Consider the following 143,020-nt stretch of genomic DNA (forward strand, 5'->3'; position numbering starts at 1 on the left):
ATGACCGTAATGAGGTAATCTCATCATCTCATCTCATTATCTCTAGCCGCTTTATCCTGTTCTAGAGGGTCGCAGGCAAGCTGGAGCCTATCCCAGCTGACTACGGGCGAAAGGCGGGGTACACCCTGATTTGGTGGAAAAGGGGTATAGAGACAACCATTCACACCTACGGTCAATTTAGAGTCACCAGTTAACCTAACCTGCATGTCTTTGGACTGTGGGGGAAACCGGAGCACCCGGAGGAAACCCACGCGGACACGGGGAGAACATGCAAACTCCACACAGAAAGGCCCTCGCCGGCCATGGGGCTCGAACCCAGAACCTTCTTGCTGTGAGGCGACAGCGCTAACCACTACACCACCGTGCCACCCCGTAATGAGGTAATGAATATGAGCAATTGGACAATGACGTCATATGCTGACTTTTGAACGTGCATTATCTACTTTCCCCTGAAAATAATTGACAAGTGCTGTGCAGGACAGCGGGATTTCAGAGTACACGGAAGTGTTGGCATATGACGGTGAAGTTCTTGAGTCTTGATAAATATAATAATTAAAAAAAAAAGTAATAAAGAGGGCACTTGATCGGGATTTTTGCTTTTAGTTTAGGAGTGCTTCGCGTGTGTGTGTGAGAGAGAGAGAGAAAGAGAGGAAGGAGGGGGGCAGCTGATGTTGGTGACGCAGGAAAAACACCCAACACAGTAGACAAAAAAGCGAGAAGCTGATCGCAGACAGTTTATGTAGGCTGAGCGCCTCGCACACAACATACACAGCTGAATGACACAATCGTGCTTTAGCAACGCGTAATTGATCACGTTTTGGGCCAGTTGGAAGAAGGTCCGATTTGATTTTTGGTAAGTGGTAACAAGGACTTTTGGCTTTCTGTGGAGCTAGTTAGGGTTAGCTTAGCGGCTAGTTAAATGGGCAAAGCCTGCTAAGTGTGTAGCTGCTAACAGGCTGTTGTAGCTCAGTGCCGAATTCCTGTCATTGTGGACTTAAACGCTCTCGTTTGTCACCACGTATATTGTTAACCTATTGCTGTTGAGCTAAATAAGTCACACCGCACCGGCTTATCTGTCCCCGAAGGTTAGTCGGTTATTGCCTAACTAGTTGCTTGAGGTGAAATAACTTTATTAATAGTAGCACAAAGAGGGTCGTTGCTGAGCTAACGACTAGCCTACATGGCTAATCAACACAAACAAGTGGTTTTAACCAAGGCGAGGCCTGTTCGTGACAAGACTTGTGTTAGTAAGCCGGTGACCCGTTTTTGCAAGTCGTTAAGTCGTGTTTTGTTTGTGAAAAACTTCCTGAGCCTGATTTTAAAAACAACAACTTCCCTGCCAGGCCTAATAATCTAACTCCCAGTGAGCTGCTAGCTGCTGAGTGTGGTGTTCTAAAAGCCGACTAGCATGCTAAGCAGGCTGTGATTGCACTTTATGTAATTTAAACATATGCTCGTGTTAATCGGTGCAGCTTCTTCTTTGACTATAAAAGGACGTATTTAAGAATAAGAGGACGCTATAATGATGCAGGTCAATATTTCTTTGCAAAGTTGATCTGTGTCTGGACAGCGGACGAGCTAAAAGCTGAATGTTCTTCGGTATTAGCAACATGGCTAGCGTTCACGATGAGGAAACTAGGCCGTGGCTTCAGGCCTGAGCGCTTCTTGTTTGTCATAGTTATCTCTGTGTACCATCAGATGTTCTACAGTGTTCATTGAGGGGGGAAAAAGCTGGGTAGTTTATTGAGAACTGAAATCGTCTGATTGAGCTGGAAATGCGAATATTTTCAGACACTCGGATGGCTAACTTGGTCGATGAGCCAGTCATCTTGGCTCCCGAGCCTGCAGAAGAGAAGTCAATCAATTTGTTCCCTGTTGCAAAGTTGTTCCCTGGAATAGTGTTACACAATATATTTTTGTCTAATAGATGTGGTGTTGTTTTTAAATATATAAATGACTGTCCTGAAGAGTCCTTGGGTAATGTTGTTTTCTACATAGCTGGTTTGCTAACCTGAAATGACAGCAAAGTGAAGTGCACACTGAACCATTTATCTCGTTTATTATGGAAACAACATGCACGGTGTGCGCAGTTACTTTTATTAAAGCACTGAAACTGAGAGTGTGAGAGAATTGGCATGTTTGTGTACAATGAGCTTAGCCATCATGGCTGGTTAAATGAAGGGATGTGAAATGTTTGGGTGTGGGGTGGTTGCTGCTGTTTATTTTGATCATAATCACAGGTAATGGTTTTTAGGGGGAGAAACACATTATAGAAAGAATCAACATTTCACCTCTGGCCTGTGTGTTTCTGTTAACCTTTTGTGAATGCTGTGTGGTGTGGCATTAGGCCGCTTGTGTAGTTGCGCTGTAGCAGGTGCATGTAGTTTGTTGCGCTTGCTGGTTTGGGTTTCTACACGAGAGACAGTGTGCAGTGTTGTTGATTAATTTTTGCACCCATGGTTGTCGTATTTCACCTGACGTTGTTCACATTGACCAGCAGTTGGTAAGGAATAAACCTTGATGGCTTATGTTGTAGGTGATGTGGTGTGGTGTGGTACAGTATAGCCCTGCATGAAGAGACGGACCGTTAGCACCCCAAATCTGATTATTTTCTAAAGCTGGGCATACACTGTGCGATTTTTGGCCCGATTTTCACTCGCGCGACTATTTTGGAGATCGGGCCGAGTTTTGGCTCAATCGTGCGTCTCGGATCGCGTAGTATACAGTACATGGGGTAACGACAAGCGATTAACACCTCACGACCTCCTCCCGATCGATCGGATGAAAATCAAACCTGTTTGAAATCCTGAGCATCGGATCGTATAGTGTGAGAACAGGAATCGTAAGCTGCGTGCTGTTTACCCTTGCGATTCACTCATACAGTGTGAGCAGCAGCCGAATACCACGATTGAAAAAATCACACAGTGTATGCCCAGCTTAATAAGAGCATGTCCTGAAGTGTTTTTATTTTGTGTAAACCAGAGCAGTTTTCCTTATAATTTTCAATTTTATTAATGCTAGGGTAGGTAACGTTTTATTTTAGAAGCTTTTTTTTTTTAGATTTCTTGAATTTTTCTTCACATCCTGACAGCAATGAATAAATCAAATGCTCCGACAATAAAAAGAAAGTGGGGGGAGACTTGTCTGTCGTCTGTGGCAGGCGCAGAGCTGTAAAAATCCCATCCAGTCATTTCATTCGGTCTGACGATGATAATGCCCAATGCTACAACAACTATAAAATTTGGTATTTGTGTATATTGAAATTAATGCATATCTCACATTCATTTGGCCTATAAAGTCATCTGTATGGGTGGTTTTACGGTGACAGATACATTATAGGTTAAGGAATGTGTTTATGGCCAAATTAGAAAAACGATCCTTTTTTTTTTTTTGGACACAATCTCTACCAATCTTGGAATGAACTTTTGCTGGAATGAACCTGTTTTATGGTGACACGCCTCAAATATTATGGACTGGTATGCATCGTGTTTGACCGGTCACAAAAGCATAGAGTTGTGGACAGGAAACTGTATATACTATTTCTTTTATTCATTTTTTTATTTTAATGCTTATGTCTTTAAGTCCCTTTGTCAGAAGACCTATTTAGTATGTCTCATTTGGACGGTTATAATACAAGTCTAATCTGTTGTCCTTTGGAACAGAGGATACGTTATTAGATTTTTTTTTTTTTTTTTGGTAGAGCCATTTATCATTTGTATATTGCATTTATGCCATAAGTAGACCCGTGTCTGAACAGGTCCCTGGACATGTTCTCTTTCACCAAACTTGTATAATGCCTGGGAACTAATTAAAACTTTATCAATAATACGCTTCAATTTCTGAGACCACTTATTAGTGCGGCTAATCTTCACCTTATTAACCAGTAAAACTGCTGTCCAAGGTAAAATGTAATTAACACTTGTCTGTGTGTTCCTGTGTCCATTAGAAAATATTGGACACAGGAAACTTAACATCTATCTTGTTCAACTCAACTGAGAAGCTTTTCGCACGGGGAATGTTCTCACAGGGCATGAAAGGCAGCTGTTGTGGGGTATTTTTTGTGCTGTTTCACAGTCAGTTGCTGTTCCGGTGCAGTGTATCATTTGAATGTTCCATTGGTTACAGATATTCTACTCGTTTAAATATATCCCTCTGTTAATGTGTTTTGATTTCCTTATTTTGTTAATTGTAAAGTTTTGGCAGGACTATTTCTTGCTCTGGTTTATCTCCTATACCTTTTTATATATAGAAGTAAATAGTAGACTCCTGGCTTTATTTCTGTCAGATCATGAGAAGGACAATACTGTGACAATAATGAAACCTCATTGTTTTTAATAGCTTAGTTATGTTTTTGCTAACAGAGAGCGAGGTAGTTGGTCTTTATATTTGATAAAAATCATTTGTAAATTCGAGGTCATGCCACGTTATACCCCATCCACGCTGTGTGACTTGATTTCCCTTTTTTTTTTTTTTGTTCAGGTTATGCAATGGTCTCTGCATCAGTGCTAGCACTTTCAGCTGTGTGCCACTTCTCTACCAGTCCAGAGGAGGCAGTGATTTCGTCCCGTGCGCCAGTGACCTAAGCAGACAAGATTGCAAAGATCTGCCCCGTGTCGAGTATGACTGCCACGACCCGTGGCTCCCCCATGGGGGGGAACGAAAGTCAGGAGCAGGGCCAAGCTCCGGACGGTCAGTCTCAACCCCCACTCCCCCAAAACCAGGTCAGTGTCACACTTCCTGCTACTCTTCTCCATGTGCTTCTCTTAGGACCTTTCTCACCCTGACAGCTGTTGTAGCTTGTTTGTATGATAGATGTTTTCGGACTTTTCTAACTTAAGTTTTTCTAATTTTATTCGTTCTCATAAGTGTTTTATGATGTAGCCTCTTGGTTGCTGTTAAAGCATGCTAGCATGGTAAATATCTGTGGAAAACAAAGCTGCATTTCTGAATGTATAATACTGTTATAGTAACTTTGAAATGAAATGCTCATTATACAACAGTTAGTGGTGGCACGGTGGTGTAGTGGTTAGCGCTGTCGCCTCACAGCAAGAAGGTCCGGGTTCGAGCCCCGTGGCCGACGAGGGCCTTTCTGTGCGGAGTTTGCATGTTCTCCGCGTGGGTTTCCTCCGGGTGCTCCGGTTTCCCCCACAGTCCAAAGACATGCAGGTTAGGTTAACTGGTGACTCTAAATTGACCGTAGGTGTGAATGTGAGTGTGAATGGGTGTCTGTGTCTATGTGTCAGCCCTGTGATGACCTGGCGACTTGTCCAGGGTGTACCCCGCCTTTCGCCCGTAGTCAGCTGGGATAGGCTCCAGCTTGCCTGCGACCCTGTAGAACAGGATAAAGCGGCTAGAGATAATGAGATGAGAGACAACAGTTAGTTCTGGTCGACTAATTTGATTTGTTGAGCAGGGTTCCAAGAAGGCTGATTATTTCACATATTGGCACTGGGATAGTTCACTGTGTGCATCACCACTCACCTGTGTCCTGCACAGAAAATTCCACTTCCTGTATTGAAATGGTTTCTAGAGTAGTGTTAAGGGCAATTCTCACTAAAGATTTGTGACCAGATGAGCTGCAACTACTTGAAACCAGCAACTTCTTGTATTTGTTATGACCAAGCATTCTAAAATTGGGTGGCTCACACTGCTGAGGCTGCTTGCAACAGCATTGGTGTTTCTAAACAACACCTTTGTTGTACTCTATTTGTTAGCTTTATTTATTACTAGCCTACTTCAAGATGGATACAGACATAGCAGTAGCTAATTTACTAACAGTAGTAGCCTCTATTATAAACGGAGACGTATAACACGGAAGAACCCCTGCATGTAGACTCGTGTGGATATTACATCAGTAGAAATTACACACAAAAGAAAGTATGTTATTGTACCTTTCAGGGTACACCGGCTTGTCGCTGCGGCAGCACCCTCTAAGGTACTTACTTATTTGTACCCTTTTATATACTGCTTGGGAGCATGTATGTACCTTTTTGCTCCTAAAAAGGTACACATGGCTACCTTGAGGTCCAGTAATGAGCCCTAGGGGGTACATCAGTGTAGGTTGTACCTTGGGGACGGAAATGGACTTCTACTGTACCCCTGTTTCTGATAGTGTAGAAGCGTATGCTATGCTTTCCAGGGAGTTGGAGGATGGTGACAAGTAGCCTTTCTGAATTTTACGTGACTGGCACAATTTCGCCAGTTAACAGCTCATGCTTCCCCCTTAATTGACCGCAAAAATACTAATTACAGAGACAGTGCATCATAGGATATGCTGTATATACTAGATCATGCTACCAGGATAGTACTCTACTCACCCTCAATCAAACAATAAAGACCTGATTTTTCCATGGAGGGCAGGAGGAGGGGGAAAATTTGCCTACCTAAAATGCACTGTGGCCAGGATGATCCTACGGGGTAAGTGGACGTCATGGATTTATAGTGCAATTATACATCCAAGGTGGCTAAGGTATCAGAGACTGAGAGCTATCATTAGCTTGCAGCGCCAGTGGCAACGTGTCACAATAGCTGTGAGGTCTACAATGTTGTAAAATCTTGCAACTGCGGTTTGACATACTGAACCTTTTGTAACTGCTTGTAACTATTAATTCAGACTGCAGAAACAAGTTGCAGTGGTATTCCTTATGACGTTATCTTTGGTGTGAATCGGCCTTTAGCGACATACCAGACATCACACATGATGGTTTTCAGGAATATAACTTTTTGACCTAACCTATGAAAGCTCATCAGATGTAGATGAAAAGGAAGAAGGGGCACCAATTTTCCCAGAAGTACCTATAATGGAAATGTACACGTCGATGCGAGTTAGGTGGTGTTTACATTAGACCGTATCAGCGGATCATCAGATTAACGTTTTTAAAACGATTCGCTTGCACACAGCAATGCCAATACACGATTCGCTTGCACACAGCAACGCCAATACACGGATACGCTCGGCTCCGCAGGCATCCTGCGCTCCAAATCACTCCGCCCTGAACAGCGAGTGCCCTCTGGAGGGTGCGCACTCCGGCCCTGCGCAGCTCACAGAGCGCGCGAGTGAAGCGCACGAGCAGTGATTCGGGACAAATAGCAGGAAGTGAAAGTCCGCGCCGTTTTTCAGCAGTCGCGTGGCATGACCAACGCCAGCGAATCAGGAAGGTGGATGTCACAGTGACGTTGTCCAATGACGACGTCAGCTAGAGCTCAGCACAGCGTATCCTCGTTCCTCAATGTTTACACAGCACCGGATCAGATACGTAATGGATTGAATACGTGGGCCCTGGCGGATTCAAGTTGTTCCGCCTGTGGAGTCGTTTCCCGGCGTTTTAATGTGAACGGGCAGTGCATCCGCGACAAAAACGAGACGGATACGGTCTAATGTAAACACCACCTTAGCCAGCCAACGTGCCATAAACTGAAATGTGGCTTCTTCAGGATCTGTTTCCACTAGCGGAGCAAAAAAAAAAACCAGATCATTTAGCCATAGTGTGTCAAATGTCACTTACTCCTCTATTAATTTCTTGTTTTATAGAACTGTTGTATAAAAGCAATACCACACTCGAGGTCATGCCGTCACCTGCGGCCTCGTCATGCCTACGACCGACTGACAGCTGTGCTGATATTCATTACAACAGCACTCCCTCTCGTGTGATATTGCTGAATCCAACAGAGGTGTCAAGTAACGAAGTACAAATGCTTCGTTACTTTACTTAAGTAGAAATTTTGGTACTTTCTACTTTACTGGAGTAATAATTTTTCAACCTACTTTTTATCTCTACTCGTTACATTTTTCAAGCATTTACTTTTAGTTCGTTGCGTTTATAATAGTCTCGTTACTTGCATTTCATTCAGCTTGACACTTGCGACACTTTAAAAGGAAAAAAAAATCAAATCCAGATCATTCGCATCACACACAAAATAAAACAGAAACAACCCAATCAAGATAATTCGCGCCATTAAATTTGATTGTGGTTGGATGAGGAATATAATCAAAATGTCATTACGACACCCTATTGGTCTGTCTAAACTGCCACTCAGGGCGCTCCAAACACACAGCAATCAGAGCTCTGACTTCGACACCGTTAGTAAATTGCGGGCTCTCGTTCGTTTGTCAGGAGTGGAATCCCCCCCCCCCCCCCACACACACACACACACACAAACCATATGCGGCATTCTCTTTTCTGAGTCAGGTTAAGTTTACAAATGCAGTTATGGTATCTTGGTGGGTGTTAGTGAGTAAAGTGACAGGTCTTAGCTTAGTAAACTTTATATTAGCTTGTAGTGTGTCGGCATTCCAGCGGCCGCCCTTTCTCTCCTCGCCTGTGTTCAGCCTCGCATTGCTGGAACACAAACATTCTGTTGACTTCGCTGGGTGAGCCAGTAACTAGTAGGGATGAGAAAGTGTTTTTCTTGCATTTTAACTGGAACCTGCTGCCTCTACTGCACGTCCCATATGAAAAAGAAAAAAACTGCAATTTATTGATAACTAACTTCTGAGGTATGAAGTTTTACACCATTACAACACTTACAGACAAGTCATTATTACTTGTGCTCCATGAAACACATTTTAATGGGTCAGGAGAATGGACTGTATGTGGACTTCTAGGCTGCGCCTTTGTCCTTAATAGCATTTTTTTCCGCTTTCATTACTTTTACTTTTGTACTTTAAAGTAGTTTAGAAATCAGTATACTTTTACTTGAGTAAAAAGCTTCAGTTGATACTTTTACTTCATGAAAAGTATTTCTAAACCATAGTATCTATTAGGGCTGTAACGATACACCCAACTCACGATTCGATTCGTATCGCGATTTTTGACCCACGATTCGATACGCCCACGATTTTTTTTAAAATGTTTTTTTTAAAGTAGTAAATTTGACTTATTAACATTTACTTACTTACATTAACTATTTAATAACAAATAATTCAGACCACTGCAGAGAATGAGTAATATGTATGCAAAAATGAGCAAATGCATATCCAAAGATTGTTTTATTTCTCAAAATAATACTGTTGAGCCGGAAGCTCTGTTTTTTTCGGTTCTGAAAAAGTCATTTTTCCAAATCGTGTAAATCCGTTAAGATTTTTTTTTGGGGGGGGTGGCTCTCTCACTGTCTCACTCTCATAGGGCCAATGATTTTCTGTGATCGCGGAAAACAGATGGAAATTACGGAATTTTTATGGTGAAACATTGCTCGCGTGTCAAAATGTAACTGCCGCAGAAGGCTTCCGCCCAAGCAGACATGCCTTCAGTGTTGCCAGATATTGCTAACGTTTTCCACCCCAAAATATGTTCAAAACCAGCCAAAAAGCACCTAAACCCTCCCAATCTGGCAACACTGCATGCCTTTCCGGTCAAGTGATTGTGATTGGCTTGTGGCACACCTAGCCAGCCAATGAGCTGCTTGTTTACAGATTCGCTCCCCGCATCGCAACCAGAATGGCGACCGCTTAAAAGAAATGAATGCTCTGCCAGTGGCGAGTGTGGACGCTGCGTGACTCGCAGAAGATTGTCGCAGGTCGGCGAAAAAACGACTTACTAATAGATATTTTAAAAAAAAAAGTAATTTAAGTAAGTTTAAAATGTAATTTAAATAAAAAGTAAAGTATTCATAAATTGAAGTTTGGAAGCGCCTCTGTTTTTGGGCTGAGGAGAAGTTTGAAAGGGTGTACCGCGATTCTGCCTTCTTGTATCGTGATACGGATCATGGCTCTGCGTATCGCGATTTCGATGCGCATATTGTTACAGCCCTAGTATCTATACTTCTACTTGAGTAATAAATGGTAATACTTTTGACACCTCTGGAATCCAAGTGAGGAGGATCATTGCTGGGACTGTTCTCAGGATTTCATTAGAACTCTGTAATGAACTTGTACAGGGCTATACCTCGACAGCTTTGTGCACGGAGAGTATAATTGCCTGTATGAAATAATCTCATGGCTGAGAACTTTTAGATTTGGCAGCAGATTGACCAACATGTGTTTGCAGTCAGTAATGGGGGAAACTTTTGATTCTGTAAATATATATATTTTTAGTGGTGTTACGAAAAGATGGCTTCAACTTCAAGGTTAATTATCCCCCACTATGTAGTGCGCAGGGAGCTATAGGAATAGAGTCCGTCCGTTTCAATCTGGACAAGTTTCCTCAGAAATTACATAAGCTACGTCAATGAAACTTTGCGTGCTCGTATTACTATTCATGATTTAAGCTGAGTTCGAAAATCATTTATTTTCAGAGTTATGGCCCTTGATTTTCGTTATTGGACTTTGTCCAAGTGGACTCAATCTGGGCAAGTTTTCTCCAAAACTACTTAATGTGCCATTCCACCATTGGATGTATTCTTTGGCATAAAATACAATATATTTTATGATAACATGACTAGACAGAGAAATCTTTTAGCTTCAAAATGATATATCAAACATAATTTTTTGACAACAAGTATATTAATTTTGCGACCAAAGTCACCTACCCTTTTAATTTCCGCGCGGTAGTGAAACGTGATGTCATCGGCAGGTTCCCCTTCTTGTGTACCACGTCACGTGTGACGTGGCACAGATTATCAGCAATGGCGGATAGAACGCGATTTCCACTTGTCGATTGCTGTGCCGATATTCACCATCGACCGTCTCCTTTGGGCATCACTTGCTATTTTCCTTCGCTTCTTTTCCGAAGCTGACAATCGCGTTCTATCCGCCATTGCTGATAATCTGTGCCACGTCACACGTGACGTGGTACACAAGAAGGGGAACCTGCCGATGACGTCACGTTTCACTACCGCGCGGAAATTAAAAGGGTAGGTGACTTTGGTCACAAAATTAATATACTTGTCGTTGTCAAAAAATTATGGTTGATATATCATTTTGAAGCTAAAAGATTTCTCTGTCTAGTCATGTTGTCATAAAATGTATTGTATTTTATGCCAAAAAAATACATCCAATGGTGGAATGGCACTTTAAGCTACGTCAATGAAACCTTGTGTGCTCATGCTACTGAAAAAAATTGGGTAGCGTTTTACGAAGGTGTCGTAAGTGCTAGGACATCACAAGTCAACATTAAAGCAATGGTCTTATTAGGGCGCAAGTGTTGAGGTCTTCCTAAGATGCTCATGGTAGGAGATGATGACCATGTTGACTTGTTTTAATTTCATTTTCCAATAGGGATCTGATGACTGTAACAACTGATTAGCAGAGCTGCACTGATCAGTCATTTTCTAGATATAGATTTATTGTCTGTGTTATTTGGAAGCATGTTTGACTCTCGCACACTGCCTGCTGATGAGTCTTCTCTCAATACACTCTACTAGTAATATTTATTTCAGAGCTATGATGGCAGGTAATGCTGTGATTCTTCAGGCAGTGATTTATTTGAATGGCTGAAAAGATTTTATTTCTCATTTTGTTGTCTTGAAATAAGACCGATATTAGAGTTAATGTAGATGTCAACCAAATGGCCTGATCACTGGGCTGAAATCCATGTTTTTTTTTTTTTTTCTGAAATGATCTCATTTCTTCAGGCTTTAATCTGAATGAAGATATTGTAGTGTGCTGTTTGCTTGCCCAGTTGATTAAACTGATGGCAGTCGAAAATCATAATTGGCTTATCATCAAAGCACAGCAGTCTAAAGAGCTGGGGCATAGTACAGCTGCTTGTGTTTATACCTTGTGCACGCTGAAATAGCCCAGTCAAAGAACTGCGTGCTCGCAGTGAAAAGCCAGTTGGTGTGAGTTGCGTAGAGCTCAGATGTGAGAAGCAAACTGCATATGTAGGTCAGCCAAATCAGAAGGAACCTTTTCCAACACTCCCCCACATTTCCCAAGTTCTGTAGCTTCTATTTAACTCGGGTCGACACATTGAGAGAGTACTCCGTCACAGAGGAGCCCCCGTCTTCTCGTGCTCCCTGGCTCTCACTCTGTTTTGACCTTTCTATTTTTGAACATGTTTGAATAAGAGAACATGGTGGTGTGCCGAGTATTCTACCCTAATGCTGATAATTGACTTTTTTTTTTTAATGATTTAAAAAAAAAACATTTAAGGATGGTCATGTTATAGATCTTTTCTATTTTTTAAGCAGTTTTACTGTTAATGAGGTTATGTCGTGTGTGTGTGCACCTGGGACTTGCAGAATTGCAAATTCAAATAAGAATCTTCTCTGAGATCTGTGAGAATCGTCTCCGTATGTTCCCTATAGCAAAGCATGAGGAGTTGTATTTTCTTGACTTGGACTTGCATGGGTTGTTTAGCTGGTAACACGGACCTTTACAGACAGTTATGGTCTACGTTAACTGAATTAAAATGCATTTTAGTATGTCAGATGTTGTTGTTGTCGTCCCTTCCTGAAGAGCTTCCCCTTGGGAATTGTCTGTTTATTTGAATAAACTGCTTGTATTTATATGATTTTTGTCCCAGACATCCACTCCCACGTCGTCCAACGAGAACTCTCCAGTAAGTCCTCCAGATGAGCAGGTCCAGGGAGACTGTACAGGCCAGCTGGAGGAGGAGGAGGAGCCAGCTTTCCCTCACACAGACCTGGCCAAACTGGATGACATGATCAACAGGTACGTACAGTGCAGATTTGAACCCTGCTCAGTGTGATGCTCTATTCAGGATCACAATGCACTAATACAATTGTTTTTTGTGCTTGCAGACCCCGCTGGGTTGTTCCAGTTTTGCCAAAGGGTGAATTAGAAGTTCTTCTTGAAGCTGCTATAGATCTTTGCAAAAAAGGTAAAGCAATCTGCCTTGTATGTACATTACAGATGTTGTCTAGCACCATACCGTACATAATAAAACAGACCGTTTCCTATAAATAACTTGCAAAATGTGTCCCTGTGATATGTCATGAGCGTCTGCCATGATGGTGGATAAACAAAGCAACTAGGACGGCAGCCGCTGAAAGCGTGTCTGTAAACAGCGCTGAATTTTCTCGGTATTACTACAATTTGAACGATCGAGCAAAGAGAAGATAGATGTGTGGTTTTGATCGATATTATTTCAAAAAGTCAGACTTTTCTGAAGATAAGATGCTTCTACTGACCAAGTACGAATACAGGTCATTTCGTCCAAAGCCTTTTTCATACGCACTATCAATTATTTTATATTTCAGGTGTTTGTTCGAAAAAAGGAGGAATTCTCAATGGAACTTGACCGAAGCAGCTTCGACACTAAAAAGTGTACTAAGGGGGGTAACCACGTAGGCCCGTGCCACTTGTTGACCCTGGGATGAGTTAATTCCCTTGTCATTGCAGGCTGCTCACTTGCATGTCTGTTTCCAGCTAGATCATATTAAACCTTCAGGTGCGGCACAGCGCTCTCACAGGGCTTTCGTTCGCGAACACCGGAATACCTGAAATATAAACTAATTGATAGTGTGTATGAAAGGTTTTGGACAAAATGTCCTGATTATCTCATCTCCTCTTCGTACTAAGCCTCCAAGTTTCCTCGCCCTCTTCTCAAATCACGGACGGAATTCTAAAAAATCGGAATGTGCCACGGTCACGAGTACTGTTGTGACCACAACTATATACAGCACAAAGATATGGCCTAGCTAAAAGAACACTTAAAGCAGTGGAAAAACAAAGAGTTGCGCATGTGTGACTGTTTTGTATGGAATGTCGCTTGACCTTAGCCTGGCAAGCCAGGCTAAATGTGAATATTTAGTCTGGCCTCGATCCGTAGACATTTCCGACGGGTGTAGGAGGAACAAACCGCTGTCTTTCAAACTGTCTCTGTGCGTATTGGCCAACGCTCTGACCAATCAGCGCAACAGTGACTGTGACGTAGTCAGAGCGACAGAAAGCAGTGGGGGAGGCCTTGAAATAATTTTTCAAAATGCGTATTAATTAATAAACAGGTTCTAGATATTAAGAAGTTTGGAGATAATGACCACAAGTTTGGAGTCTGTACCACATACTTAACATACACTCTTATTTTTTTTCAAGGGTTTTTCAAGGGTTTGCTTAAACTGTTTTTGAGAGTTTTTATTTAGTGGTGTTTGGTGAAATAATTTCCCTTAAATTTAAAATAACGGGAAAATAAGAAACAATCAAAAAGTAATGTTTCAAAGCTGTTTATTACTTCTTCGTACTGCACAAACTAGCCCCATCCTTTTGGCTACGAGCGGAGCCAGCTGGTAGATCAGACTTTTGCCATAGCCGGTCGGCAAAACAGCGAAAACGTCCTTCTTGAAAAGGAGTGAGCAGAGAGCCTCTTCCTGCTCATGTTTCAACGAAAACTCCAAGTCTAATTCTTCTAAAACTGATTCCAAAGCGGAGTCAAACGTGCGCTGCTCACTAGCGGTAGCCATCTTTCCTGCTGCGCTTTCTCCAGCGTCGCGCAACTTTGTCGTTACTCCTGCAAAAGCCTGCCCAAAGAATCCAAACAAAAACCTTGCGTTGTGATTGGCGGGCACGATTTGATGCCTGGGGTATTTTTGTTTATATGGTGCGAGGCTAGACCCATTCGCTAGGCAAAAATATTTTTGGCCGCTAGGCGGGTGGGTCTAGTTTACTAGGCTAGCTTGACCCCACATTTATATATCCACCAACATGGCCGACATCCGGGTTTCTAATTTGCGTTGACATCACTTGCAAGTCAAGGATGGTCAGATTTTGTGGATCAACTGGATGCGATCAGCTTATTTAGTGTTAAATGTACAGATTCTGGTACTTATTACAACATCTGAGTATTTTTATTAAGCAAGGAATAAAACATGGCATGGGGTTAAAGTGCATATCCTGGACCAATTTTTTTTTTTTTAATATGAAAGTATGTTCCTTTACACACTCCTCCAGAAGGGTAATTTTGCACAAAGCCATCTGTCTACAGCAGAAAAAAATAAAATAAAATGTGTCTGGAAAAATCCCAAGGGAGTCTGGAGCCAGATTCGTGATGTTACCTGCGGAAGCGCCAGCAGGCTGCGAGAGCTTGTACAGTTTCAGTGCACAGCCTGTGTAGACCAAGTTTAGCAGCTAGCAATTTTGCATTGAAATATGGAATTGTCACCTGAGCGCAATGTTACTTCACCTTTGGGTGAAGAATATAATGAGATGTCAGAATTGTTTCTTACCCTGGCAACAGTCAACTAGTGAATTGCCGATTTTCTTGGTCTTTTTCTTGGCTCGGCTTTGGTCCTCGGCTTCTGGGTGCCTCGCACGAAGCGCTCCCATTTCTCTCTCATTGTCCGGTCTTTTGGAAAACGATGAGTACTAATCCCATCAAGTTTGGTGTTGCTACACCCTCCTACGATACATCTGTTAACCATTTTAATAATTACGTGATAACGTTGAAGAAATTTGCAGAAAACCACCAGGTCGTTTTCTCATAAACAAACCAGCGCTGACGTAGGATTCAGAAGGAGGCGTCCCGCACGCGACGTCACGAAAATCAATGTTTCCCGGGAAATCCAAAATGCCAAGTTTTTTCAGCGGTGGACCAATTCGCCTCAAATGGCTTGATTTCAACTGAATTTTTCTGGTATTGTGCAAGGTAAAAAAAAAAATAGCAGAGAATGCAGAATGTGACAGATATTTGACCAAAGTTTAATATAAAATAGGAGAATTACATTGATCTTGCTCCTGAATTTACCCGTGATATGCACTTTAAGGGCGGCACGGTGGTGTAGTGGTTAGCGCTGTCGCCTCACAGCAAGAAGGTCCTGGGTTGGAGCCCCGGGGCCGGCGAGGGCCTTTCTGTGCGGAGTTTACATGTTCTCCCCGTGTCCGCGTGGGTTTCCTCCGGGTGCTCCGGTTTCCCCCACAGTCCAAAGACATGCAGGTTAGGTTAACTGGTGACTCTAAATTGAGCGTAGGTGTGAATGTGAGTGTGAATGGTTGTCTGTGTCTATGTGTCAGCCCTGTGATGACCTGGCGACTTGTCCAGGGTGTACCCCGCCTTTCGCCCGTAGTCAGCTGGGATAGGCTCCAGCTTGCCTGTGACCCTGTAGAACAGGATAAAGCGGCTACAGATAATGAGATATGCACTTTAAAGGAAAATAATCTGTGATGGGGTTACTACAGTGAAGTGAATTAATTTAACATAACAGCACAGTCCCGGGGGGGTCGGTTGGTAAAAATGAACACATGCTTTTGAATCCCTTTATTGTGGAACATCTGCATGACGAGAGAGAGAGAGAGGGTTATTACACAGTCACATGAACATATGAAGTTTATATTCAAGTGGTGAACATATCATCTCGCATTGAAAAATAAACTTCATATCTTCATGCCACAGTGTAATGTTCTTTGTTATATGGACCCAGCAACAAAAAAAGCAAGTTAATCAAAAGAATTTTAATTTTGAACCGGTTTTCTATCTGCATGGCTCGTGCCGAGTCACTCCCCGGGTTTTCCTGCTGACGTCATTGGAGTGAAATATTGGAAATGGTTATACATACAGGACACTTTTTTTTTTCCCCTCCAATGGAATAAAAACATGTTCTATTCCCTTCTAGTGGGTTTCATTCACTTGGTTCGATAACAGGCAATATTGTTAGCATATCACTTATCCTGCGTGTATTGTCAGTACGTCACTGTTACTACGTGTGTTATGTGATCAGTGGAGAATAAGCGTTCAATATGGTTTACAATATTGCATCTGACGTGTGATGTCTTGTTGCCTTGACAAGGCAACATGACCTCACACGTCAGAGCTGATGCGGATATTCAGTGGGAGAATTTTCTGCTGCGCGTGCGCTGAATCATTTCTTTGTTCGCCAACAGCACTTGCAGTAAACTGTCACAGTGAATTGAAAATGCCGTAAGATGCATGTTACACGTAAAACTTCTGCACTCGCGAGCGACTGTGATGATTTGTAAACAAACATGGCTGCCAGGTTTGTTCCATCAAATGTGTATGTATAATATTATTGGCTGGCTTTTTTTTCGTGGCATATTAGCTGTATTCCATTCAGCTAGCATGGCGGCATGGTGGTTAGCACTGTCTCCTCACAGCGAGAAGGTTCTGGGTTCAAGATCAGGGGCCGGCATGGGCCTTTCTGTGTGGAATTTGCATGTTCTCCCTGTGTCTGTGTGGGTTTCCTCCAAGTGCTCCAGTTTCCCCCACAGTTCAAAAACGTGTGTTATTTACCATCTGGGAAGTCCGTATCATGAAATACCGTGACCGAGGTCTTGAAAGTACTGAGCGAGGCCCTCTGGGCTGAGGTCAGTATTCAAGGCCGAGGTCACGGTATTTCACCATACGGACCGACCTTAAGCTGGTAAATAATATATTTATTTTTTCTTTACCAAATTCTAGCAGAAAACGAGAGCGCCCGAAAGGGAAAGCCGAGCCGAGCCGCCATTTTGAATCCTCATTCACGGCTGTAATGCAAATGGCTTCCTCCTCAGTATACAAGTGCACTTCCATGGCAGAAAAAAACCCTACATTTTGCTGCCTATGTAGTCCCCTATTTATACAAAATTGAGTCATTCAGGATTCAACCATGTTTTTGCTCGGCATTAGCAACAGTTACAGGTTTTATCTTTCTCCTGAAATGTTTTCTTTTATTTCTTCTTCCTCAGGGTAGTAAAACTCGCTTTTGCTGTGAACACTGTCATTATCGCTATCAATGATGTAAAATTAATGCTATTATGCTGAGAAATGCTTGCAAAAATTAAGATTTTTGATAATCTTATAAATAAATCTTAAAAAAAGATAAATGCTGACAAAAAATGCTACTATGTTTGTTGTTGCTGTGAATGAGCAAGTTGCCAGAGGTCCTACGATACGGACTGGGGTCCTACGATACGGACCCGCTGGCCAGTCAATCAGCGCGCAGGATTTGATGGAAACTGGATTGCGAAAAAAATAAATGTGGTTAACATGGGGCAGCTTTGACCTGAAGTGCCCTTGAGCAAGGCACATAACACCCAACTGCTCCCCGGGCGCTTTTCTATAGCTGCCCACTGCTCTGGGTGTGTGTGCGCACTCATTGCTCATTTGTTTGTGTGTTCTCCGCTTCAGATGGGTTAAATGCAGAGGTTAATGGGCGGCACGGTGGTGTAGTGGTTAGCACGGTCGCCTCACAGGAAGAAGGTTCGGGGTTCCAACCCAGCGGCCGGCGAGGGCCTTTCTGTGTGGAGTTTGCATGTTCTCCCTGTGTCTGCGTGGGTTTCCTCCGGGTGCTCCGGTTTCCCCCACAATCCAAAGACATGCAGTTAGGTTGACGTGGGGTGGCCTTGGACTGAGGTGCCCTTGAGCGAGGCACCTAATTCCCAACTGCTCCCCGGGTGCTCTGGTGTGGCTGCTCACTGCTGAGGGCCTCTGCATGCTCTTGCGACAAGGCTTTCGCAGATAGCTTTTCGCAGACAGTTGTAATTTATCGCTGAGCGGGGAGTATAGGTGTGTGCGATGTTATTCACCACCACAACGCAAGGGGGCGTGAAATCGCGAGGAGTAGTTGGTGGGTGTGGTTAGTGAAGTGTTTATCCTCCGGTTACTTATAATTATGCTTATAATGACTAGAACTGGAGTCGTATAGATGTACGTACTTCCTCACTTCCTCGATCAACCGCTCTTCGTGCTGCTCCATCTTCGCTCGTGTTTTTAAAAATGGCTGTCGTGAAAACAAAACAAACCGGGAAAGTAAGGAAGCGGAAGTGCGTGTACAGCGGATGTAGAGTGAACCAATCAGAGCCCTCTTGTCTGCAACGCTGTCTGCGGTGGTCACAATTTTTGGGAGGTGCGCGCAGGGTGCGTGCAGAGCTTCTGCGAAGGGGGGGAGGCGTCGCAGACGCTATCTGCGACGCCATCTGTGAGGACTGGGTTGTCAGCATAAATTGGCCTTGGGTGTGCGCACGTGTTCACTGCTTCAGATGGGTTAAATGCTGCGGATGAATTTCACTGTGCTTGAAGTGTGCATGTGACCAATAAGCTTCTGTATTGAAGCTATCATGCTCGTTTAATGGAATATATCTGATATACTGCTCAATGCTGGCCAATATTATTTAAATGTCACCCAGATCTGCAATGTATTTTGTATGGAAAAATATAAGCAGTGTATTTCCCAGTAAAACACTTGTCTGTGTAATGTGTATTATACACGTGTGTTAGTTTCCTCACTGGCCTCTCTCTCATTAATGTGGCGAACTCTAAAGCGTGATGTGTTCAGAAAGCACAAGATTCTCTGTCCTGATGCCTCTTTGTTGGAAAATTTATTGACCATTAGAGTGCTGACATCTGAGACTCATTCCATAAATGTTAAAGTAGTACCTTCTTACAGAAAGATTCACAAGATCAATGATTATCCAGTTTTGTTTGTTAAATAACTTTTTTTTTTTTTTTTTAAAGCCTTGGGTTAGGTAGCGCTTTGGTCATGCAATTCTTTGTGAATGAGTTATTACAAAAGAAAAGATCATTTATTAGACATGAGCACATTAATACCTACCTGTGCACTTTTTTTTTAAGTGCCGTGCTGTTCTCTCATCTCATTATCTCTAGCCGCTTTATCCTTCTACAGGGTCGCAGGCGAGCTGGAGCCTATCCCAGCTGACTACGGGTGAAAGGCGGGGTACACCCTGGACAAGTCGCCAGGTCATCACAGGGCTGACACATAGACAACCATTCACACTCACATTCACACCTACGGTCAATTTAGAGTCACCAGTTAACCTAACCTGCATGTCTTTGGACTGTGGGGGAAACCGGAGCACCCGGAGGAAACCCACGCAGACACGGGGAGAACATGCAAACTCCACACAGAAAGGCCCTCGCCGGCCCCGGGGCTCGAACCCGGACCTTCTTGCTGTGAGGCGACACCGCTAACCACTACACCGCCGTGCCGCCTGCCGTGCTGTTATAGAAAACAAATCGACACCACCTTCTGACCAGGAAGGCGTGAGAATTAAACAGTGCTGTGGTAAAAATAAGCAATATGGTTTAAAGGATTACCCAAAGAAAATCCAGATCCAGAAAAATGCATAATGGTCACTCCTGATTGGACTGAATCTCTGAGTAGATGATGCAGTGAGTAAACAAAATATTACAACCAGAGAATAAGATTTTTCTTTGTATTATTGGAAAAAAAAAGATTTGCACTGACCGGAGAGTAATAATAACTAATAAGAGAAATTACTCTTGCAGGCTTTTAGTACCGGTTGTACTCTACATGTGTTGCGCATTAAGAGATTACACTAAAAGTATTGCTCGTCATGGGGCTGTAAATGGACAACCTTCTGTCAACGTATGACTACATCGTCTCCTCAGAAATTGTTGTGGAATATTGAGGTCACTCATATTTGTCCTGTGCGTTTCTTTAGTTCATCTCAAGAATCTCCTCCTTTTTTGCTTTCTCTATAAAGGGCTTATTAAGCTTTGTGTGTATTGTTCGTCAACCTTAATTGTTCAGCATTCAGGCACATGCATTGCGGCATCTGAAAATGTCCGTCCTTTAATTGGTTTTTCTTTGATTTTCTGTCCCAAGGACTTGATGTCAAGAGCGAAGCCTGCCAGAGATTTTTCCGTGATGGTTTGACAATATCTTTCACCAAAATACTGACTGATGAGGCTGTCAGTGGATGGAAGTTTGAAATCCATGTGAGTTCTGTGACCCTGAATTTCAAGACCATCGTTACTTCTTCTATACCATAAGCTATTCTAGCTAATAGTTTGTGTTCCTCTGAGCCAATAAACAGTCAACAATGCTTCAAAACAGCATAGTTTTCTTTTGGATTGCATTTTTCATTAGTCAACAAAGCTAGTCAATGTTATTTTCAGTGCTATAGTCCTTTTTTTTTTTTTTTTGCCTGTTTTCATTAAACCACCACAGTAGTGATCAAAGGCTTCCTTTCACTAAACTCGGGGAAGATGCCAGCAGTAGGAGACCGCTCTGACTCATACCCTTCTTAAGAGGCAGTTGCTTCTTTTAGCTGTACACAATTGTCCAAAATAAGAGAGAGAGCTTTATCACAATACTGTGGCGTCAGTCCATCTTTCACTGTATATCTCTGACTTTTCATCTCTTTTTTTTTTTTTTCCCCCCCTCTTCTCTGCAGAGGTGCATAATCAACAACACCCATCGTCTGATGGAACTGTGTGTAACCAAGCTCTCTCAGGACTGGTTTCCTCTTCTGGAACTCTTGGCCATGGCCACCAACCCCCACTGCAAGTTTCATATTTACAATGGTACCCGACCCTCAGAGACGGTGCCTGCTGGGGTGCAGCTGGCTGAAGATGAGCTCTTTGCTCGCCCGCCTGACCCTCGCTCTCCCAAGGTGAGGGTTTGTCTTTTTTTTTAAAGTCCTCAGTATTTTTTTATTTCTTTTTAACTGAGTGAATTCACCAAGACTTGCATTGCATGTACTTCCTGTGTCTTTCTGCAGGGCTGGTTGGTGGATTTAATAAACAAATTTGGCACATTAAACGGGTTTCAAATTCTGCATGATCGATTCATGAGTGGTCAAGCTCTGAACGTTCAGATCATCGCTGCACTCATAAAGTAAGGGAACTCTAAGGACTTCGACTCATTTCTGTAAATGTGAAGTGTTTGAATTCTCATGGTTTACCATTGGTTTTGTTTGTGTGGCTTCTTTGCAGGCCTTTTGGGCAGTGCTATGAGTTTCTCACTTTGCACACGGTGAAGAAGTACTTCCTTCCCATTATAGAAATGGTTCCCCAGTTTCTAGAAAACCTCACTGATGATGAGCTGAAAAAGGAAGCAAAGAATGAAGCCAAAAATGATGCTCTGTCTATGATAATCAAGTCATTGAAGAACCTGGCTTCACGAGTACCAGGGCAAGAGGAAACGGTGAAGAACATGGAGATTTTTAGGCTAAAAATGATTCTTAGGTAAGGGCTTCAGGTGTTTTTAGTACAACAGTTTCCATATTTTAGTAGACCATGTACGTAGTTTTTAGAAATAACACACTCGCCACTTCTGTCACAGATTATTGCAAATTTCCTCTTTTAATGGCAAAATGAATGCACTAAATGAAGTAAATAAGGTCATCTCAAGCGTCTCGTACTACACACATCGTCATGGCAACCCAGAAGAGGCAGAGTGGCTCACGGCAGAGCGCATGGCTGTAAGTTGTGCTCGTCTTCCTGTTAGACGGCTTGTAATTCTTACCAGTTGGCTAAATTTTATATGTGGTGTGTTTATTTTGCATTGCTGTGGTCTGCCGTTTGATACCTGACAAATATACCATGTTCTTTATGTAAGAACTATAAGATGACTGTAAGCTTTTTGTCCTTTGTCAGGAGTGGATTCAGCAAAACAACATTTTGTCCATTGTACTGCGGGATAGCCTTCATCAACCCCAGTATGTGGAGAAACTAGAGAAAATCCTGCGCTTTGTCATTAAGGAGAAAGCTCTTACACTTCAGGACCTGGACAACATTTGGGCTGCCCAGGTATTAAGTTAGCTTGATAAACTGTTAGTTGGAATTGTTAACTGGTCTCTTATATTCAGTTAATTTGCTTTTTCTTTGAAAGAAATAAACTTTTTTTTTTTGTATTCTGATTTATAGGCTGGGAAGCATGAGGCTATCGTCAAGAATGTTCATGATCTTCTTGCAAAATTGGCATGGGATTTTTCACCTGAACAACTAGACCATCTTTTCGACTGTTTTAAGGTTAGCTTTTGGTCTGATGATACCCTGGTAAACTAGAAAAGTACAATCAAAAGTTAGTCATCTGGTATAGTATATTCTCATGAAAGTGAAGTCAAAAAATCCAAAAGGATACATAATCTAGGCCTGTCGCGATATTCGATATACCAACTTATCGTATGGTAAATGAAAAATGAACTCGGCAATTTTTTTACCACGATTTTGGCATTTACGCACTGTACGTCTACATGAGGAAGTCGCCAGAGTATTAGCTTGACCCATTGTCTGAATTAAACACCACGCTGTTTTCTGTCGTCTTGCGCGGCTCTTTGTCAGATAGGGCTTCCCAGCATGCAACAGTTACTCAGCCAGGGTATCCACTGAATGGGGGGAAAAGACATGTTGCTCCATTGTACAGACCATAGGGATAGAATTGGGTATGGATGGTATGGACCATAGACATATTGAGGTATTTCACCTGACGTCACAGGGTCACGTGACGCCCCGGTGTCCGCCATTTTGAAGGTCAAGCTAGCTAATGTCAACAACATAGTAGCTGGTATGTTACTGTAGCAATGTTTACGTTCAGTCATTTGGATGACTGTTAAAACCTTTCAGTCTCAAGTTTTTCCTTTACTGTATTTACTAGTTTACTGTAATTATGATCCGGCAGCTATTTACACCGGATCCAGTGTAAATAGCTGCCGGAGCGCGCTCCGGCTTGCTCCCCCTCAAATTAAGCAGCGCGCTCCGGCTTGCTCCCGGAGTGCTCCGGCCGAGGTTCCGGAGCGCGCTCCGGCTTGCTCCCCCTCAAATTAAGCAGCGCGCTCCGGCTTGCTCCCCCTCAAATTAAGCAGCGCGCTCCGGCTTGCTCCCGGAGTGCGCTGCTTAATTTGAGGGGGAGCAAGCCGGAGCGTGCTCCGGCAGCTATTTACACTGGATCCGGTGTAAATAGCTGCCGGATCATAATTAAGCATGTTTTGCTTCCAGTTATGAGGGAGAGGAACATACACCCTCCCGACAGTCAATGCGTTAAGGCCAATTTATGCTGACAACCCAGTCCTCGCAGATAGCGTCGCAGACAGTGTCTGCGTAGCCCCCCCACCTTCGCAGACGCTCTGCGCGCACCTCCCAAAAATTTTGACCACCGCAGAAGCCTCGCAGACAGCGTCGCAGACAAGAGGGCTCTGATTGGTCCACTCTGCATCCGCTGTACATGCAGTTCCGCTTCCCTACTTTCCCGGTTTGGTTTGTTTTCATGACCGCCATTTTTAAAAACACGAGCGAAGATGGAGCAGCACGAAGAGCGGTTGATCGAGGAAGTGAGGAAGTACGTACATCTATACGACTCCAGTTCTAGTCATTATAAGTAACTGAAGGATAAACACTCCACTAACCACACCCACCAACTACTCCTCGCGACTTCGCGCCCCCTTGCGTTGTGGCGGTGAATAACATCGCGCACGCCTATTACTCCCCGCTCAACGATAAATTACAACTGTCTGCGAAAAGCTATCTGTGAAAGCCTTGTCGCAAGAGCATGCAGAGGCCTTTAGTCGCTTGTAAAGCACATTTGCAAATTGGTACAATGAGTTAATCACCACATGCAAGATTTGCAATTATTCAGATGAATTTTTTATTATTATTGTTGTTCATGAATTACTACAGTTCTGAACTTTTTGAAATTTCCAAAGTCTGGACTTTGGAGAGATTATGGATACTCTTTTGGTGGAACACAACGGAGCAAAATATTGTGACCCTCTAATGTTGACCTGAAGCTGGCACCACTGGGGGTTGGCATTGGGTTTTTGTCCCCACCAATGTTAATACCAAACCTACGCCCTTACCTACATGTTATCTCGTTCTAATTGTTACTTTTATCCAAATGACAGCTGGCAATATGTTGTTACTTTGCACTTTTTGTTTATCTAGGTACTAATCTTTGAGAAACTGGATTGGCAGAATGTTGCCTGTGGAAGAAAAGAATTGTCTTTTTATTACCCTGTGGCAAGTTAATATTTAAGTGCAATTTTTAAGAGCCATAGATTGTTTTATTTATTGTTTTTGTTGTTTTTTTTCCCCCCTCTTTAGGTTATTTATATATTTATGTTCCACTGTTGAATTGAATAAATTGATTTAATTAAAAAGTTTACTGTTCTTTGAAAGGGTGTATTTGCATGATCATTGTTATTTTACTCGTGGCATAAAATTGTCTTGAAAAGATGTCGATAATATCGTTTATCGCAATAATTTGAGACAATACATCGTCCAACAAAATTTATCGTGACAGGCCTAACATAATCTAGAATAAAACTAATTAGATTATGTATAAATGTGACCTGACGTAAAGGGGAAAAATAATTATGCGTTGCATATAATTTAGACTGCACGTTTTGCATCTGATTCCAATACCCTCTGAATGGTTTACAGGAAAGCTGGACAAATGCAAGTAAAAAGCAGCGAGAGAAGTTGCTGGAACTAATTCGTAGGTTGGCAGAAGATGATAAAGATGGTGTAATGGCACACAAAGTGCTCAATCTGCTGTGGAACCTGGCCCATAGTGATGATGTTCCTGTGGATATCATGGATCAGGCCCTGAGTGCTCATATCAAGATTCTGGACTACAGCTGTTCCCAGGTACGAGCATGCACAGAACTTCAGAAGGAATTAGATGGGGTAATAGACTCTCTCTGTTTTTAATGGGCTTGATTGCTGCATTTGACTTGCCTTGGAAGTTGGAGCTCAGAATTGTGTCATTTTTGTGACCTCTGTACATTTGAGCTACAAGGGGGTCATGGGTGTCTGTGTTCAACTGTTTTGTGTGGGCGTTTTTTAAAGCAACAAGCAATCCAGCATAAGTGATGTATATTTACTCCTCAAAACAGTGAACTGTAGAGTCAGTGTTCTTGATTTAAGAAGTTTATATCTGAATATATGCAAAAACTTGCATTTACTGCATAACTAATTTTAAAGGTAAGAAGTGCTGCCTTGTTTACTGTTGTTGCTGTGAGCAGCGACGTGGGTTTGTCATCGCTTGCTGAGATTCTGTGTTTTGAGTTCTGAATTAGCCAACGGTTACTTTCGGCCTAACAAAGTAAGGCTGCACAAAAAATAAATCTTGTTTTAAGTTGTCTCGGTACAACTCAATTTGTCAGTTCTCTGCCATTTACATCCAGACAGCCATTGCGTAAAACAGAACATCACTATTTCCCCTAATTTGTGCTGACTAATGACCACAGGCACTGTATATGACCTCGTCCCTGACTGTCGACACGCTGTGTATAGACTGAGTCCTGAAAGGAGTTTGGATATTTAGGCTACATCTACACAACGGCAACGAGATGATTTTTTTATTTTTTTTTTAAAGCGGGTAAAAAAAAAATATCGCGTCCACATGGGCAACAGATCAGTGAAATATCAGGTACATATGGCAACGCTTGCTGAAAACGATGCAATACACATGCCACACCTCTACGTGCGCTGTAAGACGGTCCCATCGGAGACACCAGAACAATAGAAGAAGTAGGACGCATGCGCATAAACCCTTTCTTCTACCCGGCGTGAATGAGTGAATGCTGCTTGTTCTAGTCATGTGGTTGTGATGTCATCGTAAACAAATCCGTTCTACTCATCCAGACGACTTCGCAACGGCGCCGTTGCCAGATTTTTCCACTCTGGAAACCGTTCTCAAAAAATATCGTTTTGGGGCACCCAAAACGCCGGTGCCGTGTGGACGCCAGGCCGAAACGATGATAAATTTTATCGGATTCGGGGGCGTCGTGGCTCAGGTGGATAAGGCGCCATACCATGAATCCGGGGACCCGGGTTTGATTCCGACCTGAGGTCATTTCCCGATCCCTCCCCGTCTCTCTCTCCTGCTCATTTCCTGTCTCTACACTGTCCTATCCAATAAAGGTGAAAAAAGCCCAAAAAATATCTTTAAAAAAAAAAAAATTTTATCGGATTCACCTGAATCCGTTGCCGTGTGGACAGGGCCTTAGCCTATGACCGCTTGAAAACGGGTTACTGTCGACTTTTGATATTTAACGTTTTGTTTAGCGTTTTTGGCCAGTTTTACCTTGAATCAGTAAAGCATTGTTGATATAAGCCGCATTTTGTTTGGTATTTCTGATTTGACTTTAGTTTGATCAAGCTGTTTCAGTTCAGTTAATTGCTGACTGACACTAAAGCCCAACACATTTGGCAAAATGTGTTCTAGCATCTCATTTTGGATGGGATTTATTTTTTTTAGGACAGGGATACCCAGAAGATCCAGTGGATAGATCGCTTCATTGAAGAGTTGCGATCAAATGATAAATGGGTAATCCCTGCACTGAAGCAAATTCGAGAGATCTGCAGTTTGTTCGGAGAGGCTCCGCAAAACCTCAGGTAAAATGCACACCGCGATCATTGTCATTAGGAATGATCACATCTGTCCCTGTTATGGTTTCAGTGAAAACTGATGACTTTTTTTTTTTTAAATTCTCTCAGTAATGGTATATACACAAAATGGTCACATTTAACACATGTATATCCAGTTACTATAATTTTAGCAAACGCATCGTACACATGCTGTTGTTTTGCAGAAAGAAAATGCCTATTAACTTAACAAGCTTAGCTAGGTAAGTATAAAATTAATTTAGGATATAACAATTAGTTTTAAACTTTGGATTACTTGCTCAGATTCAGCATAAATCTGTGGGCCTATTTTCAGAGTCAGATTGAATAAGCCTATTTTCTAATGAGAAACACTGAACATGAAACTTATTTAGTTTGTCTGTGAGAACTGGCCCTTAAAACTACAACAGCTTTTGAAAATCATCTTTATTCTTCTATTCTCCTCTTTCTCAGCCTAATCTAATTATCAAATTGCTGGCCACAGCATTGTGTAGCATTTTGAATTTGGAGATGAACTATGTTTACTCACAATTCAAGTGCGCTCTCTCTCTCTCTCTCTCTCTCTCTCTCTCTCTCATATATATATCTGATAAGATTCCCGATTTTAAACTTTCCTCTAAAAATTGGTAAACACAACTAAAGAACAGCTGACTGCATTGGGTTTTATGCATCTCTTGTGGGTTTGTTTGTATTTTTTTTTTCCCCCCTCCCTTCCCTCTCCTCAATTGCAGTCAAACACAGAGGAGCCCACATGTTTTTTATCGCCATGACCTTATTAACCAACTCCAGCACAATCATGCACTGGTCACTCTGGTAGCTGAGAATCTGTCTGCATACATGGAGAATATGAGGCAGTTCTCCAAAGGTGGGTTATTTAAAACAAGTTACAAAGTTCCATCGTTCTCATGTGTGTTGGATAGGTGCGATTGTGCTGTTTTGTGATTTCAGCAGAGCACACAGACTTTGACCCTCAAACGGTCAGGCCTGGAAGTCGATACAGTCATGTGCAAGAGGTGCAGGAGCGTCTGAACTTTCTGAGGTATGAAAATGTTTGTTTGAATGGTGCAAGTGTGCAGTTAAAGGTCTATTGAGTGATGTATTATAATTTGCTATACTAACTATATCCTGACCGCTGTCAATAAAATAGATACTCTGAGGGGAGGAGTCCAGGCTCAAAAAAAAAAAAAAAACCTCGCACGTATTGAATGTTTTAAACTAAAGCCCAGACGTCCTTTCTTGCGTGTCAATCAGTACGCAGAAAATGCAACCGTCTGAGAAGATTAGATGTAGGCTGAAGCATCAACTCGGGGGAATATAACTGAAGCTTGGAGTGTATAATAAAAGATCCAACTTTGCTAGTGAATAAAAGAATGAAGAGACCACACAAACATGGAGCAACTCCAGCACAGATTTCATGAAAAAATATATCGACATGAAAGGGCAATGGCGTTTGAATTTAAACAAACGTCTTAATGTGTTGTACAAAAGGTTGTCTGTTCATAGATTCATGTCAAGGACCATGGCAGTTACTGTAGAGTGGGTGTTTGATTCACATACAGTGGCATGCAAAAGTTTGGGCACCCTTGCTGAAAATGTCTGTTACTGTGAATAGTTAAGTGAGTAGAAGATGAACCGATCACCAAAAGGCATAAAGGTAAAGACGAGACATTTCTTTTCAGCGTTTTCTGCAAGATTTGTGTATTATTTTTTTGTTTTTGTACAATTGGAGAGTGAAAAAAGAAAAGGAACACCATGCAAAAGTTTGAGCACCCCAATACATTTGAGTTCTCAGGTAACTTTTTACCAAGGTTCCAGACCTTAATTAGTTTATTGAGCTGTGGCTTGTTCAAATTCTTCGTTAGGAAAGGCCAGATGATGCAGATTTCAAAGCTGTACAAATTCTCGGACTCCTCACATTTGTCCCTAAAATCAACAGCCATGGGCTCCTCTAAGCAACTCCCTCGCATTCTGAATAATAAAATAATCGATGCTCACAAAGCAGGAGAAGGCTACAAGAACGTAGCAAAGTGTTTTCAGGTAGCTGTTTCTTCAGATTGTAATGTTATTAAGAAATGGCAGTTAACAGAAACAGTGGAGATCAAGGTGAGGTCTGGAAGATGAAGAAGACTTTCTGAAAGAACTGCTCGTTGGATTGCTAGAAAGGCAAATAAAAACCCCTGTTTGACTGCAAAAGACCTTCAGAAAGATTTAGCAGACCCTGGAGTGGTGGTGCACTGTTCTACTATGCAGCAACACCTGAACAAATATGACCTTCATGGGAGAGTCATCAGAAGAAAACCTTTTTTTGTGTCCTAGCCACAAAATTCAGTGTCTGAAGTTTGCAAATGAACATCTAAGCATGCCTGATGCATTTTGGAAACAAGTCCTGTGGATTGATGAAATCAAAATAGAACTTTTTGGCCACAATGTGCAAAGGTATGTTTGGAGAGAAAGGGTGCCAAATTCCAGGAAAAGAACATGTCTCCAACTCTGAAGCATGGGTGTGGATCGATCATGCTTTGGGGTTGTGTTGCAGCCAGTGGCACAGGGCACATTTCATTGGTCAAGAGAAGCATGGATTTGAATAAATACCAGCAAACTCTGGAAGCAAACATCACACCATCTGTAAAAAAGTTGAAGTTAAAAAGAGGATGGGTCCTACAATAAGACGATGATCCAAAATACACCTCAAAATCTACAATGGAATACCTCAAGAGGCACAAGCTGAAGGTTTTGCCCTGGCCCTCACAGTCCCCTGACCTAAACATCATTGAAAATCTGTGGATAGATCTCAAAAGAGCAGTGCATGCAAGACAGTCCAAGAAACTTGTAGAACTGGAAGCCTTTTGCAAGGACGAATGTGTGAAAATCTCCCAGGTAAGAACTGAAAGATTATTAGCTGGCTACAAAAAGTGTTTACAAGCTGTGATACTTGCCAAAGGGGGTGTTACTGGGTACTAACCATGCAGGGTGCCCAAACTTTTGCTTCAGGTCCTTTTCATTTTTTGGTATTTTACACCTGTAAATGATGGAAATAAAAATGTAATATTGCGGAAAATATTAAAGAAATGTCATCTTTACCCTTTTGGTGATCAGTTCATCTTCTGCTCACTTAACTATTCACAGTAACAGGCATTTTCAGCAAGGGTGGCCAAACTGTTGCATGCCACTGTACTGAAAATGCCTTTGTGTTCATCTCACCACAGTCTGACTAGAGATAAATAGCAGAAGTCATGGCTAATAAAACACCTACAAAGGCAACTAACAGATTTGCATTAAAACAAGATCCCTAAGGCCCTGTCTGATTTTTAAACTTTTTATTTGGTTGTTTTAATGATTTGGTTCCATATACGCTATATGGCCAAAAGTTTGTGGATTTTAGATTTCCCTTCACTGGAACTAAGGGTCCCAAACCTGTTCCAGCATGACAAAAAGCAAGGTTCATGAAGACGTGGTTGGAGTGGAAGAACTCAAGTGACCTGCGCAGAGCCCTAACCTCAACCCCACTGAAGAACTCTGGTGCCCCTTTTCCACCAAAGCGGGGCCAGTGCTTAGTTTGGAACCGGGTTTTCTGTTTCCACTGACAAAGAACTGGCTCTGGGGCCAGAAAAACCGGTTCCAGACTAGCACCAGCTCTTTGCTGGGCCAGAGGAAAGAACCGCTTATGTCAGTGGGGGGGCCACTGACCAACAATAGCAAGACCGCAAAAGGTCACCATTTTTAAGCGACGAGAAGCAGCAGCTGTACAAACGCGAAGTCATCCATTATTGTTGTTGCTGCTTCTTCTCTGTGTTGTTGCTTCGATGTTCGTGCCGAGGTTTATGCAAACGCAGCGACGTAACGACGTAATGACGTGGCTCCCCTTAGCACCCCGAGCTATGGAAAAGCAAACTGGTTCTCAGCTGGCTTGCAAGTTGAACGAGTTGTGAACCAGCACCAGCCCCGAACCAGCCCTGGAACTGATTTGGTGGAAAAGGGGTATAGAATGAATTGCATCCCAGGTCACTTAGCCTGCCATCAGTGCCTGATCTCACTAATGCTCTTGTCGTTGAATGAGAACAAATCACCACAGCTACACTCCAACATCTAGTGGAAATCTTTCACAGGAAAAATGGAAGTTTTTACAACAAGAAGGGAGGACTAAATCTGGAATGGGATGTTCAAAAAGCAGATGTAGGTGTGATGGTCGGGTGTCCACAAACTTTTGGCCATATAGTTTACTTGATTATCCTGAATGTGGCTCACGGAACCCACAATACAGTCTTCTGGTATTGTGTACAACTATATATAATCTCTTTCCAAAAATGGAGCTTCATTTACTTTCTCACCCTGAGTACTATAGCAATGACTACCAGATTATTATAAACAACCTCATCAATGTATAGTTTGGGTTGTTGGTGAAACCTGCATAGCATTTCAGTCTGTCGCACCTCTGCCTTTGCCTGGATACCAGCTCCAGGGTCCTCAGTTGAGAGCCATCCTTCATTACGGTTTCTTCCCTTTATTCCCAGTATGTGTCAGGATGATGGAGTAGTGGTCAGGGGCATCTCCCTTCTGCCCCGTGCAGCTGGATTTCAATCCTTAGATGATTTGTATGAAATGGTTTTAGTTCGACAGTAAGTTTACCATGTGCAAAGCTCCTTTCTACTTGTCAGATTTAAGAGCAGAGTTGCTGGGTACCTCTTCAATGGCCTTTTAATTAGCCCAGCCTGCTTACTGACATCAGTAATAGTTGCTGACTTTTTTGAAGTCCAGCTCAACCCCTGAATCAGAAGGAAATTAAGCTGTGACTTTGACCAGAATATACATTTCCATGTTCTGCCAAGTATGAACTCAATTGAGCATCTTTCCATGGTTGACCTTCCTGTGCTTGCTTTAGGTGTGCAAATGGTTTTTGACCTTTTGGAATGAAAAATTGGGCGTGAAAAATAAGCTGCTGATGTTTCTCTTTAAAAAAATGGTTGGCTCAATTAAGAGGAAAAGGATGGACAGGTGTTCCTTAAAGTGCATATTCTGGACCTGCTTTGTGTGTTGTGTGTGTGTTTTTTTTAGTTTTTTTATTTAAATGAATGTCCCTTTATACACTCATCCAGAAGGGTAATTTTGCACAAGGCCATCTGTCTACAGCAGAAAAAAATAAAATAAAACGCATCTGGAAAAATCCCAAGGGAGTCTGGAGCCAGATTCGTGACGTTACCTGCGGAAGCGCCAGCAGGCTGCGCGAGCTTTGCACGGTTTCAGTGCACAGCCTGTGTAGACCAAGCGCTCCCATTTCTCTCTCATTGTCCGGTCTTTTGGGAAACGATGAGTATTAATCCCATCAAGATTGGTGTTGCTACACCCTCCTACGATACATCTGTTAACCATTTTAATAATTACGCGATAATGAAGAAATTTGCAGAAAACCACCAGGTCGTTTTCTCATAAACAAACCAGCGCTGACGTAGGATTCAGAGGGAGGCGTCCGTCAGATGACGTCACGAAAATCAATGTTTGCTGGGAAATCCAAACACCAAGTTTTTTCAGAGGCGGACCAATTCGCCTCAAATGGCTTGATTTCAACTGAATTTTTCTGGTATTGCACAAGGTAAAAAAAAAATTGCAGAGAATGCAGAATGTGACAGATATTAAACTTTGGTCAAATATAAAATAGGAGAATTACATTGATCTTGCTCCTGAATTTACCCTTGATATGCACTTTTTAATGTGATTCAAGAGCTACACAGGTTATATCTGAATGTTCTATGAGATCAATTTGTTTTTGCTTTGAGCTGCTGGGGAGTTTTTCGGTCAGTGTTTTTCTGACACCATTTTGCTTTTGAGTGTGCATAAATATCGTTTGTGGTTTGGATTTTTGGTCTGCAGCGCAATGGTGGTGCATTGGTTGAGACTTTCGGTTACTGTTCAGAAGGTCAGGGGTCCAAACCCCAGCACCACCGAGCTGCCATGGTTAGGTGTTGAGCAAGACCCTTAAACCTCTCTGTTCCAAAAGCACTGTATCATGGCTGACCCTGCACTCTGACCCCAGCTTCTTAAGAAGCGGGATATGCGAGTAAAAGAATTTCGCTGTACTGTAATTTGTGCGATTTTAAATAAAAAGGCTCCTACTACTTTTACTCCCAGGTTCTTGCTGAAGGACGGGCAGCTGTGGCTCTGTGCCCCTCAGGCCAAACAGATCTGGAAGTGCCTGGCAGAGAATGCGGTGTTCCTATGTGATCGTGAAGCCTGCTTTAAATGGTACTCCAAACTGATGGGGGACGAGCCGGACCTTGACCCCGACATCAACAAGGACTTTTTTGAGAACAATGTACTCCAGCTGGATCCTTCTCTGCTTACTGAGAATGGCATGAAATGCTTTGAGCGCTTCTTTAAAGCGGTGAACTGCAGAGAGGGCAAGCTGGTGGCCAAGCGCCGGGTGTATATGATGGATGACCTGGAACTGATCGGACTGGATTACCTGTGGAGGGTATGCATTTCAACCACAGCATTTTGTACTTTAATGTATCACAACTGAGTGGTCCAGGAAGAGCTTCGGATGAGGTGGTTGCTGAGGTGTTTTCTAGCTTACAGTAGGAGTGACTTGCTCAATTCTTTGTCTGCATGATTCATTTGTTCTCAATTTTTTCAAAGTATGTTTGTCGTCATTCTTCAGTGACGTATTTCAAAATAATACAGGTCTTCTTTAGGAATAAAATCAAAATTCCCACTGACAAAGAAGATCCACCGAGTATCGGCCGCTGCAAATAATTACACTAAAGACGACGTGTTACCGTGGCAACAGAATTTCTATAGCCTTAATGTAAAACATGGATTTTGGGCTGGCTGTGACCTAGTTACTTTCACATAATGGAGGAACAAAATGTGATGCTTATAGGAAGCTCCTTTTGTTTCTGGATTTAAGCAGAATGTAGCATAGTGTGAAATCATCACATTTCTCATAGCAGTATAGAAACGAGGCCGGTTCATCGGGGCCGGTACTTTTTAACAGCAACGTTTAAATTTTGGCTTCATTCGCTTTTCTAATATATGCACATCTATTGGGTCTTTGAGGAGAAATTAAGTGCTGCTTTTTAGAGAATTTTTACAAAAGTATCAGTTTCCCACTGACCTGCCGTTAGCTTTGTGAATATTTGTTGGCAAATTATTCTACTTTTTACACCAAGCAGATGTGCCAGTCTTGAGGTTGATACTGGCCTTAATTTGAATCCTTATCAAGTCTGATTTTTCCAGAGTGATCAGATGTAATGTTTTATACCATGTATAGACATACCACCAATGGACACCATACAGATGTGAGCTACATGTCTTAAAGGAACAGTCCACCGTACTTCCATAATGAAATGTGCTCTTATCTGAATTGAGACGAGCTGCTCCGTACCTCTCCGAGCTTTGCGCGACCTCCCAGTCAGTCAGACACGCTGTCACTCCTGTTAGCAATGTAGCTAGGCTCAGCATGGCCAACGGTATTTTTTGGGGCTGTAGTTAGATGCGACCAAACTCTTCCGCGTTTTTCCTGTTTACATAGGTTTATATGACCAGTGATATGAAACAAGTTCAGTTACACAAATTGAAACGTAGCGATTTTCTATGCTATGGAAAGTCCGCACTATAATGACAGGCGTACCAACACCTTCTGCGCGCTTCGGCAGCGCGTTGATATCTGAGCTCCGTATCAATGCGCTGCCGAAGCGCGCAGAAGGTGTTAGTACGCCTGTCATTATAGTGCGGACTTTCCATAGCATAGAAAATCGCTACGTTTCAATTTGTGTAACTGAACTTGTTTCATGTCACTGGTCATATAAACCTATGTAAACAGGAAAAACACGGAAGAGTTTGGTCGCATCTAACTACAGCCCCAAAAAATACCATTGGCCATGCTGAGCCTAGCTACATTGCTAACAGGAGTAACAGCGCGTCTGACTGCGTCTGACTGACTGGGAGGTCGCGCAAAGCTCGGATAGGTACGGAGCAGCTCGTCTCAATTCAGATAAGAGCATATTTCATTATGGAAATACGGCGGACTGTTCCTTTAAAGCCCTCTGCTGTTACAGCTGTGACATTTCCTAAGATTGGCCCAAGTTGGCTTGCTTACTGTGGCTGTATCGTGTTTGATACCTAGAGCTTTGATATCCATGTATTTTAAATTTCACAGAACAGCATGTAAACGCTCTTGATCTGTGGGTTCCCCCCTTAGGTTGTGATCCAAGGAAGTGATGACATTGCTAACCGAGCAATTGATTTGCTTAAAGAGATTTATACAAACCTTGGACCAAAATTACAAGCCAATCAGGTGAGACGTCTTTTCAGTGACGGTGTTTTATGTAGTTTTGTGACACTATACAGGCATGTCTGCTACTGTTTTTGGACATGTATAATTTTAAATGAAGATTTTTGAAAAGCTAAAAGCTCACCATTTTTGTATCGGTGTTGCGGTGCATTGTTTTGCAGGTGGAGATCCATGAAGATTTTATTCAGTCTTGCTTTGACCGGCTCAAAGCCTCTTATGACACGCTGTGTGTGCTGGATGGAGATAAGGACAGCATTAACTGTGCCAGGCAGGAGGCCATCCGCATGGTGCGCGTTCTCACTGTGCTCAGGGAGTACATTACAGAATGTGACAGTGACTACCACGAGGAGAGGACCATCTTGCCAATGTCCAGGTCTATTACTCACGCGATAATCGAAGGCCTTTGGTTTTCAGTGCTAAACTCCAGTATCTTAATGAATTGTAGCTTGCCTTTCATACTTGTTTTCTGTTTTGCAGAGCATTTCGTGGGAAGCACATAACCCTCATTGTGCGGTTTCCAAACCAAGGTCGGCAGGTGGATGATCTGGACATCTGGTCCCACACCAACGACACCATCGGTTCTGTGAGACGCTGCATTCTCAATCGAATAAAGGCTAACAGCGCACACACAAAGATCGAGCTCTTCATTGGCGGGGACATTATTGATCCTGCTGATGACAGGAAATTGATTGGGCAACTCAATCTCAAAGACAAAACGGTAAGGGTTTTCCACCTGTCTCTCCCTAAACACCCCCCGGGAGCGTGCTCTTTCTGCTTCATTGCATTTAAAGCAAGACCGCACCAAGCTAAAGATGATTTTACCATAGCGTGTTCGTTTTCTCTATGCTTCTCAGCTTATCACAGCCAAGCTTACCCAAGTCAGTGCCAATATGCCTTCAAGCCCAGACAGCTCCTCTGATTCTTCCACTGGATCCCCTGGGAACCATGGCAACCACTATAGCGATGGACCAAACCCTGAAGTTGAGAGCTGTCTTCCTGGAGTGGTGAGGACCATGACTTTTTTTTTTTTTTCCCCAGGGCTTTTCCTGCCCCCTTTATTAATCTCGAGCGATTTCCGGAAATATTGTTGCCCAGACACTTTAGCAAAACCTGCTACAAATATTTTTATGCCTCCGCCACCGTAAGGTGCAGGAGGCATTATGTTTTCGGGTTGTGCGTCCGTCCCGAAACCTTGTGAACGCGATATCTCAAAGGCTAATGAAAGGAATTTCACCAAACTTTCACCATTTGTGTGCTTTGGGACAAACATGAACTGATTAGATTTTGAGATCAAAAGGTCTAAGGTCAAGGTCACTGTGAGGTCAAATGTCTGTCCGAAAACCTTGTGAACACAATGTCTCCAAGGCAGATACAAGTAATTTCACCAGGTCACGATTACTGTGAGGTCAAATGTCCATCCCCAAATCACAACTTAATAAGGCGTGTAGTCTACCGGGCGGAGGCATCCCCATCGACGCCGTTGGCGTCGAGTTCAATCTAGTTGTCGTGTTGTATTGCCATTAATTACCATGCACACTGTTTTTGTTTTTTTGTAGATAATGTCCCTGCACTTGCGCTATATCTCTTTCTTGTGGCAAGTTGCTGACCTGGGCTGTAATCTCAACATGCCTCTTTTGCGAGATGGAGCTCGTGTTCTTATGAAGCTCATGCCTCCAGGTGCTTCAACTAGTCTCTCCTAACTGTGCTTTTGATTGCTACTAACAGTTGTTGGATTGCTCAATTTATGTTCTTTTTCAGATAACACTACAGTGGAAAACCTGCGAGCCATTTGCCTGGATCATGCCAAACTCGGAGAAAGCAGCCTTAGCCCTACCCTCGATTCTCGCTTCTTTGGTCCACCACCTTCACAAGTCCTTTACTTGATTGAGGTTTGTCTACTGTACTTGTTCTCTCAGAACTCCTACACCTTTAGTACATATTTAAATTAACCTGTCCGTCTGTGTTGGGACAATAATAATAATAAACTTTATTTGCCAGGTATGTGAACGCACACGAGGAATTTGACTCCGGTTTCACTTGGCTCTCTTAGTACAAACAGATAAAAAGCGTAGACAAAATCAAAAAGCTATGTACATGTAGAAGGGTAAATATATGTATAGACAGCATAGTGCAAGGATGAATTAGTAAATATAAATATACAGTGTGCACAGAATGACGGTATGAGTGTGCAGATATTTCACAGCTGATGTTACTGATATTTGAGTCCGGTTTGAGCTGTTCATCACGGAGACAGCCTGAGGGGGGGGGGGGGGGGAAACTGTTCTTGTGTCTGGTTGTTTTTGCGTACGGTGTTCTGTAGCGTCTCCCAGAGGGGAGAAGGTTAAACAGTTTGTGACCAGGGTGTGATGGGTCTGCAGAGATGTTACCTGCCTGTTTCCTGACTCTGGACAGGTACAGGTCTTGGATGGAGGGCAGGCTGACACCAATAATTTTCTCTGCAGACCTTATTGTCTGTTGCAGTCTGTTCTTGTCCTGTTTGGTGACCAATCCAAGCCAAACAGTGATGGAAGAGCAGAGAACAGACTGAATGATGGCAGAGTAGAATTGTGTCAGCAGCTCCTTAGGCCCTCATCTCATCTCATTATCTCTAGCCGCTTTATCCTTCTACAGGGTCGCAGGCAAGCTGGAGCCTATCCCAGCTGACTACGGGCGAAAGGCGGGGTACACCCTGGACAAGTCGCCAGGTCATCACAGGGCTGACACATAGACACAGACAACCATTCACACTCACATTCACACCTACGGTCAATTTAGAGTCACCAGTTAACCTAACCTGCATGTCTTTGGACTGTGGGGGAAACCGGAGCACCCGGAGGAAATCCACGCAGACACAGGGAGAACATGCAAACTCCACACAGAAAGGCCCTCGCCGGCCACGGGGCTCGAACCCGGACCTTCTTGCTGTGAGGCGACAGCGCTAACCACTACACCACCGTGCCGCCCTCCTTAGGCCCTGTTTACATTATTTCGAATCAGCGGATCATCAGATTAACGTTTTTAAAACGATTCGCGTACGCACACAAGATTTCTGTCCCCGCAACAAAACCGTTCCCCGTGCACACAGCAATGCCAATACACGGATACGCTAATCACATGACTAATTAGACGGCACGTCACATGATCCCAGTGCATATCGGGCATGCGCAAGTCACTCACCACTTGCAAGTGGAAGGGTGTCGTTGTAAAAAATGAAGTATGCCAGTCTGTTATCGGCGGTACTGGTACTACAATGACGCCTTTTTTACACCGTGTATGGTCTTCGTGTTTATGCTAGAAGGATCTAACAGTGTTCGGTACACTCTTCACCTCGCAGAACGGCCGTTTTTTGCGATTACAACAAGACTATTTAGTGCTACGGTAACCAACACACCTCCTGTATTGCTCATTCACTTAATGACTTCTTCAACACACTTCCTGTATTGCTCATTCACATGACCAACGTGACATGACCAACGCCAGCGAATCAGGAAGGTGGATGTCACGGTGACATTGTCCAATGACGACGTCAGCTAGAGCTCAGCACTGCGTATCCTCGTTCCTCAATGTTTACACAGCACCGGATCAGATACGTACTGGGTTGAATACGTGGGCCCTGGCGGATTCAAACTGTTCCGCCTGTGGAGTCGTTTTCCGGCGTTTTAATGTGCACGGACAGTGCATCTGCAACGAAAACGATACGGATACGGTCTAATGTAAACACCACCTTAGACAGGTTGAGCTTCCTGAGCTGGCGCAGAAAGTACAACCTCTGCTGGGCCTTTTTGATGATGGTGACCGTGTTGGTCTCCCACTTCAGGTCCCGGGAGATTGTGGAACCCAGAAACTTGAAGGTTTCAACAGCGGTCACAATGTTGATGGTGATGGGCGGCGGGGGGGCTCTTCCTAAAATGTTAGAATGCAATACTTCAGGACCGTTTCACATGACATGTCTACATTCACTGTGTAATTCTCTCTGCTTTCAGGTGGTTTATGCCTTACTGATGCCAGCTAGTGGCACACTGGGAGAGGATGCTAGTGACTTCCAGTACAATTTCTTGAGAAGTGGCGGCCTACCTTTGGTCTTGAGCATGCTGACCCGAAATAATTTCCTTCCAAATGCTGACATGGAGACGCGTCGAGGAGCCTATCTCAATGCGCTAAAAATAGCCAAGCTCCTGCTTACAGCGGTGGGCTTTGGTCATGTGAAGGCTGTGGCTGAAGCCTGCCAACCAGTGGCAGAGGGGAACATCCCAGTGTCGCCTGTAAGTTTCTCTCTTGCAGCTTGATACAGTTTCCTTGAGAATAGGTGATAGAGGTGGTATTAGAAAAGATATAGCAATTTTTTTTCTTTTAAATAATTACTTCTAAATATAAGATGAGGAGAATGTGTAGAAAAACATTACTGCTAGGTCTGTCAGTGTAGTGCACTTGTCAGCAAATGTGACCTTTAACTACAGTTTGCTTAAAGGCTAAACTTGCCCCCTGTTAAACACTTTCCATTACATTTAAACTATACTGGCTCTCTCTGCCTACAGCTCAGGAAATGTCAAGAGTATATGGTGTCTTGAGAGTTTGGGTGTTTGGATTACAAGTCTAAGCTGACCCTTTATAATGATTTGGCTCTCTACTTTGTTTCTGAGTGAATTTAGTCTGAAATAGGATGCTCTTGTAAGGAATAATCATGGAATTGCAGTTCCCAGACAGTCACTTTTTAAATTGTGATCTTTGTGATTTTTTTTTTTTTTTAATCTGAGTCTGAATCGGACTTTCAAATTTATTTTTATTTTTTTAAAACCATATTTAGAATAATCTTTGGTGTGGGTTTTTGTTTGTTAACCCAACAATGTGGCCTCTCTGGCTGTCCACAGATAAACCAGGCCACTCATGATCAGGCACTGGTGCTTCAGAGTGCCCTGCAAAATATCCCAAATCCCTCGGCTGAGTGCATGCTGCGCAACGTGGCCATCCGTCTGGCTCAGCAGATCTCTGATGAGGTATACTTCAAATGGTTCAAAGCATCTCTAAATAGTAAACACTTCCATGTGTGGGGTTTTTTGAGATCGCAGCCTGGAGGATCTGTTTTTAGGTTCACCTGAATAAAAGCATAACCTAGTGTCCATCTAAGTTCTTGAAGCATAGCAGGTTATCTTTCCTGTATTTTGCTTGGTTTTTTTTTTCTTTTTTTTTTTCCCCCCCAGACCCTGTTTTAAAGCTTCACTTCTAATTAAAATTAAATAAATGTAGAGTTTTTATTCTTTCTCACACAGAATTTTTTCCAGGCTTCTAAGTATATCCCAGACATCGGTGTGATCAGAGCGGTTCAGAAGATCGTCTGGGCCTCTGGTTGTGGTTCTGTTCAACTTGTCTTCAGTTCCATTGAAGAGATCAGCAACATCTATGAGAAGGTGCTGGATCAATGTTAGATTTTATCATTGTGTGGTTTCATGGGCTTAAAATCTGAAATTTCTGAAGTTGTACTGCCGAATTACAATGCATGTTTACTCTGTGCTGTGGTTTTTTTTTGTTTTTAAAAGACTAATGCAGGGAACGAGCCAGATGCAGAGGATGAGCAGGTGTGCTGTGAGGCCTTGGAGGTCATGACCTTGTGCTTTGCCCTTATCCCGACTGCACTAGATGCACTTAGCAAAGAGAAGGCTTGGCAGACCTTCATCATTGATTTACTGTTGCACTGTCAGAGCAAGTGAGTAGCACACGTTCACTCGGCAAATGTAGTGACCGTGGCAAACCTCCTGTTTACAGTATGATGATCTGTATCATGAGTATTATTATTATTATTATTATTATTCAGGGTTTCTGTGGAGTCTTAAGTCTAAAATTTGATAATCCTAATTTAAGGCCTTAAAAAGTCTAAAATACGAGTATATTTTGCATTGTAGGTCTTAAATGTAATTTTGTGAAGTCTTAAATCCTTACGTCCATTTACCCCATTCGCGCTTTTTTTTTTTTTGTTAAATACGTTGGTGATATTCGTAATTAGTCATATAGGCTTGGCCTACTTAGTATCAGTAGGCTACGCTGCAAACTACAAATGAGACACAGTGGAATCCGGTGTCTAGCCCGGTTGGCACGGTGATGCACAGGGCATGGTACGCGCGCATTTAGACAGTAGAGCCTAAAAGAAGCGAGGGAGATTGTCACGGTTTGTAGCAAAATGGGCAAATGCAAGTTTAACAACTGCTGGCTTGAACGCAATGATTTCGTAGACTGGTTAAAACGTGTACCAAACAATCCGTTTGAGGCGTACTGCACATTGTGCAAAAGAACACTCAAACTCGGCACCCTGGGTGTAAAGGCACTGGAATCGCACGCAAAAGCGGAGAAGCATCAGGCTGCCCATAAAAGTCTGCAACAATCGCATGCAATCACTCAATTTTGTTCACCGATGTCAGGTCCAAGCACATCTCGAGACGGTGTATCAGCTAACTCCGTGCGAACTGTAACGTTACAACACAGACCGTACGGAATCGAATGCCTCATCCTCAAGTGATTTGCGGGATGTCTTTGGCTCCACTGCAACTTTAAAAGCCGAAGTGTTGTGGATTTTAAACACAGTGACAATGCATCACTCGTATAAAAGCAATGACAAGATTGGGGAGCTTTTTCAGGCCATGTTTCCCGATTCTAACATTGCCCAAACGTTCCGCTGCGGCAATGTAGTTCTCTCTCTCTCTCTCTCTCTCTCTCTCTCTCTCTCTCTCTCTCTCTCTCTCCATTCAATCAATTTGTTAATGATCTAGCGTAATGCAGTGGTTTTCAAACTTTTTCAAACCCTCTCCTAACATCTCTTTCTCCCTCTCTGACCCCACACCCCCATTTTAGTCGATTTGTCAATGATCTAATGCCATAACGTTCCACTTCATGTTATGTTTCTGTTCCTCATTAATGCAAGAATGCACCCTAGGGATGTAATGAGTTCATTGGTGAATGATATATTTTATTTTGAAAGTAATTCAGGCTCTCCCAATTTTTATTTTATTTTTTTTTTTGTGCGGCATAAGTCTTAAATTTAACCTGTTATGGTCTTAAAAAGTCTTAAATTGAACTTGTTCAAGCCTGCAGAAACCCTGTTGTTATTATTACTATTATACATTTTAAATTTATTTGATTGCCTTGTTTGTTCCCAGGTCTGTTCGCCAAATGGCCCAAGAACAGTTCTTTCTCATGGCCACTAGGTGTTGCATGGGCCACAGGCCTCTCCTGTTCTTTATTACCCTCCTCTTCACAGTTTTAGGTGTAAGTGTTGAGCACTTTTAACTATTGGGGGGGGGGAATAACCTAAAGAAAGTGATCTACAGTTTGAAAAGCATTATTTTGCTGATGCATGTTCTTGTATGTTCCAGAGCACTGCAAAAGAACGAGCCAAGCATGCTGGTGATTACTTCACCCTTTTGAGGCACTTGCTCAACTACGCATATAATAGCAATATCAACCTCCCCAATGCAGAAGTTCTTCTCAACAATGAGATCGATTGGTTGAAAAGAATCAAGGTATGGCTAATTCCAGCATTTTTTCATTGAGGGTTTTTGTTTTGTTTTGTTCCCCCCCTGGAATTTTGGTTTAAAAGTTCATGAAGTCTCAAGGCTTGCTTGTTTTTACATTTTTTTTTTTAAGGATGAGGTTAAGAGAACTGGAGAGACTGGTGTGGAAGAGACCATATTAGAGGGTCATATTGGTGTAACAAAGGAGCTACTGGCTTTCCAGACAGCAGAAAAGAAGTACTATATAGGTTGTGAAAAAGGGGGAGCAAACCTCATCAAGGTAAGCCATATGGTCCTAATTTATTTTAACTACTTGGCTTACTGATTGAGTGATGATGCAGGAGGTTGTTTTTTTTTTGGCTGTGGCTAGACAGGACAATGGTGTCAGTATGATGGTTCTGGATGTAAAGGTTTCCTTTTGTGTTACTCTTTGCTTACCACTGCCATTTTTTCCCCCTTCCTACTAGGAGCTGATAGATGACTTCATCTTCCCAGCCTCTAATGTGTACCTGCAGTACATGAAGAGTGGAGAGTTCCCCCCTGAACAGGCCATACCTGTCTGTAGCACTCCTGCCACCATCACAGCTGGCTTTGAACTCCTGGTTGCACTTGCTGTTGGGTGTATGCGCAATCTCAGACAGATTGTTGACACCCTAACTGACATGTATTACTCAGGTATGGATCATTTCCTATGTGGATTAAAACTATTTTATCTGCAGTGGCTAAACTGTGTGGAAAATCCAGCATATCCCCTACTATTATTTCCACACACACACACTTAATGGTCCAAGAAAAAAAAAAGCAAGCACTAGGACCATGTGGAAAAAACGCTTCCTCAAAAACAGGATAGGGTGCAGGCACTAGGACCATGCAGAAACATCCCCTGCTCAAGCGAATCCCTTGTGCTTTAAAAAATGATTCGATTCAAACAATAGTTACCGATGTCTGAGAGAAGAAATAAACTATCTGACTTTTCTAATTAAATTATAGTTCAGTTAGAACTATAAATGGTTTATACGCCATTTTAATCTCTCAATTACTACAATATAACACATTCTTTCATAAAAAGCTTTTTATTTGGAAGTAATGTCCTGTGTCTGTAACTTGGCAGGGACAGCTGCCCCAAGTGATAGGCAGGGAGCAGGGACAGCTGCTGCAGGTGATAGTCAGGAAGCAGAAACACCATTTAGAAAGTGGAGAGGTGAGCGAATTACAAATTACAGAATCAAGCAAAACGTTATGAGACGCTGTAATACAGGTGGGTGACAAAACTAAAGTAAAGTGTCTTATTAGTGAGACCACCATGAGTCTCCAGAATATCTTCAGTGCTTCCTTGCCAAGAACTGTATTGGCGAGATGAACTTTCTTCCAAGATATTCCCTCATTTCTATATCACTATTATTCAATCAGGTAATTTAATTGAGCCCAAGGTTTGTTGTGCAAGAGAGACCCGAGTACAGCAGATGGACCTTACGTAGGGGTATCTGGAAAAACTTGAGCCCGTTTGAGCATTTGTGCCTGTACTTCGCCCCCGCCACCTTTGAAATGAAAATTCTGGCCGAATAGAACACTACCAGCTCTCCTGCTGAAACTGCATCCCTCCAGCACAGGACTTGCCACAGGATCAGTGGCTTTGATCCAACTTGGATGATTTCACATCTCATTATCTGTAGCCGCTTTATCCTGTTCTACAGGGTTGCAGGCAAGCTGGAGCCTATCCCGGCTGACTACGGGCGAAAGGCGGGGTACACCCTGGACAAGTCGCCAGGTCATCACAGGGCTGACACATAGACACAGACAACCATTCACACTCACATTCACACCTACGGTCAATTTAGAGTCACCAGTTAACCTAACCTGCATGTCTTTGGACTGTGGGGGAAACCGGAGCACCCGGAGGAAACCCACGCGGACACGGGGAGAACATGCAAACTCCGCACAGAAAGGCCCTCGCCGGCCACGGGGCTCGAACCCGGACCTTCTTGCTGTGAGGCGACAGCGCTAACCACTACACCACCGTGCCGCCCACTTGGATGATTTATTTATTTTTAAAGAGAGTTCTGTTGTAAAAATTGTTTACATTGTTCAAAAATAAATGTGAAGACTTGCAGTTAAAGGAATATTTGTTCAGGTTCAAATACTCTAATAGGAGCTGCTGTGAGGGGTCCTGCTGGTGACCATCCTCATCCAACACACACCCCACTAAACTCATTTGGGGGGGACGACACAGGGGACACACTGAAGTCACGTCACATGTTTAGTTTCAAGCTAGTTCAGCATGAACTGAGAGCTAGAACAAGTTGTGTGTGTGTGTGTGTGTGTGTGTGTGTGTGTGTGTGTGTGTGAGAGAGGGGGAGAGATGTATGAATGAGTGGGGTCCCCCCCCCCCCATCTATTTTATTTACAAATTTCTTTTACATGTGTTTCTGAAAATCCCCTTGCAGGTTGTGAGGCACTTGCAGAATGGGAGTACTTGCCACCAGTAGGCCCAAGACCCACTAAAGGCTTTGTAGGACTGAAGAATGCAGGTGCCACTTGCTATATGAACTCGGTCATCCAACAGCTGTACATGATCCCACCCATCAGAAATGGCATCTTGGCTATTGAGGGCACAGGCAGTGATGTGGACGATGACATGTCTGGGGATGAGAAACAAGATAATGAGGTATTAATGACCTTTTCTGGGTTTAGTGCAAATTGCCCCAGTGTAAATGTGCATGCCTGGACATAGCATCACTCTTATTTAGAATGTAGTCAGCTTAAATAAGAAGTCTTTTTTTTTTTTTTTTCTTCTGTGCATGAAAGTTTTTAAGGTAGCTGTTTGCCCTGCTACTTTTTATTCTCCATCCTAACCTTCCTTGCAAATTATAACAACTACAGCAGTGGCGTGCACAGACATTTTGGGGGGCAAGTGCTCTGGGGGGAAAAAAGGGCACTTTTTTGCGCATGTGGAACACCTTATTATAAAAGTCTGAGATTTAACCCTCCTCTTGTGTTCGGGTCGCCACTGACCCGTTTTAGTTTTTAAAGGTGTAAAACAACCACTTAATGTTAATTTATTACATCAAGGCTTTTTGACTTTGCCAGGAATCTCTAGTTGAACAAAATAGAAAAAGAAATTTTTGTTTTCCTAAATCTGAAAATGGTCTAGCAAAAAATATAATACTTATGTGCAGTTGTTTCTGTATGCGACGGACTACTTCACGACAAAATAATTACAGCTTGGGCTTTAGGGCTGTCACGATTACCGGTGTACACGGTTACCGCGCTAAAATATTTTGACGGTGACCATAACCTTCTGAGTGTCAAAACCGCGACAGCTTCCATTTTCGCGAGACTTTGAACTTTCGTGCGAGTTTTCCCGCCGACGCCACTCAAGTTCACTCACTCACTGTCCGAAGTTTAAGCATGGCGGAAGGAGGAGACTGTGGTGGTCATCAAGATGAAGACATCTTGATGAAGCCTTCCAAGCGGATAAAATCGGAAGTGTGGAAATATTTTGGATATTTCAAAAATTCGGAGGGACAACTTGTTGATGACGGTGCTCCTGCATGTAGAGTGTGCAGAAAAAAGGTGTCAGCGAAAGGCAGCAATACATCAAATCTAATGACTCATCTGCGAGACCATCATCAGCATCTGTACAGCAAGTGCAAGGTAGGTTAACGTGTATGTTTTAGCTGAAATGCGCAAAGTGACTTTTGACAAGGGAAGATGAAACAATTATTTCCGACTGTCAATAATGTTAGACCTTGATAATAATCTTTATTGTCGAAAGACGGCCACTGCTAGCAGTTTTAAAATGCATCTAGCACTAGCTGTGGTTGGCGCTATTCTGAGGTAAACATCACCATTCTAAGCTAAGTTACACAGCTAAACTTTCATTCGCCACAAGACGGTGAAAATGGATCAGTGAAACACACGAAGTAACGTACGACTTCGGGTCGAGGGAAAATGCAACAGTTGTATCCGACTGTCAATAATGTTAAACTTTTGATAATGATCTTTATTGCGAAGTGCGCCCACTGCTAGCATTTTAAAATGTGTCTAGCTGTGGTCAGGATCCACTTGTCCACAGTCCAAACTTGAAAACCTGAACCACGCCCACTCAACCTGAGCCACGGCCACTCAAATAACCGTGATAATACCGTACACCGCGATAATTTTGGTCACAATAACCGTCATGTTAAATTTTCATACCGTGACACCCCTATTGGGCTTAGAGGGCAAACAATACATTTTCACTCGATTCATGTGTTACCTGGCTGGTGGGGCAGGGGAAGAGCTGACTGACTGCCCGATGTGTTGTCTGCGCTACGACAAGGCCGTGGCTTCCAGGACGCTATGCTGCTGCAACCTCACATTGAATGCACTGCACGCTTGTTCACGTGACCGAGCAAGAGAGACAGAGGTCCGGTGTGTGTGCGGAGGGGGCACATATCGGGACATTATTTTCACACGCTTTTAATGCCGCGGCTTTTCTAAAAGATCATGTTGACATTGGCCTCAGTAAACTGTAAAAAAAAAAAATTCAAAAGGGCACTTTTTTGGGCAGAGGGGCAGGTGCTTGAGCACCACCTCGTGTCTATCTGTGCACGCCACTGAACTACAGGGAAATTGTTGCCTGATTTTCTCAATGTCATGTAACTGGCCATCTTTGGGTGTCTGTGCTATGTTGGCATTGCCTAGAGCTCAGGGAAAATTTTCACATTTGTTCAGTGTAATACTGAAGTGGAAAGATGAATTATATTTAATTACATTTGATCCCTTTCTTAAACTCCACTCATGTTGGCTCATGTATAAAGGAGCTTGGTGAGAGGTTGCCACTCCAAAAACCTAGCTTCATTCTTTCAAATGTTAGCTGGCAAGAACTCCGTTTCTGGGATGTGTCGCTAATTGCTGATGTGTTTGCAGAGCAATGTTGATCCACGTGATGAGGTCTTCAGTTATCACCACCAATTTGATGACAAACCATCACTCAGTAAATCAGAGGATAGGAAAGAGTACAACATTGGTGTTCTGCGCCACCTGCAGGTGATCTTTGGACATCTTGCTTCTTCCAGACTGCAGTACTATGTTCCCAGAGGCTTTTGGAAACAGTTTAGGTAAACGTTCTTGTTCGATTTTATGTGTAAAAGTTTTCTTTCCTGTTTTAGGACAGGACTTTGCATGATAGTTCAACACCTAGCCACCTCTGGTGACTGCATGTTTCTCTGGTATGGTGAAGCTTGGCGATCTAATCTGGCTATGCGGCTCTTTCTCCCTGTGCAGGTTGTGGGGTGAACCAGTGAATCTGAGAGAACAACATGATGCCCTGGAGTTCTTCAACTCGCTTGTAGATAGTTTAGATGAGGCTTTAAAAGCACTGGGCCATCCTGCCATGCTGAGTAAAGTGCTTGGTGGTTCGTTTGCTGATCAGAAGATCTGTCAGGGGTGCCCTCATAGGTGTGTCTCGCTCAAACAAAACGTGGTTGGTTGAACATGAATGTTCTTAATAGCTTATGACAGTTTTTATCATATACATCTCTCCTCTTAGGTATGAATGTGAGGAGTCCTTTACAACACTGAACGTGGATATCAGAAATCACCAGAATCTGCTTGATTCCATGGAGCAGTATGTGAAGGGTGACTTGCTTGAGGGTGCTAATGCCTACCACTGTGAAAAATGCAACAAGAAGGTAAGCATTTTAAAATAAAAAGGGCTTTATTCTGTGATCTGAGAGGTTGTTGAATTGTGGAGTATAAATTTAAGCCTGTTTTTCTAATTTACAGGTGGACACAGTGAAGCGCCTGCTCATTAAGAAACTGCCTCCGGTACTGGCCATCCAGTTGAAACGATTTGATTATGACTGGGAACGGGAGTGTGCTATTAAATTTAATGATTACTTTGAGTTTCCCCGGGAGTTGGACATGGAGCCCTATACAGTAGCAGGAGTAGCCAAGCTGGAAGGCTCTGATGTCCATCCTGAGAATCAGGTACCATGTGAATTACAACTATCGTGATCCACAGGGTTTATTGAATGAATGCCTTTTTGTTTTATAGAGCCAGATGCATTTTTTTTTTTTATGAAATGCAGGTGATTCAGCAGAATGAACCCTCGGAGCCAGAGGCACCATGCAGCTCACGCTACAGGCTTGTGGGTGTGCTGGTGCACTCAGGCCAGGCCAGTGGTGGTCACTACTATTCTTACATCATCCAGAGGAATGGCAGTGGCAGTGAGGGTGAAACTAATCGCTGGTACAAGTTTGACGATGGCGATGTCACAGAGTGCAAGATGGATGATGATGAGGAGATGAAGAACCAGTGCTTTGGGGGAGAGTACATGGGTGAAGTGTTTGACCACATGATGAAGCGCATGTCCTACCGGAGGCAAAAGCGTTGGTGGAATGCCTACATCCTGTTCTATGAGCGCATGGACTCACTGGACAAGGACGGTGAACTGGTGAAGTACATCTCTGAGCTGTCAATAAGCGGCAAGCCCCACCAGGTCAAGATGCCACCAGCCATTGAGTGCAGTGTACGCAAGCAAAACGTGCAGTTCATGCACAGCCGCATGCAGTACAGTCTGGAGTACTTTCAGTTCATCAAGAAACTCCTAACCTGTAATAGTGTCTATCTGAATCCACCACCAGGTAACTGCCGATTCATTTTTCATTCTTGGTTTATAAATCCTGGGCTGTATGAAGCAATGGCTTGATAAATAAAAGCACGCCTATTGTTTGTACAGAAATGGGGTTATATTCTGGTGCTCAGTAAGTTAGCTTGACTACAGCTGTTTACTACAGCAAATCACGTGATCTTAAGTTTTGTTCTGTGACCAGGGTTACCAGGTGACATCACCTGACTGACACACACACACACACACACACATTCTGCGGGATCCCAGTGCTCATACCTAGTCAAAAGCTGGCATGCTTTCTTTAAAATCAATACAACTTGGATTTGTATTTTGACCCAAATAATGTATTCATTTACATATACAGCTATGGCCAGATTAATAGACCACTTTTTAATGGTGAGCAACATTAAAACTGGTCTTTGTTTTTGCTATAGCTGTATTGGTGCATCTCAAAAAACTAGAATATTGTGAAAATATAACTTAATTCAAAAAGGTATGCTTTCATATAACGGTAGGGGAAACACTAGAATATATCGGGGGGAGACACCCCCCTGAAAGTCAGTCTCTGTTTCACTCACTTCGAGGTCTGGGGGGGGTGAACAGGGTTACAGGCACTAGGACCATGCGGAAAGAGCCCCTGCTCAAAAACAGGAGAATATGCAGGCACTAGGACCATGCAGAAACTCTCTTTTCTCAAGCTGCTAGTTTGCTGTCTGCTTTGCTCTCCTTTCGTGCGCTGAAAAACGATTCGATTCAAAGAATAGTTAGCAATGTCAAACACCCCCCCCAACCTCCCAGCAGCAAAAGATGGAGGACACATGACTTTCCCCCTCCTCTCCCCTCAAAAAGAGTGAGTGATGTCCTCTTCAGATACACACTATATTAAGTTTAGCTAACTAATGAATATTCATCGTGAGATTCCAACACGATCTCACTTTGTAAACATCAAGTTAGCTAGCCATAGAAAAGGATTAACTTTTTTTTACGTGTTATTTCAAATAAGTACAGTCAGACTACTCCTGTAATTCACTCAACACAAAGTAGTGATGGGCAGTGGAGAGGTGAATGAAAAATTACAGAAAGAAATAAGCTATCTGACTTCCGGGCGGCACAGTGGTGTAGTGGTTAGCGCTGTCGCCTCACAGCAAGAAGGTCCGGGTTCGAGCCCCGTGGCCGGCGAGGGCCTTTCTGTGTGGAGTTTGCATGTTCTCCGGGTGCTCCGGTTTCCCCCACAGTCCAAAGACATGCAGGTTAGGTTAACTGGTGACTCTAAATTGACCGTAGGTGTGAATGTGAGTGTGAATGGTTGTCTGTGTCTATGTGTCAGCCCTGTGATGACCTGGCGACTTGTCCAGGGTGTACCCCGCCTTTCGCCCGTAGTCAGCTGGGATAGGCTCCAGCTTGCCTGCGACCCTGTAGAACAGGATAAAGCGGCTAGACATAATGAGATGAGACGAGACTTCCTAATTAGAATTATAATTCAATTAGAGCTATAAATGGTTCATATGCCATTCTAATCTAAATCACTACAGTACACCTTTTTTTAAAATTAATTATTTTCTTCATGAAAGTATTTTTATTTGGAAATGTTTTGTGTCTAACTCGGCAGGGACAGCTGCGGCAGGTGATAGTCAGGAAGCAGAAACAGCATTTAGAAATTGGAGAGGTGAGCGAATTGGTGTCAGGCAATAAGATATGAGGGGCCGTGGTACAGATGGGTGAAGTGTTTTAGTAGTGAGTCTCCATGAATGAGTCTCCAGAATATCTTCATTGCTCCTTGCCAAGTCTGTGGAACTGTATTGAAGGGATGAACTTTCCTCCAAGATATTCCCTCATTTCTATACAACCATTTATTTAATCAGGTAATTTAATTGAGATCAAGATTTGTTTTGCAAGAGAGACCTGAGTACAGCAGATAGACCTCAGGTAGGGGTTTGTGGACCCCCCAGCCGCCGAAATCAAAATTCTGCCCCTGCCCGAATAGAACACTACCAGTTCTCCTGCTGAAACTGCATCCCCTCAGCACAGGACTCCCCACAGGATCAGCAGCTTTGATCCAACTTGGATAACTAAAAGGGGTTCTGTTTTGTAAAATTTTTTTGAATTATTGTTCTAAGATAAATGTGAAGACTTGGAATATGACTCCTTTTAACTGTTTGTTCAGGTCCAAATTCTCTGTAATCGGAGCAGTGGGGAGGGGATCCTGCAGGTGACATCCTGATCCCCCCCACACCCCAGCCAAAAAAAAAAAAAAGGGAAACTCGGGGACACTGTATTCCATCTTCATTATTTCAACAGACTAAATACAGTGTATCTCTCAGTCTAGTTCGGTACACGCAACCACAATCATGTGGAAGACTGCTGACTTGATAGTTGCCCAGAAGATGATCATTGACCACCTCCATAAGGAGGGTAAGCCACAGAAGGTCATTGCTGGAAAAGGTGCACAAGCAACAGGGATGACCGCAGCCTTGAGAGGATTGTCAAGAAAAAGTCTATTCAAGAACTTGGGAGAGCTTCCCAAGGAGCGGACTGAGGCTGGTGTCAGTGCATCAAGAACCACCACACACAGACATCTTCAGGAAAGGGGCTACAACTGTTACGTTCCTAATATCAAGCCACTCCTGAACCAGAGACCACACCTGAAGCGTCTTACCTGGTTTTAGGAGAGAAAGAACTGGACTTTTGCTCAGTGGTCCAAAGTCCTCTCTTCAGATGAAAGTAAATTTTGCATTTCATTTGGAAATCAAGGTCCTACAGTCTGGAGGAAGAATGAAGAGGCACAGAATTCAAAGTCTTTGAAGTCCAATGTAAGGTTTTCGCAGTCTGTGATTTGGGGTGCCATGTCATCTACTGGTGTTGGTCCACTTTGTTTTATCAAGTCCAAAGTCAACACAGCTGTCTACCAGGAGATTTTAAAGCACTTCATGCTTCCACCTGCTGACAAGCTTTATGGAAATGCTGACTTCCTTTTCCAGCAGGACTTGGCACCTGCCCACAGTGCCAGAACTACTACCAAATGGTTTGCTGACCATGATATTACTGTGTTTGATTGGCCAGCCAGCTCGCCTGACCTGAACCTTATCGAGAATCTATGGCGTATTATCAGGAGGAAAATGAGAAACACCTGGCCCAAAAATGCAGACAAGCTGAAGGCTGCCATCAAAGCAGCCTGGGCTTCAAGAACGCCTCAGCAGTGCCACCTGGCTGATCGCCCACATGCCACACCACATTGCAGTAATTTGTGGTAAAGGAGCCTCAATCAAGTATTGAGTGTACAAATGAACACGTTTTGTCAGAAATTGGACATTTTCTGTATTGTGAATACTTTTTTGATTGCTCTTGGAGAGAATTATTCTAATAGTTTGAGAGAGTGAATTTCTGATTTGAGAGCTATAAACCATAATCAAAATTAAAACACGGCTTGAAATATTTCACTTTGTGTAATGAGTCTAGTATATAAAGTTTACATTTTTGAATTAAATTACCAAAAAAAAAAAAAACCTTTTCATAATATACTAATTTTTTTGAGATGCACTAGTATATTCATTCCCATAAAGCATATCCAGGGGTTCAAATTTAAAATAAATAAATAAATATTTGTTAGCCTGACAACTGTCCAAGGCTGCTGATTTCAGAAAAGTTGATTTTTGGATGATGGGTTCAGTCATCATTTAGAATGAGATTAAGTTCATATCTCGAATACAGATTATCCCTACATTAATGGGAACGTGTTTTGAGAGACTTTCAATTAATGGGGTGACAAACCACCAGCATGCCATTTTTGTAAGACCGTTTACAATCAAGCAAAGTGAATATGCTGTCCTGGTCTAAACGCCACGAAGGACCTTTTTTTTTTTTTTTTTTTTTTTTTTTAAATAAACTCAATATACTGTTTTTAAAGAACAGTCCACCGTACTTCCATAATGAAATGTGCTCTTATCTGAATTGAGACGAGCTGCTCCGTACCTCTCCGAGCTTTGCGCGACCTCCCAGTCAGTCAGACGCGCTGTCACTCCTGTTAGCAATGTAGCTAGGCTCAGCATGGCCAACGGTATTTTTTGGGGCTGTAGTTAGATGCGACCAAACTCTTCCGCGTTTTTCCTGTTTACATAGGTTTATATGACGAGTGATATGAAAAAATTTTCAGTTAAAAAAATTGAAACGTAGCCATTTTCTATGCTATGGAAAGTCCGCACTATAATGACAGGCGTACTAACACCTTCTGCACGCTTCGACAGCGCATTGATATCTGAGCTCCGTATCAATGCGCTGCCGAAGCGCGCAGAAGGTGTTAGTACGCCTGTCATTATAGTGCGGACTTTCCATAGCATAGAAAATCGCTACGTTTCAATTTGTGTAACTGAACTTGTTTCATATCACTGGTCATATAAACCTGTGTAAACAGGAAAAACGTGGAAGAGTTTGGTCGCATCTAACTACAGCCCCAAAAAATACCATTGGCCATGCTGAGCCTAGCTACATTGCTAACAGGAGTGACAGCGCGTCTGACTGACTGGGAGGTCGCGCAAAGCTTGGAGAGGTACGGAGCAGCTCGTCTCAATTCAGATAAGAGCATATTTCATTATGGAAATACGGTGGACTGTTCCTTTAAGAAGGTGCCACCACAAGTGTTAATTTGTCACATGCGTTTTAAAGCAGCTCATTTAGTTTTATTTATTTTTGAAGTTTTTTTTAAATAAAGTAATGAATATCTTTTAAGAAATGCTCATGCCATGATGCAGCCTCAGGTGCATATGCTATGTTAAAATGCTCCATGTTTTAAGACATTCATTTGCAATCGTGCTTAGCATCTTGAGTTAATTTGTGTTTTACCTTAATTCATTTTTGTTTAATTAGGACAAGACCATCTCTTGCCTGAAGCAGAAGAAATGGCTAAGATTAGCATTCAGCTTGCTGCTCGATTCCTCTTCAGCACAGGATTTCATACCAAGAAAGCTGTCCGTGGCCCAGCCAGTGATTGGTATGCAGCCTTCTTGAATATTGCAGGGGTGGGGTGGGGTGTTTTTAAATAAAATGGATGACGACGCATGTTCTGAGCATGCCCTGAATTAAACACATTTGTTTAAATGTTTGTTTTAATGGTAGTCAGTTCTTTATTTGGGTAATTGTGTAGTTATTCTCCCAGGCCATTTTTGGTAGTGGGGTGTTTTTGGAATTGGGGGGGGGGGGCAGCTTATTAATTCAAGATCAATTATTGCAATAGTTTAAAAAAAAAAGTCATTAATTGCATGCATTTCATTTTAGGTACGATGCCCTGTGCATCCTCCTTAGACACAGCAAGAATGTACGCTGCTGGTTTGCACACAGTGCCCTCTTTTCCTACCCAAACCGCTTCTCGGAGTACCTGCTCGAGTGCCCTAGTGCTGAGGTGCGAGGAGCCTTCTCCAAGCTCATTGTATTTATTGCACATTTTTCTCTGCAAGATGGACCCTACCCATCACCTGTTGCCTCACCAGGACCATCCAGTCAGGTAAGCTCATCAAATCCATAACGAACTGAACAGTGAAATTTTAAATGGAGATGTACTAATGTATTTGGATAGGTTTATCTTTTAACATGTTCCTGAACTTTGTGTTAGGGCTGTGATAACCTGAGCCTAAGTGACCACTTGTTGCGCGCTGTGCTCAACCTGTTACGGAGAGAGGTGTCGGAACATGGCCGTCACCTGCAGCAGTACTTCAACCTCTTTGTCATGTACGCTAACCTAGGTATGGAATTAAGCCCTGTAAGATTTACAAGTAAAAATCCTTGTTGGTCAGACTGAATATGGGGACTGATCTCGTTGAAAAGGGTTGTGTAACCTGGGGTCACTTGTGTTTTGGGGTATAGGTCAGTACTACTTGTAACTTCTGATCTTTGCCATAGGTTTGGCAGAGAAGACCCAGCTATTGAAGCTTGGTGTGCCAGCCACCTTCATGCTGGTGGCTCTGGATGAGGGCCCAGGCCCACCCATTAAGTACCAGTATGCTGAACTGGGAAAGCTGTACACAGTGGTGTCGCAGCTGGTGCGTTGCTGTGATGTAACATCCCGTATGCAGTCCTCAATCAATGGTCAGTCTTCTGTCAGTTATTTCCCCTCCATAAGTATTTTGTATTCTGTCCCACTTTCTGTAGCTGTTGCCTGATGATGATGATTCACATCCTTGCTCAGTGTCGTGTGACTGACAATGCAGCCATCTTCAGGTGTTTGAGCCTCGTTGGCTTTGCCTGGAGCTGAGGGCACATGTATAGACCCCTTTCACATGACGTCACCGCACCGCGAGATTTTGTTAGGCGCCATATTGGAAGACCAAGTACATGCACTCACAGTATAAAACAAAGTACGAGCGAGAGTAAAGTGACACGATGGATGATAATTCTAGTTATGTGAGTACATTACCAGCTGCAGAAAGGGCACGGTATGTGGAGAAACTGGCTGTGATTGATGGGTTTGACCCATATGATAAGACTCGGGGCAAGGGAGAATGGAAACATAAGGAGGACCGGACACCAATTCTGCCATCTGTTTGCTACCCAGACATTGTAAACTATTTGTTGTTTACACCCAGTGCCTACACTCAGTGTTCGAACTATGCCGATATTTTCGGGGGGCCCCTTTTTTTCCCTTGGGGGTGTGCTTGCGCTTGTCTCGGAGCGCGGATCTCCAAACACATGAGAAGCCTATCTTGCGCACATATCACGCGGACTCCACACACGCATCGCGTCTGAAGTCATAACTCATCAGGGGAAATCGTGTCCGCATTGGCATGTTCAAAAAACAACCTCGCGTCAACAATGATACCACACGCAAGAAAAAAAAAAAAAAAACAGTCAGGCTACTCAACAACCAACCTGGCAGCAGCGAGCAAGCCCCAAACCATCCTAAATTATTATTATTATTATTATTAAATTGTAGAAGTCTGGGAGGCTTGCTCCTCATACAGTTATCAACTTGGGGCCAATTTAGCATGTTTTAAATCTGAATTTCTTGCGTTTGCTTACCTCAGTGTCCGCAGATCATGCACAGACTTATCCATTATATCCACAGTTTTTTGCCAAGTCTCACACAGGTTTCTTTCAAGTCTACTGTTGGGCCAATAAATCATAAACAAATCTGAGCTGTTTTATTTAAGTCGTTTGCCACTCCACTTTATTCTCGTGGGTTCACATACCGCTGCCGTTATTATCCCCTTATCACGAGTTTGTTGGTCTTCCAAAATGGCGCAGGGTCTGTTTACTTCCGGTTTCGGGTGACGTCAGTGAAAGGGGTCTATAGCTGATGTTACGAATATCATACTATGGTAGGACAAATGCTTCTGTTAAGAATGAACATTTTTGTTTTCATCTTGTATAGGTAACCCTCCTCTTGCAAACCCGTATGGCGATCCCAGTTTGACTCAGCCTATCATGCCTCTGCATCAGCTGGTGGCTGAGATCCTGTTTGTGCGAACCAGTTATGTGAAGAAGATCATTGAGGATTGCAGTAACTCTGAGGAGACCATCAAACTGTTGCGCTTCTGCTGCTGGGAGAACCCGCAGTTTTCCTCTACTGTGTTGAGTGAACTGCTGTGGCAGGTAAAAACCATAAGAACCATGGACATAAGACTTTTGGTAATTGCTTTATTAATGCTAACTTAGAAACTTAAAACACTGAATGTTCAATTCTGATTGATTAGAAGGTGTTTTTTCTTTATCGGCATGGAGAATAGTTCTGGACACCAAGTTTAAATGAATGCACTTGTTCAAATCCTATCTTTCTGTAGTAACAGCTCGTTCATAGACTCGTGTGGCAGATACTGCGCACAAATATTTGGCGGGTTTCAAGGGAGTCTCTACTGCAGGGGTGGGCAATTATTTTTTCCATGGGGCCCACATGAAAAACAGAACACTTTTTTTTTTAAATAAATTTTTTTATCTTTATATAAAGCAGTAAATAACATTGTTTTTACAAGCTGCTAAGACTGGTAAGAGTATAGAAAAAACGAGGTTGCCTGACAAAAAATGTCATTTATTCAATCAAATTTCCCAAAACAATGGTTAACAAAATGTGAATGTTTGTACCTTTTTTTTTTTTTTTTTCCAGTCACATTCACCCCAGAACACAATAAAGACATCACAGTATTGTCTTTCTACTCCAAATATCAAGCAAGATACATCATATTATAATAATGATGCCCACATTTGTAGTCTAATCACCTCATTTGGTGTTTTTCATTTGGTAATGCCGACTCAAGTTGTAGTCTTTGAACACTGCGATCTGCTCTCCACAAACTAAACACACAGCTTCATCTCTGACTTCACTAAATAAATACTTAGCAGTCCATGTTTTGTTGAAAGCCCTGCGTTTGGCATCTACCTTTCTTCTTTTTGTGGACATTTTGGGGGCTAAAGTCTTCTTGTGATCTGCTCGCAACAACTTTGATTCGGTGTAGGTTACAGATCGGCTCCGGCGCCTGCTGGTGACGTCACACTATGTGATTGGCTGGACCGTTTGAAGGATGACGTACAAGTTTGTGGTTGGTCTGGACAAATTACGGAAGTAGTTATCGCGGGATTGGGTTTCGTGGGATTTCATGTCATGCTCATGTCGCGCGCACTACGTTTTTGTTGAACACAACTTCAAAATAAAAGCAATGCACATTCAGTCCATGCGTGAGGTCAAATTAGAAAATACATTTATTTTGTAATTTCTAATTAACCGTACGCGGGCCGGTCAGAATGAACCAAATGGCCGGATGCGGCCCGCGGGCCGTAAAATGCCCAGGTCTGCTCTACTGTTTAGTGCTTTTGTAACAGAGCTGCAACTTGAAAGTTTTTAGACACTGGATAGTCTTCAGGACTGAGGCTTTCGTGGTTTCTCAAATGACAAGCTGAATTTTTTTTTTTTTTTTTGGCCTTGTTAACTTGGTAAGAAATAGTCTGGCAATGAAATGACTAGCTGTTATGGTGCAAATGATAATGGGGCCTTGTTTCATGAATGTTCCACATTAGTCATAACTATAAAGGAATAAAATGGAGACACAACCCTAGCGTTGATCGTTGTCCTGTAGTGTTCAATTCCTTATTTGGTAGTGTGCAATTATTTATTTTTATTGATCATCCCCCTGCTTTTAAATAGGTTGCCTACTCCTATACATATGAGTTAAGGCCTTACCTGGACTTGCTGCTACAGATCTTGCTTGTTGAAGACTCTTGGCAAACTCACAGGTCAGTCTGTGCTTACCCTCATAGCAGGTTTTCACACCAGCACTACTTGAATTGCATTGTTACTCATTCTTTCTTTGCGATCCACCAGGATCCACAATGTGCTCAAGGGGATCCCAGATGACCGTGATGGCCTGTTTGACACTATCCAGCGCTCTAAAAATCACTACCAGAAGAGAGCTTACCAGTGCATCAAGTGCATGGTGGCCCTGTTCAGCAATTGCTCAGTTGCATATCAAATTCTTCAGGTACCCTAAACAACTTGAAGATGATGCATGTGCAGGTTTATTTAGAATCGCTCATTAATCAAGTTATTAATGATTCCAAACTCATTAACATATCCTTCTTCTGTATGTGTTTACAGAGTAACGGAGACCTGAAGAGAAAGTGGACATGGGCTGTAGAGTGGCTTGGTGATGAGCTAGAGCGCAGGCCATATACTGGCAATGCTCAGTACACGTACAACAACTGGTCACCTCCTGTTCAGAGCAATGAGACCTCCAATGGCTATTTCCTGGAGCGTTCCCATAGTGCCCGCATGACTTTAGCCAAGGCCTGTGAGCTGTGCCCAGAGGAGGTATGGGTAATGCACACCGTCCATGCAAATCCTTAAAACTGGTATCATAAAATGTGTACGTCAAATACTAAAATTGTATCAGGAGATAAAATTGCATGTCAGAGACGCATCGTAATTTTTTTTTTTTTTTTTTTTAAACATGGCTTCCATTTGCATTTTTTTAAACTTTTTTGCACATGATTGTTGCTTAAGTGCAACTTCTTTTTTTTCTTTTTGCTTCTGAAGACTTATATTTTTAATTCAGCATACATTATTCAGTAACCATTTTAAATCTATTAAAATACACTGCCTGGCCAAAAAGTCACCATATGGATTTAAATAAGCAAATACTTAAGAGCCTTTAATTTGATAATTCCTGCAGTGATTGTTTCAGCTGGCAACGATTCTTTTAACCCTAACTAATGCAGTGAGTAGCTGCCCATTTCTTTCCAACCCATGCTGGAAGATGTATCCTGTGGTCGTGGAAAAGATGTTACTGTGTTTCAGAAGGGTCAAGTTATTGGTCTGCATCAAGCAAACAGAACAACTAAGGACATTGTTGAAATTACTGGAATTGGGTTAAGAACTGTCCAATGCATTTATTAAAACCTGGAAGGATAGCGGTGACGATCAACTTCAAGGAGCAAATGTGGTCGGAAGAAAAATTCTGGACTGACTGTCATTAGAAATCAGTTAAATGCTTGAAGTTGAATTAAGAAAAAAGAAAAAAAAAGACAGTAGAACTCATGGCTATGCGGAGCATTTCCACAAGCGCAATGCGACAGTAACTCTCAGGACTGGGACTAAACAGCTGTGTCTCTACATAAGGAAACGACTTGTTAGTGAGGATAATCAGAAGAAAAGACTTCAGTTTGCTAGGGAGCATAAAGATAGGACTCTGGAGTAATGGAAAAAGGCCATGTTGTCTGAGTCCAGATTTGCTCCATTCCAGAGTGATGGGTGTGTCAGGGTAAGAAAAGTAAGCGCATGAAGCAGTGCACCTAACATGCATAGTGACCACCTGTACAAGCCTCTGGAGGCAGTGGTATGCTCGAGTGTTGCTTCTGTTGGTCAGGTTGAGGCTCAGTAATCTTATGGGGGAAAAAAAAAAAAAAAGACAGCTCACTACTACCCCTTTTCCACCAAATCAGTTCCAGGGCTGGTTCGGGGCTGGTGCTGGTTCACAACTCGTTCAACTTGCGAGCCAGCTGAGAACCAGTTTGCTTTTCCATAGCTCGCGGTGCCACGTCATTACGTCGCTGTATACGTCAGTTACGTCGCTACGTTTGCTTAAACCTTGGCGCGAATATCGAAGCAAAAACAACACTGAAGAAGCAGCAGCAACAACAATAATAATAATGGATGACTTTGCGTTTGTACAGCTGCTGCTTCTCGGCGCTTAAAAGTGTCGATCTTTCGCGGTCTTGTTATTGTTGTTGGTCTTAACAACTCCGCCCGCCCGCTGACGTAAGCGGTTCTTTCCTCTGGCCCAGCAGAGAGTTGGTGCTAGCCTGGAACCGGTTTTTCTGGCCCCAGAGACAGTTCCTTGTCAGTGGAAACAGAAAACCTGGTTCCAAACTAAGCACTGGCCCCGAACCAGCCCTGGAACTGCTTTGGTGGAAAAGGGGCATACCTGAACTTAGTGAATGACCAGGTTATCCCATCAATTTAAATTCCCTGTCCCTCTTCCGTGATGGGAATAAAATTAGGGCTCAGATTGTGAGTGTTTTTTGGGGAGTATGAGGAGTCATTTTCACACATGAATTGGCCCCCAGAGAGTCCTGATCTTAACTCTACTGAAAGTCTGTGATGTGCTGGAGAAGACTTTAGAGTGGTTTGACTCCCATTGTCAAGACAAGATCTCGGTGAAAAATTACTGTAACTCTGGATGGGAGATTTTTTTTTTTTTTGGCCGGGCAGTGTTTGGATACCAAATCATATAATAGAAAAAGTAGTGTAGGAGTTTTTAAGGTGATTTTAGTCTCTGGATGCTAACTGGGATTATAAAAGTTTATTTATAACTCTTTGTCTTTGGTTGTGCCTTTTTTATTTATTTTATTTTTTTTTAAAGCATGGTTTAGTGACCACAAAATGCCAGTGCTATATTGAACTATAGATAGGGCTTTGAGTTTTCGAAAATTTACTTTTAATCTTTTTTGATTTTCCCAGACAGAATGTGAATGTTTTGTCAGCATTTCTAAAAAAAAAAAAAAAACGGATAAGCCTTTTTATTCTTTTTAACTCTGTTTTATGTGAGCTTAATTTTCTTTTTTTTAATATTTTTTTTATATTTGCTTAGCTAGATAAGCGTGGCCTGTTTGGTTGAGCTTAAAATGGCAATTTGATAATGTTTTCAAGTATCGCTTGACACTTGTGTAGTATACCGAATACACTATTAACTGCCATTTCAAACTAGTGTCACTTAACGAAGCACGAGGTGGTGTCTGAAGAGGACGCAGGCCGGAAGCTGTCCTCGCCACAGCAGCTTTTGCCAGGGGAAGTGACAGGCCAGCAGCAACACACTGTAAGATTCGTATGACCTGGCCACACTGGTGCCATCTGTGTAACCTATTGGTGTTCACAGCACATGGGGAAAATAAATCCATTACCCACTCCCACAAACAAACAAAATCCCCACTGCTAATTAACTGTCTTTTGTCCAGATATAAATGTGTTTTAGGAACTCCAATTGTTTCTTCCCTCATTGTCATGCACATGATCGAAAACTCTAAGCCTTGGCTATAGTGAGACAGTTCACCCTTCTGTGTGAAGTGTGTTTGAGTGCATTTTTAAAATGCCCATCTTCACCAGATGATTGGCTTAAAGAACCCACAAAATAGTGTTAGTATAACAGGGTGCATAAGCAATTTATTTTGCATGCAAGAGAAGTATAGATTTTTCAGGTAGGATATTTATATCAATGTGGTATTTAATGACCATGTATGTTTGGTATGTTCCTCTTAGGAACAGTATTTGTGCATGTATAGTTGGTTCTTTTTTTTGTCTGCTACCAGGTTCCTTTATTTGTTATCATTTTGATTTATCTGTAAAGTTTTCCTTTAGCAGGCTAAGGCTCGTATAAAAGTATCCCTTAAGCACATTCAACACGCCTGCTTAGCCAGCTTTTGTAGTCAAGGCTTTACTAAAGCTGGGCCACCGTTATCACACACAATTGGATTTGAAAATAAGTGACTGGTTTCATGTTTGATTGTGAGCTTAGCTTAAGGTTAATGAGCGAATGGTGTTTTATAGGAGCCGGATGAGCAAGAGGCCCCTGATGACCAGGACTCTTCTCCACCAGAAGACACGTCTCTGTATCCCCACTCTCCAGGGACACAGTATCAACAGGTAATGGACGATTCCCATGTGGAGGGGGGAGGAGACAAATGATCTTTGAAATACAATTAGGTCAATAAGTATTTGGACTGGGACAATTTTTGTAATTTAGCTTCTCTTTTTGCCTCTATACTCTGCCACAGTAGATTGAAATGAAGTCATCAAGGTGTGACTGAAGTATAGAATTTCAGCTCTGATCCCATTGAATTAACAAAAAATAACATTTTTAGAAATCTTTTTTTTTTTTTTTTTTTTGAATATATAAACATAGTCCCTCCATTTTCACAGGCTATTGGTAATTGGACGATTGACCTGAAGCCGTTTTGTGGCCGGGTGTGGCCTGTTTCCTAACTTTATTTTATGACCAGGCTATCTGGAGTTGTTTCCATGTGTTCTGTTTACATTTGCAAGCTGTTCCTAGGAATTCTCAATACGTGGTCCAAAGATGCGTCAATGCAAGTGAAGGAGGCCGTCGTTAGGCTGAAAAAAATAACACTCCTATTAGAGAGAGCAGAAACTTTTAGGAGTGACCAAAGCAGCAATTTGGTACCTTTCTTCAAAAATAGGAATGCACTGGCAAGCTCGGCACCACCAAAAGGCCTGGATGACCATGAAGGCCAACTAAAAGTGGATGATTGTAGAATTCTTTCCTTAGTGAAGGTAAAACTCCTTCACAACATCTAGCCATGTAAAGAACACTCTCTGGAGGAGGTAGGCCTATCATTAATGGTGATGATACACGGGGCAACTTTTTGGGCAATGTTGCCGAGCAATGTTGCTGGCAACGGGCAACTAGGTGAGACACAGGGCAACTTTTCAGGGCAACTAACAATGGGCAACAACAGTTAGCAACGGCAGTTTACAGTTAGCTAAAAAAAATCGATGTCTTAATTTTTGCTGTGACCATTTAATCAAGCTGTCTGTTGTTTTTTAGAGCTTTGGTGAGGTAAATTCCTCCATATAGAATATTAAAATAACAACTTACCGGCGTAAAAACAGATGAGGAGTCTCTCCATCTCTTCACTCCACTGACACTGATGAGCGGCCGCCATATTTGTTTGAAATTTCTGATCCAAACCTCACCGGAGGTCACATGACTCGATACTCGCGTTCTGATTGGCTTATCTTAAAAAGTTGCCAGAGATTATCAAAACCATTCAGAAAGAAACAATGTTGCCCAATCTCAATAGAAAAGAGTCAAAACGCAATTGCCCAAAAAGTTGCCCCGTGTATCATCACCATAAGTCTACAATCAAGAGACACCTCGTGAATGCAAGTAGACAGGGTTTACTTCCAGATACAAACCACTGGTAATACTCGGGACAGAAAGGCCAGATTAGACTTTGCTCGAAAACCTGCCCAGTTTTGAAACAAGATTCTTTGGACCGATGAAACGAAGATTAATTTGTCTCAGAATGATGGGAAGAGAAGAGTCTGGAGAAGGAAAGGAAGGGCTCATGGTCCAACGCATACATCATCTGTCAAACATGGTGGACATGGGCATGCATTGGCTGCTAATGGAACTGGGTCACTGGTGTTCATTGATGCGACTGCTGATGGAAGTAGCAGGATTGGCGCTATACTTTCTGCTCAGATTCAGTCATCCTACGAAACTGATGGGGCAGTGTTTCACAGTACAGATGGAGAATGACCCAAAACATACTGCAAAAGCAACCAAAGAGCTTTTTAAGGCAAATAAATGGAATCTTTATCGATGGCGGAGTCAGTCAACCCAGTTGAGCATACTTTCCACTTACTGAAGACAACGCTGAAGGCCGAAAGATTCACAAACAAGCAGCAACTAAAGGCAGATGCAGTAAAGACCTGCTAAAGCATCTCAAGGGAGGAAACTCAGCATTTGGTCACGTCCATGAGTTCCAGACTTTGGATTTGCATCCAAGTTTTAAAAACGATGCTCATATGTTAGTTTGTCCAGTTACTTTTGAGTCTGTGAAAATGGAGGAACTATTTATAAAAAAAAAGTGTAATTTTTAAATGGTTAATACTTTTTTTTTTTTTAAACTTTTGTTACACCCCTTGAATTAAAGCTGAGTCTACACATCAGTCACATCTTTTTGTTGGTTTGCTGTCCAAATATTTATGGATCTGAGTGTAGTTCCACATTTAAGTGACATTAAAGATGGCCTTTGCCTATTTCAGCAAAACAACCTTCCCCATGGTCAGCCGTATACTGGCCCGGCAGCACAGCATATGAACAATCCTCAACGTCCAGGTCCAAGAGCACAAGAGAACTGGGAGCCCCCAGAAGAGGTGCCACCTGCCCAGACAAAAGAGTAGCATCATGTTTTCATCCTGTCCTCCATCTGAGCGCAAGACGTTCGAGCAAAGAGCGAGGCCCCAGGCCCCACCATGCAGCGTCACTCCACAAACTGTTTCCAGAAAATTCTGCTCCTTGTCCTCCTCACCCTGGGGTGGAGTTACACTGTCTGCCCTGCAGTATTACAACCTGCCTGCAGTGGATGGTGTATGGTGGCATAACAAGCCAGGCCTGATGCACTTGTCTCATGTGACGGTGTACATATTCTAATAGTTTTGACTGTTCAAAACCATCAGCACCACATGCTGGTTGGAGACTTGCTGATTTACGAAACTTTAAAACTACAAAAATGCAAAAAAAAAAAAAAAAAAAAGGAAAAGAAAAAAAAAAGCCCTGTTTAATCACCTGTGCTCAGTTGTGCAGTTTGATCTGCCTTTTGGCCCTTTCGGTCATTCAGCTCTACATTATTTTATTCATGTCCACTCTTGGTTAATCTATCCCGCCTCTGGAGCTGGAGCTGGCTGTACTGTAGGCATGATGGAATGGTTGGCTGATCCTGATGCTCGGTTGACATAAGTGGTGATACAACATATTTGTTCTAGAAACTTTCATTGCCTTTCCTTTTGTTTTGGTATTAATTGAATCATTTGAAAGCTCTAGTTGATATGCTGTAACGTTTTAGCATGGCTTCACACCAAACTAGTGTAGCCAAAGGGAAGTTCTGTGATCCTAACCGCCGTAGTTCCTAATTGACAGCTATTTTGATTAGCTGTTTCCCCTCCCCAAACAAAATCACTTCATTTTAAAAAAAAAAAAAGGTAAGAAACAAGTGGCTTCTGACTTGCACATATGTATCCTCTAACCTAACATTTGGCACTCAGTTCTTGGTGGGAATAAATGTTTAGTTTGAATTATAGGAATTTTAGAAAGAGAAAATGTATATGCAACAGTTTGCTATGCCAGGATGCCTGGAGCATTAGTGGACTATACTCAGTTTGCTTGTTTGTCTCTCCATGGTTGAACCTTGTATTAGACAAACGGGGGGGAATTAACATTGGCCACTAAAATCGACAGCCTTCAGGTGCTGCCTGTTCACTTGCTTATTCTACTTGAACACAGATTCTGCCTGGGGACTCTATTGGAGCAGAATGGACAGAAGCAGGGTTATACTATAAGAGAACTGCTGGTTAGTTACATGGCAACTTTAAAACTAGATAAGGTAATATTTAGGAATAAGGGTAAACACCAGTAAATATTGTATTTAATTGGTAACTTGCATTTTGGATTTATCTAAAAAAAAAAAAAATACCAAATACTCCTGCAAATGAAACTATTCTGCCCACCATATTATATTTAAATATTTTGCTGTTTTATTTTATAGAATTTATTTTGTTGTATTTCACTGAAAAGGAAAAAATAATTTCATTTAAGAGGAACGGTTTGTCCTTGTGTTCCTTTTAAAAATACTGACTGTACAGAGTTCTTTGCCCTTTTTTGCTGACTTTTGTTTTGGCCATAGTGACATTGAATTCTGGAGCCACAGTTGCAATGTTAACTTTCACTTTGTGAGGTTTTTTTGTGCACAGAACTATTACAAACATTGCGCCCTTCAAGAATAAAGAAACTAAACCTTGTGTATTTGTTTACATTTCTAGATAAAGGCTTCTTAACCTAGCAGTTGAAAGGTTAGTAATGCAAGTTAGGAGAAGCAGTTTTGGGACCAAAAAGGTCCCCAGTTTAATTTGATTGTCTGGGCCAGCAGGAACAGCTTAAGTGCCCATGAACAAGGCACCTAACCTCCAACTCCTCTCCAGGGTATGTTGCATATCACTCAAGATATGAGCATCTCCTAAATGCCTGTACTGTAATATAGTAACTGCTGCATTTCTATACATGGAGGCATCATCTAGATAATCATGGATTAAGGCCAGCTTCAGTCCTTAGTTTTCCCCATCATTAAAGTAGCAAAAAGATGACATCACTAAAGATAATGTGATGTGCTCTCTCTCACATCTGTACATCTAAATAAATGCATCATATATTAATTACAAATTATTTTGTCCACCTCTGCTCCTGATACTCAAACTAATCATTCAGATGAGGAAAAAGTGAACACAAGACGAGCCTGACTTGGTTGGACACGTTTTATTATGAAGATTTAGTTCAGTTTTCTTTCTCCTGGACAGTCTTTGTTCCACGCAGTCTGCCAGTACGGCGGGCAGCAATGAGACCGACCTTGCGTCCAGCAGGTGCGTCCCTCCTGATGGTTGAAGGTTTGCCAATGTGCTGATGGTTACCACCACCGAAGGGATGCTCAACAGGCTAAAAACACAATTCAGGCACATCAGTAGAAGCACACAATTTCTAATCATTGCCAATTATATTTTCTTAATGGTGTTGCAAGTCATGCAATACACCAAGTAGGAAAACCTCTACTTACGTTCATAGCCACACCACGGACACGAGGCCAGCAGTTCCTCTTAACCTTATATTTGTGGTAGGCACGGCCAGCCTTCAGGATGGGTTTGTCAATACGACCACCACCAGCAACAACACCTTTTGGAAAGTAAATAAAAAAAGCACCCTTAAATCAACTCTTCCTGTACAGGCAACGACATGTCAAATTCTTGATTTTTAATGATGTGCCCTTTCAAAAACAAGCAACGTTAACTGTAATCCAAGTAGAACTGAAAAGCATGAAATTATATTAAAAATATCTTCTGGGTAAACATGATTAGGAACTCACTATTTTGAGGCAGAAAGGTGGTTTAGGAACTAGTGGCAATTGTTTGCATATTTATTACCGAATGAAACTCACTGAGCTAAATACTTGCACAATTTTTTAGTGTCCTCATGCCATACACAGTTCAAGGTCTCTAAAAGTGGTTGGCACCAACCAGTTTCCAAACAAAACGTCTGTCTATTTAAAGTTAAACCACTCGCGTCTCCTCAGGAATAATATTCATTAAACTGTCTCATTTCCGTGCCATTACTTTAGTTCAACGTACCAACAACAGCTCTGTTAGTGGAGGAAAGGACCTTCTTGGCTCCAGATGGGAGTTTGACTCTGGATTTCTTGGTCTCGGGATTGTGGGAGATCACCGTGGCATAGTTTCCGGACGCACGAGCCAACTTTCCACGATCACCGGGCTTCTCCTCCAGACAGCAGATGATGGTACCCTCGGGCATGACACCAACAGGCAACACATTGCCAATGTTCAGCTGGGCTACATGTCAGAAGATTACAATGTGACATCCTGCACAGGTTAAAAAACACCAACATGTAACAAATCATACAGAAAAGCATCGTGCTACCTTTCTTGCCACAGAAGATGAACTGGCCGGTGTGGATGCCTTCAGCTGCGATGAACAGCTCGGTCCTTTTCTTGAACCTGTACGGGTCACGAAAGACCACCTTGGCGAGCGGCGCTCCACGGCCAGGGTCATGGATGATGTCCTGAAAGAGATGGAAGCATTCTTTCAGCCTTTATCTTTAACACAGTTAATGGTCTTTGGAAGAAAAGTCTCACCTTCACAATCCCCTTGATGTAGCCATGGCGTTCAGCGAAGTCGATGTGTCGGAGTTTAGCAGCACCTTTTCTGTGCTTGATGTGAGCTTTGAACACAGAACCCGCACCTTTCCTCTGCGCCCTGATCACACGGCCCATAGTGCCTCCTGTACATACAACAAAACACAGCAGGGTCAGAGATCAGATTTTGTCCACGCCGCCACCTCCTCCCACACACCAGATCCAGTTCATCAATCTGAAGGAAGTATAGGGGTGTTCACGTGGCAACTTTTACTCCGGTGTAGCACCAGGGCTGCCCCGGTAGAGCGTTCACACGGTACAAAGTTATACCGGTGTAGCCCCTGAAAGCTGCTTAAACCAGTGCAAATCTAACCCTGCTCGGGAGGTGGGTTAAGAAATTTACTCCGGAGTAAATGCTAGTTTGCGGGGCAGCACCGATTGTAAAATGGGACGTCTGAACGCTACAGGGGTAGACTCGCTACGCATCAGGAGAGTTAATTACATACTTTGCATCCTGGTATTTTGCGCTTCCAAAATGGCGAATATCAACAACAACAGAACTGCGTGCCTTCCAGTGTTGCCAGATTGGGCGGTTTTAAGTGCATTTTGGTGGATTTGGACATATTTTGGGCTGGAAACCGTCAGCAGTAAATGGCAACACTGGTGTCTTCATCCACGTTGTTTTCCCAGCGCTTGGTGATGCCATGACAACCAGGAAAAGGAAGTACATTTTCACGCATGCGCATATTTCATTTCCGCATTATTACTATCGTATAGACCCCTTTCACTGACGTCACCCGAAACCGGAAGTAAACAGACCCTGCGCCATTTTGGAAGACCAACAAACTCGTGATAAGGGGATAATAACAGCAGCGGTATGTGAACCCACGAGAATAAAGTGGAGTGGCAAACGACAAACAAATCTGAGCTGTTTTATGATTTATTGGCCCAACAGTAGACTTGAAAGAAACCTGTGTGAGACTTGGCAAAAAACTGTGGATATAATGGATAAGTCTGTGCATGATCTATGGACACTGAGGTAAGCAAACGCAAGAAATTCAGATTTAAAACATGCTAAATTGGCCCCAAGTCGATAACTGTATGAGGAGCAAGCCTCCCAGACTTCTACATCTCATCTCATTATCTCTAGCCGCTTTATCCTGTTCTACAGGGTCGCAGGCAAGCTGGAGCCTATCCCAGCTGACTATGGGCGAAAGGCGGGGTACACCCTGGACAAGTCGCCAGGTCATCACAGGGCCGACACAGACAACCATTCACACTCTCATTCACACCTACGGTCAATTTTTGCCGCTTTTCCACTACAAACGCAGCTGAGTCAGGCTGAGCCGTGCCGTGCTGAGTGGGGCTGTTGGAGTTGCATTTCGACTACAACCGCGCTGAACCGTGCTGGCTGGAAGTGGGTGGACACATTGGGTGGAGTTAGCGAAAGTGGGTGGACGTCACACGATGTCGTTAAGCAGCGCAAACAGTGACATCAGTGATCTTTTAAGCGGTAGTCTCACGACCCGAATAGTAAACAATAAACATGGAGGACATGGAGTCGTTAGTGTTGCTGGTCTTGGTGCTGTGGCTTGTTGACAACGCGGACAGATACTGGCAAGAGCGTATAGATGAGGCGAGGCGCATAAGGCTTCAGAAATTCTCGTAATTCGTAATTCTTCTTCTTCCGGGTTTGCGGTGTTTACAGATCCCAGCGCGCTCGCGGGGCGTGTGTGGGCATGTGAGGACACGCCTCCTCACCAATCAGTGCACAGGGGAGTGTCTGCTCACGCCCCCAGCCTCACTCGGCACGGTTTGGCTCGCTTCAGCCCTACTCCAAAACCGTGCGAGTTTTAGGGGCTAAGCAGGGCTGAAATGAGCTGAGTCGTGCTGGTTTTTGGTAGTCGAAACGCGAGCCGTGTCGGGCTGAAGTGAGCTGAAAAAGGGTAGTGGAAAAGGGCCAGTACTCACACTCACATAACCAGAATTATCAGCCATCGTGTCACTTTATTCTCGCTCGTACTTTGTTTTATACTGTGAGTGCATGTACTTGGTCTTCCAATATGGCGCCTAACAAAATCTCGCGGCGCGGTGACGTCATGCGGTAGCCCTCTATAGCACGGTCGCAAAAACTGCCGTGTGAACGCAAGTGGGGCCGCACCGGTGCTAACACGCTTCTCTCTAGTAAGCAGGTTTGTGACGTGTGAACGCTCCACACAATTTACACCGGTGTAAGATATATCGCAGCAAAATACATCGGTGCTGCATCGATGCAAATATGTGCCGTGTGAACACCCCTTATATTTACACGGTTATGGCTTTCCAAGACTCAGGTTCAACATTCCTGCACAATCTCTACACACAGCAGAAGAATAAACCCAGTACTTAGCTACCTAACCAACCCTACAGTCCACTGGAGTATATGATTTAAACAAGAACACCAAAGTACAACTCAGATTCAGCAATCAAACTGGCACAGAGAGAAAAGTTACAACGTTAGCAAGCGAGCTAAAGTAGTTAGCTATAAAGAAGCTAAGTTGTAGAAGAGCAAGTTGACACTAACACAGCAGTAAAGTTTCCTTTTGTAAAATCATGACCTCTTCAGTTTTAACCTTCAATAAAGCTTCTGTCTTTTTCCTTACAGCAATCACAAACACTAATGCCGGTGAGAAACACATCCAAGGCCTGAACACGGCTGTAGGAAGACGTGTACGCTTTTTATACTGAATTTCACCTACAAAATCCTGACTGTTTAACCACAAAGCGGTATAAATAAACACATAAGCATCATATCAACGTTTACTAGGCGAATTTAAAAGTGGATGGTTAAATTTAAACACAGATTCGCTCAAGATTCGAAGGAGAGAAACAAAGACAGCTCTCATACCTAAACTCCGTTCAGGGGAAAAAGGAAGTAGAAGGACGAGAGAGCGATTTTCTTCCGGGGAAATAGAAAGAGTGCACTAGCGCCGCCTAGTGGTGTGGATGAGTGCTGCTGAATCCCAGCCGCTCCCTTTTCAGTATGTGGTGCACTTCCCTTCACAGGCGTCCTGTTCTCCAGCTCATGGAGAACACTTATGTAAGCTGTGATCAAATAGGAAAGGAGCTAAGTGTGAACACTCAGGAAAACAGCATACTAGTGTAAAACAGTCACGCGTTATATGATTGTAGTAGTTAGTTAGTTATCCAGGCTCTTTATGGTGGTGTAGTGTTGCGTCATACCAAGAAGGCTCTGGGTTCGAGCCCAGTGACCAACGGGGGCCTTTTTGTGTGGAGTTTGTGGATGTTTGTAGTAGTTAGTTGGTTAGTTATCCACACTCTTTATGTTGGTGTAATGTTGCATCATACCAAGGAGGCTCTGGGTTCAAGCCCAGTGATCGACGGGGGCCTTTTTGCGTGGAGTTTGTGAATGTTAGTTAGTTAGTTATCCACGCTCTTTATGGTGGTGTAGTGTTGCGTCATACCAAGGAGGCTCTGGGTTCAAGCCCAGTGACCGACGGGGGCCTTTTTTTGTGGAGTTTGTGAATGTTAGTTAGTTAGTTATCCATGCTCTTTATGGTGGTGTAGTGTTGCGTCATACCAAGGAGGCTCTGGGTTCGAGCACAGTGACCGACGGGGGCCTTTTTGTGTGGAGTTTATGGATGTTAATTAGTTATCCACGCTCTTTATGGTGGTGTAGTGTTGCGTCATACCAAGGAGGCTCTGGGTTCGAGCCCAGTGATTGACGGGGGCCTTTTTGTGTGGAGTTTGTGAATGTTAGTTAGTTAGTTAGTTAGTTAGTTAGTTATCCAGGCTCTTTATGGTGGTGTAGTGTTGCGTTATACCAAGAAGGCTCTGGGTTCGAGCCCAGTGACCAACGGGGGCCTTTTTGTGTGGAGTTTGTGAATGTTAGTTAGTTAGTTATCCACACTCTTTATGTTGGTGTAGTGTTGCGTCATACCAAGGAGGCTCTGGGTTCAAGCCCAGTGATCGACGGGGGCCTTTTTGTGTGGAGTTTGTGAATGTTAGTTAGTTATCCACGCTCTTTATGGTGGTGTAGTGTTGCGTCATACCAAGGAGGCTCTGGGTTTGAGCCCAGTGACCGACAGGGGCCTTTTTGTGTGGAGTTTGTGAATGTTCGTTAGTTATCCACGCTCTTTATGGTGGTGTAGTGTTGCGTCATACCAAGGAGGCTCTGGGTTCGAGCCCAGTGACCGACGGGGGCCTTTTTGTGTGGAGTTTGTGGATGTTAGTTAGTTATCCACGCTCTTTATGGTGGTGTAGTGTTGCGTCATACCAAGGAGGCTCTGGGTTCGAGCCCAGTGACCGACAGGGGCCTTTTTGTGTGGAGTTTGTGAATGTTAGTTAGTTATCCATGCTCTTTATGGTGGTGTAGTGTTGCATCATACCAAGGAAGCTCTGGGTTCGAGCCCAGTGATCGACGGGGGCCTTTTTGTGTGGAGTTTGTGGATGTTAGTTAGTTAGTTATCCATGCTCTTTATGGTGGTGTAGTGTTGCATCATACCAAGGAGGCTCTGGGTTCGAGCCCAGTGACCGACGGGGGCCTTTTTGTGTGGAGTTTGTGAATGTTAGTTAGTTAGTTAGTTAGTTAGTTAGTTATCCAGGCTCTTTATGGTGGTGTAGTGTTGCGTCATACCAAGGAGGCTCTGGGTTCGAGCCCAGTGACCAACGGGGGCCTTTTTGTGTGGAGTTTGTGGATGTTTGTAGTAGTTAGTTGGTTAGTTATCCACACTCTTTATGTTGGTGTAGTGTTGCGTCATACCAAGGAGGCTCTGGGTTCAAGCCCAGTGATCGACGAGGGCCTTTTTGTGTGGAGTTTGTGAATGTTAGTTAGTTAGTTATCCACGCTCTTTATGGTGGTGTAGTGTTGCGTCATACCAAGGAGGCTCTGGGTTCGAGCACAGTGACCGACGGGGGCCTTTTTGTGTGGAGTTTGTGGATGTTAATTAGTTATCCACGCTCTTTATGGTGGTGTAGTGTTGCGTCATACCAAGGAGGCTCTGGGTTCGAGCCCAGTGATTGATGGGGGCCTTTTTGTGTGGAGTTTGTGAATGTTAGTTAGTTAGTTAGTTAGTTAGTTAGTTAGTTAGTTAGTTAGTTATCCAGGCTCTTTATGGTGGTGTAGTGTTGCGTCATACCAAGGAGGCTCTGGGTTCGAGCACAGTGACCAACGGGGGCCTTTTTATGTGGAGTTTGTGGATGTTTGTAGTAGTTGGTTAGTTATCCACACTCTTTATGTTGGTGTAGTGTTGCGTCATACCAAGGAGGCTCTGGGTTCGAGCACAGTGACCAACGGGGGCCTTTTTATGTGGAGTTTGTGGATGTTTGTAGTAGTTGGTTAGTTATCCACACTCTTTATGTTGGTGTAGTGTTGCGTCATACCAAGGAGGCTCTGGGTTCAAGCCCAGTGATCGACGGGGGCCTTTTTGTGTGGAGTTTGTGAATGTTACTTAGTTAGTTATCCACGCTCTTTATGGTGGTGTAGTGTTGCGTCATACCAAGGAGGCTCTGGGTTCGAGCCCAGTGACCGACGGGGGCCTTTTTGTGTGGAGTTTGTGAATGTTAGTTAGTTAGTTATCCATGCTCTTTATGGTGGTGTAGTGTTGCGTCATACCAAGGAGGCTCTGGGTTCGAGCCCAGTGACCGACAGGGGCCTTTTTGTGTGGAGTTTGTGAATGTTAGTTAGTTATCCACGCTCTTTATGGTGGTGTAGTGTTGCGTCATACCAAGGAGGCTCTGGGTTCGAGCCCAGTGACCGACAGGGGCCTTTTTGTGTGGAGTTTGTGAATGTTAGTTAGTTATCCACGCTCTTTATGGTGGTGTAGTGTTGCGTCATACCAAGGAGGCTCTGGGTTCGAGCCCAGTGACCGACAGGGGCCTTTTTGTGTGGAGTTTGTGAATGTTAGTTAGTTATCCACACTCTTTATGGTGGTGTAGTGTTGCGTCATACCAAGGAGGCTCTGGGTTCAAGCCCAGTGACCGACAGGGGCCTTTTTGTGTGGAGTTTGTGAATGTTAGTTAGTTATCCACACTCTTTATGGTGGTGTAGTGTTGCGTCATACCAAGGAGGCTCTGGGTTCAAGCCCAGTGACCGACAGGGGCCTTTTTGTGTGGAGTTTGTGAATGTTAGTTAGTTATCCACGCTCTTTATGGTGGTGTAGTGTTGCGTCATACCAAGGAGGCTCTGGGTTCAAGCCCAGTGACCGACAGGGGCCTTTTTGTGTGGAGTTTGTGAATGTTAGTTAGTTATCCACGCTCTTTATGGTGGTGTAGTGTTGCGTCATACCAAGGAGGCTCTGGGTTCGAGCCCAGTGACCGACAGGGGCCTTTTTGTGTGGAGTTTGTGAATGTTAGTTAGTTATCCACGCTCTTTATGGTGGTGTAGTGTTGCGTCATACCAAGGAGGCTCTGGGTTCGAGCCCAGTGACCGACAGGGGCCTTTTTGTGTGGAGTTTGTGAATGTTAGTTAGTTATCCACACTCTTTATGGTGGTGTAGTGTTGCGTCATACCAAGGAGGCTCTGGGTTCAAGCCCAGTGATCGACGGGGGCCTTTTTGTGTGGAGTTTGTGGATGTTAGTTAGTTATCCACGCTCTTTATGGTAGTGTAGTGTTGCGTCATACCAAGGAGGCTCTGGGTTCAAGCCCAGTGACCGACGGGGGCCTTTTTGTGTGGAGTTTGTGAATGTTAGTTAGTTAGTTAGTTAGTTAGTTAGTTAGTTAGTTAGTTAGTTAGTTATCCACACTCTTTATGGTGGTGTAGTGTTGCGTCATACCAAGGAGGCTCTGGGTTCAAGCCCAGACACCCTCCCCGTGTCTACCTGGGCTTCCCCCAAAAACAGGCTACTCTAAATTATCCTCGTAGAGGTGAGTGTGAGTGAATGGTTGTTTCCCAAGCCCAGAAATGGGAGGGTTGTGGCAGGAACAGAGGTGGACAAAGTACCCAAAGACATGCAGTTAGGTTAATGTGGGGCAGCCTTGGGCTGAAGTGCCCTTGAGCAAGGTACCTAACCCCTGACTGCTCCCCGGGCGCTCTGGTGTGGCTGCTCACTGCTCTGGGTGTGTGCGTGTATTCACTGCTTCAGATGGGTTAAATGCAGAGGATGAATCTCACTGTGCTTGAAGTGTGCATGTGACAAATAAAGGTTTCTTCTTCTTAAGTCAAAGTACAGATCCCGCTGGTCAAATGTTACAAGTGAAAGTTCTCTCGTCAAATTTTTACTTAAGTTAAAGTACTGAAGTACTTGCTTTTAAAAATACTTAAGTATTAAAAGTACATTTTCTGTCAACACGTTGTATTATTGCCACAATGCTAATGCGTCTGAAGCAACCTACTGGATTATTTTGTGAATTCTCAAAATGAATGTATGCTGTGCATCATGATGGTTTAACGTTAAGCTAGCTAGTCAGTGAAGCTTCACCTGACATGCTAGCAAACTCTTTTCAAAATCATATTGGGTAGCTAACTTTACTAGAAAAGAAAAATTTCTACATTGTTTATTTAGTAAGATTGTGCTAAAACATATTTCTGAAAGGACTTCAGATAAGATAACGTTATGCATGTTCGCGTAACTCCATTTTTACATGCTAATTAAGAGCGTCCAAGTTAACTAGCTATGTGTTAACGTTAGCCATGGACAAGGCGATGGTAACTTGATGGGCAAATCCATAGAAAGTCATTTGACGAACCAGACTGCACAGCTATTGCAATGTTACCACTAGCTCTAAAAGCACAGACAACCTCGTTGCAAGCTTTCTCTTGGAATAAAACATTTACAGACCTCAATATGCTTCTGCAAGTCGGACAGCAAGTTTTTGTAGACTGTGATGTGGTTTGTTTTAGGTAAACAAAGCAAACATTTAAAATGAAGTGAATCTTTAATCCTTGCAGAAACCTGAAACATGGGTTCTAGGTATGGCCATGGGTGCGTACATTCCCCAGAAGAACCGCCTCCTTCCATTCTGCCATCAACTGATCGTGTTAAATAATCCTGCTGAGAAATCACTGAACTTGATTTTATACAGTCTATGGATGTGACGTGACCCTAGTGATTACTGATCGGCTGTCTCGGTGTCACCTGTGAAAAAAAACAATCACGTTTTAGAAAAGAAAAGAAAAAAACATCCACTTTCAAAGCTGCTTCATAGTAACGAGTAACGAGGACCTTGATAGAAATGTAGTGGAGTGAAAAGTACGATATTTGTCTTTCAAATGTAGTGAAGTTAAAGTCATAAGTTTCCAAAAAAAAAAAAATACTCAAGTACAGTACAGATCAGTGGCGGCTGGTAGTCTTTCAAACAGGGGAGGCTGGTCGGTTATGATATTTCCAGATTTTAAAAGAAAAAACACATCAGTTTTGCCCATACTCTTGCCTCTGATCTGGCTGATTGTTGGCAGGGTCACAAACTGTGAAATAACAGGTTCTTTTGGCCCATTAGCCTACTGTCCAATATACATGATGGTGGTGTTGGGGGGGGGGGGGGGGGGTATATTTTAACATTTTATATTTTAAAATTGTGGCATGTTGTTTAAAAATTGATCATTATTGAAAGCAGCTCTTTGTCAGGAACCTCAGCAGTAATAGCAGAGTGTTCTGGAATAGGCACAAGCACTGACCTTGGGGAGCCAAACACAGAGCTGGGTGCCACACATTTCATTCAGTGACACTTTCCCTATATTTTACTTATTTTGACTGAGAAATGTTTTATTGACAATTTTGATAACCCTTCACTTTTAATCCAGGTCTGTAGTGTGAAATGTTCTCGGCTGTGTTTTTGTTTAAAAATGTTTTCCAAATTGTAGCTGTGTTTAATTCATATCCAGAAAAATATATATTCCAATATAATATACTCAGCATAAACATTTTAAATAGATTCTATATTTTTGGTCTATCCATGACATATTACTAAAGCAGCCTATTTACTGTTGTTGATGTGGGTCACTTGCTGTTAGCCAATTCACTTTCTCGTACCAGGAGAGCTGAAAGGAACGAGTATTATTCCCTACCTTTTTCACCAAGTCAATTTGAGGCGTTGGTCTACCCTGCTCTTTAATTTTAATTTTTTCCTCGAAAGGAAGACTGGCAAATGGCTTCGCCAAAATTAAATCAGCAATGCTTGGCATCCGTGCGCAGCTTTCTTGCTAGCTGACTAGCCCCCTCAAGTTCAAGTTCAGTCACTCAAATAAACAAATTTTCTGGAACTAAGATAACAAACTTGACAACACTATATTTATACTTTATTTACAATGAAAATATATACAAACTAAAAAAGCTGGTAGAAACCGTATGTAATGAATGAAATCGAAATGTAAGCTGATCTCTTACAATACACCACAACACTTGCGAATCCGCATGGAACTGAACTGAAATTCACCGCTGCCTGTCTATATTTGAAACGAGCTGTCAATCAAAGAAAATATCCGGCCGCTTTCACCAATCACCAGTCTCCTCGCGGAAAGCTTTGCCATGTCCCTCCCACTGTGAGGCTGGGAGTCCGGTGGGCGGGCGTTTTCGCAGTATTTGTCCAATAACCATCTTGCATTTTGAGATTGAAAAGCGCATAGCTCCCAAATGCCATTGAAGTCCACTGAGGCTGGGCTGCATCGCGCTGTCACGAGGGGGAAAAACTCACGCACACATTAGGCGAACTGGGGAAAGTTATAACAGAATGATTTCGCACTGTAGTTGGGTTGAGCACATATATTTCTATGATTCTGGATCTGAAATAGCAATGTTATAAGGTTGGCTATAACATAAGCCTAGCGCAATTCATCCTACACGATGTTCGTCATTTTTAGAGGAGGCTGAGCCTCCCTCGTTGTCTTAGAGCAATCGCCCGTAGTACAGATACTCAAAAAGTGTACTTAAGTACAGTACTCAAGTAAATGTACTTCGTTACTGTCCACCTCTGGGCAGGAAGGGCATCCGGTGTATGCTCCAATTAATATGACATGTAGACCAAGAGGGTCTACATGGACCCCAACCTTGCAACAGTGCTGGACAAGGGAGCTGATGATGATGAGTATTTATCCGCACTCTTTAGTGTGGTAGTAACCGATGTAAGTGGAAATGGAACAGGTCCATCAGGTTACGGAGATTTGAGCTCTTCATGTGCATTGCTAGTTCTCAACTCCTGAAACTCAACACTTTTAACATGTTGTCAACCTCTTGAAGTTCAGACAAGTTTGGTGTGAGAGATTTTACCTTAGATCACTACATAATAACAATTACTGTAGAAGCAAAATTGCATTCTGATGTTCATTATCAGTGTGGGAAATAAGGAATTTTAAGCAGACTGTCACAGGACAGACAAGTCTGAAACGTTGTCTGTCTGTCCAAATTTCAGCCTGAATATAATTTACAAGAAAATGCCAGAAGATTCAAGAAAAACATGCTTAAAGTCATACCCAAGAAAACAGTAGCGCACACAGGTCAGTTCCATGTCTAGAAAAAAGTATGGGGGGGTCAAGGGTGTTCCAGTTGGTTACAATTTACTGGGACTCGTATATAGGTAGTATAATAACACTCATGAAACATGTCAACAATGGCTATTTTTTTATACTGTTCATAATAAGTCTATAAGAAATTTAATAATTATCAATACAGCTATTACAGAATAAAGTTAAAATTTTGAGTACGAAATTCTAAGTAACTTTGTAAGAAAATTACTTTTAAAATGACTCAAAACTAGACATGATAATATCATGTGGCATTCAGACTAAAATCTGCTGCACTAGAACTTAGAAAATAGAAGAAAATAAAAACTCTATTAACATATAAATCTACATCCTACAAAGCATATGATTGACTGTCGTTCTTATTATGAATAAACAAAATGTACATAATAATAATAATAACAACATCATAACCATTGATTAGCAGTTTGGCACTTAACACTGTACTGCAAAGTTTCATGTAAACTGAACTCATAATCAGCTGATCAATCAGAGACTGTCAACCCTAAAACACTAGTTTGCCTGCATCGTACAATAAAAACAACCGTGAATACTGAGTGTATTATTATTGTCTTATTTAGTGTGCTACTTGGGGAGAGGGAGATGCCCGTAAATTTTGGCAGGGCTAAGACCTTTGGTGGCCGAGTTATGAATTTTTAAAGTTGCGCCCACAGGGGCCTCGGTTTCACAGGCCGTGTTACAACATAATGTATTCACCCAGAATAACATCTCATCTCATTATCTCTAGCCGCTTTATCCTGTTCTACAGGGTCGCAGGCAAGCTGGAGCCTATCCCAGCTGACTACGGGCGAAAGGCGGGGTACACCCTGGACAAGTCGCCAGGTCATCACAGGGCCGACACATACACAGACAACCATTCACACTCACATTCACACCTATGGTCAATTTAGAGTCACCAGTTAACCTAACCTGCATGTCTTTGGACTGTGGGGGAAACCGGAGCACCCGGAGGAAACCCACGCGGACACGGGGAGAACATGCAAACTCCGCACAGAAAGGCCCTCGCCGGCCACGGGGCTCGAACCCGGACCTTCTTGCTGTGAGGCGACAGCGCTAACCACTACACCACCGTGCCGCCCCCCAGAATAACATTTGGAAGAAAATTAGAAGTAGATTAGATCCATATCTTTACAATGTTTTCATGGGCCATCCAGTTTGATGCTTTTGAAATACAGATGGACAAATGCGAAAATTACCAGTCAATGTCCGCCGGTCTGGCCTTATTTCCTACACTGATTATAAACATGTATTTTGTTTAACAGGGACAGCAGCTGGTTTATCATTTCCACAGCATTAGGAACAAATTCATTTTCATACATCTAATGATTTCTTTCATTTGGTCAAAGCAGAACATAAATGAAGATGAAATAACAATTTAATCATTTAGACAGTGATTTTAGCAAATAGGTTTTATTTGGTTTTGTTTGTTTGTTTCTTCAGGCTAACTCTTGGGTCTGTTTCTAGTTGACAAAATGATGTAATAATGTAAGTTATACTGTAGAACATAAAGAAAATTGTAAAAAGAGGGCTTGTGTGAAACATGACTGTGTAAAAGTGTGGGGCAGCTCTGGGCTAAAGGTTAGAAAAGCAGCCTTGGGCCCAAAGGGTAGCTGGTTGAAATCCCTGGCCTGGCTGGAAAATCCATGGTTGAAATGTGTGCTTGAGCAAGGCACTTAACCCCTACCTGCTCTCCTGGGTATGTGTGTGCGCTCATTGCATGTTGCTCTGCATAAGAGTGTCTGCTAAATGCTAGTAATGAAAGTTACTATATATAGACACTAGTGCTTTACTGAGAAATACACCACTCATACTTATCATATGAACTATATCCGGGACCTGAGTAACATATTTTCCAATATCTTTGCTTGTGAGGAAATCAATGAATTGTTTTGATAAATTTGGGTACTTTTTGTTTGTGAATGTGTCTATATAATAAAAAGAAAATCACGTGTTGGTTTTGGATATGAAGTTTATCTTCTCTTGTTGAAAAACGTGCATTTTTCATATGAAATTAATAGTTGATATAAGTGATATATTTTCCAATATTTCACTCATGAGGATATTGATGATGTCACTTCCAATGTTTTCCTGCTGACTTGACGCGCGTTGTCAAAATGGTGAACCGGTTCAAAATTTAAATTTTGATTAATTTACGTTATTTTTTTTTCTGGATATCTCATCTCATCTCATCTCATTATCTCTAGCCGCTTTATCCTTCTACAGGGTCGCAGGCAAGCTGGAGCCTATCCCAGCTGACTACGGGCGAAAGGCGGGGTACACCCTGGACAAGTCGCCAGGTCATCACAGGGCTGACACATAGACACAGACAACCATTCACACTCACGTTCACACCTACGGTCAATTTAGAGTCACCAGTTAACCTAACCTGCATGTCTTTGGACTGTGGGGGAAACCGGAGCACCCGGAGGAAACCCACGCGGACACGGGGAGAACATGCAAACTCCACACAGAAAGGCCCTCGCCGGCCCCGGGGCTCGAACCCAGGACCTTCTTGCTGTGAGGCGACAGCGCTAACCACTACACCACCGTGCCGCCATAAATGTAACAAAATAATCCAAAATAAACATGAGTATAAAAAAAATACATAAAATACAAAATACTATAGATATTGCTGGGGATAACACAAAAAAGTTCAAAACTTATTTCCATTGTGGTCCCCATAATACAAGATGTGACATGAAAGAGAGATATAAAGCTAATACTAATACAAATATATGAAAATTAATAAAAAATACAATTATACATATAAGACTTAACATTTTTCTTAAAATTTAACAAAGATTGACCAGCATTGACTATACACACACACACAAGCCACTTTATTAGGTACACCTTAACACAAATATCTAATCAGCCAGTGAAATGAAATGGTAACAACTCAATGCATTTAGGCACGTACAGTAGACATGGTCAAGATGACCTGCTGAAGTTCAAACTGAGTATCAGAATGGGGAAGAAAGGATTTAAGTGACTTTGAATGTGGCATGGTGGTTGGTACCAGATAGGTTGATCTGAGAATTTCAGAAACTGCTGATTTACTGCAATTTTCACACACAGCCATCTCTAGGGTTTACAGAGAATGGTCCAAAAAAGATAAACTATCCAGTGAGCAGCACTTCTCTGGGTGAAAATGCCTTGTTGATGCCAGAGGTCAGAGAAGAATGGCCAGACTGGTTCGAGATGATAGAAAGGCAACAGTAACTCAAATAACCACTCATTACAACCAGTGTATGCAGAAGACCATCTCTGAACGCACAACATGTCAAACCTTGAAGCAGATGGGTTCCAGGAGCAGAAGACCACACCAGGTGCCACTCCTGTCAGCTAAGAACAGTAAACTGAGGCTACAATTTCCACAGGCTTACCACAATTGGACAATAGGACATGGGGAAAATGTTGCCTGGTCTGATGAGTCTCAATTTCTGCTGCGACATTTGGATGTTAAGGTCAGAATTCGGTGTAAACAACATGAAAGCATGGATCCATCCTGCCTTATATATCAACAGTTCAGGCTGCTGGTGATGGTGTAATGGTGTGGGGGATACTTTCTTGGCACACTTTGAGCCCTTTAGTACCAACTGAGCATCATTTAAATGCCACAGCCTACCGGAGTATTGTTTCTGACCATGTTCATCCCTTTCTGTCCACAGTGGCTGATGGCTACTTCCAGTAGAATAACGTGCCATGTCACAAAGCTCAAATCAGTTCAAACTCAAATCAGTTTGAACATGACAATGTGTTCACTGCACTCAAATGACCTCCACAGTCACCAGATGTCAATCCAATCGAGCACCTTTGAGATGTAGTGGAATGGGAATGTGGCAGTGAGGGTGTGGTTGAGCATTTGCTGTGAATAGCAAGGAGTCAGGTTGAACCAGTAGGTGATGTGTGACGAGGTACACCTATGTCTAATTAATGTCTGTCTATTAACCTATGTCTCTGTATGTCTTTCAGACAGCCAGGAATGACAGAGAGAACTGTGTTCCCCAACACGTGTGTGTGGGTTAATTACTGCACTGAAAAGTGTGGGGGGGAATATTAACACACCTGTTCTGAAGTCTACTCCCAGTTCCTCTGTTTCCCAAACATCTGAGAGTTGTCACAGGGAGATTCACATCATGGATGTGCAGCCGACAAATCTGCAGCAACAGTGTGATGCTGTTATGTCAATATGGACCAGAATTTCTGAGGAATGATTCCAGCACCTTGTTGAATCTATGCCACAAAGAATTAAGGCAGTTCTGAAGACAAAAGGGGGTCCAACCTAGTACTAGCAAGGTGTGCCTAATAAAGTGGCCTGTGTATATATATATATCATCATCTCTAGCCGCTTTATCCTGTTCTACAGGGTCGCAGGCGAGCTGGAGCCTATCCCAGCTGACTACAGGCAAAAGGCGGGGTACACCCTGGACAAGTCGCCAGGTCATCACAGGGCTGACACATAGACACAGACAACCATTCACACTCACATTCACACCTACGGTCAATTTAGAGTCACCAGTTAACCTAACCTGCATGTCTTTGGACTGTGGGGGAAACCGGAGCACCCGGAGGAAACCCACGTGGACACAGGGAGAACATGCAAACTCTGCACAGAAAGGCCCTCGCCGGCCACGGGGCTCGAACCCGGACCTTCTTGCTGTGAGGCGACAGCGCTAACCACTACACCACCATGCTGCCTGTATATATATATATATATATAAAATTGTTTTAAAGGTAGAAAAGAACATTTCCTCTAACAGTGTGTTTCAACTCAGGTCTGTGCTATGACAGATGCAAAAGGATGCATTTGCCTCCTTTACCCCATTGTTTTCATATTAGGATAGTACCTTCCTCCTGACAAGAAAATGTTGAAGCTTATTAATTAGGAGAAAAACGGGGGCTTGTATTATTCATAGAGTGCTTGCTTTAATATCTTCCACTATGTAGGGCTCCATGCCTTTGATGATCATGACTCTGATGATTCCAACAAGATCTGAGAATTTCAAAAGTCTGGGTGACAGTGGGCCCTGAGTCCATCCTGGGAACACTGGGCATAAGGAAGGAGGGGATACCACTCCTGGCGGGGATACCAGTCCAAAGGGCATCAAAGAAACACACACATGCACCTTAGCCAATCCACCTACTAGCATGTTTTTGGGGGTGGGAGGAAACTCATGTAAGCATGGAGAGAATAGAAACTCCAGTCAGACAGTAACCTGAGCTCAGGATCAAACTGGGGACTCTGGAACTGTAAGGATGTAAAACTACATGCCGCACCACTATGCCACCTCCTCTTCCACCCTTTTCAGGTCAGTTACTGCCCAGCTTCTTTATTACTTGTCTGAGCTGGTCAATAAATATTTGAGATTTTTCAAATTTTCAAACAATGTTGCTTCTTTCCCCACCGGAGTAATTCAGAAACTGTTTCCTTTCAGTTAGCACAGTGGTCTAACACTGTGTTTTGGCAGACTAGTAGCTGTTCAAGTGAAGCTGGACTGTTCAGCAGGCACCAAATATGATTGATTTACAGATTTTACTGATTGACTATATTTGGGGGAATTATCATTTCTGGCCTTTAAGTTGAAAGTAGCTAGTCTTCATTCCTGTTAAAGTAGCTTCTTCAGACAGGCCCTTAGCAGAGAATACTCTTTACTAACTTCGGCCTCTAACTTGTGTAACCAGTCACCCACACACCATACACTATATATATATATATATATATATATATATATATATATATATATATATCCTCCTAAGGCCCAAGCTGTTTTTTTACATGCATTTTTTATTTCTCTTTGCTATTTGGGCTTATTAGAACCTGATTAGAATAAATAAGCATCATCTTTTGATAAGATGTACTTTTAGAGAAAAAGTATGTCCACATATGTGGATTCTTGTTCTGAATTTCCATAAAGTGCTGTCCACGCATGTGACCGCTAAGCCCCAGGAGGATATATATATATATATATATATATATATAAAACACATCTCCCTACCTCTGCATATGTGGTCTGGACCACCTTGTACCTTGGTAAACTGTATATATATATATATATATATATATATATATATATATATATATATATATAAATGGATTTTAGGCAAATATAACTCACTGGTTGAAAGCTTGGAGCTAATATACTGTAGAGGAAAGCAAGCATTATGGCACCATCCAAATAATAATTTTATGTTTGAATATTTTACAACTCTAATGCTTATTTCATTTTACTCAGCTTATCCTTTAGAAATCGTACAGCTGAGATAATGTACTGAGGGGGAAAACCCAAACAGGCACACAGGCAGCGTTTTAAAGCCCTTTTTATGTGTTTGACAACACAGCAAACGAAATAAAAAGTGCTCGTGATAATGACTTATTCCCTAATAAATTTAGCAAGATTAGGGTAAATTCAGAATTCTCACGTTTATAACAAATAAATGTTAGGCAAATGCAATGCATAACAGACATTAATTAGAAACGTTTTTTTTTTTTTTTGTTTCAGCAAAACATACACACGCATACAACTTCCTGTTATACCATTCTCGCGATACTTTCCCTTGAATTAGGTTGCCGCGGACAATGAATTCTCGCGATATCTGCGCTCAGCTCGGCTCTATTTCACGTACCGAATAGGCTATAGCAAGGTGCTAGAGCAGACTGAGTCTAGACGTATAGCTAGTTAGTTGTTGTGAAACTTCAGTGTAGGTTTTTTTTAATTGCTACGCAGTTAAATTTAAAAAAATATATATATTATTTTGTACGTTTGTATTCTTTTGCTCTGGCACAATTCGGTTTTGAGTCTAATAAAGAAGAGGAGAAGTAACGCGTCGTTTGTGGAGAAGATTTTGGCTCTGTTCCTTTAGCTAGTTAGCCGGCTTGCTAACAAAGAAGATATTTTGTGAAAAGGAGTAATCCTCCTCACTATTTTCTCTAGTTATGAGTCATGTGGCCGTCGACGGTCTAGATCAGCAGGTAAGTCAGGGTTTCCTGAATGGCCTGAAAATATCATATTTGCTTATATTTAAAAATATAACGACGTATTTTTATTATAATTTCCCCCTTGATTGTCACGGGTTTATTTACACAGCAGTGTCCTGATTACCGGCAACTGGCTTAATCGGTTGTTTTGTCAAATCTAAACCGGATCGTAATCTGCTGTCCGGTCTGGCTGCGAAACTGTCAGGATTAGCTTACATCCATAGTTAGCGAGTTAGCTAGCTTGCGTATTACGCATTTCGCCAAAGTTAGGCGCTGCGAAATCACCATCAATGCAGCTACAGAAAACAAAACAGTGCATTTAACAGCTAGTTAGATGGCTTTACTCGTATCCTATGAATAGCACAGCGTGTGGAGTGTTATTTTCCCCTGTGTATAAGTGAACTTCATTATGCGTTGTTTATTTTAACCCTCGATGCTGAAGCATTACACGTGTATGATAAAGCTAACATCAACTGCAACAGTCGTGACCCCGTTTACTGATGAGGCCCACTCACTCACTCACTCACTCACACGCGTGTGCTGTTAAACAGTCTCTCCTCACGCCAACTACGGGGGTGGGGGTGCCATTAAATATACTCGGCTCGCAGATCTGCTTCTCCAGATCGTTAGCAGCACTTGCTAAGGTTTCATGTTGAGGATGATTAGTGACAGGCTGCTGCTGAGTTAGCCTTGGCTTCTCTCTCTCTCTCCTCAACAGCTTGTCACTTCACTTCCACCGTCGGACATTTTGTTCGCTTCGCAGATGGAAAAACAAAAATCGCAGGTTATCAAATGTTGTATCCGACTATGCATAAAGCCTGGTAAACAATCCGGTCGTGTATATGCTTGCATTTTTTCAGAGGTAAACACATTGTTTCCAGGAGCAGTTTGTGGTAGGAAGATGCATGCAAAATGCGCCACACTAGAGAAAGGTGTGTGTGCTGCCGGATGCAGTCATCACTGCGCCGGTCATCCAGCTTCACATCTCTCTCTCTCTCTCACACACACACACACACACAGAGCTGACACTATGTACACAATCTCTCCAAATATCAGTGCGTTTGTGACAAAACGTGCAGCAGTCGTGGATCAGTGTGCAAGTTGTGGTTAGAGCGAGGTTGTGGGTTTCTCCTTCAGTGTACTGTAGAGCCTGGGGTCTCTGAGTGCTACTTTTTTAATTTTTTGCATTCATCAAATTTGCTGTGCTTATTGAGTTCTTGTAGCTATTAGTTTGTTCGACTGATCACTGAAATCATATGGCTTTAATCCAAATCTCAAACAAGACAGTCTGGTTTTTGCACTTGATGTTTTTGTTGGTGAAAAGCTCTAGGCTTTAAATAACTAGCCAAAATATTCTAGCCAATAACTAGCCAATAACTAGCCAAATTCGAATAAGCATAATGTTTAAAACATTGGCTTATGTGAATTAAATATCTGTACTGAGTGTCTGAAATGCCTTTTCCACTTAAAGGCTCCCAACTGTTTGTGATCCTCTGCAGAGACTGTGGCAGTAATGCTGCTCAAGTCTCAGAAAAACTTGAAACCATGTTCCACAATGTATCCACAATCCAACCGATATAGTCACACACAGCATTCCATACTACAATTAGCAAGTACTAAAAGTGGATTATTAGTCGTTGCATTCTGTTCTGTTTACTGACTGATAGTTGACGTGATTTGATTTTTCTTTTCTTTCCTCTTTAGCTTTCTGCCCTAGACTTGAACTCTGCAGACGGGCAGGGTGGAGGCACTGGCAGTAAGTTTGTCTTTGATCCCAGTTCACTTTGCATGCAGTTTACATTTATGCTTTTCAGGAGATTTGTTTTGCAGCTATCACCTTTTAAGCATTTATTGGTTTGTTTATCTAGAAGAACCCTTAAAGCTTCTCAAGCTCATAACAAAAGAGATCCCCCTTCAGAGAGGAACCCACTTTATTTATTTAAATTATTATTTTTTTTAATGCACTCGTGTCATAGTTATCCCTCATACACTAAGGTCAAAAGTTTGTGGACACCTGACCATTGCACCCATAAATCCATTCCAGATTCAGTCCCCAATAACCTCCATTCTTCTGGGAAGGCTGTCTACTAGATTTGGGTGCATGGTTGTGGGGATTTGTACTTATTCAGCCAAAAGGGCATTAGTGAGCTCAGGCAGGCACTGGTGTTGCGCTTTGCGTTTCGGTTCATCCCAAAGGTGTTTACTGGGGTTGAGGTCAGGGCTCTGTGCAGGCCATGTGAGTTCTCCCACAACAGATTTGGCAAACCATGTCTTCATTTGTACACCGGAGCATTATCATGATGCAACAGGTTCGGGCCTCTTAATTCAAGTGAAGGGAAATTGTCATGCCTCAGCATACAAAGACGCACACTATACAGTTATGTGGTTTGGGGAAGACCCACATATGGGTTTGATGGTCAGGTGTGCACAAACTTTTGGCCATATAGTATGTTTTTATTGTATTCTAGGTACACCTTGTCAAGTCTTTTTGTTTGGTTTATATATGACTGCACTGCACATGTAATGTTAACTGAAATTTTAATGCTGCACACCCATTTAAGTGTCCATTCATTGAGATTTCTTTTAAACCCCAGGGCGTTACATTCCTCCTCACTTGAGAAACAAAGATGCTGGTAAAAATGGTAAGTGTTTTTATGTAGGTTTTACCAACAACCAATTGTTGCTTTTTATTTTTATATATTTATTTTCTCCAGTGACACTAAATTAAATGCTGTTCACAGACTGCAGCATGTGTTGCATGTTTAACAAATGTGTGTAGATAAATCAATTTGTTTTTAATCACTGCTTTTAAGTATATTGTAAACACGTCGGATAATGCAGTATATTTTCGAGTGCAGTGATTAGGCTTCACTGTGTATTTGGGATTTCATGAATTCACTCTCAAAGCTTTGTCAGTTTAAGCAGGTCTTGTTTACATTTTTTTTGCTTTTTTTTTTTAAACATAGCAATAATCAAAAATTAAGACTTATTCAAATTAATCCATTATACTTTGCCAGGGTTTTGAGTTTAATGTGATCGGAGAGGTGTGTTTTGGGAAGCTGATGTTGAATTGAGCCAAATGAAAAGCTTTTTTCTTTTTTTCCGAACTTTGGTTTAAAAAAAAAAGGTTTATTTATTGTCCTTTGTATTATTTTTCTTACGTTTACTGCTTTTATTTTTATTTCTTCACAGCAGGAAATGCTTATTCCTCTAGTAGACAGAGCGGTTATTCAGTGCCACCAGTACTGAGCTGTAAGTTTGTTTTGTCAGCCTTGCTACGAGCGCTCTGCATTCCTAAATGCATGAAAGTTTAATTACATGTCCAGATCCAGCATATAGAGCCAGTATATAAAGCTCAAAGTTTACTTGGTATGATCAGTTATAACCACTTTGAACAGATCAGTGTAATGAATCCTCCTTAAACTTGAATGTTCTGTTTCGAGAGGTAGGCAAACCTTGTGTGCCTGTGTGTGACTTCTTCCTGCTCCACATAATTAACCATCAGCTGTAGTTGCTTGTTTCTCTCCTTTTCTCTCTTCTTTTCCAGTTGAGTCTAGGGTTGTGCAGGCAGAGGAAGAGGGATATTGGCAATACACACTTCAGTATAGACAATACATTTTATTTAGAGACAGTGACTTGTTTTTACACACTATAAATGTGTTTCATGAACTACTTTTAAACACTGTCCTTAAACTCAGCTCCCTGACAGAAACAGCAATAACTTTTTTTTTTTTTTTTAAAACAACTGTATTTGTAACCATTAGATTTTGTCTGTCTGCCTATCCAAAGAAAAGGGTTGTCCTTAAGTGCACTATACCTCTGCTCAGGTTACCCAAGATACCCATCTCAGGAGCTTTCCTTCTATCACACGTACGGTGGTGGCTGGCCAGACAGATGTGGTACACTTGTATCTCTGTATTTGCATGGGACATGTGCAGTGTCCCCCACCCCCTGCCTTAAGCTCTCAAGCTGACTGCTACTATACATAGTGATCAGTTACAGCATTATAACCTTTGTGAAAAAGAATGAAGTTATCAGAATTTGCAAACTAATTAATGCTCTAATAATATGATGGGAATGCCTGCTTTTGCTGCATGCTTAACTGTGTTAATGTAGGTTTATAGAAGTCTTCTGATTGAGATCTCCTCTTATAGAAGTATAACATGGGTGTCTGCTGAATAATTTAACTGTAGGGAAGGAGGAAAATAGATTTTATTATTGACTGATTGTCATTACTGCCCTACTTCTAACATTTTGATGTGCGTTCTAGTTATTAGTAATTACATAATTAACCAAATATTCAAAAGAATGATTATGCTCTGAAGATGGCCACTGGGGGTCTCCTGCCCCAACATCACAGCACAGAGTTTGATTCTGACTCTTTAACACTCCTTGTTCTCTTACTGAGTCTTGGCAATTTCCACTTGCACAAATCTGTTACAGTATGTACACTCGGAGCACTTTATTAGGAACACTATACTAATGCTGGGTAGTGTCTCCCTTTGCTCTCAAAACAGCTTCAGTTATTCATGGTATGGATTCCACCAGATGTTGGAAATATTCCTTTGAGATTCTGGTCCATATTGACATGATTTGTATCGCACAATTTTGGCAGATTTTCAGGTGCACTTCATGCTGCGAATCTCCTGTTCTGCCACATCCCAAAAGTCTTCTATTCGATTCAGGTCCAGTGACTGGGAAGGCCACTGAAGAACAATGAACTTGTCATGTTTTCATGTTTTTTACTTTTGGATCCCCATCAGCTGTCCAGTTTTGGTGAGCCTGTGCCTGCTGCAGCTTCAGCTTTCTGTTCTTGGCTGGCAGAAGTGGAACTCAACCTGGTTTTCTGCTGCTGTTGCCATCCATCTCAAGGTGTACACTGTGTGTGCAGTGCGTTTATCTGAGTTGCTGTAGCTTTTCTGTCAGCTTGAACCTGTCTGGCCATTCTCAGTTGACCTCCCTCATCAAGGCATTTCTGTCCCCAGGAGTCCCACTCACTATAGGTTGTATTCAGTCACATGACTTTTTTGCTTGTGAGTTTACTTTCGGTGAATGAAGTGGTGGTCAGGCAAACCGATTTGGCTGCCGTTATGCAAAGAGCTAGAGAAACCGCCCTACTGTTTTTGCAGTTTAGAGGTCAATGCACGGTCAAGATACCTTCAGGAAGTTGCTCTTTGCAATGGGATAGATCCTTACATGCTAGTAAAGATGGAATTTTTTTTTCCTACAAGTGGGAAAATCATCTATCCATTGAGTTTCCCCAACAGCTCAAACTATGTGGTGTTGCAGATATCACTCTACAGGCCAAACAGATGAAAACCTAGAAGAACATGGAGTCCAGTGTAGGAGCCCAGTCTACATCATTGACGAAGACATCCTGATAAAGTGAAAACTTGCGCATTAGTTTACAATATGCTGACACGATCAAACAGTAAACAAAAACACATTTGACGACTTGAGCGTGTTGTGCACTTCAATGCATTATGAAATAACAGAAAATGGTGAAATCATTTGTGAATCCAAATGAAATTAATCAGAGGAATTTACAAAACTTTCACGAAGTGATCACTGCAAACTCGAGCATTCTTTGACTGCTCCCTTCCATCGCAGTGAATGGTTCAAGAGCCACTTTTGTCATCTTTTGGTAAAATCTTTTGTCCCTTCACTCTGTCGCTTCATGGGGAACCTGGAAGAAACGGTCAGTTTCACGGTTTGTTCGATTCAAATGGCGCAAAACAATTCAAGCATAGGGCATTTTAATAATTAGCAAGGTGCCCCAGTGATGGTAAACCTTTGTGAACTGAGCTGGCCACTACTTCATGTCTTGCATATGTAATGAGGCGGATGTGACGTCTTATGCAATCCACCTACAGTGAGAGTAAAAAGTGTTTGATCCCTTGCTGATTTTGTTGGTTTGCCCACTAATAAAGACATGATCATTCTATACTTTTAATGGTAGATGTATTCTAACATGGAGAGACAGAATATCAAAACGAAAATCCAGAAAATAACTTTTTAAAGAATATATTTTAATTGATTTTGTATTTCATTGAGGGAAATAAGTATTTGATCCCTCTAGCCAAAAGCACTTAATAATTGGTGGCAAAGCCTTTGTTTGCAAGCACAGCGGACAGACGTTTGTTGTAGTTAACCACAAGGTTAGCACACACATCAGGGGGAATTTTGGCCCACTCTTCTTTGCAGATCCTCTCTACATCATTAAGGTTGGTGGGCTGTCGCTTGGCAACTCGGACCTTCAGCTCCCTCCATAGATTTTCGATTGGATTGAGGTCCGGAGACTGGCTGGGCCACTCCATGACCTTAATGTGGTTCTTCTTGAGCCACTCCTTTGTTGCCTTTGCTGTATGCTTCGGGTCGTTGTCATGTTGGAAGACCCAACCATGGCCCATTTTCAACTTCCTGGCAGAGGGGAGGAGGTTGTCCCTCAGGACTGCACGGTACATGGCTCCATCTATCTCTATCTTCCCACTGATGCGGTGAAGTAGCCCTGTACCCTTGGCAAACACCCCCAAAACATAATGCTTCCACCTCCATGCTTGATGGTGGGCACAGTGTTCCTGGGGTCATAGGCAGCATTTTTCTTCCTCCACACATGACAAGTAGAGTTTAGACCAAATAGTTCAATTTTGGTCTCGTCTGACCACAGAACCTTCTTCCAATCACTTTGTACATCTTTGAGGTGATCATTGGCATACTTTAGGTGGGCCTCCACATGTGCCTTCTTAAGCAGGGGTACCTTTCGGGCACTGCAGGATTTTAATCCATTGCGGCGCAAAGTGTTGCCAATTGTTTTCCTGGTGACTGGTCCCAGCTGCCTTGAGGTCATTCACTAACTCCCGCTGTGTGGTTGCAGGCCAATTTCTCACAGTTCTCATGATCATTGCTACCCCACGAGGTGAAATCTTCTGTGGAGCACCAGACCGAGGTCTATTGATGGTCATGTTATACTTCTTAAATTTTCTCACAATTGCACCAATGGTTGTTATTTTAATACCCAGCATCTTGCTAATGTTTTTGTAGCCCATTCCAGATTTGTGCAGGTCAACAGTCCTGTCTCTGAGGTCCTGAGAGAGTTCTTTGGTCTTACCCATGTTGGAGAGTTTGGAATCTGTCTGATTGTCTGATTCTGTGAACAGGTGTCTTTCATACAGGTAACAAGTTGATTGGGAGTGTCTAACTGGTCTGTGAAAGCCAGAACTCCTAATGCATACTAGGGGATCAAATACTTATTTCCCTCAATGAAATACAAATCAATTAATATCTCATCTCATTATCTGTAGCCGCTTTATCCTGTTCTACAGGGTCGCAGGCGAGCTGGAGCCTATCCCAGCTGACTACGGGCGAAAGGCGGGGTACACCCTGGACAAGTCGCCAGGTCATCACAGGGCTGACACAGAGACACAGACAACCATTCACACTCACATTCACACCTACGGTCAATTTAGAGTCACCAGTTAACCTAACCTGCATGTCTTTGGACTGTGGGGGAAACCGGAGCACCCGGAGGAAACCCACGCAGACACGGGGAGAACATGCAAACTCCGCACAGAAAGGCCCTCGCCGGCCACGGGGCTCGAACCCAGGACCTTCTTGCTGTGAGGCGACAGCGCTAACCACTACACCACCGTGCCACCCATCAATTAATATATATTCTTTAAAGTTATTTTCTGGATTTTCGTTTTGATATTCTGTCTCTCCATGTTAGAATACATCTACCATTAAAAGTATAGAATGATCATGTCTTTATTAGTGGGCAAACCAACAAAATCAGCAAGGGATCAAATACTTTCTACTCTCACTGTATATGGGTGTGGGGAGCCCGCCCGGGTTTTCCCTCCTTTTTTTGCACCATTCTGAGTAAACTTGAGATTTGATATTGTGCTTGAAAATCCCAGGAGATTGAGTTCAGCCTGTCTGGCACGAACAAGCATGCAATGGTCAAATTCATGGAGATCATGTGCCCCACCCCACTTTGATGGTTGATATGAACAATACCTGAAGCTGCTGGTCTGTATCAGCATAAATTTATGCATTGCACTGCTGCCACATGACTGGCTTTTTTTTTTTAATTTACATAATTTCATGAATGATTAGGTGTACAAGTGTTCCTACAAAGTGCTCAATTTGTTTTTTCACAGGGTAAAGAGAGCTGTCAAAATCTTACCTCCATTTTCTTCCAGCTTAGTCATTGTTCATTCCCTCTCACTTGGCTGGAATTTTCCTTAGTTCCACAATAGATATGAACCTGGGAAGATGAATGCAAATGAGGTGCCCCCCATGATGCCAGATGATTTGAGAAACACTTTGATTTAACAAGAGAGTACTTATTTTCTTCTTGTTAGCTACATGTTTATATTTTGGTGGATTCTGAACAGAATGCTGTGCACGGTTACTTTTTGTCAGTTATTTGAGGGCTCTAGGAAAAAGTCCTGTTCTGCAGTTGCTGTCTGTCTGGAGTGAGAATAGGATAGGCCTGCTCATTTGGCTTGTTTATGGAGAGTCGTGAGGGAGTGCTGGTGGAGTCTCCAGATATTTTGTGTGTGTGTGTCTCCTGTGTGCAGTGATGGCAGTCTGGAAACCGGTGGGACTGGGGACACGGTGTGCTCAGATTGGCTGGCTTCTGTGGTAATTGTAGAGCTGCTGGTATTAGCCATGAAAGGGCATGTCATGCCGTTTTAGGTTGGCTGATTGTCTGCCAATTTTCAGCTGATAGGGTTCAGGTTGTTGACTAACCCTTACAGTGAAGTCCCATGAATTTGAAAAGGATAACAGCAGATCTGTGTAGCGTAGTTAGTGTTTCCCTTTAATTAGAACCAGAGCCTGAAGAGAGAAGTGAGGTGGTCTTGGTGAAACAGGTTTGTTTGCCTTTGTGTGGTTTGATTAGTAGTAGTTCTCATTAGACTGAAGTATTTTAATAAACTTGGCCTTCCTCTTTGTACATGGGTGGCTTTTTTTTTTTTTTTGTCCACTTTTCTCACCTGAATCACTGTGTATGCTAATGCAGTACTCGTTTGCTTTCACTTGCTTTTTGACTATTGCTCGCTCACCCAGAACCAGTGGAAACAGGGCTTGGGAATCCACATCATGCCACGCTGCATTGTGGGATTGATCTGCTATACTGTCTACAAAAGCAATTAGTTTCCATAAAGAAGCCATTGTGAATGACTTTGTGACTGATTTAACCGTGTGGAACATGCTTAGGAAGAACTGGAAAAAGAAAGGACATGAAATTGCTAAACCGTTGGATCCCCCCCCCCCCCCCCCCCCCCCCCCCCCCCACACACACACACACAATTGGGGTTTGCCAATTTGCAGCCAGCTCTACCTGATCATATGAGTTAGGGAGGGTGAAAACAAACACTTGGTCCCTCTGACTGAGACTTGTGAAGCCAACCACCTCATACTTATGAACTTCTGCTCATACTGTATCAAAGGTCAGTGTAACACACACTTGGAGGAAAAAGCTGTTCACCCTCTTCCACACAAGTCCCAATCCCCTTTCACATAGAAAACCCATTATCAGGTAAAATCAGCACAGGATATGTAGAAGAGATTTTCATTCCGACTCATTCTTCCATAATGGAAAAGTAACTATCGTGTAGTCCCACCTGACGTATTTGACAGAATGCTACGGAGCGCGAACCTCTGCAAAACATACAAGACCGGATATGACTTACAACCCTCAAATCAAAACAAGTTGGGACGGTATGTTGAAACTGAAGACATGTAAATAATCTTTGACTTGTATTGTTTTGAATATAATACATCACATTTGACGTTTTACCTCATGAATTGTTTTCAAAATGTGATGGGTTTCAAGTGTTTTGTCTATTCTTCCTACAAGTGGGTCTTAAGGTGTGCAACAGTATGGGGTCGTTATTGTTATATTTTTAATTTTAAAATTCGCCACATGTTCTTGATTGGGGACAGAGGGTACAGGCACCTTCTTCCACAGCCATGCCTTTGTAATGTGTGCAGCATGTGGTTTTTGCATTGTCTTGTTGAAATATCCCTGGAAAAGATGTCTCGAAGGCAGCAAATGTTCTAAAATTTTCAGTGTACTTTTCTGCATTAATGCTACCATCACAGAAGTGGAAGTTACCTTTGCCAAGGCACTGACCCAACCCCATACTGTGACAGACCCTGGCGTTTAAAAAGATCCTCCAGATTGTTACCAATCTTTGGTCCAGAACACATGGTGTTCATTTCTTATTTAAAAAAAAGACATGGAATACTAATTCGTTTGACCACAATACGTTTCCATTGTGTGATGGTCCATCCCAGATGCCTCTGAGCCGAGAGAAGTCAACAGCGCTTCTGAACTGTTAATATAAGGCTTCCTTTTTGCACAGTAAAGTTTTAACTGGCATTTATGAATGTAACTCCATATTGTAGTGCTTGCCAAAGTAATCCTGAGCCCATGTGTTTTATAGTAGCTGTAGAGGAATGACTGTTCTTGATTCAGTGTTGCCTGCAGGATAGGAGATCACGGGTGTTCAGCTTAGGCTTGCGCTCTTGCTCTATATGCATTGAAATTCCTGCAGATTCCTTGAATCGTTTAATGATCCTATGCACTGTAGAGGGTGAAATATCCAAATCCCTTCGTATCTTTCTTTGAGGAACGTTTGTTTTTAAACACTTAAATTTTCTTACATGTTTGACAAACTGAAGCTCTTCAACCCATCTATGCTCCTCAAAGACTAGGCCTTTCCTGGATACTGATTTTGTACCAAGTCATGATTTATCACCTGTTTCAAATTACATTGTTTTTAAAGGAACAGTCCACCGTACTTCCATAATGAAATATGTTCTCTGAATTGAGACGAGCTGATCCGTACCTCTCCAAGCTTTGCGTGACCTCCCAGTCAGTCAGACGCGCTGTTACTCCTGTTAGCAATGTAGCTAGGCTCAGTATGGCCAATGGTATTTTTTGGGGCTGTAGTTAGATGCAACCAAACTCTTCCGCGTTTTTCCTGTTTACATAGGTTTATATGACCAGTGATATGAAACAAAGTTCAGTTACACAAATTGAAACGTGGCGATTTTCTATGCTATGGAAAGTCCGCACTATAATCAGGGATGCAAACAGCGTGCCTTTTGGCGGATGGCGCCTTTTTCACGGCTGAATCGCGCAGATCCGAATTTTTTTTTGGGGGGGGGGGGGCGTTGGAGTGTCTGATTTATAATTTCAAAGTAAATTCTGTATTAAAATTACTAAATAAGCAAATCCGTTACAGTCCATGAAACAGGAAGTATAAGGATGAGGAAAAAAAACCAGTTTAAATCGGGAAGCTGCGTACATTTGCGCAGTCCTGCCGCTCAGGCTGCACAAATGTGCGCAGCTTCCTGATTTTAAACTGTTTTTTTTTTTCCTTATACTTCCTGTTTCATGGACTGTAACGGATTTGCTTATTTAGTAATTTTAATACAGAATTTACTTTGAAATTATAATCAGACACTCCAACGCCCCCCCCCAAAAAAAAAATTCGGATCTGCGCGATTCAGCCGTGAAAAAGGCGCCATCCGCCAAAAGGCGCACTGTTTGCATCCCTGCATACTGGCAGGCATACTAACACCTTCTGCGCGCTTCGACAGCGCATTGATACTGTCACTCCTCTTCGGGCACGGCCAGGCGGGCGAACGCCCTGGTCCGTCCGCCCTGTCTAAAAAAAAAAAAAAAAATGGTGCAACTCGAGCCCCATGGTAAAATTGGGACTTTGTCATTTTCCCACATGAGGCCCATGGTAAAACCACACTTCCAGGAGGGGCTGCCGTCTGCCTCCCAAGCCGGCCGAGAGCGCTTCTCGTCGGGCACGGCCAGGCGGGCGAATGCCCTGGTCCGTCTGCCCTGTCTTAAAAAAAAAAAAAAAAAAAAATGGTACAACTCCAAGTGAAGGTATCAATGCGCTGTCGAAGCGCACAGAAGGTGTTAGTACGCCTGTCATTATAGTGCAGACTTTCCATAGCATAGAAAATCGCCACGTTTCAATTTGTGTAACTGAACTTTGTTTCATGTCACTGGTCATATAAACCTATGTAAACAGGAAAAACGTGGAAGAGTTTGGTCGCATCTAACTACAGCCCCAAAAAATACCATTGGCCATGCTGAGCCTAGCTACATTGCTAACAGGAGTAACAGCGCGTCTGACTGACTGGGAGGTCGCACAAAGCTCGGAGAGGTACGGAGCAGCTCGTCTCAATTCAGAGAAGAACATATTTCATTATGGAAGTACGGTGGACTGTTCCTTTAAGGTTTACCTCATTACTAGCCCTGAATTGGCCATGTCCCAACTTCTTTTTGTAATGTGAAATGTTGTAGGCCTGAAACACAGTAATGGATGTATATTAACAAATAAAATGAAGTTGACCAGACAAAACATGAAATATTTTGGGTTCATACTGTCTGCAATAAAATATAAGTCAAAATAAATTTAGAAATGGCTTTTAAAGTAGCATTTTCCATACCGTCCCAACTTTTTCTGATTTGGGGTTGTATTATTCACAAGGCAGCTAGTCCATATTGTTGTGAAAAGTTGCTGTACATTGAGGCACTATGAGCAGTTCCATTGCAGTATCACAATATTTACATCACTGCCAGCAACATCACAACCGCACGCTTATTCCGATGGTTCCGTTTCCCACTGGAGCCATGGCAAAGCTTACTGTAACTGTTACTAGGTCACTAGTGGATAGGTTAACTTTTCGACTTTACCGTTTTCCTACAGTTCCAACACCATTACAGCATAATAATGGAAAATATACTGTTTTCAGCATGTGTGAATGAGAGAACGGACGCCACGATGTTTGTTTCTTGGTGAGGGGATTTTTTTTTTTATCTCCTCTGAATACCTTTTTTTTTAATTTCAATTAAAGGTTGGATTCCCACCCCCGTGTGAGATGAAGCTACTTTACCAAAAGCTAGATTTCTTTTCTACCCCCCCCTTTTTTTTTTTTTAAACTAATCTTTACAAGGGGTGCCAATAATCATGGAAGGCACTAATAGTTTTTATTTTTTCCCCCTCAACTTTCTCATTAATTTAGTCAAGGCCAATGCCCAGACAGGCCTCCCCATCGCACGACAGCTACCAACCAAGGAGGACGACGGTTCTTGTGTGCTTCCTTTGAGGCACATGACTGCAGCTTATGCAATGTTAAGGAGCAACATGAAACACACTTGTCCAAAAGTGCTAAGCCCTGTCTGCCTGCTTCCGTATGCATGCCCATGCTTAGCTTATGTCACTGTAATTGACAGGAGAGAGAGTATACCACCCCTCCATCCCTGATAGAACAGGCCAATTTTGCTATCTTGGGCTCCTGGCCATGGATGGCTATGGCATCATTGGGATTCAAACTAGTAATCTCTGGGGTGAACACCTTCTTTTTTTTTTTTTTTTTTTTTAACACCCCCCCCCGTGCTACTTGGGAGCTATGTGTAAATGATTTTAACGATGCAAATGTGTCAGCAGAGTGAGCAAGAGAGATGGAAAAGTATTAGCCCATTTAAAATGGATACTGGAGGAGTTGAATACCTTTTTTTTTTTTTTTTTTAAATTCTCAGATGCCAGGACTGCAACTAAAATCTTCATCTGCTACAAAAAGTAAAATAGTAGTGCATCTCAAACAATTAGAATATTGTGGAAAAAGTTCAATATTTTCCAACAGTTGTTTAAGAAAGTGAAAATGTAATATATTGTAGACTCATTACATGTAAACTAATATTTCAAGCATTTTTCTATTTTAATTTTGATAATTATGGCCTACAGCACAAAAAAACACCTCAAAACATTAAAATTTCATTTCAAGGTTGAGTAAAACCGTATAAATGGTGTGTATCTCGGTCTAGTTCAGTATCTACAGCCACAATCATGGGAAAGACTGCTGCCTTGACAGTTGTCCAGAAGATATTTGACACCCTCCATGAGGAGGGTAAGCCACAGAAGGTCATTGCTGAAAAGTCTGGCTGGAAAAGGTGCACAAGCAACAGGGATGACCACAGCCTTGAGAGGATCGTTAAGAAAAGTTGATTCAAGAACTTGGGGAGCAGACTAAGGCTGGGGGTCAGTTCAAGAGCCACCACACACACATCTTCAGGAAAGAGGCTACAACTGTCACAGTCCTAATATCAAGCCCCTACTGAACCAGAAACATCAGAAGCGTCTTACCTGAGCTAAGGAGGGAAAGAATTGGACTGGTGCTCAGTGGTCCAAGGTCCTCATTTCAGATTAAGGTAAATTTTGCGTTTCGTTTGGAAATCAAGGTCCTAGATTTCCAAATGGAATCTGGAGGAAGAGCAGAGAGGCACGGAATCCAAGGTGTTTGAAATCCAGCGTGAAGTTTCTGCAGTCTGTGATGATTTGGGGTGCCATGTCCACTGTTTTACCAAGTCCAAAGTCAACACAGCCGTCTACCGGGAGATTTTAGAGCACTTCCTGTTTCCATCTGCTGACAGGCTTTATGGCGATGCCGATTTCTTTTTCCAGCAGGATTTAGCACTTGCCCACAGTGCCAAAACTACTACCAAATGGTTTGCTGATCATTATTACTGTGCTTGATTTGACCAGCCAACTCGCCTGACCTAAACCCCATAGAGAATCTCTGGGGTATTGTCAAAAGGAAGATGAGAAACAGACGAGCTGAAGGTCGCTATCAAAGCAACCTGGGTTTCAATAACGCATCAGCAGTGCCACAGGCTGATTGCCTCCATGCCACACTACATTGATGTGGTAATTTGTGGTCAAGGAGCTTCAGCCAACTCGAGTGTATAAATGAACATGCTTTCCAGAAGTTGGACATTTTTCTGTATTGTAAATCCCTTTTTGATTGATCTTAGTAAATATTCTAATTTGAGATACTGGATTTCTGACTTTCATGAGTTATAAGCCATAATCAAGATTAAAACAACAAAAAAAATGCTTGAAATGTTGAACTTTGTAATGAATACAGAAGGTATGATTTTTTTTTTTCTTTTTTGAATCAAATTTAAGAGAGAAATTGTTTGAGATACACTAGTATTGTCTTATTATTGAGACCTGAGTATTGTCACCTGAGAGACCTTGATTTTCTTGCCAATATAAGTTTTTGTTTAACTAAAAGCGTCATGATGACCCCAGTTTTTAAAAGTAATTAGTTTGTTAGTGGCAAGTAACGTGCATATTGAAACAATATGGTGGTTTCCCACAAGTCATTGCAGCATGACATCACATTCCCAAGCCCTACTGATTTTGTGGGCTTGGCTTTTGGCTCCCCTTCCTCAAATGTCTGAAATTAGGACTGCTTCTTGCCAGTTGCTTACTCAGATTTGCTTTTTGTTCTCTCTGGAAGACTCTCCTGGATGGGATGGTGGCCGTAACAACTGCTTTGTTAATGGATACCATGACAATCGCATGAATGGGGTTGGGAACTTTAATCGTGGTCCCCCTCGCAATGACAGAAGTGGTCGTGGCAGCTTCCGTGGAAATAGGGGTGGTAATACCTTCAGTCAACCCATACATAACACAAGTAAGAACTTGTATTCCTCTGGTAGAATATTTAATCTGTAAACATTTTGTACTTTCATCTAAAATGTTTATACTTTTTGTTTTCTAAGAATATACGGTTTTCAACTGTTAAGGGTTACTTTGAGTTTGTCTCATAGATGCAAATATTTTTGTAGCCTACAGTGGCTTTGATAACAAAGATGGAGGCTGGAACACAGGCTTAAACAGGGATGCTTACTCTAGCTTCGGTGGACGTTCTGACAGAGGGAAGTCTGCCTTCTTCAATGACAGGGGCACAAGCTCGAGAGGAAGGTAATGGACATATTCCATGACTTGTTTCTCTAGAACTTTTGCTGTTCTACATACATACATTTAAGGTGAATGAATATTCTTGCTGTGATGCCATGTTTTAAAAGCAATGTTATTTTACAGGTATGAGCGTGGGGGCTTTAGCACTGGAGGTGGAATAGGAAACAGTCGGTGGGTAGAAGAGTCCAGGGATGAGGAGGACTGGTCAAAACCTACTCCACCCAATGAGCGTCTGGAACAGTACGTACCGGAACCAACTGCTAATTACGCTTCCCCAGAGAGCCCATCTGCACCTTTTTAACTAAGCCTGCCTTCTCCCTCTATTTCTGTCTTTCCTCATTGTTTGTCCTCAGTGAGCTGTTCTCTGGAAGTAACACAGGGATTAACTTTGAGAAGTATGATGACATTCCTGTGGAGGCCACTGGCAACAACTGCCCTGGCCCTATTGAGAATGTAAGTATCGCGGTGATGATTTTTAAAGAAAACTTGTCAATCTCCAGCACCAAAGTTGAAGGTAGCTGTATACCATTTTCTTTTTAGTTCCATGATGTTGACATGGGGGAAATCATAATGGGCAACATAACTCTGAGCCGCTACACCCGTCCCACCCCCGTGCAGAAGCATGCCATTCCCATCATCAAGGCCAAGAGGGACCTAATGGCCTGTGCTCAGACAGGTAGGTCGTTTCCCACATCGGGTACAAGTCTAAACTCGGTCCTTGTTTTCATGAGTGGCTGTTTGGCAGTGTGAATTATTTACACGCGTTGCATTTTGTTCAGGCTCTGGGAAAACCGCGGCATTCCTGCTCCCAGTGTTAAGTCAGATCTACACTGATGGACCAGGAGAGGCCTTGCAAGCTTCTAAAACCAGTGGCCAGGTAGTAATGCATTTCTCATCATCTAATCGCCAATAAGTGATTTTTGTTAGTGTAGTTTTGCCTTTGCGTCTTTACAAATGGTCGATATGACCCAGTTACAGTGCAAATTCTAACTGCGCTGCTCTATTAGGAGAATGGAAAATATGGCCGTCGTAAGCAGTATCCCATCTCCCTGGTCCTGGCTCCAACCAGAGAACTTGCTCTACAGATTTATGATGAAGCCAGGAAGGTATGTCCAGCAGTTTTCTCACTCTTGGCAGACCTGACTGCTAATTTCTTTTCAGATATGATAATTGCTTACTGGCTGTGTTGTAGTTCGCATACCGCTCCAGAGTGCGCCCGTGCGTAGTGTATGGAGGGGCTGATATTGGCCAGCAGATCCGGGATCTAGAGAGGGGCTGTCATTTGTTGGTGGCCACACCAGGACGTCTGGTAGACATGATGGAGCGTGGCAAGATTGGCCTGGACTATTGCAAGTGAGTGCTGGAACCAGATGCACAGTGTGAAGAACTCACAGCAGTGATTTGATGTACTTGATGCAAAGGAGGCACTTCTAGTTTCCTTTTCGACAGCGAGTCTAAACTTCTCCCGTATTCCTCTCCACCAGTTACCTGGTTCTGGATGAAGCTGACCGAATGCTGGACATGGGTTTTGAGCCACAGATCAGGCGTATTGTGGAGCAGGATACCATGCCACGCAAAGGCGCACGCCAAACCATGATGTTCAGTGCCACCTTTCCCAAGGAGATTCAGGTGAGTGGCTCTATTTCCACACACCTTTTTGCTTGTGCGCATCATTTGCTTTATTAGCAGCCATTAAGAGCATATGTGTCGTTTGCAGATCTTGGCCCGTGACTTCCTGGAGGAGTACATCTTCTTGGCTGTGGGCCGTGTAGGCTCCACCTCGGAGAACATTACCCAGAAGGTGGTCTGGGTTGAAGAGAGTGACAAACGTTCATTCCTGCTGGATCTGCTCAATGCTACAGGTAGAGCCACCTGTTTCTGTTCCTGTGCTGTGGCGTAGTGTGTGTATAGTAAACAGTCATGCATGTAGAAAGTTCCCAGATGAATACTGCTGAAAAAGACAAACAATAAGGGGTAGTAATGGGGTACTGAAAGGTTCAATGTTTGTTGCAGAATTTGATGTTCTTGTAGTCGTCTGTTGAATGAATGTAATTTCTGCTTGTGGGTCTTGAAGAAAAGATGGCTTGATTTTATATATTTTTCTATCTGTATTGTACTATAGTTTTGTAGGCTTTTTTAAAAGAAACGTGTTTCAGTTGTAAAAGATGCATAAAGTTTACTGGGAGGTTTGGTTCTATTTAGTCATTCCAAGTGAGGTTCAGGAAAATGCAACTGAAACTCCTGAGAGGCCAGGTAAGTGTGGGCTTTCGCAGTCCAACATGACACATTCACATTTCACTAGTCTTCTTTACATTCTCCTTTCCCTTCCTTCATATGCTTTAATATATTGAACTTTTTAGGTAGGATCCTTGTCTTATACTCATCTGCTCTCTTAGCGCTCTTTGCCAAAAGTATCATTTTAGTTTTGGTATGTGTAATTTGCTTGCGATGTGACCCATTTTTCCATCCATTTGGATGTTGCCTCTGGAAATCATGGCTAACTGTGGTAACAGATTTTCCAGTTGTGCAGCTGAAGTCATTTTAAATTTGTTGCTCAAGTAAGCCAGTTGCTTTAACTGGAAGGACATGTCCATTTAGTTAAAGCGCGTCTTTAAAATGGATGAGCGGGAATAAAAATGGCCTTGCTCTGGTGTTTCCATGGTTACCAGCACAACATTATGCACATGAATGTGAGTGGCTGCTTGGAGGAACTCTCATCTGTATCTTACCATAGCAACGTAGCATGGAGACGCAAAAGCATGTAGAGAAGTGTCCTTGGTCACTGCTGCCATCTCAACTTTATCTAAGCAAAGGCGGCTGCCGGCGAGAAGCTGGGGAGTGAATGGAGTCCTTTCAGAGAAAGGCCTTGTTCACTCCTGACTCCCTCACCTCACATCCTCTTGAGCTTTGCTTTGATAGCCATTAAAGAAAGCTGTGACAAACATTGAACCCGGTTTAATTCCATGTTCCTTTCTTTTAAGGCAAGGGTTTCTCTACTCGTATTTTGATGCAATGAAGGAATCTCACTTAATGGTTGTCAAATGATGCAAAACTGTCTTGGTTGCCACGTTTTAGTTGTCATTGTACTTTTTATTTTTGGATGTTTTGTATCAAGTGGCTTGCTCTCGTGTGGCATGTAGACCTGAGACTGTGTTTCTGGATGCAGGGAAAGATTCCCTCACGCTGGTGTTTGTGGAGACTAAGAAGGGTGCAGATGCTCTAGAGGACTTCCTGTATCGTGAGGGCTATGCTTGTACCAGCATCCATGGTGACCGCTCTCAGAGGGATCGGGAGGAGGCGCTTCACCAGTTCCGTTCGGGTCGTTGCCCCATTATGGTCGCCACAGCCGTGAGTATATCCCGAGTGTTCTGTAAAACCCTATGGCTCTTGTGTTGTGGAGCAGTAATGTTAATTGTACTCCCACCGTCACAGGTGGCTGCTCGTGGTCTGGATATCTGCAACGTGAAACATGTCATCAACTTTGACCTGCCCAGTGACATCGAGGAGTACGTCCATCGCATCGGGCGCACTGGACGCGTGGGAAACCTCGGTGAGTTCACCAAAGAACATTTAGTGGGCCGAGTTTCTGCTTGGTGCACCGCCAGTGAATGAGGAAAAATGTAATGAACACTGTATAAGCTCTTATTTTGATCACTTCTGATTTAAGTCTGGTTCAGATTAGTCATGTCACTTGTTCAGGTTATTATAAATGTGCTTTATGATGCAGGATATATAGTCTTAGGAAAAGACGCTTGGGGTGCAAAGGTGCTTTTGTGTACCAGTTTAAAATGAGGATTTTTTTAAGCAGCACTAGTTATCATGCTTCAGAGCTTTTAATTGAGCGAGTAAAGGGTGTAATCACTCATGTTTAACCAAATGTAGAATTAAAAAAATTTTCATAGAACAGCTAAAGACTCCTGTTGCTTTAGGTTTTGTTGAGGGCACAAACACAGCAGCATGGATTAAAGTTTTCCGTCGCTACGACGGATTTCCGTCAACTGGGAGCGCTAAAGATCAATAATGAGAGTGATGCAGATCCGAGGAAAAAAGGGGGGGTAGGCCCATAGGTCTGACACCGATGTGAATTAGAACTTCACCAAGCTGCTGTGATTGCCTGTTGTTGAACCCTTTCTTGTGCTATGTTTGAGTATATGTAAAGGAATAAGTTGTTGCGCTAGATAGGCCTAAATAAATAAATACAGCCTCCGCTACTGTCTAGTCCTGGGGAGGCTCGGCGTAGGCAGCGAGCCGCGGTGCTTGGCTTGAGTTTCGTTTCTATCGGCGGCTCCAGCCCGACTTTGGACGCTCGTAACTCGGCCAGGGGAGGTCCCAGCCTCTCCAAACTTGGCAGCCAGCGACCTCTGCCCTCTCCCCAACGAACCAGCGATGCCAGGGCGGGCCAGCCCCGTGCCTCGGGACGCGGTTCACCCCGAGGCGAGCCGCGGCACTCCGCATCAGTTTCCTTTTAATGGCGGCTCCACTGATGAAACAATTTGGCTGTCCTACTACTAGGCAACTACTTGCCTACTACTAATACTAGGCCTATTGTAGTAGTAATAATAATAATAATAATGATATTTGCCTATTGAAAGGTGATCAGGTGAAAAATCTAAACAGCCCTGTTGAAGCCGCAGCAAGATCTATGCTATTAAGCCTTTTGTAGGTTAAACAGGCTTCGGCAGACAATGTTCTGGAAAGGCTGTGTTTTTCTTTGGTTTGATTAGCCTACGGTTTAATCTTTGAACATTATGGCTTCAGCAGTTTGCTTAAACATTGGAGGCTGCAGAGTCGGGCTGCAAGATTTCCCGACGCTTGTTTAAGATGCCAAACTTCATAGTAAGGAGAAAATAATTCCACAGTATTTAGTGCCTCGTCAGTCTCAAATTAATAGTGAAGGAGCAACGCGAATTAAGTCCCAAAAAAACATCTCGTAGGCCTATATTTTACATTTTCAAAAAAGTCCGGAATTGGAAGTCGGTCAGTGGAGTGTAATGAAGTGTCTCATTCACTAAGCACAAAAGGTCGGAAAACAGTGGAGAAAACAGCTATTGCTTGAATAGGCTACTAATGGTTTACATTAGTAATTTAATGTATGTGACAAATTCATTGATTAAATAGATAAAGAAGCGAATACTCCGAAGCTCAAAATTCAGGAAAGTGGCTCCGGTGTCGCAAGTGCACAAGAAGTTATTTGAAAGTTAACCTGATGAATTTGTGCGTGCGATTTCATGAAGAACCGGGACAACTGGCATTCGGTGAAAAATTCACACCTATGACTCATTATATTCGTGCGCGCCCTCTCGCCCACTGTTGCTTCGTTTTCCCGATTTACACGCATGTCTGAAGATGGAGTTTTCAGAAATCTCCACTCTGCCCAGAGTTTGCAAAAGTAGCTGTTTTCAGTGACTGAAACCTCCGTATAGGTGTGAATGAGAGGTGCAACCGAATAAATAAATATGCGTCTTTTTAATCCGGCTACATGTAGGCTATCACTGCGCAAAGCCTCTAATGTTGAAATGGTAGTAATATTTGTTAAAATAATAGTAGGCTAATTTCCACATTAATTGGTAAAATGGCCCAAGGGATGTGATAGGGGGATGGCCGTTTTATAAGGGGGATGATTTTTGATTTTTATTTCAGAAGGGGGATGCCATCTCCCCCCCCCCCCCAACTCGAGTACTGCGTATAAGGCCATATTTCACCGGACATAGGCCCTTTGATTTCCATCACTAGAGTGCGTCAAATTACTTTCGGTTTTGCCAGCATGGACGCGCTTCTTTTAAATGAAGACACAGATGTGTCAGACATCGACAAAACGGTAAAGAATAAGTGGAGATGGGCTTGGCGAAATGAAATGGGCGATAATGGCAAGCTCCTGCTGCTGTGCCAAGGAAAAAGAAACAAAAACAGGCATCAGGTGTTGCCAAACTAGATGCCTTTGGCTTCACTGCGAAGAAGCAGAAAAAGTGAACTTTCACTTTACTTTTTTGTTTCCTGGCTTTATTTCAACAGATTTTCCTATTTTTCTTTCTGTTCCACTCTTCTGAAAGCATGGTTCAAGTTCGACTGCACTTGCACTTTTCTCTGAACCACTGTTGTGCATTACAAAAGTATTGTTGAAATAAATTTGCACTTTGCGCTGAAAACTTGATGTTTCATCATGAATAGCCAGTAATGACAATGGTAAAGTCTTGCCTTAGCTTTAGTCATTTGTTAAAATTATGTAAATGTACTATAAGTAGGGGCCGAGGGGATAATGGACAACACGGCGTTTAAAATTTGACGCATCGCTGACATGGTAGGGGCCAACGACATGGAGCTTTTTTTTTTTTCAGTCAGGTTTTTTTTTTTTTTTGCTTTAATCCATGCAGCAGGCTTTATAAAGTCCTGATCAGCTCTGAGCTGTAAGAATAATAGACGCATCTCTGTATGTAGTTCAAGCAAATAAATAACACAGTGCATCCTTCTGTGGGTGACGCCGCCATACCCCACTGAAATGGTGTTTGAAATGTGGGGTATGAGGGCGGGGGGGGGGAAAAAAAGCTCTGCTACTCCAATTGCCAATCTTATTTATTTTAATTGTATTTGTGTATTAACTCAGGTTTGGCCACCTCATTCTACAATGACAAGAACAGTAACATCACCAAGGACCTGCTGGACATCTTGGTGGAGGCAAAACAGGAGGTTCCTTCCTGGCTGGAGAGCTTGGCCTTTGAGCACCAACACAAGAACAGCAACCGAGGCCGTTCCAAGAGGTGCAACCTTCTTATTTGTTTTTAGGTTTTCTGTTTATTCGTTCATTTACGCTTTAGGATTTACTGTATCTAATGTTTCACTGGTGTGCAGGTTCTCTGGTGGTTTTGGGGCCAGGGATTACCGTCAAATGACTGGAGGTGCCAACAGCTTTGGCAACCGTGGTGCTCGTAATGCGGGAGGCCATGGAGGCAACCGAGGTTTTGGTGGTAGTAAGGGTAAGTGCAGTTCTAAACCTCTCTTACTCGGGCAAAGGGGGATTCTTTAAATGGTCTTTTTGTATAAAAGTTTTAGTTTGGTATATTTTTTTTTTTTTTTTTTTTTTTAAATAAACTTTCAAAAGCCCATGATTTGGTTACTGTGATTTGGTAGGGTTGACCAGAGTAATGCCATCCTTCCCAGCCAGAAAGCATGACCAGTTCTGCTCCCTTGGATAAAATAGGCTTTTGTTGATGGCTTCCCCCTCCCTCTTTTCTTTTCTTTGTCTCTCTCTCGTCTCAGGTGGCTTTGGAAATTTTGTTAATGATGGCTATGGAGGAAGTTATGGAAACTATGGAGGAAACTACACCCAAGTGGACTGGTGGGGCAACTAAAGATCTCTGTGCAGTGGCTCGCCATGCCAGACTAGCTGAATGGAAACCACATGTTAACTTAAGCCAGACTCTGCGCCCTGTGTAGCTTTAAGAACTCACAGTACATTACACGCTGTGATTCTCTGCCTGCGTTCAGAATGGCTGTGGCAGAACAGAGCGTCACTTTGTAGTCAGGAACCAACAATGGACACCTGGTTATGTTTGATCTAGAACATTGGGCTTAGTTTTCAGCTACACCTTTCTTTGTTTTGAAGCAAAAACTGAGGATCATTTATATGTTAATGTACTGTGCCTTTAAATTTAAACAGGACATTGTTTTATCGTTTCACTGAATGAACTTGGCCAAGAGCTCAATTTGTTTTTGTTTATAAAGCGTATAAAGCTTGTACTTAATCAAACCTTGGCAAAAAGGAAACTGTGGCTTGACATGAGCCACAATTCCATTTGAACTTCAAATTGATGTAGGGATATCATGTAGCCTACATTACAGGCCAGAGAACTAACAGCTCATGGAAGCAGCACAGAAGCGCTGGACAAGTGTTTATTCATACGTGGCAACTTTGCTGTAAAGGATAAAGAGTTCTGACTTTTTGCTCACTCTATCCTGGGTAGGCACCGATTTAGGTATATGATAGTCTTCAGAAAGGCCATTCCAGTTGTGATGGGAATAGTCATGACAAAATGGTAAACACTCAGTGTTAACTACACTCTGGTTAACAATACACAGTGCTGGAACTTGTTACTCCACTGCTTTTAATTGACTTGACAGTGTTATGGCAGCTAGTAAGTACCACATGCTAGCCACTGTAAGCAGGCAGCATTTTTTGTTATTTTTTTTCTTGAAACATTTTGATGGAAGAAAGATTTGAAATAATCATGGGGTGGGTGGGTATTTTTGATAATGTTTCATCACAAAAACAACAAAATATGCCTGCCAACTTAAAGGCGAATTTCAAATAGCTTAAAAAGGACCATGGTACCAAAGTGACCCTGCCTCTCGTCATGGCCTCTTTGGTCGTATACGCATGCTAGTGTTTTGTTTTTTGGTCAAGGACAGAGGACAAATTCTGTCGCAGGCTTCTTTATTACAAACGTTTTCTCTTTTCAAGCTGCGTTGGAAGGCATGGCTCATTTTCCTAAACGGAGGTGTTAGGAAATGGCTGACTTCATTCTGAGGCATTGGCAGATATGCACAGGGTTTTCGGAGTTGGGCCTGGCATGCTCTCGGGCTCCGCTGCACTGTGGTGGTCATGATCACTGTGTGGTGGCCAAACACCAGGTTTGCCCTCCTTTGTGGTACATTTTAATGCTGTCGTCTCCAAGAGTTCATCTGCTCTGATGTAAACTAACCACTGGCTCAGAGCCAGCTTTCTGCTTCCTTTAAAGAGGAAGGAAACCTCAGAGAGGAGGAGGAAAAAAAAAAAAAAAGCATTTAACTCAAGTGCAATAGATTTTTTTTTTTTCTTCTCAAGTGTGTTGTGCCTTGACTTTTTTCTTTTTTTTCTTTCTTTTTTTTTTTAATTGATGAATTCTAGCAGATGCACTGACAGTATTGAAAACTTAAAGTTGAATGGTGCTACTTAAGTTAGGTCTAGGCCCATGTATGTTGTGCCCATCAAGTTTTACAAAGTTCTTTTATTGCACATCTAGAGTTTTATATATAAATGTCTTGAGTGTGTGTCCTCAAGCTTCTAAATGTTGTGAATGGGGAGATAGAAACGCAGCTTGTTTACAAAAGGGGAAGGGATCTCGATATTTACCAGGATTTATTTGGGACCAGGGGGATCAGCAGTGGGGAATTTAGCTCTTTGCACACAGATTTCTAGATTCTACTTTTGCTGCTAGTTTTGTGTAATTTATTAAGCATTTTTGAGAAATATTTATTTTTGTAAGCCTCAAAGCGATTATTTGAAAGTTTCAAGAAACTTGACCAAAAGACAGTACAAAAACACTGGCACTTGAATGTTGAATGTCACCTGTATGCGTGGAATTTCTATACTTGGGGTAGTGTGAGCTTTTTAATGTTTCAGACTATATTGGACTGAGTCAGTATCCACAGCTGTTGAAGGCCTCCAGGCCATATTTCAATATAATTACTGATTGGCTCTCAAAATTGGAAATAGGAGAAAAACATGCCAAGGTTTGGAATAATGTTCAAATGACCTAATAACTTCTTCTTAAATGTATCAGTGCATAAAGTGTCCAGTTTCTCCAAATGTGTGCATTTCTTATTTTAAAATATAATTTTGTTCTGTTAAGGGTTTTGTTTCAGTGAATGTCTGGCACAAGGCAATCTTAAACATGTGGTTCTTCTCTAGTGTTGCATTTGCATATACAGTGCCTCTGGGTTTGGGCCTCTGAGGAGCAGTTAGCAAGCGTGTGTGCTAACGGACACCTGCTGTGCAACTTGTAATGGTGAATTCAGAGCTGCAGGAAAAGATGCAAAAGCCTTTCACTTGCTAACTTTTCCTCAGAGTGACCCAGAGCACTTTAGGCTTAGTATTTGCTTTATGTAGTAGTGTAGAAGCTCTGCACTGTATGAGAGGACTCATCTGTGCATTTATTGTATGATTTTACCAAAATAAAAGTTTGAAATGCTAATTCAAGTACAAAACCAAGCATGTTTTCTAAAATGTTTGTTGTAGCAGAAAATGGGGAAGAACATGTAGCAGCTGTTAATGGTGTGGTTAAAACCTTTTTATTGAGGTTGTTTGGAATTCAAGTGGTTTAAGTTTGTTTACAACAGATAAAATCATTCTTTCCTGAACTCCTCCCTTGTCTTCATTTTATTTCAAGGACAAAAGGTACTCTAAATCAGTCACTTACTAAGAAAACCACAGTGGGAAACTTTTTATATTAACTTTTTCAAGCTGTAATCCATGACTTCCTGATTTAAGTGGGGAGCAAATATGAGGGGACACGGAGGCCAAATTCCCTTAGTCATCCATCAACATGGGAAAGAGAAGAGCGAACATGCAACAAATGAAGTGTTGACCTTCATAAGTCAGGGAATGGTTGTGGGTTTTTTTTTTTTTTTTTTAAAGCTACTTACCTGAAAATGTCACTTTCTACTGTTGGGGCAATAATTTAAAAAAAAAAAAGCATCTTCCAAGCTTACCTGGAAGAGAACCCAAGTTTATTTTGATTATTATTATTATTTTATTTTTTTTAAGACTCAATCTCCCCAAGGATCACTGTTGGTAAATTACAAGAAAAAGTAAAATCTTGGGTTTTCCAAACCACCATCAGATGCCACCTCCATGCCAACAGGTTATTTGGAAGTTATGGGGGGGGGGGAAGCCTTTTCTGTCAGTCAACCAAACATGTAAGCGCCTGTAGTTTGTGAAACGCTACTACAACTTTGACTAGAACCATGTTCTATGGTCTGATGGAACAAAAATGGAGTTGTTTGTTGGTTTTTTTTTTTTTTTTTTTTGGGCAATAAACACTCAAGGTGGGTTTGGTGTTTTTTTTTTTTTTTTTCTTCTTAAAGGATGGCTATAATGAAAAGAACCTGAGCCCAACTGTAAAATATGGTGGAAGTTCTGTGATATTCTGGGGCAGTTCTTCCTCCGAAGGACCTGGAAACCTTGTTAGGGTGCATGGCATCATGGACTCCATGAAATACCAGGACATTTTAAATTAAAATCTGGCTGCTTCTGCCAGGAAACTAAAACTGGGTCATCACTGAACCTTCTAGCAGCACAATGATCTGAAGCGTATGTCCAAATCGACGCACAAATTATTAGCCGAGGACAGAATTGAGCTTCTGCCGTGGCCATCTTAGGCCCCTGACCTGAACCCCATTGAAAACCTGTGGGGTGAGCTGAAGAGAAGAGAGCACAAGAGAGGGCCGGGGATTCTGGATGATCTGGAGAGGCTGTGTAAAGAGGAATGGTGTCAGATGCCCTGCTCTATATTCTCTAACCTTATAAATTGTTATAGGAGACTCGGTGATGTTTATTGGCAAAGGGAGGGTGTACAAAGTATTAAATGCAGGGGTGCAATAATAGCAGGACATGTTTTTGCTGAAAATAATTATTTCTTGATGGATCCCCCCCCCCCCCCCCCCCCCCCCCCCCCCGTGAGAGAGAGCTACTTCACCAAAAGGTGGATTTTTTTTCTTTCTTCTAACCATTTTTTAAAATCCTTGCAAGGGGTGCCAATAATTGTGGAGGGCACTGTATCTAAGTTGATTTGGAAATAACCTTAGGAATGATTGGGATTAAAAATCAGTCAGAGGCGTGCGCACACAGAGAGCAGGCAGGTCAGTGACGGGCCATGGCATCTCCATGACTGGTTGGTGCCAGATTGCATGATTTATAGTAAAGCGGTTTCTCCACTGATGTTAGGATTATTTGCAAAGTTAGAACCTTCCACTGCATTCTGCTCTTAGATGTTGAAATGAGATTTTATGTTGCTGGTTCCGGAGTTCCTGCCAATATCCGTAACGCTAAACCTGTTCAGGCCAAAGCCACCGTTAACCTCTTTAATGGTAGAGGAAATGGTTTCCTGAAAAGTTTACTGACTGGCTGTAAGAAGATTTCAGATTGTACACGCATCATGCAGGCCTGCAGTGAAACATTGCTGATCTCAGATCATTGCTTTACACAGCTCTAATCCCACAGCCACCTCGAGGATTATTCTGCCATTAAGTGATGGCTTTTGGAAATCAAGTACTGCTGTTTGAGACACACACACATGCACACGATACCATTAAATCAGTTCCGATGTTAACTCGGAAACACAGTGCTGACAGAACGACATGCAAGAGCTCCTTCATGGAAATAAAAAAATATATAAATTTTCACTTGGATGCATGTTGAGGTCAGTAAGCAGGTAAGCTGTTTTGGGGTCAGCTAATAATGTATATTTTACAGTTTTCTTATTAGAATCAGGAGAAATCGTTGTGATTTAAGTATTATTCAAAGAAGAACTACCTTAATTTCCCAAAATACCACTTAACATTTTGTTTCCACTTTACGTTACAGACAAGTTATTCTGTCATGCCTCAGGTGAAATGGTTCAGCAATGTTTTCCTTTACAGGTAAGAACGATTAACCCTTTATTCAGTCGTTTGCCAGGTGTTTTACCAATTTATTTACCCAATACCTCACCAGCAACTCAGTGTAGGTCACTGTACACCCGATCACTGCTTTCATTTCTTATCATAAATGCTTCTCAGTAATTTTATATAGGTGAGGCAATAATCCAACAGGTAGGACTGTTTTCTGCACTGCTCTTGTATTGAATCAGTGAGTTTACTTGTATGAGCTCTATATGATAAAAATAGAAAAGCCAAAATTAGATGTAAATTGTTCGTGATCAAACTGAAAAGACACATTTATCAAACTTGAAAGCAAATTCATGACATTGTCATACGTAATGTCTAATACAGAGAGGTGACAAATTTGATGAAACCTTTCTATCCTGGTGGGAGGGGATTCTTTTTTGGGTTTTTTTTTTTTCCACACAATGAACCCACCCCCATCTACAGGACCTGAAGGTGCAATCAGCGGTTTGATGAGTAAAAATGTTACATGTCCACGTTAGACAGTGCGCTTCACTATCATCAACCACCAATTAAGGGAATAACTTTTGGAAAAATGGTGCACTGAATCTGCTCCAGTGGTGTTTGATGTAGAGTCTTTCTATAATTCATCACTTGTCATTATGTGATACAACTGTAGAAATTTATGACTTGATACACTTTCCCATAAAGAATATATATATGCTTTTTTCCCCCCCTCCTCAGTATGGTCACAGTCCTGCCTCATGGCAAGACACTCTGGGCCTGTTCTAGTTCCTGTCCCGCCAGATGTATGTGCACTCTGGAGAAGAGCTGCACTGTGCTCTGTGACCGTGCCAACATGGCTGAGCTGCCCAGAGAGTTCCCCTGTGAGGCATCCTCCATCAATCTGGAGAAAAACAGCCTCAAATTTTTGTCAGAACGAGCTTTTGGAACGCTTCCCTCTCTTAAGTCCCTCATCCTTGACCACAACAACATCTCCTTCATCACACCAGGAGCTTTCAAAGGGCTTCCCAACCTGCTAGAGCTCACGATGGCTCACAATGAGTATATTCGCTATCTTCACACACGGACCTTCACCTCCCTCAAACGCCTCGTGCGCTTGGACCTTTCTGGCTGCAACCTCTTCAGCATGCCTGACCGCATCTTCCTGGAACAGACCTCCCTCAGAGAGCTATTCTGCTTCCAGAACAATTTCAGACGCATCCCGAGTGCCATACGAGGAATGGAGAACCTGACACATGTTTACTTGGAGCGCAATAAGATTGAAGCAGTAGCCTACAACTCTCTGCTGGGACTGTGCAACCTCAAGTATCTGAACCTACAGGAGAATCGTATCAGTGTCATCCATGATGAGGCTTTTAAGGATCTAAAACAACTACAGAACTTTTACCTGAATGACAATCTGTTGGTTGACTTGCCAAAGAACACTTTCAAAGGCCTCTGCAGTCTAAAGATGTTAAATCTGGGTGGTAACCTGCTAACCAATGTCTCCAACACCTGGTTTAGGGACCTGCTGGAACTGGAGGTACTCTATCTGGACCGGAACTGCCTGTCATTTATTGACGAGGGTGCCTTTGAGAATCTGACCAGCCTCATGACACTGCATCTCAACAGCAACAAACTGACTACTCTGCCTTTCCCTGTCTTTCAGCCCATCTATTTCATCGGGCAGCTTTATTTGTTCCGCAATCCCTGGGAGTGCAGCTGTGAGCTTGAGTGGCTGAAAGAGTGGATGGAGAACTATAAGCTGGTGAGGGATATCCCATGTGCAGCCCCTCCTTCAGTAGCTGGTCTGGATCTGAGCAAGGTGCTGTATATACATGTGAATGGTACTTGCATCGACCCAGCAGAGTTGAACCTCACCACTGCTGTTCCAGATCACAGCACCACACAGAGCAAATTCAACAGCCTGATCTCCAAACTGATGAACCAGGAACGCAGGGAGGAGGTGAGGAATTTTACTGAGAGCCAGAGGAATGGGACAGTGCTGGAACCAGCAGAAGGTCAGGCCTCAGCTGCTCACAGGATTTCTAGTGTTGGTTTAGTCCTGTCATTGCTGTTCCTCATCCAAGCTTAGAAAGGCTGCCTATTAGACCTTACTAATGCTTAATGAAGACCTGGCTGAGGGCTGGAAGATCTTCGCCAAGAATGTGTTTGGACTGAAAGTTGTGCAGATGAGAGATTAATCCTTCCTTCAGAGGGGGACTGTGTGAAAAGGGAGGAAAATCCATCAGCTACAGGACTAGAGAATTTTCTTGGAGATCTGACAGTATATTAAAGACAGCACACACAGATGAGGACAGACTGCTGTGCATTTTCATAATGAAAAATACCTTAGTACAGTATTAACGTGCTAATTTAAATGGAATTTAGTGACCTCAGTATCTGATCCATTGTTCTGTAGACATTTATTCACGTTGTTATAGGGAGCCTATGGATAATGGTTGGTGTAACAGTAAAACCCGCTGCCCAAAAAAACCACCATTTGCATGAGTGTTGATGTTCACCTCATAAATTATATTTACATGAGCTGCAGTATTACTGATGGCATCCAGTTCATCACTACAAATGGAACACGATTCACTTTTATCATTTTATATAATATGTTCTCCCTGTGTCCGTGTGGGTTTCCTCTGGATGCTCCGGTTTCCCCCACAGTCCAAAGACATGCAGGTTAGGTTAACTGGCGACTCTAAATTGACCGTAGGTGTGAATGGTTGTCTGTCAGCCCTGCGATGACCTGGCGACTTGTCCAGGGTGTACCCCGCCTTTCGCCCGTAGTCAGCTGGGATAGGCTCCAGCTCGCCTGCGACCCTGTAGAACAGGATAAAGCGGCTACAGATAATGAGGTGAGGGGATGAGGAGGATGTGAGCTGGCAGTATTTCATTAAGCTCGCATCCTGTCATTCAGTTTAGCAGGTAACATTACATGCTGACTCCTGATTCTTTCAGATGTTCCTAGTTATGTTTATCCACTAGTCTTCTTTTAATGTAAGGCTTAGCTGCACTCACTCAGCTCTCAAACCAAATGAATAACTTCATCACTGCCTTGTGATGCTCTGAGCGTAGTAAATAAAAGAGCCATGTTGAAAATGCAACACATGCTTTCTAATACTGGGCCACTGCATGTGTTCTCTTCAGAAAAGTGTTTCTGGTCTAAACCCAGCAGTATGAATTAATACGAGTTAATCTGGAGCTCCGTGGTGTTAGCTGTGGAATGCGGATTCGGACTGATACACAGGTTATACCGTGAACTTTGCTCTGGTTTTCAAAAGACATTTAAAGGGCAGTGCCCTCACAATCAGCGAACCAGAAACAGAAGTGCAGGTTCGTACCTGGACATTAAGCTGGAACGAAAGTGGCACCAGAGTGTGGGGGTGGAAGTAGTGTAATAGGAGTGGTGAAACTGCTGTATTTTGTAATCACAGCTGGGTTACACTAAGGAGGCTCACAGCTGAAGTGTGCATCAGGCCTGGGTCTGTGCAGGTATTTATAATTAAAAAAAAAAGTCTCCGGAATCTAACCAATCGTGGGTAAGCACATGTATTCAAAAGAGCGTTCCTCGGTGTGTTACACTGGCCTGTGATGCAGGATGAGCAGCAGTTTGAAAAGATACAGTTGGGTGGTTTCACATGTCTTGGAGGACGCACGTTCGCCTTCAACCTCCCCGTTCGGTAACCGCCGCATGATACCAAAGAGCTGGATTGTGTGTGGGAATTGGAAAGTGACCAATTTAGGGAGACCTGAGTGTGTGGGGCTGCTCAGAATTCCTTCACGAGCGAGATTATAAACAGCTGCATGCACACCTCCAGCCCAGACAACTCTGAGTCCTCTCAGTTGTGATGAGACTTTATCTACTGGAGGTACTCAGCATGTGTTGAAGCGTCTCTTCCTGTGGGGGTGTAACAGAACAGGATGAGAACGACACACATGAGTTGCCTTCTCTAGTTTACAGAAGTGATCTAGTTCAGAATAGCTTGATTAACAAACATGTCTACATCTGTAAAGTAGCCTCTAGAGTTGTATTTTTCTCAGATGTTCTTATAACGAGAGAACGATATGTGTGGTCTTGCATTATCTGCTACTGCTCCTCACGTTTCAAATGACCGACAGCTCCACAAATCCAGCAGCGAGCTGCCCATGCATTTCTACCTTCATTCACATGACGTGCACATACAGCGTACATACGCAACGAGGTGATAAAATACACAACTCCTGCGCTCACATTTTCTAACCACACAGGCATTTATCACATTTGCCTTCATGCTCAGATGGGCAGACAGGATGTGACCTCCTACAGCTGTAGGAAAAATACAGAAAATGAGGCACTGAAGAGAGGAGAAAATGTTTCCATCCACTGCGTCTCTGCCAACTCGCACAGAGCAGCCAGACGCAAGAGCAGAGCCAGGAGTGTAACACAGAGCAGACGACACTAGACTTCTTCACCACAGAAAAGGAAATATATTTAAAAAATGCTTCATACTGAAGAGCTGCTCAGTCATCAGCAGAGGAATTTACACAGGGCAGTCTGAAGTAAACAGTTTGTCATATACAGAATCATTCAGATTATTATTATTTTTTTTTGTAAAATGTGTCTGTGTGCACCTCTGTTACACTAAAAATGTTTCCCCTCTTGATTTAGCTTCATGAAAACATTAATACTCCGATGACACTTTTCTGAAATGGCAAAACCAGAATAGATGTGGGTTGTTTTTTTTTTTTTTGGAAATTATTTTTTACCTCTAGGAATTTTTAACAACAAATTAAATTGAGACATTAACACATCTCACTACACAGCTGGTAAAAAGAACTTGTTAGAAAGTCTTCCGAAATGTTCCGATGTGCCCAAAGATGTGCATAGGTCTTTTTTTTTTTTCCCCCCCATCTTCATTCTCCACTGGTCTTCACTTGGTCTGAATTTGTCCAGACATATGGAATGTTCTGTGCTGTGGATAACAGTAGCGTTACACTGCTAACACTGACAGTATGCAAGTCTCTGAATATTCACATGCATGAGAACTCAGATCTCAGAGGTATGGACTTGTTTAGAGAGACAGTATCCGCAAAGTGGTTAAAACAGCAGATTGTGATACACAGGGAAACTAATGGGTTCCGGTGAGGGGTGTTTTATAACGGCTGATGGACATACAGGCTCTGGATGAATAATGTGTTGACGCACTGCTGCAACATGTCTGCTGTTCCTCTGTCTGAGCAGAAAATAAACTTAGAACATTTAAAGATACTGTCTCTTTAAATCAAAACTCTACAAAATGCTGCATCTCATCAATAAGGACATGTCAATATTCACAACTGTATTTTTTTTGTTTTATACAACACTACATCTATGTAGGCTGAAGGGCTGAGATTGGATTTGTCTGTAGGTCATGTGCACTGCTCGTCAGACAAATCGGAGGTGGCTCCTTTCTCCAGGGAATGATGATTTTTTTCTTGTTTGTTTGTTTCCTTCTTTATTATTTATTTTTATCAATTTATTTATTTTCGCAAAGATGCATCACAGAGAGTCTGGGGATTTAAGGTGGATTTTGAGGAGAGGTAATGACGTTCTAGTAGACCCAGGACACAGGAACCCACTGTCCTGTAGTGCACACCAGGTCTATAGCCTCCTCCAGGTGCCGGATTGTCTCATCGATCTCGTTGTTGATGATGGTCTGGTCAAAGTAGTGTGCGTAGGTCTTCTGGAGGATCTCGGACTCCTTCTGCAGTCGCAGCAGTGATTCATCCTGCGGTGTGAGAAACGCAGAGTAAGAGAGGAGGGGAAAAGAAAAAGAAACCTCGAGGGGAGCAAAATAATGGATATGCAAATGGATTTTTGGTTTGTTTGTTTTTTGCCATCGCTCACAAAATAATCCACCACAGTCCTGTTGTTGATGTGAATTTTGCTCATGGTTAAGAGATGAAGAATATAAAAGTATGTAGAGATATAATTTAGAAGTAGATAAAAAGACATAACAGAGTTCACTGCATTGGAGTATCGCAAAATACTGGTGACTGCAGTTAAGTGCAAAAGTCTGCATACCCTTTACATTGAAAATATGGCGCCAATATTTATTTATATTTAATGTAAGGAATCACAGATGCTTCATGATCTTAACCAACATAATTCTCTGAATAAATAAAGAAGTTTTTGAATTTGATACAAATGCGGACTGATGCCACTTGCCTTTTCTGGTCATTCACATTCTCCCCCTCCCCCCCCCCATTAATTTTTCTCCCACTCTTTCACAGTGCTCGTTTCTTCCCATTCTGAATGATGCTTTTTTTTTTTTTAAAGATATTTTTTGGGCTTTTTTCACCTTTATTGGATAGGACAGTGTAGAGAGACAGGAAATGAGCGGGAGAGAGAGACGGGGAGGGATCGGGAAATGACCTCGGGTCGGAATCGAACCCGGATTTATGGTATGGCGCCTTATCCACCTGAGCCACGACGCCCCCTGAATGATGCTTTTCACGGTCAGCAACTCCCTGAACAGTTCAATACATTTACATAATAAGACACTCCAATACATTAACCTGATCGTGTCCAGATTCAAACTTTTGAACTTGAACTACGTAAACAAGGAATTCCATTATTTATCTGAGAGTGAGTACTTTTTTTTTTGTGCAGAGAAACAGAGGTGATGAAAGCCTTTGCACTCAACTGTATTTGGTTCAGGATTCAGAGTATGGGAATCTACGAGATATTGGAAATAATGTAAATTACAAGTGGGATTTTAAGGTGAACTCCACTAGGAGCAGGCTAGTTATACACCCCGTCATACTCACAGGCAACCTCCTGCACCACTTGGGAAACTGAGAGCGGAGTAAAGGAATGGAAAAGAAATCAAAATGCAAGCCGCATGCCACATGCAAAAGGAAAGGCAGATGCAACAGAAAGAGCTTAAAAAAAAAGGCAAAAATGTTTAGTGCAGAATCTTTGATAAAAAACATGGACCATGTGCCTCTCTCTGTAATTCTGATGAAAGAGAAAGAGAAAAAGAGAAATACTGTATTTTACCTCATTCATGCCTGGAGTGATGGTTGGTGCAGCAATGAAAACCACATAAGGAGCGAACTCTGCCGTCCGCAAGACCTTCAGCGCCTGCAAACAAACACAAGTCCCTATTAACATCCTGTGACTCGTGGCTGATTTGACAAAGCCAGCTTTAAGATGCGAAACCCTACAGAGCAGAAAGAAACTCATGTAGAGATGTAATATACAGTTAGGTTCATAAATATTTGGACAGAGACAACATTTTTCTAATTTTGAACTGCTGCCACTACGGCTGGATGACTGGATAACATCACCTGGTCTTCAAAATGCCATATAATGCACGTTGTAATATACAGATGTACAGTTCGGTCCATAAATATTTGGACAGAGGCAACATTTTTCTAATTTTGGTTCTGTACATTACCACAATGAATTTTGAACAAAACAATTCAGATGCAGTTGAAGTTCAGACTTTCAGCTTTAATTCAGTGGGTTGAACAAAATGATTGCATAAAAATGTGAGGAACTAAAGCATTTTTTAAACACAATCCCTTCATTTCAGGGGCTCAAAAGTAATTGGACAAATTAAATAATTGTAAATAAAATGTTCATTTCTAATACTTGGTTGAAAACCCTTGGTTGGCAATGACTGCCTGAAGTCTTGAACTCATGGACATCACCAGACGCTGTGTTTCCTCCTTTTTAATGCTCTGCCAGGCCTTTACTGCAGCGGTTTTCAGTTGCTGTCTGTTTGTGGGCCTTTCTGTCTGAAGTTTAGTCTTTAACAAGTGAAATGCATGCTCAATTGGGTTGAGATCAGGTGACTGACTTGGCCATTCAAGAATATTCCACTTCTTTGCTTTTATAAACTCCTGGGTTGCTTTGGCTTTATGTTTTGGGTCATTGTCAATCTGTATTATGAAACGCCGACCAATCAGTTTGGCTGCATTTGGCTGGATTTGAGCACACAGTATGTCTCTGAATACCTCAGAATTCATCCGGCTGCTTCTGTCCTGTGTCACATCATCAATAAACACTAGTGACCCAGTGCCACTGGCAGCCATGCATGCCCAAGCCATCACACTGCCTCTGCCGTGTTTTACAGATGATGTGGTATGCTTTGGATCATGAGCTGTACCACGCCTTCACCATACTTTTTTCTTTCCATCATTCTGGTAGAGGTTGATCTTGGTTTCATCTGTCCAAAGAATGTTCTTCCAGAACTGCGCTGGCTTTTTTAGATGTTTTTTTAGCAAAGTCCAATCTAGCCTTTTTATTCTTGAGGCTTATGAGTGGCTTGCACCGTGCAGTGAACCCTCTGTATTTACTTTCATGCAGTCTTCTCTTTATGGTCGATTTGGATATTGATACGCCTACTTCCTGGAGAGTGTTGTTCACTTGGTTGACTGTTGTGAAGCGGTTTCTCTTCACCATGGAAATTATTCTGCGATCATCCATCACTGTTGTCTTCTGTGGGCATCCAGGTCTTTTTGCATTGATGAGTTCACCAGTGCTTTCTTTCTTTCTCAGGATGTACCAAACTGTAGATTTTGCCACTCCTAATATTGTAGCAATTTCTCGGATGGTTTTTTTCTGTTTTCACAGCTTAAGGATGGCTTGTTTCACCTGCATGGAGAGCTCCTTTGACCGCATGTTTTCTTCACAGCAAAATCTTCCAAATGCAAGCACCACACCTCAAATCAACTACAGGCCTTTTATCTGCTTAATTGAGAATGACATAACGAAGGAATTGCCCACACCTGCCCATGAAATAGCCTTTGAGTCAACTGTCCAATTACTTTTGGTCCCTTTAAAAACAGGGTGACACATGTTAAGGAGCTGAAACTCCTAAACCCTTCATCCAGTTTTAATGTGGATACCCTCAAATGAAAGCTGAAAGTCTGGACTTTATGTCCATTATATAACTATAACTTGAATATGTTTCAGTAAACAGGTAAAAAAACAAAATTTGTCAGTGTCCAAATATATATGGACCTAACTGTAGATGTGACGGCGTCAGTGGGAGTTACCTGTGGCTCTACATCAAGTATAGATATGAGGCCCTGCTCATGGATTTTGCGTATAGTCTCCAGTCGTGTGCCATACATGGCGTCCTCATGGCTGCCGTACTCCAGGTATTCATTGTTGGCGATGTCCTGCATCATTTGGTCATGGGATACAAAGTAATAGTTCTTGCCATTCTCCTCATCTTTTTTAGGAGGTCTGGTTGTGTCTGTAGGTAGTGACAGTTTTAAACATCAAATGTAGTACCAATGCCAAGTGTAATAACACGACTGAATAGAATAACACCACAATTTAGCAACAATAATGTATGCAATATGCCATGTAGTAACAATACCAGTGTACTAACAATAATTTGGCAAAGGATTGGTGTCTTACGTGGAATGGGGTAAGCGAATCTGTCAGGGTGTTTAGTGATGAGCGTGTTCTTGATGTGTCTCCTGCCAACACCATGAGCACCTTTATATGAAGAGCAAAAAAAAAAAAAACCCTGTCAAGATCTCAATTGCACGTGTGCCTTTAGGGAAAATACAATCCACACTAAAAGACACATTTCCAAACCTAATAACACTAGCGTTTTCCTTTTGAAAGCTGGTAACTTCACAACTTCTTCATATGTGACGAGATCTAGTTGATCAAACACTGAAATAAAAAGAGAAGAAAAAAAATTACAGTCAAAGCCTTGAGAATGAGGCATTATAAATCTCATGCACAGTTACTAGCCTAGTAAGATGAGCATGCTCATGCTTCTTTAATGAAACGGTGGTTGATGGACGTGGAGGGCAGCCTTGTGCTTTCCTCCTTGAGCTGAGTGTCATAGTGAGAAGCACTGCAGGACTCACTATAAGGGCTGGGGGCAGAGCATAGACAGAGGGCTTATGTCTAAGGGAATAGCTGCAAATGTAGGGAATGTAAGGCTTCTTGCTCTGCTAGTATCAACAAAATAGTAAAAGCAGCATCAACACTGAAATTCACTGGGGGTCAAATCTGAGGAAAACGAAAAGGGGTGCCAAGTGAGGGACCTGCAGGACTGTTCTATGATGAGTAAGGGTGCAGAGACAGGGAGGTGTTGGACTATGTGTAACCTGAGCTGACCATCTGGGTAACTGCCATGTAAAATGAGATCCTCAGCAACATCTTTGCTTACTCTCCAAATAGCTTAAATGATTCATGTTATTTTTATTTAATTTATTATTTATTATTTTTTTTTTACATGAGCTGGAAAGTGTGTGTGGTTGCTCTGCATGTTTAGGAGAGTCAGAGGGGTACTATACCATGCTGTGATGAGCACAATGACATTTTTTAGGGTTCTTGCACAACTGAATAGCAAAAGGATGCAACATAACATACATGTCAAAACGAGTGAAAAAAGCACACGCTCACACACATGCACACACACACAGAGACTTCTCGGTTCATTCTACAACAGAATTAAACCAAGCTCACAGGAAAGCTAAGAGAACGCAGCAAAGAGGAAATAAAGCGTAACAACAGTCACTCAATATTACTTACATGCACAGATGCCATTGGTAAAGAGACAGCATGAAAAATGGACAGGGGAGGGCGAATGAGTTACGGGCCAGATACAGAACATCAGTGAACAGAGAGAACAATGACACTTAGTCAAAGCTCTTGACACAGTGCTGCTTTACACAGAGAACAACATGAAAAGACTTAACATCATGGCCATCCACACAGCGCATAGCAGGGAAAGTGCTGTCAATAAGCGGTGTTAAAACACACTGCAGAGGCTTACAATGAATCTCAATGATGCAACATGCATCGGACATCTACAGTAACTCACGGTCAATAATGCAACTTCAAGCTTTGCTTTAACATGCGTTAGTGTCGACAGAGCAACTTTAGACATGTCAGTTCTCTGTGAACTATCACCACAGAACTCTCTGTTAAACTTTAAAGGAACAGTCCACCGTACTTCCATAATGAAATATGTTCTTCTCTGAATTGAGACGAGCTGATCCGTACCTCTCCGAGCTTTGTGCGACCTCCCAGTCAGTCAGACGCGCTGTTACTCCTGTTAGCAATGTAGCTAGGCTCAGCATGGCCAATGGTATTTTTTGGGGCTGTAGTTAGATGCGACCAAACTCTTCCGCGTTTTTCCTGTTTACATAGGTTTATATGACCAGTGACATGAAACAAGTTCAGTTACACAAATTGAAACGTAGCGATTTTCTATGCTATGGAAAGTCCGCACTATAATGACAGGCGTACTAACACCTTCTGCGCGCTTCGGCAGCGCATTGATACCTTCACTCCTGTTTTTTTTCTCTCCCCCGCCCCCCCCAACTTCCGTCAATACAACCAACGTGACCACCAAGACAAGTAGCAGGAGTGAAGGTATCAATGCGCTGCCGAAGCGCGCAGAAGGTGTTAGTACGCCTGTCATTATAGTGCGGACTTTCCATAGCATAGAAAATCGCCACGTTTCAATTTGTGTAACTGAACTTGTTTCATGTCACTGGTCATATAAACCTATGTAAACAGGAAAAACGCGGAAGAGTTTGGTCGCATCTAACTACAGCCCCCAAAAATACCATCGGCCATGCTGAGCCTAGCTACATACAGGAGTGACAGCGCGTCTGACTGACTGGGAGGTCGTGCAAAGCTCGGAGAGGTACGGATCAGCTCGTCTCAATTCAGAGAAGAACATATTTCATTATGGAAGTATGGTGGACTGTTCCTTTAAAGATGCATTTCATTTTTCAACCTAATCTCTGTCTAACATCTGTAGTGTCGGAGAGATCAAAAAAAAAAAAAAAAAAAAAAACATTTTTGAGAAACCTGTATTTTGGGAAATGTATTTTACAAGGTACAATATGTAATATATATAATTGAGGCAGTGCCTAAAAGCAGAGCTCCTGATGAGCGTATGAGCAAAATATTTGCAAAGGCACAAAATCAACCTGAATAGAATAATAGGAGTGCGCAGCCGCCCGACCACTGCCTGTTTTTCGACTCTGCCTTTGTCTACGTTTTGAATCCATTTGCTAGTGTGTTTTCAATAAAGCTCTTCCTGCATGTACACCCGTTTACTGCCCTTATATAACAGAAACTGTCACCTGTCCAACAAGCTAGTGAACTACTAAAACTTTTATATGAAGCTCTTGTGAATATTTTCCATAAAATGTGTTAGTACCTAACCCCACATTATTTTTTTCAAAAATTAAATGGAAAAATAAGCGCTACATAAAAACCCATCTCTCTTATGTAAATCATCATCTTTCTTCTTCTTCTTTTGGCTGCTCCCGATTAGGGGTCGCCACAGCGGATCTTTCGTCTCCATTGCTCCCTGTCTTCTGCATCCTTCTCTACCACACCTGCCACTTTCATGTCCTCTCTCACCACATCCACGTATCTCCTCTTTGGCCTTCCTCGTTTTTGTGTGCCTGGCAGCTCCATCCTCAACATTCTCCTTCCGACACACTCTTTATTTACATCTCTTATGTAAATAAAGACGCAAATTTCATCATCCGGTGGTCAAGTGTTTGAGATACATTGCCTTGCACTTACGATCGGGTTCCCTGTGGTGGTACATGTACGTATGGATGTCGTACAATCAAAAGCCATCAAAAATCAGGTCAATGCATTCTCTTAAGTATGGGGCTCTGCTCGACATGTGGGGAGCTCTGCTATTAATGCTTGTTCTATTATGGTATCATTTCTATAGGAACAGCTCATTCACAGGGACTTGTATAGCAGATGCTCCAAAAAAAACAACAAAGCATGGTTATGCTTTTTTGGAAGGAGCCTCCAGTGTCAGTACTTTGCAAGAGGTAGAGGTGACATTGTTCCTTTAAGAGGGCTTTGTGTTTTCCTGGTTTCTTCATTTATTACAGCATTAGAAAACTGGACACATTCACATAGAAACAGCCTTGGTATAATCCTTAGACATCCATTATAAAGGTGCATAAAATAAACAAGTTTTACATTCTCAGTCAAGTGAGATGAGTCGAAATGACTGCTAGGGTTTTAAATGACCCGTATTGAGAAACCAGTGCATGTCAGAAGGTGCGGACATCTCCATTAATGCTAGACAAGCATACTCTAGTGGAACAGACACAATAATAGTAGGTACTGTAAAGACAAACAGTGTTCAACTTGGTGTTCACAAAGGGCAACAACTCTCGGTCTGAATAAGCAGCCCATTTGAGCTTTTTTATGCAAGTAACTAACTAAAGACTCATTAATAGACTAAACAATGGGAGTAAAAGACGACTCCCTCCCTCCCTCACTGGCCTGCTGTGAGTTAGTTGATTCAGTAAAGTGGGACACGAGGCTCAGAGAGGATTATGGCTAAGCCCTGCTCTGCTGCCATCAGACACAATCCTGCTACACTTACTACCTTGTTTAACACAATTACAATGCAAGAGTCACTCTGCAAAAGAGGATTTGGGAAATTAGGAACTGAATGTCCTCATGAAGGTTATAGATCACTTAATAATAATTATATTTCAAAACCATTTCATTGTTGGCATATGGCAGGCATGCTGACCTTCCTTCTCCTTCAACCTCTAAGCAAAAGAACAGGTGTGTACTTGGTGATCTATCAGTTAAGACACGTTGTATTGTTTTAATATTGATTTGACACCTCAGGGATAAGGTTGTATATAGAAATACCCTATATGGCCAAATGTTTGTGGACACCTGATCACACTCATGTCAGTCTTGCCCAAACTGTTGCCACAAAGTTGGAAGCACACAACTGTATAAGACGTCTTTGTATGCTGTAGCTTTACAATTTGCCTTCACTGGAACCGAGAAGCCCAAATCTGTTCCAGCAATGAAAAGACCCCTGTGCACAAAGCAAGGTCCATGAAGACAAGTTTGGAGTGGACGTACCTGAGTGGCCTTCACAGAGCCCTGACCTCAGCCTCACTGAACACTTTTGGGATAAATGAGAATGCCGACTGCACCCCAGGCCTCTTCACCCAAAATCAGTGCCTGACCTCACTAATGCTCTTGTGGCTGAATGAACACAAATCCCCACATCCATGTTCCAAAATGGAGGTTATTACAACAGCAAAGAGGGAACCAAATTTGGAATGGGATGTTCAACAAGCACATATGGGTGTGATGGCCAGGTGTCCATAAACTTTTGGCCACAGCAAATCATGAGGCATGAGTGCATCTACAAACAAAACCCTTGCTCATTATTTAATATTATATATGCTTGTAGACGGTACAAAGACACTTGTGAGTAGTCTCAGGGGACTCACAATATCACATTCATTTGCACGGTTTTGGTGGCAACTCAATCATTAAAATATGATGAACTTTATCCAGAAGGAAAAAAACCCAAACCATTACATTGAGAACAAATAAAAATGCAGGTGATGTTAAGAGCACACATCTTCCTTTAGTCCTCCACTGCTCCTGACACTTGATCCTTACAACCACGAATACTTGGGAAAACTCTGAAGACTCAAAGCTGCAAAGCTGAAAGTGCGTGTGTGCACTTTACTGTAAATTGTGCCTCTGTTGCCAAAGGCAGGAGGGGGACACACAGAGAGAGAGAGAGAGAGAGAGAGAGAGAGAGAGAGCGCTATGTGGCCATGTGCAAGTGTGGACATCTTTGCTATTTGTGGAAGTGCTGTGGTCAGGGTTCAGGGTCATGTGAGGAAGCACATCTCCACTGCCCTCTATACACACAGCCATATACACAGGAAGTGTGGAGCAGTATTAAATTTTAAGGTTAAAGAGATACATGTTGAGCACCTGCTCGAATAACATTCCATGTCACACTGACATGCTGTTCCTTGTATAGTCTGTGGTTAAAAAAAGCAAAGCATTTTTAATCGCCCCGAGAGCCAAACTGAAGGATGAGAATTCACAGTTTCAGCTTTGCAGTATTTACTAAACATCATATGCATAATAAAAATTACACATCCACTGAAACTGTGAAGTACAGAGCCCCGTTGTAGAGCCTAGATTTTACCTGCACTGTGTTTCGCTAGATACTTGTCTTTGTACTGCTTCTTTTTCTTGCCAAACCAAGTACAGCTGGCTTGCTGCTCCTGCTTAGTTTTCTCCATCGCTATGCAGGCCACCCGCCTTGAAGAGGACAAGAAAAGAATTTTAAATGGCAGTTTTACATCTTGTGTCTGTTATTTATTTCAGCTACCCTTGGACTGATTTGAGTTCGGCTTGTTATAGTTTCTCAGTACCAAGAGGATTATATTGAAGGCCCATTTTAAAAAGAATGAACTCACCACTCCTGCAGCTCTGGGGATGGAATGAGCCCAGCTGTGCCGTTCTTTGTGTTCTCCAGCCTGCCCTGCCACCAGTTATGGTCATCCTTGTTGATGATCTGGATGATGTCTCCCACTCTGAACCTAATGCCTGCTTCTTTGCAAGGAATGAGCTCATCTTTGGCTGGGTCATACTCAAACTGTGCCCGCACATAGATCTAAAGAAAGAGAGAGAGAGAGAGACAGAGAGAGAGAGAGAGAGAGAGAGAGAGAGAGAGAGAGAGAGATGATCAGGGCTAGAAAATATCTTACTTATAATGCTGAAAATCTAATGGATCAAAGAACAGACAAGCTACAATATCTGAAATAAGCAACAGAGAAAATAAAGTGATCGTAATTGAAAGAGAGGAAATAAATGTGAAAAGAGAAGGGGATTCTGATAATATTCATACTCTGAAAGTAGCATAAGAGAGGAGTGTGTTTTAGCTAGAGGACTAGGTGACAGTGTATGTGTCTCATGAATGTGCATGAGTAAGCTTGTTGTGCAATGAGCTAATGGAAGGAGAGGCTTTCAGGCAGTACTAGGTCACTAGGGAGCGCCAGTACAAAATAAACCTGGCCCATGTTGCCATGATCAACACTATGGGATTTCACCAACAAAATCCTCAACCTGCCTCCATCACAAATCACATCCACAACACTTGTGGGAAAGTGAGAAAAATAATATTTTCGGTATAGAAAATCCTGTTTTTTTTTCAGTGAGTTTTTAATCCACAATGTGCCATGTTTTGTTATAAGTGAAGATTGCCTAAGCAGGTTTGAGACATTTATAGGAAGGTGTTTATTAGCTATCTGTTGGCAAGTGGAGACATGTTCATATGCAAGGCCACTGAAGAAAATCCCAATATACAGGATATGGCCAAAGGTTTGTGGACGCCTGACCATCACACCCATACGTGCCTGTTGAACATCCAATTCCAGATTTAGTCTCTCTTTACTGTTATGATAACTTCCACTCTTTTGGGAAGGATTTCCACTAGAATTTGGAGCATGGCTATGGGGATTTGCTCTTTCAGCCACAAGAGCATTAGTGAGGTCAGGCGCTGATGATTGGCAAGGAGGCTTGGGGCGCATCTGACATTCCAGCTCATGCCAAAGGTTTTCAGTGGGGTTGAAGTCAGGGCTCTGAAGGCCACAAATGTTGTTCTACACCAACATTGGAAACCATGTCTTTATGAACCTTGCTTTGTGCACAGGGGCGTTGTCATGCTGGAACAGGTTTGGGCCTCTTAGTTCCACTGAAGGGGAATTGTAACGCTAAGCATTTCTGATGTCTTATTAGCTTTACTTGATATGTGGGATCCCTCTGGATACTGGACACTAATCTCATTGGGGCCATCATTCCCTGCTTAAAAATAAATAAACTTACATAATATTACATAAAAGTACATAGTATTTTTTAAAATTTCATATCCAGTATGGCATTTTTTTTTTCCCAGCAGGATTGTCTTACCTTGACTGATATTTTACCCTTGATTGTAGGTCTGGAGATCTAGGACGTGAGAGCATTAAACTCGTCATGCAGCATAAAGATACTAGGCTGAAGATTATTATGGGTTGGAAGCAGGATGATGAAATAAGTGTTAGCAGTTACAGCTAATCTCTGGAGAAATTATGATTTAAAGAACAAAACATGATGGCCAGTGAAGAGTCAGTGTTTTGATTCATATTGATCCAAGGATTAGTGTGACGCAGTTACATCATGACATGAAGCTGTACTGCCATCTAGTGGACACAAGGCTCCCTCTACATATGACTAACTCAAGAAACAAAATGTTCTCGTTCAGTTCAAAACAAAGGGCTCAGCATTATCAATTACATTTATGTGCGGTTAAGGAAGTTAATCAGCAATGTTTAGATTTAAGTTTCTAAATTTCAGTTCTTCTTACTAATATTTCACTCAAAATGTTCTGTGAAATGAAACCAAGCCCTGTATGTTGCTACAGTGGTAAGAAAGGCCACACATCATTCTTAGCCAGCAGGGGGCAGGCCATAGAGCAAGGCTAGGTTGGAACTGTACAGTACACACCTCGGGTTCTCAGGACCATCTTTAAACAAAGCTGAAAATCAGTTGGGGATAAACTGATACCAGAGCAGGGCAATTGTCCACAATAATCCAGAATACATCCATATAACCTATAATTACACAGCAACTGGCTATTCTTTAGCTCAACCTCGGTCTTTTTACCTTCAACAAACTATTATAGTTTAAAACCATACAGAGTATATTCAGGTCAGTATTATCTACCGAGCTGTCAGTCCACAAACTTAAACAGCACTATTCATAAAAAGCTGGTAATGCTTTGTTAGCTGCTATGTATGTTGTAAGTACCAGCAGGGAATGGTAACATACTGTAGCTAGTTTGTTAGTAATACACCTGGTTTATCTCCATTTCTCTCTCTCTCTCTCTCACTCACTCACACACGTTTTATGACATAGGGTTCTACATATGCAACCAACGTATGTAAAAAGAATTTTGTACAACTAATCCAAAATACAAACTTAACTGTGAAAACAGATCATTTGGTCCATTCTCTGTTGCTCCGAGTTCTCTCAACTCCTTGTGTTTGTAATGTGCTACTGTCCTAGTGATGGCTCATGAGTTTTTATTTTTTTGGGATTTGTTTTCCTTCTCGGCTCAGTTTAATGGGCATTTTAGTTTGTTGATCAAAAATTCATTCATCCTGTTTTCAGGATCTTTGGATGTCCTGGCCAAAAACTCTAACCTTAACCCCAGTAATGACAAAAAATTGTTTTATTGGCTCAGCCTTTGGCTGAACCCTATAGAGGCACCTGTCTGTATGTGTATGTTTCACAGAGTTCGAGCATGTTTAAGAATGTAATTGGCATGCCAAACTCAGGTAGCGATTTCAGTCGCAGTGTGGCGCCACGACATACGGACATAACCTTAGTTTACAATGTAATCCTCTGTGACCGAACGGTCTAGACCACTGTCCATGAAAAGAACAGATTTTGCAATGTCAGTTCAAAGCCTGGCGTCGATGTAAAAGGCTGAGCTCAGACTTGCACAGGTCTCTAGTCTTTTCTGTTTTGAAGAAAAAACAGTCTTTACATTCTATTTAGCCCTCTTTGGGATCGGATTAATTTATCAGGGGGATATCTGCAGCTGTTTACACGACTCCTCACTGGTTAAAACCTCTTGCATCCAGACAGCAATATAATTAGCATAGGGGGAGTGAGTTTCTAGTGGGTTTTATTTTCTACAAACCCAGATGTGTGCACCACATGGTCAGTTAAAGGCTGATAATTTAATAACGGAAATTTGTTTATATTCAACCTGCTAATCATGCAGTTATTAAATCATTTACAGTATTAAAAGAAAGCTCCTTTTGCGCATTGCCGAATTATGGCAACAAAATGAGTTGCCACACTTCTGCAGGTTTTCACAGACTGCCTTTGGGGGTCAGTGACACGCCGAAGTTGTGGCTCACTGTGCTACAAATTGACGTAAATGCTCGTCCATAGACTGCCTTGCAGACCATCGTGTTTGCAGTGACTGTTTTGACCTGGATGATTACAGCCAGTCAAACAGGAGAGAAATGGAGAAAAAGAGAAAAACTCAGATATACAAAGATATCCTATACAATTGTGTGCTTCCAACTTTGTGGCAACAGATTTGGGAAGAACCACATATGAGCATGATGGTCAGGTTTCCACAAATTTGGCCATACAGTGCATTTATCCTGCTTCTTCAATTTGAGAAATCATGGGTATAATACGGTACCAATTCAAATGGCTGGATAACACTACAGGTTCCATCAAATATAATTAACCTTGGAAATGTAGCTTTAGCTACAGACTGGTGATGAAATAAAAGAAAAACCAACATAGGTGTCTTAGTATGGTAAAGCGCCACAATGTGTTTTTCTGACTTTCCTAAAAATTGAATGACATTTTGGTTGACAATTCACACACACACACACACACACACACACACACACACACACACACACACACACACAGAGAGAGTTCTCTATTCACCTGGCGTGCTTTTGGCTGGATGGTTGATGGCAGGTCCTGTAAAATAAGACCCAGCAATGAAAGAAGAGCAAAAAACCAGTGAACACACCAACTGAAACCTATGATATATTGTTATCCCAAAAATAACCGCTCTTTCTATTTATCATTTTCCTAAAGATACATGAAAGATTGTATAAGGATGCAGATTGTATACCCTAACGTGTTTTCTGAATACATTTAAAGCACATTGTGTGATGTTGAGGGAAAGTCTCAAAACAGCAAAGCAAGAGGGAGCAGAGAGCAAGCAAGCACCTGTTAGCATCATACTCTCCCATTTCCCAAGCCACCAGTGGCAGGATCTGTACAGGAGTAACTGGTTCCCAAACCTTGTCACTTCCCACATTGATTGAGCCAAGGGGATACATGCTTGGTGTTTATTAGGGGCTAGGGGCTTTGTGACAAACATATTAAAAGTAGTGTATGACACTACATTACTGCTATCTCTGACCCCATTATGGGTTCTTTGATGATGTCTGGTGATTGTGGAAAAATATCTCATGTGCGCCCAAGTCTGTAATCTTGCTTTTCCACTGGACAGTGTGGTGCACTTAAGTAATCCGAATCCAGAAGTACCTGGACCCTGGTTGAGTATCTGTGTCTGATCTGTTCCCTATCACATAGCGGTACCTGCAAAAGTAATAAGAGCTTAATGAACGTGGTCAGGTGGACACTACCTGAATGGTCCCATAAGGATACACTAAAGAATACACTTCCCAAAAAAGTTCATACCCAAGACTCACCCTTTCTTCAGTGGATAATCTCACCTGAATACTGTAGACTTGTACCTAAGATCTGCTGCTGGAATCATAAAAACTATGATGCTCATATTGAACATCCTTGAAACACATTTATTACTATGTGACCATACAATATACAGCTGTTAAGGCTAATGATTATCTAGCGTCACCCGGAAGAGGATGGTTTCCTCATGTTGTCTCAGGCAGTTTGTCACTGTCGTGTCTTGTTTGCTCCTTAAGGATCTAAATCTATATCCAAACTTCTTCAAAGCTGCTTTGTCACAATGTCTATTCTTAAATGTGCTATATGAAGCTGAACTGACAGTATGCCATTATATTAAGCAATAAACAGCGGTGTGCTATTTGCACATTCTATTCGTTAGATGGGATTTAAGATGCGGGCCTAGTGCTGTCCAATTCTTCAGCATTCAGCGTCAACTGTACTTGACCATGTATCAGCCCATCAGTGGTCTGCACTATTTCTATACCCACCCATATGTACCTATTAGGAACATGTAGTATCCAACCAAGAAGGGTTACCCTGTTGTAGTATGGGTCACTTGGATAGTGGATATGACGACACAGTGTTAGGTTGTGGATCTGTTACTGCACTGTGCAGTGGAAAAACGTTACAAGTTTGCTGGTGAGAGATTAGAGCTCCACACACACTGTGTATAAAGACAGTCAGGTGTGTAGATTATAGCAGCACAGAGCACACCAATTTGTGAACTGAGATAACGGAAACTAAACACTGATCATTCGATCTCCTTTAATCATTGTGTGTAACTTTTCTGACAGGGAAGGGTTTTAAATTAAAAAAAAAAAAAAAGATCTTAAACCTGTTATTAAATTTGAAAAAATTAAGTGCAATGTGAACGTTTAAAAAAAGAAAAAAATAGATAATCAAGGACAACATGAATGGAGCTCTCCTAGAAGATGGGGGTTGGGGGTAGGGGGAGGTCGGGCATTTGAGATGACTGTGGGGTCCTTACCAAGATAGAACTGTTAACGCTGGAATGGCCATTAGCAGGGGACTGTCTGGAGGTGGTAGGGGACTCTTTCTGTAATAAGATACACAGGTCAGTGATACAGCAGAGAGACAGCAAAGAAACCTGGACAGTGGCCTCTGCTACAGCAAGAAAGGAAGTAGGGGTGATCATGTTGGGCAATACCACACGACAAGGTTTTCCACCCTTAAAGTAGGTGTATTTAGCTAAAATGTGAGACAGCAAATCAAGGTAACAGGCGCACATGGGGGTGGAGGGAGAGAGGATGGAAAAGCACCGTCTTAAGAAATGGCTGTCTCTATACCCTATAACACAATGCATCTCTTATTTTCTGGCTGAACCATGTATTATGAATGTGCAGGTGTCATTATTCCGCTATCTTGGTTGTGAAATTGGTGTGCACTAGTGTATGAGCCAGGACCTGGGCTCTGTGAGCTCTGCATGATGCAGCGCCTCAGGGAGAATGCGTTAACACACAGCCACAAGGCAGGCAGTTAGTCACACACGGAAAGTCCACAGCAGTCCCAGCCCATCCCAGAGCACTCCAGAGAGAGAGAGAGACACACACGCACACAGAGACACAGAGAGAGACACACAGAGAGAGAGAGAGAGAGAGAGAGAGAGACACACAGACAGAGAGAGACACACACACACACACGCACACAGAGAGAGAGAGAGAGACACACACACACACACACACACACACACACACACACACACACACACAGACAGAGAGAGAGAGACACAGACACACACACAGAGACACAGACCCCGTCCACACGTAGCCGGGTATCTGCTAAATCGAAGATATTTTTCTACGTTTTGGCCTGTCATCCACATGAAAACACATCAAAAACGAATATTTAAAAAAACTCCGGGCAAAGTGAAGATTTTTGAAAACTCCGTGTATGCCTTTTCGTGTGGACAGAGATAACCGGAGGTTTGCGTTTTAGAACGTCACAATCTGCGCCAAAAAAATGACAACAAATCTGCCCTGACGTCAAACGTGCAACCTTTGTTTACTGCAGAAGCCAGATTAAGCATGGACTTAAGCTAGCCGCACACCACGGCGATCCACGCGGTACCGAACCGACCCATTTCAGAGCCGACTCCCGACAGGGCACGCACATATCCCCCGACTGTTGACGAGTGCAGTCGCGATTGAAGCGACACGTGACAACTTAATAGCTTTGTGTTTGGCTATTGGATATAGTTACTGTTAAATCCAACACTTGAAGATGCTACAGGCTGAATTACAAATGACACAACATGGAATATGTAGCGCACTATCTAGGCTGCATGAGCTATTATTTCCAACCTTAAATAGTGCACTTGTATAGGGGAGTTAAAGCGATTTGGAATTCAGCCACACAACTTGAGCAGAGTGGCTTTCCAGCCCACTGTGTCTATGGATAAAGCTTCAGTCTATGGAATTACAGTATATACCTGCATTAGGTGCTACCAACACGTATTTCTCGCGCTAGAAATTGTGTTTAATGATGTCACGTGTTATATGCGAAAGATATGATTGGCTATTGCTAGCGACTCTCGCCGATCAGTCTGGCTCCCGATTAGTTTTTCGAATCGGCTGTGAGATGAGTCGGTACCATCGAAAACTAGTCTTTACGCCTGACTCGCGACTTCAGTTGGCTCGGTACGCTGAAAATCGGCGTAGTGTGCGGCTAGCTAAAGAGTAATGGATCGGAGTAGTGCCTTGAAAGCGTTAATTATTGTGCAGGTGCAGTTTACATGTTTAATTTTAGAAGCCCAACTACTGCTCCAAGAGCACGGGTGATGTGATTAGGGGGTAGGATTTGGGGAAATAACCATCTACAGGTTTGGAATGCTTATGAATGTGATTGAAAACGATGATGTTCGGTTATGTGTGGAAGGGATTTTTTTCGAACACGAGGTGGTGTGGATAAAACATTTTTATAAACGGAGGGGGGGAAAATGTTCGGTTTTAAAAATACCCGGCTACGTGTGTACATGGCAACAGAGAGAGAGAGACAGAGACAGACACACACACACACACACAGAGATACAGAGAAAGAAAGAGACACACAGACACAGAGAGAGAGACACACACACAGACAGACACACAGAGAGAGAGACACACACACACACACGCACACATACACACAGAGATACAGAGAGAGACACAGAGAGAGAGAGAGAGAAAGAGAAAGAGAGAGAGAGAAAGAAAGAAGAGCCAGAGTTCTTTACCTCACAAGACGATTGTTGCATCCGGTAGCTTGGCACAATCTTAAAGGTGATGCTGCCTCTCATCTCCCTCTGTGCAGCATAAATGACAGGTCACATTTTTACATGATCATCTGTCTCAATAAACTGATTCCATTTTTCTTTTACACATTATATTACTTTCAAAACATTTTATGATTAATTTACACAATATTGGGTAAGAAATAAATGCGTTCACAAGAACTATTGTGTGATCCCCACTCACAAGCATTTTCTGGAGCTGCTCCACTGTCTGATTAGCTACACCAATGCCATTAATCTCACGGATCTCATCTCCAACATGCAAAGTTCCTAAGTGATAGACAGAAAAGATATGCATTGGTTAGAAAGTACAGGGTGGGCTTTGTGGTTACAGACTGCATGGTGTGAAACTGTACAACATGCAGATGCATGTAACATGACTTGTGCAACACGAGTCAAGCAAATCAACTCGGGTTATTTGATATATGCAAACATTTATATTTTATATGGTCAAAACTATGTGGATACCTGACCATCATACCCATCTGTGAGCTTTACCCAAACTGTTGCCAAAAAGTTGAAAGTACACATGTAGAGACGGGTAACCGTGGGAGGCAAGTCTTTGTAACCAATGAGGAGTCAGGAGAAGGATGATGTATGCAAAGGATGGTTAAATTTATTTTTAACTAATAACAGCTCCCAAAACCGTGCAGCATATTTACAGTGAACCAAAAAAAAAAAACTGAAAATAAATAATGACACGATGGTCAAAAAAAAGGCAAAAAAATAATACTGGAAATAAAGCTAGCTAACTACAGCAATAGCGAATACAAAATCACTCAGACACTGAGTTAACAAGGCCTACCACTCACAGGTCCACACTCATCGCTGGCCTCCCTAGACTGACTCAGGTAACTCTTTTAACAGAGTTCAAGTACTCATTCCCCCAATCGATCATACCACTGTTACAAATTACATGGGGGGTAAACTGACAGTGGAGCACTGAAATAGGCAAAAGAAAATAAATACAACAAAATACTGAAATACAAATCAAATGTGCTAGCATAGAAGCCAATAGTACATGTACTAAAATCATAAACCATAAATAAGCTTGAAACACAAGATAACACAAACTGGAACATACCATAATTAAGTATGCGCAGCACTCGTGCATGCCTGAACGTGCCTAACCTGAGAACACCAGTATATCAACTCAACAGTGACCGTGCGGACTCTTTTACAAGAGTGAGGAAACGCTACGGCACTGGTACTGTAAGTTGGTTATCACACATTTTATAGACATTAGCAAACTCTTATAGCTTTAAAACATGTTGATTACACTGGCAAGAAAGTTTACACGCAAGAATAATTAAATAAACATATCGCGGCTACAGTGTCTCTGGAATGTTTATGTCAGCATTTCGCGGAGTTTAAGACATGTAAAATGTTCGACAGCAAACTTAACCGTGTGCACCCAAGTTAAGATAATACTGCACATGAAACACAACATATAAACAGTGTAAACTCACGCAACAGTCCGCTGTAATGTCTTTATCAGGTAGTAATCCACGAGGCAGTTTGAATGGGGAGAAAGTGTCCTGAAAGTTCAAAGCAAGTGCCATGAGAACTTATGTGATGACGTGGTGGCCAGCCACGGCATCCCACACCCCCACCCTTAAGACTGGCCCTCCTCATCGAGGCGGGACAGGAAGTCTGCAATCACGTTTGTCTTTCCACTACGGTACCTCACAGCGAACCGGTATGGCTGCATTACCAGGTACCACCGGGTCACCCTGGCATTGCTGTCCTTCATACGGTGCACCCACTGTAAGGCCCTGTGGTCAGTCTCAACTGTAAAGTCCTTGCCCACTAGGTAGTATCGAAGGGTGTCTAAGGCCCACTTAACAGCCAGACACTCCTTTTCGACGGTCGAATACCTTGTCTCCCTTGTGTACAGCTTCCGGCTGATGTACTGGACCGGCCTCCGGTCCTCACCCTCACCCTGGAGCAACACTGCCCCAAGGTCAATGCCGGATGCATCTGTCTGTACGGTGAAGGGCAGATCGAAGTCGGGGCTTTGCAGGACCGGCCCCTGACACATACACTCCTTAAGCTCCTCAAAAGCTGCCCACAGGCTTCTGTCCACCAGACCCTGTTCGGAGCGTTCTTGCGTGTCAGGTCTGTCAGCATTTCCGCCCTGCTGGAAAACCCTGGGATAAAGCGCCTGTACCATCCGATCAACCCCAGAAACGACCAGACGCCCTTCTTGGTGGTGGGGGGAGGACAGCTGCGAATGGCCTCCACCTTGTCGACCTGAGGCTTGACGACTCCACCCCCTAGGACGTATCCCAGGTAGCAGACCTCGGTCCTGGCCAGCTGACATTTGGCGGGATTGGCCACCAGGCCAGCCTGATGGATACGATGGAATACATCCTTGAGGTGGCTCAGGTGGTCTTCCCAGGTGGAACTATGGACCAATACATCATCAATATAGGCTGCTGCATAGTCCTCGGCCCCCCTCAACACCTGGTCCATTAGGCGTTGGAAGGATGCGGCTGCCCCATGCAGCCCGAACGGCATCACGGTGAACTGGTACAGTCCAGATGGCACTCTAAAGGCAGTCAACTCCTAAGCCTCCGGCGCAAGGGGGACCTGCCAGTACCCTTTACAGAGGTCCAGGGTGCTGAGGAACTTCGCCTTCCCCAAGCTCTCCATGAGGTCATCAACCCGTGGCATGGGGTAGGGATCAAAAGCAGAAATGGCGTTCAATTTCCTAAAATCCACGCAGAAGCGAAGGCTACCGTCCTTCTTTGGCACCAACACGATGGGGCTGCACCACTCACTGTGGGATGGCACGATGACTCCTGTCTCCAGCATGCCCTCCACTTCCTGTTTGAGTGCCGGGATCAGTCGTGCTGGCACCCGGTAACAGGACTGGCGAACAGGCCCTGGAGATGTTAGGCGAACGTTATGCTCTGTCAGGGTGGTTCGTCCTGGCTCCTCCCAGAACAGGCCTTTGGGGATGCAGCGTCGTAGCTCCCTCTGCTGTCGATGTGGAAGGTGCCCCAGGTCCGGTTGAGAAGGCTCCCCCTGGGCAACGGGGAAGTATTGCTCTCGCAGCTCTTCCTCCTCCGCGATGGCTCGTGCCCACAGTTGGTTTCTTGGCACCTCCTCCCGAGGGATCCACAGCTTCAACAGGTTGATATGAAAAACCTGCTTTGTCTTGCGGTGTCCAGGCATGGCTCTCTCGTAAGTGACCGGACCCATTTTACGAAGGACTTCAAATGGGCCCTGCCACTTTGCGAGAAGGCTGCTCTCTGCAGAAGGAAGCAGCAACATAACCCTTTGTCCTGGCTGTAACGACCTGCTACGAGCACTACGGTCGTACCATGCTTTTTGCTGGGCTTGGGCTTGCACCATGTTGTCATGGGCCAAGGTGGTGAGCTGGTCCAGCTTGTCTCTCATCCGCAGGACATAGGAGATGACGTTGGTCTGCTGTCCAGGTTGGCTCCCTTCCCAGGCTTCCTGTAGCACGTCCAGGGGTCCCCTCACAGGCCGTCCAAACAGCAGCTCGAATGGTGAATAGCCTGTAGACGCCTGGGGGACTTCATGGTAGGCGAACAGAAGGTACGGTAGCCACTGGTCTCAATCTGCCCCCGAGTCACACACAAACTTCTGCAGCATGGATTTTAGTGTCTGGTTGAATCTCTCAACCATGCCATCGGTCTGGGGGTGGTACGGTGTAGTTCTAATCCCCCTAATCCCCAGCAAGCTATATACTTGTTTCAGAAACTTGGAATTGAAGTTTGTGCCTTGGTCAGTTAAAATCTCTTTGGGTATCCCTACCCTAGAAAATAACTGGATTAGGCAATTGGCTATCTGTCTAGCCCTAATGTTTCTGAGGGGGAACGCTTCTGGATATCGTGTGGCATAGTCGCAGATCACCAGTATGTATTTGTGCCCTGCTCTGCTCTAAGGGACCAACAATATCCATGGCAATGCGTGTGAATGGTGTGTCAACTATGGGGAGGCTTACTAATGGTGCTTTGGTTCCTCTGCCGGCTTGTGATGTCAACTGACACTCTGGACACGACTTACAATAGTCAATTATATCTTTATAAAATCCTGGCCAGTGAAACCTACTAGCAATTCTAAGCAGAGTCTTTTGCTGGCCCAAGTGCCCTGCCCATGGCACACTATGGCCCAGCTTAAGAACAATGTTTCTCAAAGCACTAGGGACTACCAACTGTTCACCTTCGTCACTCACTCTGTACAGTTTTCTGTCCCTCAGCACATGACACTCCTTGCCCCTGGAGTTAAGCTTTACAGCCTCCTCAGCAGTCACCACTTTCTCAAACAATGGCTTAAGAGTCATGTCACTTGTCAACAAGGTGTCAAAATCATCAGTAATGACATCTTCCTCACTCATTGAAGGAGAGGGAAAAGTCTCGTCCAGTTGTGTACCTCTGACCTTGTCAGCTCTGCGCTCAGCTCGGGACTTCTTCTCTGCCCGGACTGGATACGGTAACTCATTCCAGCCCAAAGCAGAGGCATCCTTCACCTTGCGCTGAGCTCTTGTGGTAACACAGGCCATAGCCGTACTATTCTCTTGCAACAGGTCAGCTAATATAGGGACATCCTGCCCCAAAATAACAGGATATGGTGCCTCATCCATAAGACCTACCCTCAGCAGATAAGGCTGTCCATCAATGTCAACAGTCACATTAGCTGTCTCATGCTCTCTGACATCACCATGAATGCATCTAACCTGCACAGTGCCAGTTCTAATTACATGCAGTGATCCAACACAGCTACGGCGTATGAATGTTTGGCTACTGCCAGAGTCCACTAAAGCCAACCAAGTCTTTCCTCTGATTTTAACAGGGACCGTAACATCAGTTACTGTGGGCCTACTATGATGAGCACTAGAGGCTTGGGGGATAAAACCGAGATTAGACTCAGTGGGCGGGAGTATGGGACATTCAGGTTTTATGTGCCCTGGCTGACCACAGTTATAACACACTATCTTGGGCTTAGGCTGAGTGCGTGTTATGGGTGGTTGCGGTGCTGGTGTGTGTTGGGTGTGCCTAGTATACCTAGCGCCCCTAAAGTCACGACCAATACCACCCCCTGGCTTACCCGAACCATGGCTGCTGGTGTCTCTGTTCTGCCGTTGGTATTGACTGGAATGGTCCATACAGCCCAGCTGAAGTCCTCTCCGGCCCCGCCTGGCAGACATGTAGGTCTCTGCCAGCTGTGCTGCCTCAGCTGACGACTGAGGGGCATGTTCTTTAATCCAGGTGCGGATCTCCGGGTTGACCATCCACAGGAATTGCTCAAGCACGACCAGGTCTCCGATTTCCTCCTTGGTCCGCCCCTCTGGTGTGACCCACTTCATGTATAGGTCTCGGAGACTGGCCTGCAGCTCCCGCGGTGTCTTGCCATCCAGCACGTCCTTGGATCGGAACCTCAGCCGGTAGGTCTCTGCGTCAATTTCATACTTCCTCAGGATAGCACGCTTTACTTTTACATAGTCCTGGGCATCTCGAACATCCATAGCCACATAGGCTGCACGAGCTTTTCCGGTAAGCAACGGCACCAGATAGAGTACCCATCCGTCCAATGGCCACTGGCTGGCCAAAGCTATCCTCTCAAAAGTTGTCATGAAATGCTCAATGTCCTGGTCCTCCTGGTATGGGGATAGTTTGGGGGCAGCCCACATCATGGGCAATGGGGTGGGGCCATGGTGATCAGACACCTTTACAAGACTGGAGGGCATGTTGCTCACCCTGCTTGCGCTGTCTTCAGATGGTTCCACACTCAGCGGATGAGATGCTGATGA

General features: G+C 42.7%; 5 protein-coding genes across 28 annotated transcripts in view; 3 read left to right on the top strand and 2 right to left on the bottom strand.

Annotated features, from left to right (window-relative positions):
* Positions 1-644: 644 nt before the first annotated feature.
* On the top strand, positions 645-66,353 carry usp9 (ubiquitin specific peptidase 9). Of its 12 annotated transcripts, none has more exons than XM_060929805.1 (49): positions 647-853; positions 4,480-4,721; positions 12,405-12,553; positions 12,643-12,722; positions 20,416-20,528; positions 20,987-21,205; positions 21,314-21,429; positions 21,528-21,779; positions 21,877-22,015; positions 22,191-22,343; positions 22,461-22,565; positions 24,972-25,178; positions 26,794-26,930; positions 27,128-27,163; positions 27,671-27,804; positions 27,888-27,978; positions 33,063-33,405; positions 35,134-35,229; positions 35,388-35,599; positions 35,704-35,944; positions 36,081-36,230; positions 36,783-36,903; positions 36,985-37,115; positions 39,210-39,488; positions 40,095-40,220; positions 40,494-40,631; positions 40,761-40,927; positions 42,372-42,480; positions 42,588-42,734; positions 42,859-43,005; positions 43,193-43,400; positions 45,170-45,390; positions 47,637-47,827; positions 47,994-48,167; positions 48,259-48,400; positions 48,495-48,698; positions 48,800-49,355; positions 50,952-51,008; positions 54,203-54,326; positions 54,611-54,836; positions 54,945-55,074; positions 55,232-55,417; positions 56,700-56,920; positions 58,464-58,552; positions 58,641-58,797; positions 58,914-59,126; positions 61,522-61,629; positions 62,358-62,453; positions 64,602-66,353. In XM_060929805.1, exons 2-49 carry the CDS (start codon positions 4,620-4,622, stop codon positions 64,737-64,739), a joined length of 7,881 nt encoding a protein of 2,626 aa, XP_060785788.1. In that variant the 5' UTR covers positions 647-853; positions 4,480-4,619; the 3' UTR covers positions 64,740-66,353. The 12 variants fall into 12 exon arrangements, with proteins under 12 accessions (XP_060785796.1, XP_060785797.1, XP_060785798.1 ...); XM_060929808.1 differs by having other exon boundaries at positions 40,506-40,631; XM_060929807.1 differs by having other exon boundaries at positions 27,891-27,978.
* Positions 66,354-66,849: 496 nt separating this feature from the next.
* Positions 66,850-71,225, bottom strand: rpl8 (ribosomal protein L8). The gene is made up of 6 exons (XM_060929822.1): positions 71,137-71,225; positions 68,250-68,395; positions 68,035-68,176; positions 67,728-67,946; positions 67,160-67,275; positions 66,850-67,041 (listed from the first exon to the last, which is right to left on the bottom strand). The coding sequence occupies exons 2-6, from the start codon at positions 68,385-68,387 to the stop codon at positions 66,883-66,885; spliced, it is 774 nt and encodes a 257-aa protein (XP_060785805.1). The 5' UTR covers positions 68,388-68,395; positions 71,137-71,225; the 3' UTR covers positions 66,850-66,882.
* Positions 71,226-85,342: 14,117 nt separating this feature from the next.
* ddx3xa (DEAD-box helicase 3 X-linked a) lies at positions 85,343-111,622 on the top strand. Of its 3 annotated transcripts, XM_060929819.1 has the most exons (20): positions 85,343-85,697; positions 87,408-87,459; positions 88,298-88,345; positions 88,896-88,955; positions 101,046-101,222; positions 101,377-101,512; positions 101,633-101,749; positions 101,863-101,962; positions 102,050-102,185; positions 102,289-102,386; positions 102,517-102,615; positions 102,702-102,862; positions 102,994-103,138; positions 103,227-103,371; positions 103,712-103,762; positions 104,676-104,857; positions 104,942-105,059; positions 108,111-108,264; positions 108,356-108,480; positions 108,764-111,622. In XM_060929819.1, exons 1-20 carry the CDS (start codon positions 85,662-85,664, stop codon positions 108,853-108,855), a joined length of 2,232 nt encoding a protein of 743 aa, XP_060785802.1. In that variant the 5' UTR covers positions 85,343-85,661; the 3' UTR covers positions 108,856-111,622. The 3 variants fall into 3 exon arrangements, with proteins under 3 accessions (XP_060785802.1, XP_060785803.1, XP_060785804.1); XM_060929820.1 differs by lacking the exon at positions 103,712-103,762 and having other exon boundaries at positions 85,344-85,697; XM_060929821.1 differs by lacking the exon at positions 88,896-88,955 and having other exon boundaries at positions 85,344-85,697.
* Positions 111,623-113,123: 1,501 nt separating this feature from the next.
* Positions 113,124-116,335, top strand: nyx (nyctalopin). Its single transcript, XM_060929835.1, has 2 exons — positions 113,124-113,902; positions 114,611-116,335. Exons 1-2 carry the CDS (start codon positions 113,862-113,864, stop codon positions 115,962-115,964), a joined length of 1,395 nt encoding a protein of 464 aa, XP_060785818.1. The 5' UTR covers positions 113,124-113,861; the 3' UTR covers positions 115,965-116,335.
* A 1,990-nt stretch (positions 116,336-118,325) lies between these two features.
* Positions 118,326-143,020, bottom strand: part of caska (calcium/calmodulin-dependent serine protein kinase a) — a 425,905-nt gene continuing 401,210 nt past the window's right edge. For 4 of the 11 annotated variants that reach the window (XM_060929834.1, XM_060929825.1, XM_060929823.1 and 1 more), the window contains 12 exons: positions 137,423-137,508; positions 137,182-137,250; positions 134,941-135,009; positions 133,173-133,208; positions 130,623-130,661; positions 129,131-129,327; positions 128,857-128,972; positions 123,462-123,542; positions 123,279-123,359; positions 122,909-123,111; positions 120,903-120,986; positions 118,326-119,628 (listed from right to left, as the gene is read on the bottom strand). In XM_060929834.1, coding sequence (XP_060785817.1) covers positions 119,452-119,628; positions 120,903-120,986; positions 122,909-123,111; positions 123,279-123,359; positions 123,462-123,542; positions 128,857-128,972; positions 129,131-129,327; positions 130,623-130,661; positions 133,173-133,208; positions 134,941-135,009; positions 137,182-137,250; positions 137,423-137,508 — 1,238 coding nt within the window. In that variant the 3' untranslated portion in view covers positions 118,326-119,451. The remainder of the gene's footprint in view (positions 119,629-120,902; positions 120,987-122,908; positions 123,112-123,278; positions 123,360-123,461; positions 123,543-128,856; positions 128,973-129,130; positions 129,328-130,622; positions 130,662-133,172; positions 133,209-134,940; positions 135,010-137,181; positions 137,251-137,422; positions 137,509-143,020) is intronic. The other 7 variants (XM_060929830.1, XM_060929824.1, XM_060929829.1 and 4 more) reach the window with 3 other exon arrangements.

Source organism: Neoarius graeffei, chromosome 9, assembly GCF_027579695.1.
Source record: "Neoarius graeffei isolate fNeoGra1 chromosome 9, fNeoGra1.pri, whole genome shotgun sequence".
NCBI classification, from domain to species: domain Eukaryota; kingdom Metazoa; phylum Chordata; class Actinopteri; order Siluriformes; family Ariidae; genus Neoarius; species Neoarius graeffei.

What these genes read in the sequence shown, in the direction of transcription:
- usp9 (XM_060929805.1), top strand. Translation starts at nt 4,620, where the DNA reads ATGACTGCCACGACCCGTGGCTCCCCCATGGGGGGGAACGAAAGTCAG. An exon ending in ACAACATTTGGGCTGCCCAG is followed by an intron (nt 22,344 to 22,460) that starts GTATTAAGTTAG and finishes TCTGATTTATAG; the next exon opens with GCTGGGAAGCATGAGGCTAT. An exon ending in GAGGCTCCGCAAAACCTCAG is followed by an intron (nt 26,931 to 27,127) that starts GTAAAATGCACA and finishes GTTGTTTTGCAG; the next exon opens with AAAGAAAATGCCTATTAACT.
- rpl8 (XM_060929822.1), bottom strand. Translation starts at nt 68,387, where the DNA reads ATGGGCCGTGTGATCAGGGCGCAGAGGAAAGGTGCGGGTTCTGTGTTC. An exon ending in ACATCAAGGGGATTGTGAAG is followed by an intron (nt 68,177 to 68,249) that starts GTGAGACTTTTC and finishes CATCTCTTTCAG; the next exon opens with GACATCATCCATGACCCTGG. An exon ending in TCCGTGGTGTGGCTATGAAC is followed by an intron (nt 67,042 to 67,159) that starts GTAAGTAGAGGT and finishes TTGTGTTTTTAG; the next exon opens with CCTGTTGAGCATCCCTTCGG.
- ddx3xa (XM_060929819.1), top strand. Translation starts at nt 85,662, where the DNA reads ATGAGTCATGTGGCCGTCGACGGTCTAGATCAGCAG. An exon ending in CCCAATGAGCGTCTGGAACA is followed by an intron (nt 101,750 to 101,862) that starts GTACGTACCGGA and finishes GTTTGTCCTCAG; the next exon opens with TGAGCTGTTCTCTGGAAGTA. An exon ending in TGAAACTCCTGAGAGGCCAG is followed by an intron (nt 103,763 to 104,675) that starts GTAAGTGTGGGC and finishes TTCTGGATGCAG; the next exon opens with GGAAAGATTCCCTCACGCTG.
- nyx (XM_060929835.1), top strand. Translation starts at nt 113,862, where the DNA reads ATGCCTCAGGTGAAATGGTTCAGCAATGTTTTCCTTTACAG. An exon ending in AGCAATGTTTTCCTTTACAG is followed by an intron (nt 113,903 to 114,610) that starts GTAAGAACGATT and finishes CCCCCTCCTCAG; the next exon opens with TATGGTCACAGTCCTGCCTC.